General features: G+C 38.2%; 5 protein-coding genes across 8 annotated transcripts in view; 2 read left to right on the plus strand and 3 right to left on the minus strand.

The window, feature by feature from the left end:
• The window catches only part of LOC121421609, a 20,476-nt gene extending 13,841 nt beyond the window's left edge, over window positions 1-6,635 (minus strand). For both annotated transcript variants that reach the window (XM_041616365.1, XM_041616366.1), the window contains exons 1-2: window positions 6,568-6,635; window positions 654-864 (exon numbers count right to left, since the gene is read on the minus strand). In XM_041616365.1, the coding sequence (XP_041472299.1) occupies window positions 654-864; window positions 6,568-6,615 (259 nt within the window). In that variant the 5' untranslated portion in view covers window positions 6,616-6,635. The remainder of the gene's footprint in view (window positions 1-653; window positions 865-6,567) is intronic.
• Window positions 6,636-12,918: 6,283 nt separating this feature from the next.
• On the minus strand, window positions 12,919-29,691 carry LOC121421572 (twinkle protein, mitochondrial-like). Its single transcript, XM_041616319.1, is given in 14 exon segments — window positions 12,919-14,091; window positions 15,530-15,658; window positions 16,760-16,951; window positions 17,426-17,540; window positions 19,625-19,698; window positions 20,478-20,612; window positions 22,070-22,215; window positions 22,218-22,240; window positions 23,002-23,123; window positions 24,520-24,676; window positions 25,650-25,837; window positions 26,231-26,475; window positions 27,659-27,967; window positions 29,530-29,691. Coding segments are annotated over 13 exon segments (2,043 nt in total). The 5' UTR covers window positions 27,942-27,967; window positions 29,530-29,691; the 3' UTR covers window positions 12,919-13,857.
• Window positions 29,692-35,662: 5,971 nt separating this feature from the next.
• On the plus strand, window positions 35,663-76,460 carry LOC121421573 (proline-rich protein 36-like). Of its 3 annotated transcripts, none has more exons than XM_041616320.1 (3): window positions 35,663-36,349; window positions 58,485-58,671; window positions 72,038-76,460. In XM_041616320.1, the coding sequence occupies exons 1-3, from the start codon at window positions 36,158-36,160 to the stop codon at window positions 73,297-73,299; spliced, it is 1,641 nt and encodes a 546-aa protein (XP_041472254.1). In that variant the 5' UTR covers window positions 35,663-36,157; the 3' UTR covers window positions 73,300-76,460. The 3 variants fall into 3 exon arrangements, with proteins under 3 accessions (XP_041472254.1, XP_041472256.1, XP_041472255.1); XM_041616322.1 differs by lacking the exon at window positions 35,663-36,349 and adding an exon at window positions 53,534-53,664; XM_041616321.1 differs by lacking the exon at window positions 35,663-36,349 and adding an exon at window positions 54,559-54,861.
• Window positions 76,461-84,691: 8,231 nt separating this feature from the next.
• Window positions 84,692-95,031, minus strand: LOC121421577. Its single transcript, XM_041616327.1, has 3 exons — window positions 94,911-95,031; window positions 87,654-87,859; window positions 84,692-86,395 (listed from the first exon to the last, which is right to left on the minus strand). Exons 2-3 carry the CDS (start codon window positions 87,831-87,833, stop codon window positions 85,343-85,345), a joined length of 1,233 nt encoding a protein of 410 aa, XP_041472261.1. The 5' UTR covers window positions 87,834-87,859; window positions 94,911-95,031; the 3' UTR covers window positions 84,692-85,342.
• Window positions 95,032-101,657: 6,626 nt separating this feature from the next.
• Window positions 101,658-107,606, plus strand: LOC121421578. Its single transcript, XM_041616328.1, has 6 exons — window positions 101,658-102,514; window positions 103,526-103,614; window positions 104,026-104,184; window positions 104,505-104,730; window positions 105,383-105,532; window positions 106,508-107,606. Exons 1-6 carry the CDS (start codon window positions 101,719-101,721, stop codon window positions 107,347-107,349), a joined length of 2,262 nt encoding a protein of 753 aa, XP_041472262.1. The 5' UTR covers window positions 101,658-101,718; the 3' UTR covers window positions 107,350-107,606.
• The last annotated feature ends 7,490 nt before the right edge of the window (window positions 107,607-115,096 follow it).

Raw genomic sequence — 115,096 nt, forward strand, 5'->3', positions numbered from 1 at the left:
TCTCTCCGGAGTAAAAGGCTAATTTGCAAATTGTAAGTAAATTCACTCTAGGCTAGGTAGAAGTTGACATATTTTCCAGATTTGAGCCTGTATAGTGTGGGGATTGCAGAAATAATATTTTTCATTTTTCAAAGATAAATTGACTTGCGGGTTAAAACCCGACGGGTCAGCGGGTCCCGCTTGCAAATTTTTGGATTATACGGGACGGTACGGTTCGGGTTTTCACTTGCGGGTTACAGCATTAGATTGCATCATATTTATTGCTTCATGTCATTTACTTTGTAGTGGTTCTTCTAAACCATGCATGAACTCTCTAAGGTTTCTTGTCACAAGTCAAGGATCGCATCATGTTTGTTGCTTCTTGTCTTTCATTAGATAAGTTTACATCTAGTTCCTGACTGATCATTAGGCCTAAAAGAATTGTTGTGTTGCCTGTAAGCCCTATATCAGAAAGTGTTTTTTTTTACCTTGCTGCTGCACTGCACCAAGAAATTCATGATACAGTGGATGGTTGCAATTAAATCACATGTATATTTAAATACTTTTTTGGGCTGTCTTTTTCTATGCAGTGTAATAGAGCTAGGTATTTGTAGAGAGCAACCTTGCATTCACAAGTGACTTCTACTCCCCAAAAGCTTCTCAGCTATACTTACCTAAGGCTGATATCTCAATTGTACTCCTTGTGTAGCCCTGTCCCATATCTTGCCTCAACGCATAGTTCACCTCGTCGGGTTTAGCAAACCTTCTTGGTTCTTCCGAAGACATCTGTCTTTCTCCGCTGCTTCTTGTCTCCATTTTGAACAGTTTCTTACTTTGACCCGTATGGCTAAGGTGATGGACACTGAATGCACTCCTGTTGAATATCTGTTGTTAAAAAGATAGACCACTTCAGTGTGCTTTAAAAATTTATCACAAAAAATAACTGCATATACATAGTATGTAAACAAGGTCTTAAAAAACGAGATAACAAATTAGACAATAATCACTTCGCAAGCATGTTTTGACAAAATAATTATCAACCTCTGACTTTTCTTTATGAATCACTAGACTTACACTTGTGTTAGGAGCCGTTAAGAGTGCTTTGCAAATGGTTCCACTGCCAACTTGGCTTTTAATATAGAAAGCAGATGCACAATAGTCAATAGCAGGATGCTTTGACGGAAAATTAAAATATTGCATGCATGATTGGTAGAATTGTCTGCCTGCATTGCAATGATTGTAACAAATCATAGAAATTGTTTTCCATATTAACAAAAGCAAAGATGGCAGCACAACCATCTACAAATTTTACTTACAGTTTCAAGCATTTTGCAAAGAAATTTTGATTTTGACTTGAATCTACATCGACATTGAAAATTCATAGAAAAAAGTCTAGATAGGTCTAGACTTGGCAGCGGAACCATTTCCAAAGCACTCTTACAGCTCCTAACACAAGTGTAAGTCTAGCGATTCATAAAGAAAAGTCAGATTTTGATAAATCATTTTATAAGTTTAAAAAAAATAGCTCATGCATCTGACGGTGGAAAATTGTTTTCCAGACATTTTGTCCATGCCGCTATTTTTTACAAACAAATCTAAGGCGTCTTGGAGGGTAACCACACCCATGCGTTAGAAAGCGAATGACTTAACCACTCCTGGCATAGCACTGGAACTATCAGCCAATGACACTATGTTTATCATCAGCCCTACTCACTTGTTCACTGCTACCACCTAGACCAAAAGCTTCGGTCTCTGTTTTGTTGGTTGTTCAGGTGAACTCCGTTGGCTTCACTCACCAAATACAGAGACCGAAGTTCTAGCGCGATCTGTACAGGGGACTCAATGGCCATATGTTTATGTACTGTTTATGTAAGATCGGATAAAACGGGGAAGTGAATTTGCACGACAGCCGAGGTAAGTCACTGTTTTTGTTCCTTTCAACTTAATTTTTCTCAGTTTTTTGGCAATTAATGCCAAGAGGGAATATAAATTTGCATTTTGGTCGCGTTAATTTTCAAAAATTTTATTCATTAAAGACAAAAATTGAAGAGCCCCGACAGGGGATTTTGCATTGCAAGTCCCCTAATGGTGGCTGCACGATAGCGAGCTGTCTGTGTACGAGGAGAAAAAAAATGTTAAAAAACTCCTCGAAACAGACGGCTGCCAGCTGTCTATGCTACCACCATGCCTGTGGGGAATCTAGATGTAGATCTATACAACATACATTTTCAAAATTCATTAGAAATATCACTTCTGTAACCAAAAATACTAATTTCCATACAGTTGCAATCTATTTTGAATTAGTAAAGTGGGGACAATGTTTGTATTCACAGGAGCACTCAAAAACTTGAATTTGGGGCATTTTCATGCAGGCCCTCTAATGGTAAAAAGACAAACTTCAAGAAAATAGTAATTTTTCAATCTCTTTTGTTATTTCGAAAAAATAATTAATAGACTTCAATTTTACAGTAGAGGGCTTGTCCAAAAATGGGGATTGTCCTTGTAAAAGTGGTAATGCCATTGTTACGTAACATCGCTGGTTGCATAGAGTTGCGTGCCTTTTGCGTCAACCTGCAACGCACTGTTAGATGTGTTGCGATGTCAACATATTTTCTTTTTCAACTTGTTTTGTCAAGAAATAGAATTCTTCTTGAAAGCAGGTGTAACTTATTTTCTTGTGCTGATCAACGACCATTTATCATCTGAATATTATTTGAATTGTTATATGGAAAAAGAAAGTTTTACAAAGGCTTACTGGTGAGTAGAAGTACATGTGCTACGGAACTGATGAAATGAATATTTTATATGAACGTGAAATTGTGTAGTTATTTTATTAATATCTTTTAACTTACAAGTATTAAAGTTAAAAGTTAAAACTTGTAAGTGTTTGTGAATACGAAGACCATGCTAAAACTAATAGTAAAAAAACTCGCGAAGGTCGAAGCTCAGCTAGCTAGCTCAGTCGTCGTAAACAAGAGAAAAATTCATTTGCATTAAAAATATCCATGACCAAGATCACAACAAATAATGAAAGTTTAATGCCTGCAACTGCCCATATTCCCCTCGAAAGAAAACTCACAAGGTTTATACTAATCGACGATATTCGTCGTATCGCGACATGCGAACGAACATTTGTACACACACATGTTCCAAGATGCTGCGGCGGCCCGGGTAGCACGGGCATGCATGCATTTAAATGTACATGTAGCTCAGGGGTAAGGTCAAAATCACTGCGGTGCTGAAATTACCAATTATTAGAGCCGCGCAGTGCAATATGTATGTTAGCACTAAAAAAAAACAAGTGGAATGCCACTGGCCGTCTCACCTGCATCACGCGTTTCAATATAGCAGCAGTGCTGACTTTGAATACTACTCTAACTCGCACAAGATGTTCAGTGATACATGGTTACTCTTATGTCCACTTTTTATGAACTAGACCAATAAACTTACAGAGATATGATGGTTATTCAACAAAAAACCCCAACATGGCCAAAGTTCATTGACCTTACATGACCTCTGACCTTGATCATGTGACCTGAAACTCGAACAGGATGTTCAGTGATACTTGATTACTATTATGTACAAGTTTCATGAATCAGATCCATAAACTTTCAAAGTTATGATGGTAATTCAACAGATACACCCAATTCGGCCAAAGTTCATTGACCTTTGACCTTGGTCATGTGACCTGAAACGCGCACAGGATGTTCAGTGATACTTGATTACTCTAATGTCCAAGTTTAATGAACTAGACCAATAAACTTTCAAAGTTATGATGGTAATTCAACAGATACCCCCGATTCGGCAAAAGTTCATTGACCCTAAATGACCTTTGACCTTAATCATGAGACCTGAAACTTGCACAAAATTTTCAGTGATGCTTGATTATTGTGTCCAAGTTTCATGAATCAGATCCATAAACTTTCAAAGTTATGATGGGAATTCAACAGATATCCCCAATTCGGCCAAAGTTCATTGACCCTAAATGACCTTTGACCTTGGTCATGTGACATGAAACTCATGTAGGATGTTCAGTGATACTTGATTAACCTAATGTCCAAGTTTCATGAACTAGGTCCATATATTTTCTGAGTTATGATGACATTTCAAAAACTTAACCTCAGGTTAAGATTTCGATGTTGATTCCTCCAACATGGTCTAAGTTCATTGACCCTAAATGACCTTTGACCTTGGTCATGTGACATGAAACTCTAATAGGATGTTCAGTAATACTTGATTAACCTTATGGCCAAGTTTTATTAACTAGGTCCATATACTTTCTAAGTTATGACGTCATTTCAAAAACTTAACCTCAGGTTAAGATTTGATGTTGACGCCGCCGCCGCCGTCGGAAAAGCGGCGCCTATAGTCTCACTTTGCTTCGCAGGTGAGACAAAAACTCCGGAACCCAGTTGGAAAAAGCTTGGATTTTCAAAATTGGGCAAAAAAGAAGGAAAAAATCGTATGCCTTGCTGGAAAATAAAAATCGGAAATTCAATTTAAATCTGAGGAATATCACCCCTGAATATTTCTCTTATTTCTTGATTTACCTCTCTGTGAAAGACACACAATTTCATGTTTCATCTTTTAGAGCCCCCAACATTTATGAATTATGGCAGAGATGCCAAGTTCAAAGACCAGCTATGCATGAGATTTTCTGTGAATATGAGTGAGATCACAGACATTGTGTACAATGTATATGGGGATAGGCTGTGATAGTTGCGTGAGACAGAGATTTGAGGGGATGAACATGAGTCCAAAATGCTTGAGTATGCTTGAGTCTCACGCATAATGCACGAGACTTGGAAGCTCTGCTATGGGACATTTTTTTACTTTCCTCTGTGGGACATAGACAGCAATTACTGGGATTGTGCTCTCCTTTTGTAAAAATAGAATCAGTGACCTCAATTTCCCCAGGCCCAGTTCACTGTCTATTTTTCATGACTTGCCGTCTTCCAATAATTTTGTTATGAAACCCGATATGTTTAGCGCACTTGATTTGTGTCGGCACTTTGAGTTTGACAGGTGAATGAACTTTCCTAGATTTTTTGTGTGGAGAAATCTTTGATTTTTGAAAACTGAGACAGTCCCTGTAAACTGGGATGATCCCAATTTTCTGACCAGCACCTCTAACGTTAAAAGACTCTAAAAATAATGTTGCTTACTCAGTCATACTGAAACGTTTATGGAAACGACAATGTGTAAAACATGTCAAAAAATCAAGCATTTGACCTCCAAAACAAGAGAAAATATGCCGAACATTGCCAACCTTATTCCCCCATCCCCACACACAGCTCATGGAAAACAGGAAAAGTAACAGAGAACAAGGTTATATAACAATTAACCTTGTTCATTAAATGAATGAGTGGCCCTACTCACTCATTCATTCAGCGAACAAGGTTTGTTAATGTTGGCTCTCTGGTTGGCCTAGACCAAAAGCTTCAGTCTCTATTATTTTGGTTGTTCAGCTGAACTCCGTTGGCTTCACCCACCAAATACCAGTAGAGGTGCACGGCCAATATGGGAGACTCTCTCCAATAGGGGAGACAATCTCCCACATTGGAGACTTGCTTTGCATAAGGACAAAAGAAACAACACCAACAAAAACACAATTTTTTTCACCCAAAATTTTGTCTCGCTGAGGTCAGAAGCCCATTTGTTTTGTGTGTGGATGACAACAAAAATCCTTATCAAAACAAAAGTAGACGGTGAATTTTTAAAGTAGATGGTGAAAAGGTGTAAATTTTCATGAGGAATCTGCTTATCACATTTTTATTTGCCGCCAAGGTAATCCTTTTGCCGCAAATGTAAACAAAGAAAATTAGTCTCCAAACCTGGACTCTGGAGACTGTCTCTGAAATTGGATACCCAAATTCTTTACAAAAGTCTCTGATATTGGAGATAATCTCCCACATTGGAGACAGTCTCCAATATTGGCCGTGCGCCTCTACTGAATATAGAGACCGAAGTTCTAGCGCGATCTGTACAGCTACAGGGGACTCAACGGCCATATGTCTATGTACTTAAGATCGGATAAAACAGGAAGTGAATTTGCGCGACAGCCGAGGTAAGTCACCGTTTTTGTTCCTTTTAACTTGATTTTTTTCCGTTTTTTGGCAATTAATGCCAAGAGGGAATATTAATTTGCATTTTGCCTTTTTTGGTCGCATTAATTTTCAAAATTTAGTTTAAATTAAAGACAAAAATTGAAGAGCCCCGACGGGGGGATTTTGCATTGCAAGTCCCCTAATGGTGGCTGCACGATAGCGAGCCGTCTGTGTACGAGGAAATTTTTTTTTTTTAAATGTTTAAAAACTCCTCGAAACAGACGGCTGCCAGCTGTCTACGGTTGGCCCTACTCGCGATCGCGACAGTCGCACCAGCACCGGCTGGAGTTCAAGTGATATGCCGCCTCCGTCGGCGTGGCAATCCATAACTCATGAGACATCGCGCTGAGAGTGAGACAAGTCAGGAGCAAACTTGTGTGCCTCAACTCGAGTCAACGTCAGAACTTCTTATCAACCCTAAATTGGGAGCTCAATTACCTGAATAATGCGTTCATGTAATTTAGCAGTGATTAATACATACCCTTACTGTACTGAAGACCCGACTGGCTGCAATTATTGACCTCGACATGATCAGCTGGCACAGCTCAGTTGGCCGGCCGCGCGTTTCCGTTTTACACCCTGGCGAAGGCATTTTCTGGAAAAGTAGCCAAAAAGCGACTAGTGAAGAGTCTACACACGTCGCTGGTTGCATGCAGCGTGCGACACAGGCGAGTCCACCACCGCATGCAATTTGCACAGTTACTGATCAGAGCACAGAGTTCCTCGGCACTTCATGTGGCAGTCAGGAGTGAAATCCGAACATGCTTTTGCAGTCGCGTTGTTTATGATAGTTTTTTTTTCCAAAAATAAATTATTAACTAAATGAATAGAATGACAGACAAAATCAAAATAAACAGATACTTATAATGGAAAGACAAATTGAAGTTTGATGGATTGATACACTTAGAAGCTGCCGAAAGATAGATATAGAAGACTGATAAATAGATAGAGACAAGAAAGACAGATAGATAGATAGATAGATAGAAATAGAGAGAGAGAGAGAGAGAGAGAGGTGGATAGATAGATAGAAAGAGAGAGAAAGAGGGAGAGATGGATGGATAGATAGATAAATAGAGAGAGGGGGAGAGACAGAGAGGTCGATATATAGAGGGAGAGGGGGGGGGGGGGGGGGGGGGGAGAGGGAGAGATGTTATAGATAGAAATATGGACGGACAAAGAGAGAGAGAGAAAATGCTAGAGGAGAGAGAGAGAATTTGAGAGACAGATAGATGTTAGATAGATAGAAAGATAAAGAATGAGAGAGACAGAGAAGATAGACAAATTAACAGATAGATAGATATATAGATAGAGAGAAATAGAGAAAGACAGACAGATGGATAGATAGATGGATAGAGAGATAGATAGAGAATTTGAGAGATAGATGTTAAATAGATTTAAAAGTGAGAGAGACAGAGAAGATTATTAACAAATTAACAGATAGATACTGAAGTTATAAAAATAGATAGATAGATGGATGGGGAGAGAACTTGAGAGATGGAGATATGTTATAGATTATTATGGACGTAAAAGGAGAAATAGAGAAAAAGACAGACAGATGGATAGAGGGAGGGAGAGAGATAGAGAATTTGAGAGATAAATAGATGTTAGATAGATAAAGAATGAGAGAAACAGAGAACTGAGATAGACAAATTAACCGATACTGTAGTTTCATAGATAGATAGATAAAAGAAAGACAGAGAGAGAGAGCTGGAGAATTTGAGAGATAGATAGATGTCAGATATAGATCAAGAATGAGAGAGAAGAGCGACAAATTAACAGATAGATACTGTAGTTACATAGGTAGGTAGAGAGAGAGAAATAGAGAAAGACAGACAGATGGATGGATAGATAGAGATAGAGAATTTGAGATAGATAGATGTTAGATAAAGAATGAGAGAGACAGAGAAGATTATTAGATAGATAGATACTGCAGTTACATAGATAGATAGAGATAGAATTTGAGAGATAGATATATAGACAGATAGAGAGAAAGACAGACATCAGCAAATCGGCAAGGCAAACATTCGTAATATAAGCTCAACCGCATTTGCAAGTACGGTATGTTCTGCGGATAACTTCGGTGCGGACTTTGGATCGCGCGCCCAGCTGATAATGTAAACAAACGTAGACGTAGACTCTTCACTAGTCGCTTTTTGGCTACTTTTCCGGAAAATGCCTTCGCCAGGGTGTAAAACGGAAACGCGCGGGCCGGCCATCACCTCTCTACACAATCAGCTGTTAACGATTCCGCCGAAGATGGCTCACTTTCTGTCGAAATTTTATTCGATTATGTTACAAAAAGGTAATTAACATCAATTAATGATTTCATTGATTGCATGTCGAAGCCCCCCCCCCCCCGCTTTTCTTCAGATATTTTTTTAAACTTCTCTAATATTTGTTTTTAATTAAAGTCAATATATGAACTCCCCCTAGAATTGTTCAATCAAAGTTAGCATGATTGAACACATACCATTTATTGATTTGAGTGAATTGCAAAAACTAAAAGCATTTTTACACCCCAGCCCATAACACAAAGGTTAGCGAGCAGAGGCGTCGATCCTGGGGGGAGGGCAGGGGGGGGGGGGCGATCGCCCCACCAATGAAAATATTGGGGGGGCAAACATATCATTTTGCCCCCCCCCCCAATAATTCCGGATATGGCAAAAAAAAACAAGAATGTAATGTTCCGCAAGCGAGAATGAGATGCACAACTCATTCTTTATTTAAAATCGTGCTAAAAATGCCCGTTTTTCTGATTGGAATATAAATATTTACAGCTCGCGCTTAGCGTTCGCATCATTTCTGTAGCGAAACCCCATGATTAAATAGGTGAATGCAAATGTCCCGTTTTCACTTTTAAAGCCTCAAAAGAACTCCTGCTTCGATTTGCATTCATCTTTTATTGGATATATAGTAACGTATTGTATTACCGGACACTATCATATTTCCGGACGCGCATGTTACTGCGTACGAAATCAATTTCGTACCGTAAGACTTCCGCAGTTCAATTTCACAGATCAATTCAAAGAACAAGTTTGCAAAAACAAGGCCAAAAAATCTAACTTTTACCTTATTTTTCTCTAAAATGACAGAAAATGCTTAAAATATAGTTTTGCATTAACAATTGATCCCAATTGATCTATTTTCTGATGGCAAAACGGACCTAATTTCGGGCCTGATTCGCCGAATTTCAATCTCGTCCGCTCCGTCGATATCAGATCGTCGACGGCTAGTTCTCAAGGTATACCCCGGCCGTCCGTGCGCGAGGTAGATAGAGAGCCGTCAACGATCGTCTGCGCACGAGAACTTGACTGAGGGTCACGATATGAACGAGCATTAATACTGGAAAGTGCCATATCGAACACGCAATCAAAAAAAAAATTCAAAAATGAAATTAGTTAGCAAACACCAATTTATTACAAAGATCTGCTCAAAATCGATATAAGAAAGCAAACAAAAACTTAGAATTTACTCATGAGATGATATATCATGAAAAAATCACACCAACTCTTTCTTACATCATTATAATCAAGAATATTTTTACCCGTCCGTCGCGCGTCCGGAATTATGATGTAATTTGTTACGCACGAAAATAATTGTTTTTCGCGGAGGGGTATGCGGCAAGTGCGGTGCAAAGAAAACGGTTGGAAAATATAAAATAATTTCATCATATTCATAATTTTCAGAATATTTGGAATAGCAAGGTATAATTTTTCTTCATTGTATTTCCTCTAGTTGTCATTTTTAAAGCACTGAAATAAAGGTGTCCGGCAATAGGATACACTGCCATATATCTTGTTCTTTATCACAAACGTTGTTGCCTCCACATTTTGCTCAGTAGACTGATTATAAACCAATTAGAATTGTTCTCTCAAATTATAATCACCACTTTTTGTTATAGAACCCAGGCTGAGCAGGCTCAGTTAAAGAAAACATAAATAAAAAGACTTGCATGTAGAAATAGTATTTTCATGAAAATATGTTCCTTTAATTACACGAATAATGATATAGGTGACATGATAGCGAGCACATCCATTAACACAACAAAATAACAAATTCATCGAACTAGACATAACACAAAAAAGAGTCAGAGTGCCCCTGGAAATCCCCTTTAGTACCAAAGTCACAAGATTCAGCTGAGAATGAAATCACAATTGTGATCATTTGGGTCAGACAGGAGCGGACAGTGTTTTAAAAGCCAAATGGTCAATTATATCAATTAAAGGCCTAACAGAATGAAGTTGCAGCAAACTATAATTTCCTGAGAAAGCCTTTACAATCACAGAGATGCCAAGTTCAAAGACCAGCTATGCGTGAGATTTTCTGTGAATCTGAGTGAGATCACAGACATTGTGTACAATATATATGGGGATAGTCTGTGATAGTTGCGTGAGACAGAGATTTGAGAGGATGAACAAGAGTCTAAAATGCTTGAGTCTCACGCATAAGGGTAGCTCTGCAATCAAGATTCATGGTCACCCTATTATCATAGATCTAAATCTGGTTATGAACATGTATATACTCGTCTTTGTGAAATCATGAAATCTTAGCTGAAAACCAACAGCATTTATGATCACTAACAGAGAAAAGTATATGTAACACAAAGTACTATTATTGCTTTAAAAAAATACCTGACAATAGATGGAATTCTGTGCTTATTTTGCAAATTTCTCAATCACATATTTTCTTCCACAGCCATTCGGCATATGCTTTTTTATATATTCATACATACAAAAAATTTGGTGGTCATTTTATTTGATTCTATTTGCACTCACGTTCAGATCGTTGCCTAATAATGGTGGGTACCATTATACAACTCACAATTCTTCTGACATTAATTTTGACACAACAGTTGTATATAAGTGTTGGGAACACGTTCAGCAATGCCATTGTGATTTTGAATATTAGGGGAATTCTATTTTTATGTTTAGTAGGCCTTACAAAACAAATTGTTGGCACCCTCATAAGCCCAAAATCATAAAGTTAGGTCAGTTCCCTTGTTTTTCCATACCTTACCTGCACAAAGAATTATGCATTGAATGATTTACATATGCAGGCATACATGTTAAAATGCATATTAATGTGCTTTCGATGTCATTGAATACAAATTGGAGCTAATTCTTCACCCAAAAATCTGACATTTTCTCACAAAAACTTTGCATTTGTATATTTGTATAGTTTATAATCATTATGTAAAATGCAACCTTCAAAATCTAAATCATAGCAATAAGTGATTGATCAAGGAATTTGTTTCATATGTTAAATTTTATTAAATCATTACGGACCTAAACAATTTTGTGTATTAGAGGTCAAGAAAATCATCAATGTATTGTAATTCCTTTTATAAATATCATGTCATTTGACTCTTAAAAAAAGAGTTATTCCTTCGTAAATATGTACATATGTAAATATTTTGAAACAATAAATCCTCAAGGAAAAGGCAAAGAGAAAAAAATATTTGTATTTTCATATATGCTGAAATTCAACTTAACGACCCTGTTTTTTCACATTTTATGGTCGACATATAAGGGCAACAAAACTTATTTCCTAGGCCTTATCATATTTCTGCATGTAATACAATTATTTAAATAGAATACATTGTACGAGTATAAATGAGATTACACAATATTTTTGGCAAATCAAACTGAAGCACATGATAAGATAACACATCATCTTTCACAGCAGCTATACTGTGTTCCACAATGTTTACTAGATACTTGCGTGAAACATGGAGCTCTGACTTTTTGAAACTGAAGATTAAAGCCATGGAAATTACCATAATTTCAAATGTGAATTATGATAAAAAGTTTTGGTTAGTAAGCTCAAACAATAGTCCCAAAAAGATTTATTTTTTCTTCTGTTTGGAAAGTTTTTAAAAACAAAACACCCCAGCTAAGAAAATTACCTCTTTTAAAAGTTAACAAAAGTACTATTTGTAGAAAGTTCAAGGTAATTTTGTCTTTATTAGAATACCTACTCAAACAAACAGTGAAAAAGGGGGGCAATTTCACTAGCCAAACTCAATGCCATTTACACTCTTCAGCAGCAACCATAGATGTGCTTTAACTGACCCGAAACAGAGGTTGTTTTGTCATCACAAAGGAACACTGATTGCAGGAGCTAACTAAACCCCCTAATTTTGACCTCAGGTTCATTTTCAATTCTTTTGTTTTGTACCATATTGAGCAAACGCTTCAATGAAGGGCCAGATTCTCCTCCCATCCCAATCTCAGACTTGTCTTTACTCTGAGTTTAGCATCACATAATGCTCACTCAATCCTAATCCATTACCTCAAAATTCCCTTTGAAACAATACCGCAGTTCGGATTGCGAACTGCGGTGTTGTACCCCATTTTCCATTTGGATCTCCTAAAAACCATTTCCAAGCGCCATCAACCGCGCTTGGCCAAGTTATCCAGGGGTAATCCCCGCTGTCTCAATTTCACCCCCACAGGCCAGTACTAAGTATGAGCGTTGAGCGAAGGATGAAAAGATAAACAACAGCTGCGCTATTACGTAAGACTAGAGCTGCCTGTAGTAGGACCTTCGGAATGAAATTATTGTATTCCATATTTAATCACGTTTTCAAAGGCATATTGTATTCAGTAACCCAATGTTAGTCCATTTTCAATTTCGAACGAAGAAAATCGACCTCGGAATAAGGAAAGTAAGCGAATAAAAATGACGGCATGCTTACAGGGACCGCACTCAGCGCTGCGCATGCATCCCATCATGTGTGGCCCCCTGCTGTGACTGTATATGCCGGGCTGTTGTTTTATCTTCGGACCAACGTCAAGAAACAGGTGTTTTGATACTTAAATTGCTTTCTTGAGGCAGTTACGGCTGGAGAAGAGAATTGATGAGAAGGGGAACTGGGGTATAGTGTTCTCAAATGGAAGCTTTTCGTCATGTGAAACTCATTCTAACTCTTGAGTTAGCATGATATTTATTGAGTAAACAATTTAACAAGGAGTCGGTTTCGCTCACGGACCTCAACCTCAAACTTGTTGTTACTCTTGAGTTGGCACCATTGAGCAAACACTTTAAAGGTCTACAAGTCTGTTTCACTCATTGATCACAATACTTAAGGGGTCTGTTTCACTCGTCGATCCCAATTTCAGGCTCATTCCTCCTCTGAGTTAAGCACCATAGTGAGCATACACTTTAACAAGGAATCATTTCACTAACCGATCTCAATATCAGACTCATCTTTTCTCTTTGAGTTAGCAGCATGAGATAACACTTTAAAGATGAGTCAGTTTCATTCATTGATCCCAATCTAAAACTCATTTTAACTCTTGAGTTGGACTTATATCAGACTAATCTTTACTCTTGAGTAAGCATCATGAGCAAACAATTTAAAGATGAATCAGTTTCACTCATTGATCTCAATCTAAAACTCATTTTAACTCTTGAGTTGGAATTATATTGAGTAAACACAGAGGGATCAGTTTCACTTGCCAATCCTAATCTCAGATTCATTTTTACTCTTGAGTTAGCACCATATTGATCAAAAACTTTAACAAGGATTCTGTTTAACTTGCTGATCTTGACTTAAAACCTCACTTTAACTCTTTAGTTAGAATTATATTGAGTAAACACTCAAAGAGGGGTCAATTTCACTCTCCTATCTAAATCTGAGACTCATCTTCACTCATTGAGTTTCCACCTTATTGAGCGAAAACTTTAACATGGATTTTGTTTTACTCGCTGATCCCAACCTCCAAACTCATTTTAACTCTCGAGTTTAGCGTCACTTTGGTCGAACACTTCATTCTCCAATCCCAATCTCAGACTCATCTTTACTCTTCAGCATCATGCCTTCAAAGAGTTCATACTCCTCTCCTTCTGTCTTCGCCGTCTTCCGCTCTGCATCCGATCCTTCCTTTTCTTTCTTGGTCTGACGTTTGGCCTTCTGCTTGACCGGTGGGGACATGGTCAGGGTTTCTTTGTTGAAGGTCAGCGGAATGATACCCAGGTCACCATCAAATCGATTCTTGACCACCTGATGAAGGAGAACATTATATATCATATCTCATCTGTTTAGGGTTTGATTGAGTTAGTAGGAAAGGAATGCTACATGTAGGAGGCAAAAAAAATGTTGTATTGGAGTAATGGGTCATCAAAATATAAGATAAGGGTAGGTAGGGCGGTGTTTTTTTTTCCCAATGTAAATATATGATACCATTATTTGCACATACATGTACATCCCGAACACTCGCACTTATACAGTTCTAAATTTGTTTTAATGTGACCGCACAACTTACGATTGGCCTGCAACTCAATTTTGGAATAAAACGTATCTGATGCTAATATTGAGACTAGAATTATCTTACTGTGTAATGTTCGAAATCATCGTACGAATACCTATGTTCAAATCTGCGACTATGCTATCATCCTTCTTAGAATAAAAGCAAATTTAATATCTTGTCATAATGACGTCATAGCAGTCGTACAATTGGCTACAATTTGAAACTGATTTGGCCTTGACAGCAAAATAAATGCTTGCAATCTTTCAAAATGGTTATATTAGTATTCTTTCAACTAATTTTAATCTCAAATAAAATGATATGTTCCATTCACATTTTCAGAAAATCAGCAAAATGCGATTTGTTCCAAAATCGGATCGCGAACAGTCGTTAGGTGTGCGGTGGCCTTTAGAGTTTGATTGTTAGTAAGACAGGAAGGTTAGTTGACACAAATGAAAGTCAATTTGGTTTGCCTCATACTTGATCATACGACTAGATCTATGTTTTTTATATCAAATAGAAAAAAGGTAAAAGTAGATTAAGAAATTCAGTGTCACTGAAGACTTCAAATATCAACCAGTTTAACAACTAAATTTCCATATCTAGATTTAAATTTTCAAATGATATCCAATTTCTTAAACTGATTAACTGCTAAAGCATCTGTCTCTGTAAATTCCATTTGTAATTAATTTATTTCATCATTCTACCAGTCCGCAGCGGGAAATGATGCCGATGACCAGCAACAATCAGTTGGGCATTGACGGACCGGTCAATTTGACTCAGCTTTACTCGATATTAAAGGGGAAGTTCACCCTGACAAATAGTTTGTTTTCAAAATACCAGAAAAATGTTTACAAATACAGTGATGAAGGATTGAGGAAAATCTTTAAAGATTAAGTTATTAGAGTTTTAAGTTTTTGATTAATGACATCACATATGAGCAGCTGCGCCACATGTTACGCAAGATAAAATGCATAACTCTCAAACAGGTTCATGAGGACTAAAATTTTTTTGTTTCTCTCAGGAAAAATAGTAAAATGATTTGTATGTTGATACACTGAAGGTACAATAAAAACCATTTTCATTTTGTTTAGGAAATGACATTTCAATGATTTTTCTTATTTTTCTGTTATTTTTACAGTACCGGTATTCTTTTCATCAAGGTGAACTTTCCTTTCAAAGGTAATATCTTACCTGTATATACTTTTTACCCCTTAGAGCAGTAAACCTACGGTCTTGTAAGATCAGGACATTATCAGCCTCTTGGCTTGCCTTAGCGCTACCAAAGATAGAGGCCGTCTGGAGCTCATCTGATTCCTTCTCCTGCAAATATACAGAATAAAAGAAACTTTTTTTTTTACATTGTGGTAATGGTACAGTCAACATGTCCATCTATTCTTAAAAAATATTAGCAGTAGAGCAAAGAATAACAATGCTTTCAATTTTTGCAGTGTTTTCAATTAAATTGATATTAGATAACATCTTAAACCTCACAAAATTTTAGAACGTAATGCCTGATCTGATTCCTTCTCCTAAATGTACTAAATAAACAAAATAAAAGGAACCTTTGTACATTTTGGGTGAAGACATGGTCAACATGTCCCTCTATTCTCAAAAGGATCAGCAGTAAGCAAAGTATCATAATTTTTCTCTTTTTCCAATTTAAGTATTATTTAATAACACCTTACACCTTAAAATCTTTAAGAACATATGATTATGCAACTAAACAAGAAAATGTAACAAAAAATGGGGGGAAAACATTTCCTGTCCTGTTTTTAGGAAGTCACATCTGTCAGAGGAACTATTTTCGTATATGGTGATTCTGAAGGGGCCTGTTACATAAAAGAAAAACTCTGGCATTATTTTTGCCAGATTTTTGTCAAGATGTTGTTGTCGATTACATTATTTTGTTTGCTAGAGTGTTTGTTTATTTGCCATAGTTTTTTTTAAGGCAAAATTTTTATACAACAGGCCCGAGGTTGTGAAAAGGAATATCAATATTTATCGTTCAATTTTGTGTTCCCCAAAAGATAATTATGATAACCCAGTTTATCTAGCAGCAATCTGGGCAAAATTAAACAAGACTTAGATATTGATAAAATGGCTGATTTGTTATGAATGGTCACAATGATCTTGCATGTGCAATCAATCACAACAACTAATTATATGAGCAATCATTGAGCCTCGTTGGACAAGTGGAGCTTTCACAAAGAGTAAGTGTGACTTAGAGTTGCACTTAAATTCACAGTTGCATACAGTATAAAAGGCATCACCACATTGATCAAATCATATTAAGAGGGCAGTACTTCAAATAATTGATAAGATTGCGTGTTACATATTACATGCATGTGCACGTCAGAATTTAAGCATGTAAGTAAGTCACACTTAATTCTTCAACACCCCCTGGACTTTCAATCCACCTACCTTCCTTGGGTGGATGACCACCGAAACGTGGCAGTTGTTCTCCGTCGCAAACTTCCTGAAGGCAGCGATGATGTTGTCATAGATTGCAAAGCGGTCGACCGATAGATGGCGCTCTGACACGCCCACCATGAACTGGAGATTGTCAAGGATCACATGCTCGATGTCGTGGACATAGACGGAGTGAGCCATGGCCTAATGGGGGAAAAACAGCATTGTCATGAACAGAATGAAAGAGGAAAATGGAATGAAAGAAGCAGTTCACTTGATAAATCTTCAAATCTACACACTGAAGGTGATAAAGTTATTTGCACGATTTATTTGAGACAGTGATTAGAATAAAACAGGCATTTGATCTAAAATCAAGGAGGCTCCTAATCATGTATACATGTAAATCGTCAAGTATAGGCACTTTTGTACATACCAAAAGTGTTTACATGATCAACAATATTTAGGCTGATAATCATCTAGGATGGGACAATTGGTAGAAAAAAGGTGATTATTTGGCCAGAAATAAACTTAAAAGTGTGGTACAAAAAAAACGTACAGGATGAAATTCAAATAACAATAATATTTCAGCAAACATGGATTTATTCCCTTTTGGGATGACCATTGCATACAATAACACATTTTGTCAGAAGGAATATCAGATCGCTTTTGCTGACTCACATCAATAACTGTCTTGAGACTCTGTTGGCCATGGAATGTCATGAAATGCAAGGGGAGCAGCTCAAACTTGTCTGCCCAACGGTCAAACTTATCAATGTTCTTCTCCAAATTGCACCTGAAAATATCAAGGGTGTATTTGGGAATGATCATGTTAATATCAAACACCAAAGGGCCAGAAGAAACTAACTAATCATTAGGTAATTATGAATTATTAAGAATAGAAAATAAATAATAGATTAAAAATGAATGGATAATTATCAAGCTGTGGCCATTTCGACATGAGCTTGGAACCATTTTCATCTAAATGAGAGCATTTTTTACATCCAGAAAAGAGTATTATCTTGTTCACATAAATGACTTTGTATTAAGATATGGTACATGTAAGTGGTGTCCAATGCATTATTTCTTCAATCTCGATCTTAAAAAGTTAATGATAAAAATAAATTCAAAAACACAAGCTTGGATTGGTTTTTTTTTTCTTCCCATCAAAAGTGAAATTTATTTTCATTTGGTCTACAAGCAGTTGGTCTTCTACTCAGATAGTCTAATACCACATGGGCTAAATCCATTGGCCCATATTCTGAAGTCAGGTTTAACTTAGACCACGGTCTAACTCTGTGCTAAAATTATGGGGAGACAAAAGTTCAAAAATTCTGTTTATATTGTAATTTCCTTTGATTTCATAATGATGAAAAATACTTCAAAATACTTCAGTTATCATTCCCGGCCAATGTGGGTGTCGTGTGAGTTAATGAATTGAATGTGCACTATTAGGGTATTGTGCCCCAATTGGCTCTCCATAGTTAAACCACAACTTTAATCCAGGGTTTAATGTAAACCTGAGTTCAGAATACAGGCCATTTAGTCTTATGTCCACTTTGGTCTAATCTCTGCCTCGTTGAATTATCATTTGGGCAATTTCACAGGTTGGTCCAAATCATGTAACGCGAGTAACCGACACATTCCAAAGATTTGCCAGGAGCATAATAGAATTTCCCAAGTTTTGTTTTTATACAAAGGATAGTCAGACTGTGTACTTTCTTGTGATAAGGAGATGTTTAGTTCCTATCAATAATAATGGAGTTACAGCTCCAAGTATGAGTCAAGGTGTCTCCAAATGTAACGTGAGTAACCGTGGAATAGCTCATTTGTAAATTTGTTAAATGAAAATTCAGTTAATAAACAATTCATCTAACCATAGATAATAAGTGGTCTAAGACCACGTAAGTATCAAACAAAATGGGTATTGTCTAACTGAAATAAGACAAATTATCACCCGTATCAGACATCTGAGATGGTCATTTACAAAACCGTATTGCCCTACATTTTCTGGATATCGGGAAGGGTAGGTATATTGTTTGTATTTTCCTCGGTCTCAATGTGCGTATTTACTTTGCATGCAGAGACGACGCAAAATATACCTTTGTATTTTCCCTGGTCTCACATCCGGGCATTTGTGGATGCGTATAAAGAGATACGCTTCATAAGGATCCGCGCACCAACAATATACGTCATAATAAAGACAACGCTGGATCCGAGCGCTTGCAAGTACGTCATAATGGTAAAGTGCAGAGCGTAGACCGATATCAACATGACACAATAGAACTCTATTTTGAAAAGAAATATCCACATTATCGTGATTTTTGCTCTAGATATCTGATTTGGATGATAATAAAAATATTGACTGGCTCTTTTTTCGGGGAACATCAAATATATTGCCCTTAAAAGACCCATATTGCCCTCGTCTAAAGACTCGGGCCAATATGATTCTTTTGCTGGCAATATTTTTGATGTTCCCCTCAAGGCCAGTCAATATTATATAAATGGTAAAATGGGTTAAGTAGCAATTGGACCAAATGGCAATTAGACAAATTGGTTGTATATTAGACCAAGTGGGAAGGGACCAAATGGATAGAAGATGAAACAGCTGTAGATTAATCTGAAATTTACCAGGTGGGTGTTTCATAAAGCTGTTAAAGTTAAGAGCGACTTTAAGAACGAATGGTGATCCTTTCTTGTGGTGAATATGCACCATTCAATGTTCATTGGTGATAGCTTAGCGCGTAAGAAAGGTTCACCAGTCGTTCTTAAAGTCGCTCTTAACTTACGAACAACTTTATGAAACACCCTCCAGGTTTATTACTCTTCCTAGGTGTAAAATCAACTAGAATAATAAACAAAGGGTGACTTTATACTCACATCGAAAACTGAGTCAGCATGATTTTGGCAAGCCGGACATTTTGAATCTCAAAACTGCCCCAAAGTGTATTGACCTAGACAAAAAAAAAAGAATTGAATAGCCAAAATCAAGAAGAAACAGAAAAAATACATGTATATAGAGTCACTCATATCTCACAAAATCAAATGATTGAGAAGAAAATACCATGAAAATTCAGTCGGTGGATGAGTAATGATATTAATATAATGGAACATAAATTTTCAAAGAATAACTTTAAGTTTTGGGGGGTGTTTTACAAAGATTTAAGTGTGACTTAGAGTTGCACTTAAATACCGAGTTGTGTACGGTATGAAAGGCTTGACCGCATTGGTCAGATCGAGTCATGAGTACGCGCACTAGTGCGTATATATCAATAAAATCGCGCGTTGCTTATCATGTCATACTTAAATCTTTGTGAAACACCCCCCTGATTTTGTTTCAGAAGAGGAAAAGAGAAATTCTGGCAACTTTGTAAATATCTAACCAATTTTTATTTATCGGTACTTTTCAAGGCAAATGTCCTATGTTATCGACTGCACAACGTATAAACTGTATTCTGTCAGTCTCAAAACTGCATTTTTCAGATATTTACCCCCAAATGGCCTTTGATCTTTCCCTAGTTACCTGAAATTACATTATTCATCCACTGCTTATACGTTGAAGTTGTCATTAAAAATGAAGATATAGCTCCCATTTATTTTTTTTAGTAAAAAAAAATCACGATTTATGAGGAAAACCTTAATGCTGCAATTTTGTTGAAAAACGCACAATAATTATGAGGCAAAAATGTAATGGTCGGTAACTCTGTAAAATAGAATGAAATCAAATCCTCACCCCTTGCATGCACAGATCCAGGGAATATTCGGCCATGAAGGTGGTCTTGCCAGACCCTGTTGGTCCAGTGAAGACGGTCAATTCACCACGCCTGTGTCCCTTCATATGCTTGTTGAGAAGAGGATATCTTTTCCACTGTTATCAAAAGATGGAGATGAAAGAAAAAATATTAATATCTTATTATCTGTCCATTAAATGAAACCCAATTCCATAATGAACAGGTCTGTTTCTATGTCCCATCCCAATTTTTTGTTTAATCAACTTTGCTTCATGATCTTCCATGATAATTACATGGCAAAAGCAATTTTGTGTCTCGCCCACTTATGAAAATAACCAGAAATATTGTGATTTACGAGGGCACGCAAGAGAAGTATATCGAAACTTCATTGTGAAATGACTTGGATGGAATAACACTTCTCATAAGAGCCTTGCCCGTAAACTTTAATGTTGACCTGAAAATGACCTTTGACCTTACCATGTGACCTCCAACTGCAGCACAACATGCAGGTCGCCTAAGTACATCTACCATCCAGGTTTTGTTGAAAAGTGACTTACGGTTGCGGAGTTAGGTGTCATAAGAGAGTCTTGCATGTAAACTTTAACATTGACCTCAAAATGACCTTTGACCTAACCATGTGACCTCCGACTGCAGCATAACATGCAGGTTCCCCAAGTCCATCTTCCATCCAAGTTTGGTTGAAAAGTGACTTACGGTTGCGGAGTTACATGCAGGTGTCATAAAGGAGTCTTGCATGAAAACTTTAATGTTGAGCTGAAATGACCTTTGACCTTACCATGTGACTTCCGACTGCAGCATAACATTCCGGTTCCATAAGTCCATCTACCATCCACGTAATGTTGAAAAGCGACTAACGGTTGTGGAGTTATGTGTCATTACATGTTTATGACGGACGGACAACATTTGGATCCCTAAGTCTTGCCTTCACCTCATGTGGGCGAGACAATAAAGTATTACAAGTTTACAACTGTTCATATAATTAGAACCCCCCCCCCAAGAAAATAAATGAATAAATAATAATAAAATAATTATGATAATAAATATTTCAGAAAGGTCCCACAAAACGGGATGGACATAACATGTTTTTAAGGAATATCCATAAATGTAAATTATATTGGACTACTACTGAATGATTCAAACCCTATAAAAGTGTTTTTTGCCATTTCTCATCGATTAATTCTTTGTGAAAATTTGAATTTGACCGATACAATGGATTTGGCTTCCACTCAATATTACAACTACCATTTTATCATCACAAAGTCATATGTGAAGATTCTATCTTTGAAATATCACAATGTTATAAATGAAGACTTAACTTGGAAATATAACAAAGATATTTACTAAAATTATATATTGTACATACAAAGATTTGTTTATGTATGTTTTAATGAAATCAATCACCATAATTACATATTTACAAGATTGGAATGATTCAAAAAGTTAGTACAAAATGAAAAAATAATGACAAAAAGGGCAAAACATATAAAATATCAATAAACAATGAAAATGAGGCAGTAAGAAAAACTGTTGTATATAGGAAGATCAAGAATGTGTATGAAATATAGGACCTAACCTTAACCCCAGCGACCTGCTCTGCATGGGAGAGTTCTCCAAGAACCTCATCCCTAAGAGAACGGAAAGAGACAATCGACTTATGGCTCATGGGCGTGGCTTGTCTGAGGATATTCTTGAGACTCAGACCATTCGTTAGGGCTTGCAAGGGGCAGGATGAGCATCAAGAGGTCTACAAAAACGAAGGATTAAATGAGAAAATTAGTGGCTACATGTCGGCATATGTTGGCTCAAAGATCACAATGTGACAACTTCTTAAAATCCTGCAGAGAGAAAATGGTGGGTGTTAAGATATTGTAAGAGTATTTTTTTCTTCCAACTTCCTTAGGGAGAGACCTTTCCTACCAGCAATCATTGGTACCGACTTAAGAATTTACAATACTGAAGTGGGGAAAGACTAAAATAGCAAAATATCTTGTCAAACAAGAAATTACACTTGTAAGAATGGAGTGGGATTTGAAACAATGATCTTCTAATTCATGCTTAGGGCACTTGTTACCAAATCTACACATCTCTACAGAAGTTAAGTCCCCAATTTTCTGCTTTCTAAAGTTAAATTTCTGCATTCTTCGGTGTTCTAAACAAATTCAGGGCTCTTTGGGAACATGCACAAAAATGGAGTGTGATAAAGCAAAAATATGAATATTGAAAATCTGAGAAAAGCCCAAGTTTTTTATACACATACTGCAGTCCCAACAGGATGCAGACAAAACTAAATACGACAAAAAAAGTCTGATTGGCATATTTCCACTGATGCAAATTTAGGTTACATATGATTTTTATTTTGATTTTCACTAGATCTTTCATAAACAAAAGAGTGGGTATGAAAACTGGTTTTCTGTGAGAGTCTGTGGTCTCATTTCTGTTTCTGTACCCAGAAAAGTGGGCACTTTAAAACAAACTGTTACATTTTTCTTGCAACAACGAGCCTACCTGATGAAATAACACCTTTTGGGATTGAGTTTCCTTCCAAAGCTTTTCGCTGCTTCCCATGACCGCATGTCATTGCCAAACCAAAGCACTATCTTCTGGAACTGCTCTAGAAGCGGCAAAACCTGTTTATAATTAAAATCAACAGCAGAGTAAGATCTATACAGAACAAAGTTTTAAGACAAAAAAGAAATTCAGCTAGTAGTGCAGAAATGCATGTCTTAAAAAATCTTTCCCATTTTTTAAGGAATGGTGAACTTTTTATATACTTTCAATAGATCAAAAACAGCTGGTAAGGTTGTGAGAAATTTACAGGTAGTTTCCAATAATATTACAATACCGACATTACCTCAAAATTTTCCTTAAAACAAATATTTGTCTTTCCCTAAAGGTGCTTTTATACATAACTATATGTACATAACAGTGGAGACAAATTATCCTTACACTACTACAGAGAGGAGTCCATATTGTCGCTTGTTACACAAAGTATGATTTTTTTTTACTTTATTGTCAAAATATTGAATTTTGAGTTTTTATTCTGATTTCCTAGAAATGTTCATGCTATAAACTTCTCAAAAAAAGTTTGACAATCTGAGTTTGGCCATTAATTTTTCCCAACTCTCAAATTTACACAATGCATATTTGATATTATTCAAAAGATCATTTAATTGTCTTTAAAATGATACCCTACATTATATGATTATGGTTCACATGGAGGTGCAGAGCGTTGACATGTGGGGCAAGATCAAAATTAAAAAGTTGCAAAATGACAAAATATTGAAAGTCACTGTTCCTTTTTTTTCCGTGGTGATGAGCGAGTTTCTGTTCTCAGCGGTTTCTTTTGTTTTCATGCACGTTAACATCAACATTAACGTGGAATCAAACACCTCTACACAAGCAAACACATAACAAATAAACAAACATGCATGGGTATTTCCAACCACGACTCAAATCATGTTATCTCACAGATCTCCATGTTAATGTTGATGTTAAGGTGCCTGAAAACAAAAGAAACTGCTTACAAACTCGCTTATCAACACAGTAAAAAGAACAGTGACTTTCAATATTGTGTCATATTGCAACTTTTAAATTTTGACCTTGCCCCACATTTCAAGGCACTGCACCTCTATGTAAACCATAATCATATCATGTAGGGTATCATTTTATCGAGACTTAAATGATCTATTCATTGGTATCAATCACACATTAATATTCACTAAAACCAAGGAGGGATTAGCGATCAAAGTCAGATTTCCAAACTTATTTTAAGGGGGGTTTATATAAATTCAGCAATGTTCAAAATGTAATTGTGACTTCTTACATCAAGCATGACAAGCGATTCTGAACAATGTTTGGGTTTATTTAGATGCAAAGACTATGCCTTTTGCACAGCTTTGACATGTGTGCTATAGTGTCACTGCACTCTCCATATTGGTGCTTTAATAAATATAAAAAGTATCCCTATAATCTGACAATATTTAGAACCTGGAAGATGAACAATTGTTTGGCCCTTCCCTATACCTCTTGTGGAAGATAAGCTGTACCCCTCGGGAGGGCTAAAGCCGTCTGACCGGTCACTTCATTGACCGCCATAGCATCCAGTTCATTAGCAGTTAGAATGACCTCTGTCTGCTGAGGCTGAATCAGGTGGTATCCAAATAGACAAGGAGAAAAATCCCTGCAAAAAACATACACATAATGAAATATAGTACACATATCATTTACAAACACTTGGGTGGAGAATGGCCAATGTAGATCAATGTATTGCCAAAAGAACTGAATGCTGTGGTGGCCAGAGGCTTATGCTAAAGCCACAATAGGTCTATGCATGCACATAATGTACATTTGCAAAGTATGTTCAATTACTCTCCAATTCATAAAGCTTCACCCACCTATAGTAACACTTATACACTAAATTAGACATTCAGATTAAAAATGAATCAATTGTTGGTTCAATGTAAACTGACAGAAATTTAGTTTCTTGCAACATCCTTTATATAGGTGCCTCTGACTGTTTGAATAATTAATTTTTAAATTCAAAGTATTACTATGTTCTCTTTTCTTTGAAATGTTATCACTGTTGAATGGCCAGCATGCATACCTACTGAATCAATTTAGGAAATGCTTTCTACAGATCTGCCAACCTTCTACAAGAAAAAAAAGTATTCTTTGAAGGAAAAAAAAATTGACAAAAAGTTTTTTTAAACATTTGTCTCAACATAGCAACTACCAACCTGTTGTAGTGAGATCGGTGAAAAAACATGTGAAATTACTCTACTTGAAAACCTGATAATTCACCATTTTAAACATGTGCTCATACATGTAGGCAAGAATTTACTTGTTTTTTTCATGCAACAAGTTACTGGCCCGACAGTGATTTTTACCGGTCTGGGACCGTCAGACCGGCTCTAGTATCGCACGCTGTGTATAATGCATACATGTACTCCATGATCAGAAATTTAAAAAAAGTAACAAATCATACAAAAAAAGTATTGGCATATTCATAGCCAAAAGCGGAACAAAAACTCTAAAAGGGAATGGTTGGAATGTCTGTTTTTAACTACAAAAAACGTGATACACCTTATACTTAATGTATTGGGTTGATTTCATTTAATCAGTCAACCATAATCTGCATCTGTGAAACCACCTACCTTGGAAGGACATTTGACTGCACACGATGCGAATGGAAGTCTTCCTCGTCATCCGGGTCCTGTTTACACTTCTCAACCAAGCCTGTTCCCCTGTAATGCCCCTCTGGCCCATACTGTGGCAGAATCAGTGTTTTGCGTTTGGAGTCTGTTCTAGCATGAAATCTATCGAAGGTTTCTATAGAGAGTGGCTGGAAAATAAGAAAATAAATATACAAACAAACCAGAATAAAGAATCCTGTGTAAAAAACATTTTCATCTCTGAAAATTGCAATTTCTTTTGTTTTGTAGTCCTTTCTATTTACTGAGACTGATTTTCATTTTAAAAAAGGACAAAGACTCAAAAAAAATAAACTTCTTCAATCCTTCCTGAAACCATTTTTTAGGAATGGTTATATTAGCATTTTTCTGATATAGAAACCAACAGCACAGCTTTATGTCATTCTCACAGCAAATCTTATAAAACCACTTAACACGATCAGTTTAATTCATTTATTTATTTCCATTTAAAAAAACACATGATAACAACTTATATAATACATGGAATGTGCAATTTGAAAAGGATGGCCAAAATGAACACTTACTGCTGCACCAAACCTGTCCTTCAAATTTCGAAATGCATCACTCCGCAGCTCACTCAACCCGGTGCCCTTCTCCCACAGTTCCTCGGCATCTTTGACCTGTGACCTCCAATCTTGATCACAAGACTGCTCCTTGGGTAGTTTGAGGGCGCTCTTCTTCTTCTTCGTCTGTCTCCTGGCGATGGCAAGGCTGTCGGTAAGGTTGGGCCAAGAACTGCATACTCTGCTGCACTGACATTGGCAATGACCTGAAGGTGACGATCATCAAGAGGTCAGGATGAAAGGTCAAAGTAATAAAGGTCGAAGTGATAGAAAATAGGCACGAGGGAAGTTGAGTAACTGTCCAACTTTGTATACACCCACCATAGCACTTAGGTCAGTCAGTAACCTCCTTAGTAGTATCACATATTCAGTTACTAACTCTCACATTAGCAGGTAATCTAGAATGTTACTGTATCAACCTTAAAGGTAAATTCCAGTTCTGGTAACAATCTCAAAATGACTTTTTACAGAATCTAATATGATGACCACCCAAGTGTCTGTCTGTATGAATAAAAAATATGTGCCAAAGGATTCTGGAAGAAATTGTGTAATTGCTGAGAAATAAGCAAAATAAGCGCGGATTCGGTCACTTCCGTCGGGTCTTTATTCCACCAATAATAATACGCTGTCCCACGTGTGCCTATCTGTGTTGGCGATCTTCAGTGTGATCGTATTTCAGCTTAGATTTTATGATTTCACAAAGTTCAGTTTATTGAACTGTACCTGATCTAGATCCACAATGATATAGTCATACTTAACCTTGGTTTTACAGACTTTCTCACGAAATTTGTGTTTTACTGCAACTACTATCATTTAGCTTTAAAATATTTGAATGATTTGCCATTTATATTATATTCAGTCTTCATCAGTGAATATATTCAGGAAGGCAATAAGACTCATCTTTTTTTTGGACAGATAACTGAACTCTTTATCCTCCTTTCCTCTTTATTCTAGTACATTTCAATCTCTCATCGTCAAAGGTTTTGGGGCCAAAGGCCGTATCAGACTCACCATAATCACAATGTTGGTGGTGGTAACCTTTTTTTTCAACCTGATTGCTATTACGAAAACATGAATGCCTCATCAGCAAGCAACCAGAGGACCAAAGGTTTGAGGTCCTCTCCAAAGAACCTGGTAATTGCCATAGATATATACCTTACCAAAGGGCATTAGTGCACTACGTGGAAACAGAATCAAAATCCCTGGATTGCAAGACTGCCACTGTGCTTACTGAGCTATCAGGCCTCCTTATATGGGTGGTAACGTTTATGTTATAGTATTTGGATAGCTGTTTGGATCACTATTAATGCTAAACACTATCTAATAATCTTAAAGTTGGTGTTCTACCCCCCCCCCCCCCCCCCCCCCCTCCTCGGAAAAAAAAATTACCTGTGGTCATATTCACAAATAGTTGCTTCTCCTTGGATTTGGCACTCCGTTCAGCCTCGGCATCATGATCTACACAGTAAGGACATACCAGCTTTAAGCATGTGTAGCCTGTTGAAACTTGGCATCCATTGTCCTTGAAAAACTTCCTGATCTCAGAGAGGCTAGGGGATGAGACCACCTCTACAGTGTTGAATTTCACCAACCTAGGCGCTACTGCAGCAGTGAATAGTGTCCTCCCCAGGAGATACTGTCCCTTCTGAATTCTGTGGAGACTGGAAGCCATGGCTGTTCACATTTCACACACTTTGGCTGGGGAGAAAGAGATATTTCATAACATTAAAGGGGAAGTTCACCCTGAAGAAAACTTTGTTGTAAAAATAGCAAAAAAATAGTAACAAATATTGGTGAAGGTTTGAGGAAAATCCGTTAAAGAGTAAGAAAGTTATTTGAGTTCAGAGTTTTGGATTTGTGACGTCATAAACGAGCAGCTGCCCCATGTGTTATGTAATATAAAATGCATGAATTTCAAATTTTGTATGGTTCGTGATGACTTAATTTTGTTTTCTATTCATGATCAGGTGTGAAATGATTTGTCTATTGATATAAAAAAGGTACAGTGAAAACCATTTTCAATTTTTGAGAAAATGACGTTTCATTGATTTTTTACCATTCGCTAGTGTAGGAATTCTGCTCGCATATGACGTCACAAATCAAATAATTGAAATTCTAATAATATTTTAATTACTTCAGAATTTTTCTCAAACCTTCGGCAATATTTTTTATTATTTTTTTTGCTATTTTTACAATAAACTTTTTGTCAGGGTGAACTTCCCCTTTAATACTCCACTTTAGTAGCTTTTGATAAATCGGATAAATAATAAAATTTAAATATTGATTTTAAAGTAAACAATTATTATGAAAATAATAATTCATAATATTCAAATTATTTAATAATGATTTCAATCTATGAATTGTTCTTCAAAACAGCACTTCGTAACATAGCTCATCAAAGCTACGTCATATCGAAGCAGTTCAAGGGTCAAGCCTATTGTATTTACAGTGTTTACAGATGGATACACAACAATCAACATTGGTCTGGTAAGAAACCTCTCATTTTTTCTATTTTGGGGAGAAACAGTCATACCTATTAAGGTGTATAAAGGTATGTAATTTACTTAAATTTTTGTTTAAAATAGGATCGCTAGTTCTAATGTTAAATATGAAGGGAATTCCGTTCTTATTTTGATAGTTCACTGTGCACAGTCCCATAACCATATGCATGTCTAGGCTCTGTGATGTAATGACAATATAAAAAATCAAAATCATTTTAAGACTATCATCACTGACCAAATGGTCATACAAATCAGTGAAAAACAAGAAAAACTAGAGCTCAAAAAAAAACACAACCATGACAACTACCTCGATCAAGAAACGAAAGAAAGATGATTTTTCAAGCATAGTAAAGAGAAAAAAAAGAAGGGGAAATGAAGAAAGAAAGATAGATGGGAGCGAAATCAACATTAGAATGAAGTTTCCAAGGAGAAAAAGAGAATTGATAAAAAAAATAAGGAATAGAGGGAGCAAGGGATAGAAAGACCAATACAAGCAAGATAGAAAGATCAAAGAAAGAAAGAAAGAAAGAAAGAAAGAAAGAAAGAAAGAAAGAAAGAAAGAAAGAAAGAGTGAAAAGAAAAGGATATGAAGAATAAATTAAAAAGGGAAAACCTTCTCAAAATGGGAAAGGAAACTATTCGCCATTATCATGATTATTATTACCAACATGCAACATAACGAGTGGGACAGCGTTATTATGTTCTTAATTTAGTCTTAAAATAACTTAAACCAATACAGTCTTCAACATTTTCACTTACCATATTCCATTTGTCCACTGCTTTCTGATCCTCCCATACCACTTCACGATGCTCAAATTTGATTATCAGACCGCGTTCCTTTCGTTCTATTCTATTCTGCAGTGTTCATTGATGATACCAAGTTATACACACATGTCTGATTTGTTTTGAAAATGGCGCTGGCGCGACCAAGCACTTCCGGGTATCGGATCAAAGGGGGCGGGGTGCGTGTTTGGGGTGGGGAGGTGCGCCTATATACACTCCTATTCATCTTTTGGACGATAATGAGAGAGGAATCGAAAAGAGAGGACAAAAAATGAAATAAGAAAAATTAACTAATTGATGAGGGAAATTGAGGAAAGAAAAAAAAGTGGGGGCGGGGCTCTTAACTTAAGGGGCTTGAGAAATTTTCGACCTTGGTTTATTCTAATACAACTAGTGAAAATAAACTATTGTGGGTAGACTGAGCAAGGCAGTCTTGGGCAGTCTACTCTAACTTTTATAACTGCACAGGAGATCATACAGACTTAATATAGGTCCTAGTACTCGCACTTTAAAAAGCTAATTTGGGTAGTAAAAACTCTGATGTTAGAGCACTTGATAAAAAGAATGGAATACTGCATTAATCAATACATGTATTATATACACAAAAAAGACCCACTCAATACATAGATATTTTTTTTCTTGGTGGTCGAACAACTTTTTGGTCGGATTTTTTTTTGGGAGGGAGTGGCTTCAGTCCCCCAAAGCCCACCCCCCCCCCCCCCAAATCCGCGCCTGCCATAGAGTCTCAGCTCCTTTTTTCAACTGGAGGAAAGGCAATAATGTTTTCAAATAAAAAAGGTCCTATAAAGGGTAGTTTAGGCAATTGAACGTTATTGGTATCACAGCCATGGCGTAATTTCCTTCAGCAAGAAATTCATCCACATTGTGCTGCACTCAACCCAGGTATAAGGTGAATGGGTACCTGGCAGGATTTTTTCCTTGAAATGCCACCGCGCTGTAAAAGGCTGCGGGGCTAAAGCCAGGGTAATAATATCCAAGTCTTTTGGAAGCACATATAGGGACGTTATGGCATAGCCTAATGTGATATGCGCTGTACAAGTCTACAAGAACTGCGTTATTGTACTATTTTATATAATAAACGAATAATGATATGCCTATTGTGTCTCTCTGTCGGCATGCTCTCTCCCCCCCCCCTCCTCCCCTCAAACAATAGTAATGAATTCTTTACCAGGCCTGGAAAGAAAGAGACCGAGTGACATCCCATACTCACGTACAGTGCACCCCCCCCCAAAAAAAAAAGGGGGGGAGTGGTGTCGTTAGGTCAAATCACTGCCAATAAAAATCAGGGGAAAAAAATCAGAATTACTCCAGTATGTCGGTATTTCGGAAGAGTTTATGCCTTGCCCGCTGCATGGTAGATCAATAATTGAAAAGGTGACCCATTTAGTTCAGCAGATTAGGGGAAATGAGATGTTTTTATTAGGTCTTCTCGTTGTTTTTTCCCTATTCTTTAATAAAAAGAAGGAAAAAAAGGAAAAGATGGGTGTATTGTACGTCTTCACCAGTATATGCGTAGTGACCATATTTATTAGGGGCATGATATGACAAACTTCCCCCCCCCCCGTTAATAACGATATCGACTTGTACATATACAGTGAAACCTGTCTATAGTGACCACTCAAGGGAAACACAAAATGTGGCCTTTATAGACAAGTGGCTGGTATAGACAGGTTCTTAAATACACAATCTGCCTCCATGGGAAGCGGTTTTAGTGGTCACGATAGGCTGGTTGCCACCAACACAGGTTTGACTGTAGTTATTGTCTTTGTTACTACATTACAATTTTTTTACTGAATACAGAATAAAATATGAACATTCCCCACTCCCTGTGGTTATTGAGTTGGAATGGTGAACAACTCCCCCCCCCTTCTCCCCACCACCCCTAATACCTGTGAGCCACAGATGCACAGCAGGGAAAGTAATCAGTGCAGTTGCACGGGGAAAGTCGGAAACCAACTAGGTTCAACTTTGTCGACATCCTTAGAACGTGCACGTCAATAAGTTTGATTATGGTTTTCTGACTTTGGGTTTAGGGGTGGCCCTTTATATTGTTACAGAGGGACAATCGAATACAAATTTAAAAAAATAAATACACGTCATTTTCTCAATAAAATGATGGATATAATTTCAAACACATTTCGTAGGACTCTCATCTCAGGGACCATGGAAAAGCGGTGAGGCAGCCGGGGGGGGGGGGGGGTCAACCGCCATCATTATTATTATTTTTTTCAATAAACGTGAACAAAAAACGTCAAAATTACCATCTGGTTGTGTTTTTGCATGGTCATACCCCCGCCCCTCATCCCGACCCTATAATATGACACTTTTCAAAATACTTCTGCGGTCCCTGCCTACCCCCGTTCTCTTTTTGATTTCTTAAAAGGTTGCATAATATGGCAATGCGCCCCCATCCCCGTGAACCGCCCCGGTCTATTTAGTGTGGAAGGTACTCTTTTTATAGACGACACTTAAGTCCTCATTCATGCTTATGCATTATCATGTCACAAGAAAAAAAGTCTTCAAGGGCTTCAACCGCAAGTAAAGGACATTTCGCACCAGAAAAAAAATTGACAAGCAAAAAAAGGGGAGTCTTCAAGTTCAAAGGATGGTCCCACTTAGCTCGTCAGGGATAAGTTTTGACTCGTCAGGGGGGGGGACAGGGATACGTCCCTTGCACGTCTTGTGACTCGTCAGTGGGGCAGTCTGCCCCCTGCCCCCTCTGGCTCCGTATGCACGCTAATGTACCAGGGGAAGACCAAACGGTAAGAACCACTTCCAGATTCATTTACATAAATACGTCATCAAATGACACTTTCTCTGAACATAATACCAGGAGGGAAGTATACCAGCTAATTTTAGGGGCATGATTTGCGCTGTTCAAAGTTGTTACGTTAGTGGTTGGTGTTCGTAGAAATTCCCCGGGAAATCGTGAACTTTTCTTGTCATGTGTTGGCGATTACTCTACCAAGTGTACATTTTCCATTAAAAAATGAGATAAGAAGAAAAGGGAAATGCGTTTATGCAAATGCTATATTGATTTTACACTTTTAGGCCTATTTTTCTGCGGTCATGGTACAGTTCTCGGTAAAACAACCGAATTTGTCCTAACCTTTGTACCTCACGATTTAAGTTGTCTTCCAGACTTCCAGCGGTGTATATAATGTAGGTCTACTGGTCTGTCGCATATTCTAGGGACCTGAACTGAGGGAGGGGGGGGGGGCTGCCAAAAATATTTATTTCAGAAAAATATATATTTTGAAAATACATCGAATAACAATAGAAATAGAATATATTCAAATAAGTTTATTGCAATTTCTAACTTTCTCCATATTGGCATAATTATATGAGAGACATGATTTCAATAAAACCCATCATCTCGATCACTCTATAAATACTTATTACAAGTCGTAACAATTACAGCAATCGGAAACATTGTATAATTATTTATAAATACGACTCGGGTAAAAGGAAAAAATCACAGTCTTTCATGACATTTCATTTAAAAAATTTCATTATGTATTTCATTTATAAACTATAAGTGTTCATTTACAAATCTAGGATAATCAATGGAAAGCGAGAAGAGGAAAAAAATCAATTTATCACCCAAAAAATTGGGGTCGATAAAAATTAGATACCACCCCCTTTCATTTTCTTTCTTCTCTTTAAAGTATTCTCTTCTCTCTTAATTTTCTTCCCAATTTTGTCTAACTAGAAATTCCATGGGTCTTCTTTCTCTTTTTCGCTCTTTTCTCTTCTTAACATTTCCTTATCTTTCTTTCGTTGCCTTTCTCCCTCCTTTATCTCTTCTTTCCTTCTCGTCCCCTTTTCATTTTCTCTTCTTACGTATTTTCATCCTCCTTTCATTAAATGTCTTCTTTTTTATGTTATTCCTGCTTTATTTCCCTTTCTTTCTTTCTTGCTTGAATTTTTCTTTCTATCCCTTGCTCCCACAATTTCTTATTTTTTATCAATTCTCGTTTTTTCCTTGGAAACTTCATTCTAATGTTGATTTCGCTCCCATTTATCTATCTAATCTATCTATCTATTTATTTTACTCCTTTCAATTTCTTCATTTCGTTTCTGTTTCGTTTACACCCCCCCCCCCGATAGTTAGTAGATTTCCCTCCAATCCTTCGTTGACCTCAGAGAGAGAGAGAGAGGGGGGGGGGGGTGGAATAGGGTGCAAGGGGGAGGAGGAGGGGCGTTTCATGAAAGGACTTGTCAGACGTTTTATCCGACAAGTCCTGTTTTATCCGACAGTTACTATAGTAACAGTGCTTCTCAACCAATCAGAATCCAGGAAAGTTGTCAGATCTGACAACTTGTCGGACAAAAATATTGATGAAACACCCCCCAGGTATATGTCATCCTAGTCTGCAGACACAGACCCTGATTGAAGTTGATCAACAAGTGGGTCTTCACACAAAGACTAGCACACATTAAACTTGCTTTGTGTCCTTCAGTATACACAAAATAATCATTGTAGGCTGTGCATTCAGACCTCTTTAACTCGAGTGAAGGATTTTCAAAGAGCACTGATCATCTCCGGATCATCCTGGAATAGTACATCGGCAACATGGAGCAAAATAAAAAGTGGCGTGGCGGGTGAGGGACAATCGAAGAGGATTGCTTACCTGCATGCAGACATTGAACTTATTGGGCATATATAGACTATTATAATTCGATGACTTAGTCTCTGCCCATCCCCACTTACCGGATATAACAATATCCTGGTATCTTTCTCTGGCAAAAATATGCACTTCCTGTAGAGGGGAAAAAGAGGCAAACTAGAACCAATTTTAGGATCATGGGCACGTATGCGTACATGTACATCCGAAAATAAACGTCGAATTAGTGCCCCCCCCCCGCCCTCTATCTCTTGTTAAAATGCGATATCGGCTTTTCAAACCATAAACAGTCAGACTGCAGGTCCCAAGAAAGTGGCTTCTTTCATCCAAGTGATATTCATGACTTGAGTTGTTTTGCATATTTAATGAGCTTGATGCGGACCAAAACACCTCTTTTCATTCGGTCATTGCTGCTCTAATTGTGCATCGAATTTCATGAATTTGGTACCATTGTAAAGAAGAAGAATCATTCTTTTAGGTCATGTGTTTGGATTTATTCAAAGATTTTGTAATATAGGTTAAATTTTTGATCAAAAATATGCTACAAAATAAATATTTTCACCTGACAAAAGCTGCTATTTTCACACTTTATTTATGTTTGAGCCCAAATGATTTTTATATCATGATAAAGCTGAATATGTATGCTTTGAAATGATATAGGTTTCAAAATAAGAATTGGTTTAATCGGGTCAAGATCACACTTTTCATTTGCCAAGTACATAAAGCAGTTTAAAAACAAGAATACTGCACTCTGATTGGTCAAAGAGACCACCCAGTGGCAAATTCCAACGGTTCCAGTGCCAGGGTACGTGGGAAGGTCACACTTCCCATGTGGTAATCTCCTCAAATACCCCGCGCCTGTTGTTCTGTGAACCTTATCCAGCCAATCAGGACTCTGGATTTCATGCAAGTACAAAATTTCAGAAATCTCGTCTTGTACCTTGGTGGGAAAAGTGTAATCTTGACCCGATTAAAAGGTGCCGAATATCAAGAGTGGCATTGTGAGAAAGTACAGGAGTTCAGCTTTATGGTGATATGGATATCATTGAGGCTCAAAATTAAAAGTTTTGCACAATTTGCAAAATAAAACAGAGGAAGAAAATTCATTTTCGAGGCACACTTTCAGGCCAGAAATTTACTTATTTAACAAAATATTGTATACAAAATAAATGACCAATATGAAAGAGTAACTTTTACTCTATATGATGGTGCAATAATATTTTATATAACTTGAGGATAAAACAGGTAAATTCTTAGAGAAAGAAAATCTCACGAATCACAAGATTTCGCAAGCCAGAGGATTCAGCCACGAGATGATTTGGATGAATCTGGCCTTTTTGCTCATTAGCATAGGGACCTGCGGTCTGACCATAAACTGTCGGCACAAAGCAAAGTCCACCCCGCCACTGCGATTAATGCTCACATAAAAAAACAAGTTTTTCATATGTGATCTATTCGATTTACTATTGAGTCACACAAAAAAGATCACTTGACTGGAAAAAGCGGGGGCGAGGAGGCAACAATAATCAACTATCGAGCTTCCTTATTTTAGTCAGTTCGCTTTCTTTTGTGTAGCTATAGACCTTTATCATCCAGACAGAGCATCCAGATCGATTGTTTGACCCAAAAAGGGACATTGGCATGATCCTTCCTTTGTGTTTTCAATATACTTCAAGGGAAATGGTTAACTGACCGTATTATCGACCGTTTTAATGATCGCGGATATTCGTTAGACGAGTTTGGGTACCCTACCCGGATGTGCATATTGAATGACCGTGACTTGTGTGTGTGTGTTTCAGACCGGAGCTCCGTTCGCTTTTTCCATGTAATATTACGTTATATTACACGCTGAGACCGTACCGGGTATTATAGTTTTGAGTGAAGCACGACGCGCTTGTGTTTTCCTAGTACTACACTTGCGTACGTTTATTTGGATTATATTTAATGGCATAGCCATGAAGCCGCAAGTGATGACCATATCCACTACTGTCTTAAACGAGGAACAGCAAAATGGTGAAATGCCACACAAATCTGCAAAATTTGATATACTGCACGTGAAAGAAGAGCCGGTTGACAACAGCGATATCGAGTCGACCACTTCCCCCGACACTCCGGGGCCGCGACGCAGCCACCACCTCAAGAAGATGGTGAGTAATGCTTTGTTCGCAGCAATCGAAGCCTAGGTAGCTCGCCTACAACCGCACGACACTGAAATTACTGTATTGTACTTGTTTCTGGAAATAATATACGATTAGTGAATAACTGAATACCCTACATTTGCTCATGTGCTAAGAATAAGACGAAGGTTTAGGCCTTCTGATTAATGTTTAGGAAATACAAATGATTGATTTCTTTGTTTACTTTTAGCTACACTCATACAGTCTGTTTATACACACCCACACCCACATTAGTCCAGTAGGCCTACTCTATTACAATTTTGTTTATAATAGATCGTTATTAATTGTCTGTCATAGACCTTTAATGTTGTACGTGAATGCACATTCCTATATATTCCTAATCCTGTAACATATTCCTACTGAAGATCAAAGATATTATATAATAGATGTACTGTTTTTTTTAATCGAACATAATCTATAGGATAGCTTGTGAATTGATGGTATATTGTGTACATTTTTGTGAACATTTTTTTATAACTTTGGTCTGACACTGAATCGGAATGTGTTGAAATAAAGTGCAGCAAATCCTGTCAAAACTATAGAGATATTCCTGGTGGGTGTTTCATAAAGCTGTTCGTAAGATACGAATGACTTTACGCACAACTGGTGATCCTTTCTTGTGCTATGTGATATCCCTGTTTAATTGAGTAATGACCTAAGAATATGTTCCAGTCATGCGTAAAGTTGTTCGTAACCCGTTACGAACAGCTTTATGAAACATCCACCTGGGCCCCATCTTAAAAAGAGATATGATTGATTGGATCAATTGTAACTCTATGGAAATCCATCAGTGTCATATTTTTTTCTACCAAAAAAATGTACAAATGTCCTTTGTAAACAAAGGAAATCATACAAAATTGTCAAGAAATCAATGACTTTATGGATATACATTCATATCTAGAATTTTTTTGAACAAACACGCATTTCATTGACTTTGCTGGCTTTCCATAGTTGCGATTGATCGGATCAATCGCAACTCTTTGTAAGATTGGCCCAGATCTATATGTATATGCTACTCAAACATTTGGATATGAGTTTGTGTATAGCACAGACAAATGACAAAGGGTTATTTGTAGGCCATATATCTTTCATTTCTTATGTACATTATTGGTCCCCAAATGTCTTTGTTAATGCATGATGACGATGATGATGATGGCGATGGTGACGATGATGATGATGGTGACGATGATGATGATGATGAAGGTGATAATGATGAAGATTGGTGATGACTGGTGTTGTTGATGATGATGTTGATGTTGATGAAGGTGATAATGATGATGATTATGATGCTTGAATATAGCCTATAAGCCAAATTGGTAATAAAAAACTAATAATTATAATAAATAATGATGATGATGAATTTATGATGATAATAACTGATAGTAACACAAGATGTGCTAAGTATTGATGATTAATGATGATGACGATGACAATAACTTACATAATGCCAACAAAAGTAATAATGATGATAATGAGGATTATAAATGGGCACTTCCACGGTTACGGAGTGACATTCAGAGGCAACTTTTTTGCATTCAAACAAAGATATCACCCATATTTGAATAGTTATTTGGAAAAAAATGGTACCTGATAGAAGTTGGTGAAACCCACTTTTCAAAATAATAGAATTCATTATTTTGATCCACTGAATTAATGAGATATGAATATTCATAATCATGGTTACGGAGTGACGCAAAATGGACATGCATATTTGAGGAGAAAATATATCGCTCAAACGCTGTGAATTTTGAATTGCTATCATAATTTTGATATATTGATTGGATTCTATGTTGTTCTGGCGTTAATATGCTGCATTGCATTAAAAAATTTATGTAGTATTTCATTAATTATGACTTAAAGCGTAAACCCATACCCGGTTACGGAGTGACGGTTACGGAGTGACATGAGAAATATCCACTCACGGGCAGCATATGATGAACTTATATTTTAAAATTTTTGTTTGATTTGATGTTAGATGATGACATTCAGATTATCCAAAAGAAAATTTCACAAAAAAGCAATAGTTTTCTGTTAAATTGAAATTAAGTAAAAAAAAAAACAAGATATGTAGTCCCATGTATAGAATTTATTGTATGGTTCGGATTCTCCTGTAAGATGTGTAAGGAATTTTTTGGGGGCTAATTATGCTCCCCTTTTGTATTTATGAAATTCCATATGAGTTTTGATAGAAAAATTTGATCCAAATTTGAAATAGAGCCAATATAAATTTTTGGAAAATGTCCACTTTTGCTTGGAACTGCCCAAATGGTTTAAAAGTCATAATTATGTATACTTGTTAAATGTATCCGACTACATGTATCCGTTAAGAGTTCTATTATTATTACCATTATCAAGTAAGAAAAAAAAATGTATCAAAACAATCACTAACTACAGAACATTGGTCTAGTATTATGGGCGTTTGTTTAGGCTTCTTTGAGAAAGCTCACCCCAGGGGCGAATCCAGCTTTCGCCAATAGGGGGGGGGGGGCGAAAAATATTTTCATCAATATTTTTCTCGATTGACCGCTATAATCTATTTTTTTGGGGGGAGGGGGGGGGGGTTCAGGGGGTAGTCCTAACTAAAGACTGAAGTTTTAAGTATATGTTAGTCTTTATTGTTATAAACAAGATAAGGTATCTCATGTGGTCTTAATATATAATGCGACCGCGAAGTGCGAGCTAAAATTCTTTGATATTATTTTTATGTCCTTAGAACTGGAGATTCTGAGCAATTTTAAATCATGAACAAAGATATGTATCAAACTAAACAATGCGAGCGCGAAGTGGGAGCCAAAATTTTATTATATTAACGTGAAAAAGGACTCGATTAGGACTGTTTTAGTGATCAATGAAGAGGATACAAGTATCACCAATTAAATAATGAGAGTGAGAAGCGCGAGCTCAAATTTTTTGATACTCCGACCTGACTGAAAACTGTACAGTCTAAGCGCGTTATTATATGTCTCAAACAAAACGTTACGAGGCTGTAAATTACACATCATGGGTCGTATTCTGAGGTCAGGTTTAACTTAGACCACGGTCTAACTCTGTGCTAAAAGTATGGGAAGCCAAAAGTGTCAAAAGTTTTAGTAAGTTGTATGTTTCTAATTTTTCACTGTGCTCTTTCCTGGTTCATCGATGGTGAAGACAATCATCTATTTATACTTCCTAGACAATTATGAATGATTTGATAGCAGAATGAGCTGAAGTATGATATCTCTATTGTCAGTGATTATGTAACGATTGGCTGTCCATAGTTAAACCACAACTTTAAACCTGAGTTTAAGTTAAACCCGACTTCAGAATACGGACCCGTGGGTATAATACCCCTTTCTTACTTTTATTTCTCAAGTTAAAGAGTACACTTTTTCTGCAGGTTGTCAAAAATAGGGGCGGGGCCGGCTCGGCCCGGCCCTCCTGGATCCGCACCTGCACCCCTAATGTAACATCACTTGCTTATATAGCAAAATATTGCTTTGTATAAATTGTAGTAGAAATTTGCTAGCCAATATACAGACTATTTGACAGAGTTTTCTGTATATGGGACTATGGGTAATCTGTATACGAATGATAATTATACATGTAATAGTGAGAATAGGGCAACAGTCCTGCAGTGAACTGCTACCAGCCCACCGCTATGCATCAACCCCACGTCCCTCCCCACCCCGCCGATGGTTATAAAATGCTTGGTTCTAATGTTAATTTTGATATCAACGTGATTTGAGAGCATTATGATGGTTAGACCAAAGTAGATATCATTTCTTCACTTGCCTTAATTTTTGTTTTCCAAAATATTGTTAATTTCCCTTGCGGCCACCAGTGGCCTATACCCCCCCCCAAAAAAAAATAATAAAGCAGGGGCGGATCCAGGTTTTTACAAAGGGATGCATTTTCCCCCACAAAAATGGCACACAAGCAAGAAAAAAAGGGGGGGGGCGTATTGCTCCCAAATCTCCCTCGTTTGGCAGCAGTAATTTTTTTGCTTGTCCCCCTCATTTTCAGGGGGTGTTGTCTTGCCCCATGGCAACTGACATACGCAGTACCCCCTTCCCAGGGTCATGGATGTGACCGATGTGACCCCTCCCCCTGCGCTGGATCCACCAAGGAAAGAAAGGTGCGCGCCCGCACCCCCAGCGGACCGAGGACCCCAAATTGAGAAGTGTTTACATTCACCGGACTACTGCGTGGTAGAAGGGTTTATGTGTATCCGGTTGTCGAGCTTTGGTAAGGTCACACCAGTCAATCAAACATTATTTGAGCGTGTTTTCACCATTGAAGAAAATTTGATGGATTTTAATCTGGACCCGGGTCACAAATTTTTGACCAAACAACCTTTGCAGCATTCATAGATGAATTTTAAGATTTTTTTTTTTTGCATTTCCTCACCCGTATAGTTTTTCCAAAGTATGTGCTATTTCAATCTAAAAAAAAAACATGATAGTTGCACTTCTTTTGTTAGAGGCGCACATTTTTGTTCTAAATTTCGTTAATATTTTTTTGCACGTGGCACACGAGGACCAATCAGAGAGTCAAGTTTAATTACGAATAAAATTTGGATGTGCGGGCTTAGGGGGCCCTTCATACGTACGTTATGAAAAGAAAAAAAACATTTTCTTAGAAAAGTTGATTTATCACCTTATGGAAAATAAATTGATGCTCATAATCACGTATGTATAATATAGCTTTCACGCGACGCCAGGAAGTCTTCGTGATTTACGATATTACTTAAATAGAAATGATTCTATAATGATAGAAAAATGGGAAATATTTATACTTGCTGGTATGTGGAATAGTTGATGTCTACACGAGATTGTAATATGAACTAAAGGTAGTATAGGGGTGGTAGCAGGGGCGGATCCAGCTTTTTATAAAGGGGGGGTTGGGTGGTATGCGAGGGAGCGTAGCGACCGAGTCCAAGCGAGCGGAGCGAGCGAGGGGGAGGGTGTCCCCCTCCCACAGTAGGGAAAATTTTTGAAAATCTGTGTGTGAAAATGGCGTTTTCTTGCATCTAAAAAAGATAAGATTTAAAAAAATGGTCCCCGGATTTTTTTTTTTGGGGGGGGGGTGCAACCCCCCAACCCCCTCTAGATCCGCTTCTGGGTAGGGATGGCCGCCTTGTGACCTTACGAATGGTGATAAGGGGGAGGGGTAAAGAGAAAAAGGAAAGAAAAGATACAAATAGTATCGGGAAGCGGTACATGGGGTAATTTAAGGGGGTCAGGCGTGGGATAAAAGATAAAAAAGGAGAGAAAAGATACAAATAGTATCGGGAAGCGGTACATGGGGTAATTTAAGGGGTTCAGGCGTGGGATAAAAGAGAAAAAAGGAGAGAAAAAGATACAAATAGTATTGGAAAGCGGTGCATGGCGTAATTTAAGGGGGTCAGACGTGGTACATGGGGCCATATTTCTTAAAAGCTGCGAACGAAACGAGCGAGCAAATTTTCATTTATTGATACAAAATTCTATATTGTGCTATAGAATTTGTCCAGTAAACTCATGTTTCATTATTTTTTTTTAAATCCTTTTTTTTTCTTGACCGTAAACATTTCTTTTTTTGGGGGGGGGGGGGGGGTGGGCGTTGTGAGACGATATTGGTTTATTATCAATAGACCAGTTCGTTGTTACCTCATGGACAATTTGGTCAAATGACCTTTCACTTCTTTCATGATAGGCAGATTTCAAAGCAAGATATTACAGAAGTATGCCTTACATAGCAGGAAGAAGAAATTGAATAGATCAGGTGAATAGAATAGCACATCAATGAACACTCTTTCTCGCTTTTCTTTTTATTTTATCATTTTTCACTACTTTATAAATCTTTACCACTGAAGAAACGTAGCCCGTTTTTAAAGCCCTTCACTCTATACAGCAAGTTGATTTTTTAAATCATTGTTTATTTTTTTTCAAATATTGTTTTGATATTTTTGAGTTGAAATTTTAGCGTGACTGGCTTGAACAATTTGTTTGAAATTTTAAACAGCTTTTTTTACGATGTAGCAGCGGTCACCCCTTGCCATTCCTGTGGTGCCCCCCCCCCCATAGACACATTGCTGTCTATTTTTTTTCCTGGGGGCCGGCCGGGAGTGGATATAAACGAATTTTGCATTATTGGATTTCCTCCAACAGGCGACTATCGTGGCCTAGAAAATTGCCCATATTTTTTTTTAGGGGGGGGGGGTCGTTTTCCATGAAAATGACCTATTGCAAAAAATAAAGTCCTCGAGAGATATGGGAAAATTGAAATGAAATTATAACACTCAATGGTTATCGATGGTTTATCAAGAGATACGGTTATAAATTTTGCAGCAATTCCAAACTCCAAAGATGAAATTAGTCTTACGACACAGACGTTGAATAAGTCTTTTTTGTAACTTTTGCTCAATATTTTTTTGTATTCTCACATTGTCAGTGTAAAATTGATATGAGGTATAGAAATGGTAAACAAGGACTGTACTATATAGTTAGGCGCCTTTTTTTCTCTCTCTCATTCACTGGCGTAAATCCCGGGGGGATGGGGAGATATGTCCTCCCCCCACTTTTCGAGGAGGGGGGTGGCCTGTACAAACACCCCCCCCCCCCAATTTTTACGAAAGAAATGAAAAAAAACCACAAGAGATAATTGTTTTATATATTGGTGAAAATTCTTCCTGAAATATTATTGAATCATAAAATGCAAATAAAGAGCGAGTTCACCATTTCCAAACGAATTACTTATGTCCTAACAATGCTGGGGTCTTTGGGAAGGGATTAAGATGGAATGTCAAAATGTTTTGAATGTAATCTCTAATAAAACCATTAAACCATAATGGGGTAAAAAAAGAGATAATAATATTGGAGGGGTATTTGCCATTTGGACATACAGTGGCGTAACTACGGGAGGGGGCATGCTATGGGGGTAAAAATTTGGAGCTCGCGCTTCACGCTCTCATCATTTGGTTAATGAAATACGTATGTCCTAGTTAATTCCTACAAAGAAACCTTAGAATGCCCCACTTCAGGTCTGATTTATCTAAATTTTCAGCTCGCGCTTCGCGCTCGCAATATTTGATTAGTGAGATGCGTTTGATAATCATGACTGCAATGACTACAAAAAGTGTTTCATGTGTTCAGATGTAATTCTAATAAAATTGGCAATCGCATTAGATGACTATGGTGAGATATGCATACTCTTAATGGAGTCCTAAAATATATTCCTTAAAATCTCGCTGTTTGGGGTCAAAATATATGAAAACTTCAGCTCGCGCTCGCATTGTTTAGCGAGACAGGTACCTATCATGATTACACATATTTGATGGTAATGTCCCTTTTTAGGTGTGAATAAGAAAAAATTTCAGCTCGCGCTCCGCGCTCGCATTATTTGATAAGTGAGATGGATATCCGTTCAATGACATTGTCCTTAAAATGTCTCTATTAGGTCAGTATAACTGACAACTGAGCGCGCTCAGTGATTAAACAATTTTGCTGGTGCCCCCCCCCCATGCCGTGACCCACGGTACGCCAAGTGCTCTGGACATATCAATGACAATTCCTTGCATATCTAAAAACATGATTTAAAAAAAAATATTTCAGTCATCCCCCCACATCAACACGGATTTACGCCAGTGCTCTCATTGAAGACCCACAAACTGTTTCCAAAACAGAAACTTCTGGAAAATAACTGCTTTGAGCATTCATTACTAATATGTGCACGATTTAAGCTTAAAAGATAAATGAATTAAACTACAAGTGGTCTTGTAAACAGACTAATACACATCATTATCAAATTAAATGGAGTTATTCAAATAGAAATATTCTGCTTATTATTTGTTTCTTTGGAAGGTAAACAAGTACCTCGGATGAATTTTTGGACCCATTTCCTGGTAGATTTTGTATGCCCTATGCCCCTTATGTGCCACACGTGTGCCCTATCAACTCAACATGGCTGTTGGTTAAAGTCCTTTTTTAATATTTATATGGCGTTTAGCATGATAAGGAATCTATGAACAGCATTAATACAAGGAAAATGAAGATTATATGAAATTTACTCGTTTGATTAAATTTCGTGGAACGTTTTCGTCAAGGCCTGTTCCCGACTGAAGTTTGTATTCATGGAATTTGTGACGTTGTACAAAATATGCATTTTTCGTATGAAGTATAAATTCCCCCTGTTAAAGAAAATGCATATTTTTGCTCCTTATTTCTCCTTATGGTAAGCAGTTATTGTCAAAAGTTGCGAAATAGTCCTAATATTAATTGAGAAAATGCCATTGTTTCTAGGAAGTAAACTGCACATGGTTTGTAGTTTCAATTTTTTTTTCAGATTTCAGAGCTTACATTTATTAGGGCATTTTGAAAGGGTGTTTCCCCGTTTTCAGCATTGTGTGATGTTTTTCGTCCATATTACGCCATATTAGCGTATGAAGATTCGGGCGTCAGAATGCTGGGTACATTTCTAAATGTGGTTTTGCATAGTTTATTAGTTTTTGGTTTGGGTAGTCAGTTGTCCGGGTCAGGCATGCACTGCAGAAACTCTGGTGTTGACTTAACACCAGCCGGGAATCTATATATGTTCACACCGGAGAAGTGTTAAACAACACCAGTTTCGTTTTGGGTCTAGTCTAACACCAGGTAGGTGTTTATACTTTATACAACACCAAGTAGTATTAAAACAGCATCGGTTTAATTCCAAACTGGTGTTGTTTCAATACTTCTCAGGTGTGGACATATATAGATTCCCGGCTGGTGTTAAATCAACACCAGAGTTTTTGCAGTGTGGAATCTTAACAGCCACAAACCCTGGACCTGAACAATACAAGGAAGGTTATAAACATACAAGGGGCCAGTGGTGGCACCGGGATATTAGTTTTTCGTGAAGTTGGTTATGGATGGGCAAGTGGAGGACAATAGAAAACAAATGTTTGGAGACTATATTACCTACTACACTTCAAAAACACTGATGTTTCACACCAGCCTGGTATGTACATGTATATTTGAAACATTGAAACACCACCAGTTAAGAATCAAACCTATGATGGTTTAATACTAATCGGTGTTACTTAAACATGTTAAATGCTAAATTTGTGTTGGTTTAACGCCAAACCAGTGTTGTTTCAACACTTCTCTGTGATATAGATACCAGACTGGTGTTAATTTAACACCGGTGTTTTAGTAGTGTTTTTACAAATAACAGATATTTTTCTATCTCAATCGGGGTGCATTGGTTATGGGGCAAATGCCCCCTCTCCGTTGACCCCCCCCCCCACTCCCCACCTATCCTTGGCGCCACCACTACCAGGAATTGTTCTGAACTGTGCACTCGACAAGACAGACCTGGGGCCCGTTGCAGAAAGAGTTGCGTTTAAACGCAAGTCAAAAAATCAATCGCAAGTCAAAAATGCGCGCTGTGGATTGGTTGAAAATCAAGTTACGCGTGATTTTTAGAGTTGCGTTTGATTGCAACTCTTTCTGCAACGGGCCCCTGTTGATTAATGTTCCAATATTGATTTTTGTCTGCAGACTATGGATGGGTAGCACCTCCCCCATAAAGCCTTGATGTATGTTTTTACCTACCCGAATCGGTAACAGATTGCTAAGAATTTAGTATTATTTTTATGAAGAGAAGTAGGAAAGCTTCCCTCGTGACGCGAGTGACAATGCTGCTGTCGCGGTTTGTTCTTGTATCCGGCTTCTGTTCTGATTTCTATTCCGTCTCGACTGTATCCAAGGGAAGTTCATCCTGACAAAAAAGTTTACAGTAAAAGTAGCAGAAAAAAATAATACAACATATTGCCGAAGGTTTGATATAAATATATTAAAGAATTTTTAAAAAAAAGTTATTAGAATTGCAATTATTTGATTTTTGACGTCATATGCGTGCAGCATTCCTGCATAGCGAATGGTAAAAAAAAAATGAAATGTTATTTTCTCAGAAAATTGAAATTGTTTATTACTGTACCTTTTGTGTATCATTTCACAACCGATCATGAAGAGAAAGCAAAAATAAGTAATCGGGAACCATTAAAAAAAAAGAAATCTTATTCAAGCATTTTATATTACATAACATATTAGGGGCACCTGCCCGCTTATGACGTCACAAATCCAAAACTTAAAATTCTAATAACTTTCTTAATCTTGAACGGAATTTCCTCAAACCTTCACCAATATATTTTATTATTTTTTCTGCTATTTTTACACAAAAACTTTTCTTCAGGGTGAACTTCCCTTTATAGACCGAGAGGCATGCCTGCATGGCGATTTCCTGAAATGTATGGTCCTTGGGGGTGGGGTGAGGCGTATACCCCCCCCCCCGCCGCCATGAAGACCGCTGTACAAATTTCAGAAGTTCGCCACCCATGCCGATATAAGTCATGATTTTATTTTACTGGAATAAGGAAAGCTAGGATTATAAGATTCGGCACGAGGCACATTGGGCCTGAAATTTGCTGTGTCATCGATTATTTTTCATCCTTTTCATTTGTTATTTTTGTTTGAATCAATATTATTCATGTGGTACAAGTAGCCTCTTTTTTGTTGTCCGACGAAAAGTACTACGATGGTCCGCGAAACGTGACAGAGACGTGATTTTCGCTCTTCATTAAAATCCACCTTTGCTAAATAATATGACTACGTGCGATGTGCAGTGCACTTTGGTGTTTAGCAAAGTCTGCAGTATGCTGCTTTTTGAAACGCTAACGTATGGTGGGTATACATATCTGTTAACTGTACAACATCGATAGGTTGATTTTGATAAAAGCAGACGGATTAGAGGAAAACAATGGTGAATGAAAATCCATTAAAGAATTAAAGAGTTATATTTAAAGTCTCTAATTATGACGTCATTCATGTATGAGAGCAGCTGCTCCCCAATCTATATAATAACACAAATCTATCAATTCAATTTCAATAAAACCTTTGGAACAAGTGGGCTTGTGTGGAAACAGATAAATCAAAGAATTAGATCAAAGAAAGTTTGCGAAAAATCGGAAAAATAATGAGAAAGTTATGAGCATTTTTTAATAGTATGATCACTAATGTTATGGAGATCCTCACATTGACAATGCGATAGAGACGTGTGATGTCACATGTGAACAAATTTTCCTTTGATGGACTATGAAGTATCCTCAAATGTTTCTTTTTTCTCTTTTTACTGGTGATACAAACTCTTCATCCATAATGTATTCTTTGGAAATCCGTATTACATGCCCTCCTATCATGAATTACTGATAGTATTTGATAAAGGGGACAGTGTAAAGGGATGGTCCGGGCTGAAAATATTTATATCTAAATAAAAAGAGTAAAGTTCACAGAAGACAATGCTGAAAATTTCATCAAAATCGGATAACAAATAACGAAGTTATTGAATTTTGAAATTTATCAAAATTTTGTGAAAACAGTCATATGCACATCGTCATGAATATTTATTAGGTGGACTGATGATGTCACATCCCCACTTTCCTTTTTATTATGTTATTACATTAAATCATAATTCTATTTTTTTATATATTTGTAAATGTTGTGTCTCCATTATGATGAAATAAGTTGTGGCAATAAATAACTAATGCACTTAATATAAGCAGTTGTCAATGTCATTGTTTTAGTTCTTGGTGAAAACATTTTGAATCACCATAATTTCATATAATAAAATGCAAAAGAACTAGTGGGGATATGACATCATCAGCCCACCTTATTAATATTCATGAAGACATGCATCGAATCGATCTGTTTCACCGGAATCTTCGTTATTTGTTATCCGATTTTGATGATTTTTCAGCATTTTGCTCTGTGAATTTTACTCTATTTATTTAGATATAAATATTTTCATCCCGGACCATCCTTTTAAGTAAAATATATACTAAAGTAATGGGAAAGTTGTTCACATGTGACATCACCACTGATCTATACATGTATATACTATCCAGATCAGTGGACATCGCACATCTTTGACCCATTGCCAATAGGAAGATCTACATTACAAACATGATATAGATTTCAAATGCTCATAACTAGTATTTATTAAAATTTTCTTCAAACTTTCATTGATCTGTTTCTTTGTGTTTTTTCTGTTTTCGCACAAGCTATATATTTTGTTCAACATGTTCACTTTCCTTAAATAAAACATGATTATTTAAAATGTTTACAGAACAGCTTGTCACACTTTCATGATGGAAAAATGATGGCGTGTAAGACATAGCAACAACTAAAGTATGAGCTGGGAATTTATGCACAGCAAAAACTGTGGTGTTAACCGGTGTGCATAGAGGACCACACCAGTTATTTTACACCGGTGTTATATTGGTGGTGTTAGTTTTACACTTATAGGTGTTATTACAACACCTTTTGTTGTTACATTTACACTCTTTAGTGTTATGTTTAATCTCTAGGGTGTAATTTTAACACCTCAGGGTGTGGTCCTCTGAACACCAATTGGTGTCAGTTTCAACACCGCAGTTTTTACAGTGTACAGCCTGAACGTGTATGATTAACGATCGGTGATGAACGGTATAAAATAATAGGGCAGATAATAAAGAAAGACCTCCACATTTCTGAAGGCATTATTTATAATTATTACACGCGCTGGGTACGTTTTGAACAGTTCTGTTTGGACTATTTTCAAGTTGCCACGAGTGGGGAATTATTCTAAAACTCGAGCAATTTACATTTTACTATACATGACTTTGTATACAGCCAACGTTATCAGCGGAATTTTATTTTTGTACATAGACTACTATAACAGCTATTGGTCTATTAATAAACTTGCCTTCTCCAGTAGTAAACACATTTATTTATTCACGTTATTCCCCGCGTAATACGGTTATGATGTGATAATTCCACAGTGTATTTGTATTATATCTACCTGAGTGATCGATGTAGCCAGGTAGACTTTGATTTACTGCACTTTGGCTCAAATACATGCAGCGATCACGGCAACTGCATTTCGTGAATATGTACTATTTACCAAATAGCTGCAGTTTGAATGCGACATTGTGATTATATCTGAATGCGATCCTGTCTCAATTTTAGTTTAAGGTCCTTTTACAGAAGGTCGACTTTTATTGTTCAGGTCACGGCAAGGTACATCTCTGTTATTGTCTGGTTTCTCGGAACTCCAGCGGAAACCGCGTTAAGTGATTGACGCATGCTCGGTGACCTGACATGACCCCATGTACATGGAGCTTGAGGGAAAAGAATCGTAGTCTGGTATTGCAGACTTTGTCTAGCCGGAGGGTGTCTCCGTCTGAGATTCTGGATTCAATTTATTTTCGATTTTCTGACATTTTTTAAAGAAAACCCCCCAGCTTTTAGAAATTCTGTCCCCATTCCAAGAATAAAACTGAAGTTTGAACGTCTATGGAGTTGCCTTGATTTTAGTATTGGTTCTCAAGGGGGGGCACTAGCGTACCGGGGGGGGGGGGGGGGGGGGGGCAGACTGCCCCCTTGACGAGTCACAACTCATGCAGGGGATGTACCCCTGCCCCCCCCCCCTGACGAGCCACAACTGATCCATTTGTAATGTAAAAATGCAATGAAAACAGACGTGTGTCCCCTCTTTTGAAGCTGAAGACTTTTTTGCTTGTCAATTTTTTTTCGAGGACGAAATATCCTCAAAACAATTTGCCCCCCCCTTTGGAAAACACTAGGTTCGCCGCGGGGGGGTATTGGTGATGTTGATGGAGGTTGATGACGATGGTAGTAAGGGGGTGCGGAACCGGGGGGTGATAATTCAGCCTCAAAATCGTTTTTTTTCTTCCTATAAACGCGTACAAAAATGTAAAAATGAAGATATTGATTATTTGGTATGGTCAGCCCCTCCCCTTTCGAACCCATTCCGCGGTCGCTGGTAGTTGGCAGGGCGCAAGGGGCAGCATCCCTTATGATTTTTGAAGTAGGCCTATAGTAAAGAGAAAAAAAGGAAGGGGAAATGAAGAAAAGGAAGATAAAGAAAAAAGAAAGAAAGAAAGAAGAAGAAAAAGAGTACAAAAAGTGCGGGTCTTATAAATATACGATACCCCTGCAATTCATTGGAGAAAATATGACGTCACTGTTTAGGTCGCTTTGCCCTCGACTCCTCTATCAAAATCCATCTATCCTGTCTCCGGCCCTGATGGGAGAGGTGATAGTGGTAATGTTCATGATGAAGATGATGGTACTTGAAGTTGAGAGTGAAGGTACGCTAATTTTCTGTTGATGTGGATGATGTTGGTTAAAAGTTGTTGCAGATCATGATGATGACGACGACGGTACTACGATGTTGGTGATGTGATAGTCATGATGATCATCTTGAATGGTGACTGGTGATGTTGATGGCGTGAATGGTTGTCGTAGTTGATGACGATGATTTTAAAGACGACGATACAGTGACATGATTGTAGTGATGGCCATGGTGATGATGATGATTATGATGATGATGATGATTATGGTTATGATGATGACGATGATAAGGGTGTGTCATGTAGTGATGGTCATGATGATGATGATGATCATGGTGATGTCAAGGGCGATGTAGATGACGGTATGGTTGTTGTTGATGATGACGATGATGGTGAATGATGGTGATGGCGGATGTGATAATGATCAGTGATGATGATGATGATAAATGAATAATGATTATGATGATGAGTTTGGCTCTTTTTGCATTTACAGAGTAGATTACCTCTGATGATATATGTTATCTGAGTTTTAAATGTCTCAATATGATTACTGTTTATTTTCATTTTATTTTGTTACGTCCCAAATTTGTTTATTGTGTTTACATATTCTGCCAGTTCTCAAACATTATTTATTCAATTTTCTGGTACCTTATTCAAAATACAGTGAATGTACTCGCACAGATGCTCGTAATCTATTTTAACTCCAAATTTAATTGTATATTGTAATTGCCGAATTGATAATAAATAAATAAATGAGATAAATGAGTCTGATGACGATAATCTAAACTATGGTTATGTTCGTGATGATGATAATGATGATGATGATGATGATGATAATGATGATGATGATGATGATGATGCTACGAGAGATGATGACGGTGGTGGGGATGATGATAGTGGCAGTGGTGGTGCACCACTTCACATAATGTCGCACTGGAAGTAGATATCCATCATGATAAAAACCAAACTCTTCCTGACAACAATTATATCCTGAAATTTCTTGAAATGACTCATATTGTGGAAACACGCCAACCATCCACAGAGTTCATTTCACTTGCACTCCACACCTCATAAATGTATAAAATCCTGTGTTAAATGCGGGGGCTGACTGATGCGAAGTCAATATTAGTCAATCAATGCTCACTAATGTAGTGAGAATTAAGGAAGTCACGGCAAAATGTTCGTGAAAATATATAGTATTTTCGTAGATTTTAACTATAATATAGTGATGAGTCATTTTACATTATTACAATAAGGAAATACCGAACGGAAGTGTACAGTACATTGTAAAGTTGTATTGCCGGAAATATGCAAAGTGGACCGTAATTCCCCGCTGTATGCATCATTGTTTTGTTAGTGATTCAAATACAATTAATTGATTGTACTTCATACACTACAATTTGATACGTACTCAATTCCTATGTTTATTCATTGTAATTGATATGCCTATTTTTACGGGATAATTGCTTGAATTGTGATAACACGGCATAGATATCAGAATAAATCGGAAGGAGATGGCAATTTGAATCGTGTAACTGTCAATACACGTTGCGTGAAAATTACTTGCAAATTTCCCATCAAAATGGTGACTTCCAATGAATGAATCCTTGATTTTGATTGGCTCTTGAAAGTTGTTACCATGGCAATGACTATAATTGGCTATTAAAGTTATTTACTTACCGTCATAATCTACTATTATGAAGTGCAGCTTTAAGCATAATACTTCATAAGCCTCCCCAGCGACTGCAGGTTTATTACCAATTGGTCTAATGCCAATTCGTCCAATTGCCAACTCGTCTACTATCGTTTGGTCTACCACCAGTTTGTCCACTATCCACATGGTCTAATTGCCATTTCGTCCAATCGCCATTTCGTCTAATAACCAGTTGGTCCAATAGCCATTTAGTCCATATACCATTTGGTCTAATTGGACTAAGTGTTCATTTTGCCATATGAAATTGATATTAGACCAACTCAACTGGTTATGAGGCAAATAGTCATAGACGAAATGGTGATTAGACCAAATGGTTGTTAGACGAAATGGTGATGGACGGAATGGTATTAGAATGAATAAAAGTAGACCATTTGGTGAGTTGATGAGTTGGCAGTAGATGAATTTGCAATTTACCGTGACTGTCAACAGTCTTGTCAAGGTGTAGAACATGGCGTATAAGACAAAAAATTCTATGTTAAAAAAAGGCGCGAGCGAAGCGAGCATGCGAGAAATTTTATCTTTTGAAAAGGAAATCTAATTTTGTGATAGATTTTGACATTGTTTTCATAATTATCATGTTCATCATTGTCCATTGCCATACTTTCTTGTCTTTGTTTTGTCTTGGTTGTGGAACCTTTGGGGGTCCAGTGCCGAACCCATGTTTTATAAGCATGTTGTGTAGACCTATAAAAACTAGTGGTGTTGATAAATAAATAGTTGATAAATCATGAAGCCATTAGTGCTTTGCACCCCCCCCCCTTAAGGAAAATGGGGATCAAAAAAGGAAAAATAAAGGAAAGTGGATGTTGTACGATCTTCTGTATATTTTGTTAAAATCTATCACAAAATAAGGGTTTTGTATCAAAAAAGCTCAAAAATCTTGCAACCTTTTAAACAAATATTCCCATGTAGGCCATGCTTTGCCCCCTCATTCTTTTGGCCTATTACGCTGCTGATTTGACCAGAAATTTTCAAGCAACTGTCACATTGAAGGAGAATGAAACATTTGGAACAAGATAGCTTGTGTGAAAACAGAAAAATAAACGAAACAGATCAAAGGGAAAGTTGTTCACATGTGACATCGCACCTCCTTGTAGCATTGCCAACGGGAGGATCTCCATGGCATTAATGATTGCAAGATTCAAATGCTCATAACTTTCTCATTATTTGTCCGATTTTTCTCAAACTTTCTTTGTTCTTATTCTTTGATTTTTCTGTTTTGACACAAGCCTACTTCATTGTACTTGTTCCAAGGTTTTATTCCCCTTTAATGAACCCGACCTCAGAACTACAAAGCGATATATCGAATGGCATGGGACCACCGGTCGATATGGACTGGTTTCGTGTGATGTGACTGCAGCACAGCATTGTGCAGTTGATGTGGGCCCATGACGTGTCGAACAAGACGTGGTGGGGTGGGATATGTCAGGAGAAGGGAGAAATGTAAGTGATTTATGTGTTTTTGCGCGTGTGTGCGTGTGTTTGGCTCTGTCAGTTGGAAGTGGAAACATCAAAGGATGTTGTTGTTTTGTTTTTACAGTTTGAAAGATTAGGCAAGAGCCACATCCGGGTTCGTGACCGTGCCCGCTGGGAGCAGAATTTACTCTTTGAGGTCATGTCTCTTCCTGCGCAAGTCAATCACGATTTGCCTAGTCTTCATTCACAGTCCAGTTTTACACTAAATTGTAACGTGGTGTGTTATTTTTTTTCCCTTCTCCTGCATATCCCTGGGTTTGTCACAATCTCTTGGGACACGTTTTTTTTATTTGCACCAGCACTTGTTATTGGTTGGGAGAAAATAGCCCTAATCATTTAACTTCTGAAGGTTTCCATGGCGAAGAAGAATAGTGTAGTAGGTTTCACGGTACACCATGTATCTTGGGTTGGTCCTTTTCAGGACCAACATTTGCCCAAGAAAGATACATGGTGTACCATGAAACCTACTACACTAGCCCTAATCATTGTTGATTTCGAAATCAATACTAAATACTGCCCCAGGTTGTTAATTCTTGTATACCCCTCCCACACATGCATTCTCAAACACATACACACCCTCGCGCACACAATTCCATAACCGTTCTATGGCCCCTGTATCCCTGTATATTGTGGACTTGTCCTGTGTACGAGAACTTCTAGATGTGCATGTGAAGAACTTTTTTAAAAGAGATATTTAACTGGTTGTTTGCATTCATCATTCCTGTCTTATCCATTATCCAGGCTACTTTACTTTGCGTTGAACCTTGAACTACCCAGTCTTGTAGAATAGCATCCGGATTTGTCACTGAACTCTTGGTTCCCACTAGTAGGTCCATGGATCCGGTTAACGTTTAGCCTACAGGCTACAAAGTCTGTATTTTGTAGACTATACGAACTATGAAGTTTGAGTTACAGAGTACCAAGAAGGATGTAACGGCTATGCTTACAAACTATTTTGCCCACTACCTTATTAGCACATCTACATGTCGTTTTCCTTTTATTTTGGATTCTTTGAAATGATATCGAGGAACACGAATTGTCAGTTTTTAACCGATGCCTATTCATTTGGGAAAACATTTGCCTGAGCTATTGGTTGACAGAAATCGGCTTCCTATCACACCGACGTGCCGTTACCACTATATTTGGTTGATCTACGTCGTCAAGGTAAGCGCCCAGACCAGAACGTCTTCTGATACGATCTCTTTGCCACTATCCTGCGGTCTCTCATACCCAGCAGCGTTCAGAAAAGAACGTCTCTTGATACGATCGCTGTGCGAATAATCTGAGTTCTCCCGCGTCTATGATCAGACGAAACCATCTACTTGTTCAATTTCTTCGCCAATCTTCTGCGGGCGCCTGCTACATGTACCTCGCATCGGTGTTCAAACGAGAAAGCTTCCTGATACGATCTCTTTACGGTTGATCGCATTTATGTTCCGACAAAAACGTCTCGGTCTACGATCTTTGTGCCACTATTCTGCAATGTCTTAAATCTACGTTCGGGTGATGCTGTCGGAATAAAATCTCTGTATCACTATGTTGTGTTCCCTCGCATATGCATTTTAACGTTATCAGAGTACGATCTTTGTACCACTATTGTTGCGATCCCTCTCATCTGTTTTCAGTCGAAATCGTCTCCTGATACGACCGCTGTCGCTTATATTCTATGGTGCCTCTGCTTTCGGACGACACCATCATTTAAAATTGATATACTATTTCTGTACCGCTATTTTTACGGTTCCTTTTCAGTTGCGTCTTGACGAAACCATCAGTTTACGATTTTTGTACCAAAATACGGTGCCTAATAGTAGCATCTGCGTTCGGACGACACAATCAGATATTCAGAATACGATCTATGTACCACTACCATGCGGTCTGTCCCACCCGGGTTTTCACTAGATCATTCCTGATAGATATAAGCAACACGATATCCGCCTGTCCTATAGCTCAGATATCATATGAACTATATAACATGAATAAAGTCAAATATCAACGTGATTCATGATCCGGATTTAGTGGAGTGAGACGTTATAGGCGACACATCCGTGAATGAAACTCCCATGTCCGTTTAGTGTTTCTGTCTTCCGACTCTAGGTCTATATTTTCTGCATACGTGTAAGGCCATTTGTGTTATAAGCCATGCATTTTGCACGTTTTTAGGGGCTAAGTGTTTGGGGATACCGACAGTTTTACTCTAAGAAACCGGGCAAGTGGCCAAAGCTAATCGAGTAATCAGATCATTGTTGAAATTAATAAGCTTATCTTTCAGACCTTCGATGGATTCTGGATGTGAAATTATAATTCTGCCCTTTTTTTTGGGGGGGGGGGGCCGGCTAGCCCCTTAAATGGACCACTCCGGCATGTCACAGAGCCCAAATAGGAAAGTCATATTGCAGAGTATATGCCTAACCAATGTTTATTGTGATAATAGTAAGGCAATAGTTATTTGCCTTGCGTGACAGGGATGCGATTGAAGTGGTAATCGGAGATCCCAAACAGAATCAGGGGGGAAAAATCGTCTAGAGTTTCTCAACTTCAACGATGTTAACGAGCTTCTAGTATTTTTATTCCTCATTAGTAATTACTTAGTATAAGTATGTACTCCGACAACTCCTATCGTAACTAAGAAATAGGGGGTACACAGTGGCGTACCTAGGATTTTCCACGGGAGGAGGGCTTATTCGTCTGCCAAAAAAATTGACATGCAAAAAAAGGGTCTTCAACCAGAAATGAAGGATTTTGTACCAGACAAAATTTGACAAGCAAAAAAAAGGGTCTTAAACCACAAATAAAGGATTTCGTACCAGAATAAAAAACTGACAAGCACCCCCCCCCCCAAAAAAAGTCTTCAAGTTCAAAGGAGCGGGCCAGGGATCAGTTTTGACTCGGCAGGGGTAGGCAGTAATGGGGGTACATGCTGATCGATGCTGAATCAGCTTTATAAGGGTATTAACGTATTTGTTATATTTTGTGAGTCTCCTCGCCATGAAATATTTAATTTTGAAAACAACAAAACTATTACAAATTTGTAATAATTTTTGTTGTTTTTAATAGATTTATTTTATCTAACATGCCTGTGATATGTCCTTGTACAGGGGCCTGTTGCAGAAAGAGTTGCAATCAATCGCAACTCTAAAAACCACGTGCAAGTAGATTTTCAACCAATCAACAGTGCGCATTTGGGACTTGCGTTTGATTTTTTGACTTGCGTTTAAACGCAACTCTTTCTGCAACGGGCCCCAGGTCTATTATGATGTTTGTGTGAGAGGGAAGATGGATGGGGAATATATGGAGAAAATTGGCGTGTCGGGATATGCATGGAGAGAGTGATGGGCGCGGCAAGGATATGGAGATGTTGTTGTTTTTGCTGGTTGGTTTTTAATGGCGCTCTCATAAAAAAAGAATATATGCGCCATTCAAAATTATTTATCCTATCACTATAATGTTTTTATTTTTTATTACATTCAATAGATAATGCCTCATATTTTAGGAAAACCTTGAGAAATATAAAGTCGTTAATTGAAAAGAAGAAATTTCGAAAGCGTGCGCTAGTTTTTTTTTACACTCAATATACACTGTAAAAGATAGTGCCTCTTCGCTTTGAGCACTCCATGCTTTGAGTGAAAGGGCGTTTCGAAGTTAATGGCGAGGGAGGGGCGTGGCGAATTGTGGAGAGAAAGTGAAAGGGGAATGATGCTGGTTGTGAGATTTTTTTTCCACAGCGTTTGAATATGTTGCAGTGATGACTTTGTCTTCTTATCCTTCTAAAATAAAACTTAAAACCGAAGCAAAGAGGGATTGCTTACTTACTTACTGTTATGCTGAAAAAAAAAACACCCGGGTTAGATCCGGCTAGACAGAAAAAAAAACGAAAGAAATACGGTCCGTCAACATTATTTAGTGTGGACAAAAGGCGTGCCAAACCACTTTGTGTGTGTATGTTGACGTGAAGATAATAGAACGAGACAATATAGTTTGACCTTGACATTGCCAACTAAAGCAATATAAATCAGCGGTCTGTCATATTCACCAATGGGCATGACCATGATAGTGTCAAGATTTTTTACACCTGGATGAATTGTCATGGCTGCTAGAATGACTTCAATGATTTTGTTTTATGAGATATATAGTGATTGTTTGTATTTGTCCTTGTCATTTACACTGCAAATTATTGATAACTATAAAAAGATCTGCATTTATTTTAAAACATGTGAAACCGTCAGTGGCGTCGCTAGGTTTTTTTCCTGGGGGCACTGGGAGGTCCTTGCTTTTTTAGGGGGGCATCATTTTCCGATGCGTGTGTATGTGTCACAAGGGCGGATCCGACTTTCGTCAATAGGGGACGGGGCCCAAAATTATCTTCACCTATATCATGTATATTTTCCCCGATCAGTTACTTCTTATTCTGATAAAACAACATAAACATAAAAAACATGCCTGAGTAAGTTATCATGGCTGACGTAATGACTTCAATGATTTGACGAAATAATTGCTACAAATTGCAGAGTAATAAATGGTCTGTTTTATGCTTTTTTGTAATGACCCTGTGTAGTGCGTGCTCTACGATTTTCCCCTTTACCACGAATCTGTAGCCCCCAGCGCCTGCAACGCATACAACCACATTAGTCTCCAAACATAATTATCATGTTTTCCTTGTCCCTGTTTAATAGTCAAAATACCCTGCAATATTTTTTTAAGAATTGAAAAAGTCAGTATCATTCCATTTTGCTCTCAAAATGTTCATAAATGTTCAATCCTAATTGGTATATATATATTTTCTGCTACAGATGGAAAAATGGATGAATGTCAAAGATGGAGATGGTGTCACAAGAAATCACTTATCACCTAGTAGCAATGACACCGATGATGCCAGGACACCACCGAGGTCATCCTTGATGTCGCCTTCGAAATCACCGCCGAAGTCGTCGAAATCCCCGTCTTCCCCTCGCCTCAATCTTTCAAACATACCGCCAGGTGAGAATGAAGCTTACGATGAATTGCAAGGCTAATGTGAAACAATCCCTCTGATTGGTTCTTCGACGCTGTTCTGCACAAATTGCACATGCAACGATGATCTTGATTGGTCATTCAGATTTAGTGATTGATGGCAAGCATTCCTGTTACAGAGCATTTAGAAGCGATCCGTTAAGACCTTTGTCATCGGTTTCACTGACAGATGTTATAAGCTACTGGAAGTCCTCGCATCTGATTGGCTTAGGGAAAATAAGCCGGTGGAAACTACCATCATAAGCTTCTTAATTATCATTGAATAACCCCTGCAATATAAAACGAAAGGGACTAAATGACATTGCTTACATGTATTTTCCGAAGCCAGCGTTGCATTTGCTCCCCGAGGGGGGGGGGGTGGTTGGCACTTCCATTGACTAGTGATTACCATGGTGACCATGGGGTTTCGAAAAGTACCATAAACCAGTTTTTTCCATGTTCTGAAAATGCTCCCCTTAGGAAGTCATGGAAACAAAACGGTAACCTTGACAGGTATTCTCTGAATTGACCCCCCCCCTTAACAAGTACAGCGATATTCTAATTGTTATATCACGGACGTCATCTATGCCTTTACTTTCATTGGCCCGTATTCTGAAGTCGGGTTTAACTTAAACTCAGGTTTAAAGTTGTGGTTTAAGTATGGCGAGCCAATTGTTACATAAATCACTGAACAGTAGAGACATCATACTTCAGCTCATTTGGCTCTCAAATCATTCATAATTGTCTAGGAAGTATAAAAGGATTATTGGCTTCACCATTGATGAATCAGGAAAGAGCACAGTAAACATAAGAAACACAACTTAATAACAAATTTGATAATTTTGGCTTCCAATACTTAAACCTCAACTTTAAACTTGAGTTTAACTTAAAGGTATAATGTGACATTTGTTTATTTCAAAACTTTTTTTTATATTTCACTCTCCGCTTTTCGTAATATTCATAAACAAGTTCTGAGTCCATACAATGTATTGCATTGGTCAGAAAGAACTGTTTTTGTTCTTAAAAAATATATAAAGAAGAGAAGTTTTGCCGAGTGAGCTTTCATTTGATTCATATATTAGAATTGACATAAAAAATAAAGAGCGCCACCTCGAGACCAAATGACATCAATACCTCCTCATGAATATTCATATCTATCGCCTTCGCTCGAGTCTCACGTGCCGATCTGTGTGTATAGTTGTATACCGGCTATGTACAGACGGTATACACCGATTGAACGGCGGTCTTTACTTATGCGACTTTTTCATTCATTTTCCGTAGAAGCATGTACAATCGTGCAGTCCATGAGTCCCTCGAATGCACATACAAATTACTTGGAAACAACCAATTCCAAGGAACTTCTTCAAATGACCATCATGAATATTGGGATGTTATGCACGTTTGTTTTTCAAATCGCGGAGATTGACATCTGGATATCTGGCAGAGTGCCGAAAGACGGCTTTCCTTCCCTTTCCTTGCTTTCATCTTTGCTTCGTTTATCTGTATTTTCTGGAGGGAGGGAGAATTATGGTTGCTTATGAAAGGGCTATTATTTTTTCATATTTTCCCCCTATTTTTGTTTCGTTTCCGATTCACTGAATTGTTATCAATTTCTTCAGGTTCTGTATTTTGATTTGTTCATCATTATCACGTGTTGTGATAAAAATAAGATATAGTACATTTTTTAAAGGAAAGGAAAATCACTTTGTATTGAACTAGCTTGGCCGCCATTTTCTTCATTTTGCTTTCTGCGTACTATACTAGGCCTATAAGATCTATTCCACTAATTATTTGTCAATATACTGCCTCAATGTATTTATCAATAAAAAAGGACAAATACAGCGTGGCCTAGTGTTTTCCCCATTTTTTAAACAATATTCTGGGGCGGATCCAGCTTTCATTATAGGGGGGCCGGGGGTGAACAATACTTTCATCCACATTTTCCCCGATCGATCGGCAGCTCAAAGCTAATTTTTGTTGGTATCTATAGTCGTAACAGTACTATAGCCCTACAAAAAATGCAAGCGTGAGGTATTATTTTCGGAAATCGTGTGTTGTGTCCTGAAAATTGATCAGAGAAATATCATTATGATCATTAACAAGATGCACACTGAAGGATCCAGCAGGGACCGGCTGTGCCCCCCCCCCCCTTTAGAGGCACAATCAATATTTTTAATGTAAAAAATACCGTTATAACACGTGTGCCCCCTTTTAAAAGGACCATATTTTCGCTTGTCAAATTTGTCCTAGGAAAAATGTGCCCCCTTGGAAAATCCTAGATCTGCCTCTGAATATATAGAAATAATAAAACAAAATATTCATAACGGTGTGGCCTACATAGTGCATCGCGAAGCCACTTCAGTTTCGTGTTCCCCAGCGGGCCTTGCTAATATTATTACCCCGGCTTTAGCGTGGCATGTGAATTACATGTAGTAAATGCCTATTTAGTTCCCATGTTCGTTTTACTGTTAGGCCTTCAACAATATTTCTGTGTTTTCTACTGTTTTGATATGAATTGTACCTTGTTATTGTAACTGTTATATGTTTTTACATACAAGGACCAATTAAGATGAAAAAAAGTAATTAATTACTAAAAACTCTGATCTTTTGAACCTGTTTAACTATGACTGAATGAATGAATTAATAAATGAATTGGTATAGATAAATATATATTCCATCGAACAGGCAATGCGAACACAAAGCGCGAGCTAAATTGTTTTTATTATAGTGACATATGATTCCCCCTTCCCAAGTCTGAATTCCCCTCACCTTATTTTATTCATTCTTCCTCCTCTTATACTGTATATTTGCCCCCCCCCCTTCTGCTTTCGTTTCTATTACTTGTTTCCCTTTCTTTTCCCCTACGTCGCGCCGTCAATATGGGGGTGGGGGGCGTACAATTGGTGTTTATCTTTGTAAGTTTCTCTTTGTAATTTTCTTTTGAACTTGTAATGGTAGTATATAATGAAGAAGTATCATGTGTGACTTTATCCCCCTTTGGGTCATTGCGGGGGTCATTGAAATTGATGATGACGTCTCCTGGGTGCCTCTCCCTCCACCCCACTCCTCCATGGTCCTCTGGGCTTGGAGAATAAAATTACGTACTTATCATGGAGACATATATACTGTAAATACATATTCGAGGACATACAGCAAGTTGGAACTATATGGGGAAGGGTCTTCCATTTCTGTGTGATTCCGAAGTTCCGATGATGGTTCAGCGAATGTGCTTCATGCAAAATCTCGTTTTGGCATGACTTCTCAGCGCTGCGCATGTCAACGGACACGCAAACATGTGAGGGAAAGAAATTGTAAAAAATTTGAACCAGTTTGAACTTAGATAAAATTTGTAACCCTATGTTATATTACAACCAGTGCGGCGAAACCGGGGTTAGATATTTTTTTTCCTACTGGGATTTTCTGGGGGGGGCAAGTGCCCCTGCTCCCCCCAAGGAAATCCTAGTAGGAAAATGCTTTTTTTTATGGAAAGTGCCCTTCTTTCAAAGTGATGTATGTCCCTTTTCAAAATAAAATACCTTTTTTGAAGTCAAACAATACATTTTAGGATGGAAATCACAAAATTTTTGGCTCGCGCTTCGCGCTCGCATCATTTATTATTGAGTAAGGCACTCATTCTGTTTTGGTTACATATTGTGCTTACAATGTTCAATATTCAGGTTGGAATGTCACAAATTTTCAGCTCGCATCAAAGGTACACATTATGTTTTTGGTTTCAAACTGCTTAGAAATATCCAGTTTTCAGATTAAAATATCACAAATTTTCGCCCGCCCCCCCCCCCCCTCCCAGGTAGGCAAAAGGGGCGCCAAAATAGGGAGAAAAGGAAGGGAAAGAAATAGGGAGGAAAAGGGGGAATGAAGAAAAAGAGAAAGGGGACAAGAAAGAGAGGAGGGGGAAAAAGGAGAGGGAAAGGTAAGCGCCGAATTGATGTTCGACCTAGGGAGGGGAATGGGGAGGGGCCAAATTGATAATCGACCTAGGTTCAACATAGAAAGGGGAGACGTATAGATGTTCGACATAGGAGGGCGCCGAATCGAAGTTCGACATAGGGGCACCGAATCGATATTTTTTTCGTAGGGTTGCAAAATTGCTGTTTGACATGGGGGGAGGGAGGTGCGCCAATTTTTTTTTCACCCTAGGGGGTGCTGAAATTATGTTTTGCTTAGGGCGCCGAATCGATGTTCGACCTAGGGGGTGCCAAATTGCTCTTAAATCTAGGGGGAGGGGGCGAATTGATGTTTTACTTCGGGGCGCCGTATGAGGCGCCGAAAAAATGTTCAACTTAGGGCTGGGGAGCCGAATCAATGTTTTTCCTCGGGTTGCCGAGTTGATGTTTGACATAGGGGCGCCGAATTGATGTTCAACCTAGGGGGTGCCGAATGGATGTTCACCAAGCGCCAATTTGAGTTTTGTCCCGGTGCGCCAAATTCAGGTTCAATTAACCTAGGGAGGGGTGGGGGTGCCAAACTCATGTTTGCTCACATCAATTACCAATCCTGTTCATGATTACCAAAAGTGCCTAGAAAGTCCTAATTTTAGATCAGAATATAAAAAAAATCATCCTTCTCTTCGCGATTGCATTGTTTAGTAAGGTGGCGATCCTGTTCATGGTCATGCAGATAAGTGCTTATAATGTCTGTCTTTGTATCGAAATTAATATATTTTCAAATGAGCTCGTGCTTCGCGCTCGCATAAATTGTTTTGTTACTGCTCATCCTGTTCATGATAATCGAAAATGCCACTCAAATGTCCAAATGTCAGGTAAGAATATGAAAAATTTTCATCTCGCTCTTTGCGGTCGCATCAATGTTGTTTAGTTAGATGACAATCCTGTTCATGATTACCAAAAGTGCTTAGAATGTCCAAATTTTAGGTCAAAATATCAATCACTTTTAAGCTCGCGATCGCACTCTCACAATTTTTAAATAGATACCCATCGTTTCCATGGTTACAAAATATGCTTAGAATGTCCAGTTTTGGGTCGGAATATCAAAAATTTTAAGCTCGCGCCTCGCTTTAAATGATTGGTTAGATACACATCCTGTTCATGATTACTAATAGTACTTATAATGTGCAAATTTTAGGTCAGAATATCAAAAAATTTGAACTCGCGCTTAGCGCTCGCATTAATTTAATTATTTAGATAAATACTCTATACCCATCCTGTTCATGGTTATAAAAAGTGCTTATGATATCCAGTGTTGGATTAGAAATTCAAAAATTGTCAGCTCGCACTTCGTGATCACATAAAATGTTGATAGGTACCCATTTTGTTCTTGATTACCAAAAGCCAAGTGCTCATAGATTTTTTTCCAAATTTGAGGTCAGAATAAAAAAAATGTCAGCTCACGTTTCGCTCTCGCATCAATAATAATTGTTTAAATAATTCATATACATATTATGCTCACGGTTGCAAAAAAATGTAGAATGTTTGATCGGAAAACAGATGCCTGGCTGGGCGGATCGGGGTGTCATTTCCCGAAAAGTTCACAGGGGCGCAAAAATAGTCGCCCCCCCCCCCTCGTAGTGCAAAATCCTGGATACGCGCATGTCTGTTGGGCATCGTTTCCAACATTGTACCTAGCTCTTTATCTATACCGGCGTGACACTATATAAGTGCATGGTTTCCATTTCGTCTGATGCCAAATCGTCAAATTGCCAACTCGCCTACTATCATTTAGTCTATCATTAGTCCATCCATTATCGTCTAGCAACCAGTTGGTCCAATAGCCATTTAGTCCACATACCATTTGGTCTAATTGGACAACGTGCTATTGTGCAAAATGAATGAAAATGAATTGGATACTGGACCAAATAGTTGTTCGAAGAAATATTGATGGACGGAATGGCTATAGACTAAATGAAATTAGACCATGTGGTGAGTGGACGAGTTGGCACTTGGAAGACGACGAATTGGCAATTTACCAATGGAGCTACTAGGCCACTGAATTGAACTTGTCCGAGTGTGCCATAACACCTAACTGCATTCTTCCTCATATCCAATACACCCCCCCCCCCCCCCCCCATCATCCGCCGCCCCAAGAAAGGGAAGGGGGATCACATGGAGGAGATAAGAAAGGAAGAAAGAACGATCAAACATGTCAAAAGGGAATATGAACGCAATATTATAATACTCTGTTTGAATCGCTTCTCTTTCATGGAATTTATAGTTTGATTAGATCGTTTCAGTCTTTCTCATTATTTTATTTTCAACCCTCTATTTATATAACCACATTACTATCAAAAACCTGCGTAGCGAATTACAAACGTCCCATCCTCTTTTCACCACCCATGACATTACGTAAGTATCATTTTATTATTATCATGTAATGAAATTCATGCTGTATTCACACGCTGCATCGTCTGTCAGCTTGACTAAGTATACCTCGTAAATATTTATTTACAAGGTAAAGCTTATTTCCAAGGTAATATTTATTTACAAGTTAAATCCTACAATTCCCATTGGGAATAAGCTTTCGAGCTTTTGTGGGTCATCCTGTGTAAGCCTGTTGTTTTTATGGTGACTTGCCAAAAAATCAATCAATCAATCAATATAATGTTTGACGATATTCAGTTGAAATCAGTGACGTTCAACATAATGGGGAAGGATTGGGGCTATATGGATTCCCAAATTTGTCACGGCCAAGACAAAAAGAAAGCGAGAATTGGGAACTATTATCTGAATATTATGTCAAAATCTATCACCGATAAAAAAAATGATTTGTGCCCGATACGTATATCTAGCCCAGGGATTCTCAAATGGTGGCGCGCGCGCCACTTGTGGCGCACGGAGCCTTGCGGAGTGGCGCTTGGGAGCCGGTATAAAAAAAATTTTAAAAAATAAGGAAAAATTTGGGAGAAAAAATGTATCTACCAGTAACCTGGAAATAAGGATTTGGTAATCATGTTTAAAAAAAAGAGAAAACCAAAACTGTTTAATTGACACTTAATTGCTAACTGATTTCCTCAAATTTTATCCAATTTAGCACTCGATAACCACTATGAAGATCGATGTTGTTCTCCTTTTTATTTGTTCTATGCTGTATTGAGTTTATGTGCTACACAAGTGATTCGAAAACCCCGTTGGTAGGATTTCTATTTCAAATTTTTCATTTCCAGAGTATACGTTTTGGTTAAGAGTTAAACATCAAATAATATGATATTCAAAGAACATCCTGATCATAAAAGATTATGAATTTGGGACATAACAAGCAGAAACTTTGTTTCCAGAGCCGATTAAAATCCGAAGTTGTAAAAGTGAAATACATATATATACTCAGATGCACTGCCTGCATGCATGCACTCTTGCTTAACACGAACTGAATGAATGATACTGCGCGTGAGTTATAGAGACAGGGGTAGTTTGGGGCGTTAGTGCAGTGCAACGCCTAATTTTCAGCCCTTGCAAAAAGATCAGGGAACGTAACTTCAGCCACTGGCATACAGATGGAGGTTGGGATTGGGGCCCCCAAGTGTTTCTTGGCCAAGAAAAAAGGAGAAAGGGAAAGAGTGGAATATTGTATTATGTCTTAATATTATGTCAAAATATAGATTTTTGTACCTAAAGTTCACTATTCTTGCTTCAGCTGCCATATCTAGCCCTTCATTTTTTTTACTCATTACGCCACTTGCTTCAGCCAATATAGATCTGGTGCAGAACAGTCTGAACTAGTGGTATCATTGGTATGTTGTGAAAGAGTCACTGGTCATTTTTTTCCTATTAATATTGTGTAGTTTGTTGGCATTTGTATTTCATCTGTTGATATTAATTAGAGCCCCTCTGGGAAATTTAAAAGGCCTCATATTCCAAAATTTCTGGGGGCTCTGCCCCCTCGACCCCCACCAGGGGCCTCTATATCCCCTCCGCTGATACATTGCTGGTTTGGGTAATGGATAGTGGAGCATTACAGATTCTCAACAAGAAATGTGGCGCTTCAAAAAAAGTAATTGAGAATGGCTGATCTAGCCCCTTCATATTTTTTACGTTCATTATTTACACCACTGGTTGAAATTATACGTTCATGCATGGTTCCTAACATCTTTCTGCATTTTTCGATGTTTATACAATTCCTAGCCTTGGGTTGCGTGTATTCCTTATGTTCGCGTTTTCAATGTTATTTTTCTCTATATTTCAATATTATTCTCTCCAACTTTATTATGGTATGACTATTCAAGGAAGTATAATTACTCGTTTGCTTGCATGCCCCATCATGCCCATGGCCGCTTTGCCTTCACTTCAGAATTATAACTGCATCCTCATTGATCCTCCTGGAGTTGTAAAACACCCATAAAGGCAAAATATTATATTTTTATCGGCAGCATATGTGCATTACATCACCATAAATTAAGTACATCAGAACATAGCGTCCATGACCAGAAAAATCGTATACCAATTAAACCTCTCCAGAATGGGCTTGCCAAAAAATTTCAAAAAAAATTATTTTTGTTTTGTTTCGAAAGTCACATCACCACATAGTTTAACCATTTCAACACTTTCTACGATCAATACGACCGCCTCGACTGATCTGATACGATTAATTATTCCGCGATTATATGGCCCTTGGAACGGGGGGGTGCAAAGCACCCCAAGCTCTTACAAGGGGATGCGGCGTGTATTGTTTTCCATATAGGCAGCACCCCTGGAATTCTGGTAGGTGTCGAAATTGATAAATGAAGGAAAATTACCAACATTTGTATTGGAACCATTTTTTTTATATTTTTCTTTTGCTTTGTCAAATTATCTCAGCACCGCCACCAAAAAAAAATCGTGACAGTGTGAACATTGGAACTTCTTTTTCAATCATCAAAAATGATTATTATATCATTTTCCCGCATGAGTTTCGAAATGTTGACACGCCGGGATATCTTTTGTCCCAATATGAAAAATAAATTTCCACTCTATAAAACAACAGTTATCATTCTTTTTTTCCTATAGTTATAAAAGGGAAATGGGAGTTACACTTCCATTGCTAAATAAGTCTAAAATGTTATGGCAATCATGATGCAAGTATAAATGTCTTTGTCCTGCTCATGTACGTCACACGTTCATTCACATTTTTTCAACAGTTGAACTGCTCGTGCACATACTGTATGCGTAGGCCTTTCCCGGAGGCCTCCTCTCATTTGTTGCAATAAAAGGTCATCCTTCCATCAGTTTTTTACTTGTTTATTGTCAAGTGGTAGCAACAGTTGATCTCCCATGGGGTGCCCCTATCTATTACTGCATCATTGGTATCCATTTTTCTTTGACCATTCTTTCGTGGGATAATACATCAATTGGATGATCCTATTCATCAATAATTGGATGAGCCTATTCATCCATTCTTTCAGTCATCCATCCACTGGTCGTGTTGATGGTTTGATTATAGCATGGACCAAATAGGTCCATGATTATAGGCTACCCCCACCCTCCCCATACTGCATAAAACCTCGGCAACTCACGGACTGGTCGTATGAGAGTGTGTTCTTCTCTGGAAATGTACACATTTCAATGCAGACGTACTTGAACAATTCCCTTGTACAAGTTGTACATTGCCATGATTGCTGCTTCTCTAAGTTTGCTTAGTCTTCTTTCACATACGTTATTGCACTTTGTCCCACGGTGTGTCTTGTAAAGTTCTGTTGAAAAACTCTTACATGCATGGTCGGCCCTGGAAATCACAACTCTGGATACGTAGAGCGGTTCTAGACCATATAGCACCGCCCCGGGGGGGGGGGGGGGGCAATTGACAAGTGGATACCATGCGCGACCAAAAAACACGTAAAAGGATGTCTTTTTTTACGATAGGGCACGTTACGTACGTATCGTTATAAGGGTGTCAAAAACACAAAAATAATGAAAAAAGGGTATCTATTTCGCTAGGAAAATTACGTGTTTAGGGTCGAATTTGCGGGGATGATAAAACAAATTTAAAATGTTTTATAAAGAATGTCCTTTTTGCCCCAACACTTCGTGTGTAGAGTCCGATTTGCGCGAGGTGTAGAAGGTGGGGTCGTACTAAACCAAATAAAGTAAAGCCGACGACCGAAGGACCCGTAACAATGAATATTCCTGTACTTGTTTAGGGTTCATTTCAGGGAATATTTGCCAAGAGTATCGTTTTGTTTCCAATACTTGTTAAGGGTAGGGTTTCACTCGCCAATACTTGTTAAGGGGTGCATTTTCAGAATATGGAAATTACGTGTTTAGGGTGCTTTTCGAGACCCCATGGTCGTGCATGCAGGATGGTATCCACTCTGAATGGAAGTGCCCCCCCCCCACCGCGCAATACTCAACTTCTCATTAATTTTACCATATCTCGATGCAAGCTTTCTGTGGCTGCAAAAACAATACTTTTCCAAGAAAACTTGTCCCTGGCGTCATGTCTGCCCCCTCATTTTTTTTTTTTGGGGGGGGGGGCTCATGACGCCTCTACTCTGCTTGCTCGAAATTTGCAACTTGCAATTTGCGTTGGTCACATTCACACTATCACGGTCTACACAATGTAGACTACACGTACGTACTTCGCATCAACAGGTTTCTCAGCTCACCTTTTGACCTCTAAAGTTCAATCTAAACAAACGAAAAGTGGTCAAGTGTTGCATTGGGGTTGCATTTTCGTTTTGTGTTGGTTTTATCATGTAGAGCTTTCTGTAATAGCTCTATGGTTTTACTATAGGCCGCAGAACCCAACCCGCCCTGAAAATAATCGTTTTTTTCTCTTCGCCCTTTCCCTTTCTTCATGCTTGGCTCTAGACAGAATGGTGGTGGCCGTCTGTTTAGAGTTTTAAAATAGTTTTGTTTTAATTTTTTTTCCAATTTCTCCTCTGTACTTTGTGAGTGGAGACAAATAATATCTGAAACTGACTGAAACATTCAGGAAAGAAAAAAAAACACCAAAATATTATATTAGGAAGCTCCTTGGTTGTGTTCAGATCCCTTTATGATCGCTCTCCTGATTCTCTTTTTACATGGGTGTCGATCGATCGGTATTCTTGGTTGGGGGGGGGGTGATGATTGACACAAATGTTCTTGTGGATGGGGATCTTTCAACATTGACATTTGCCGGGAGTGGAGATATGCACGGTGTTCTTGGAAATTCCTTCATTGTTGCAGTGTACTGTACTTATTTATTTTTTTGGAAAATTCGATTTGTGTTACAAGTAAGCCTATTTTAAACTCATACGAAAGAAAAATTACAAAAATTGTCTGGGACATTTTGATTGAGCATGATGTATGCAACTCCTATCTGTGAAAAGTTATTTGTACTTTTTCAAGATCTACCCCTCTGGGATTTACGTCCATGGGGTTTTCCCCGTTTATCACCCTTTTACTCCCGTTTATTTTTCCACCCTTTTAAATTAATTGATTTATTAAAATTCATTTATTCACCACTAGAGGATGGAACACCTTTTCAACAAAAGTTGTTTTTCGTTGAGGTCCTTTCATGTCATGTGTTAAAATATCATATAGGACCTACATACATTTCATTCTTTTTCATCTTGAACCTCCACCCATCTGTTTAAAAGTCCTGGAAAAGAATGTTTTTATTTAATAACAATATACACAAATTGCGAGAGAAACAAACTGACTGATGGCATACTATAATCATCACTATAATCATCATGATCAAATTTTTCATTTTTTCGTCATTATAATTTTTCTACCCTAAATTATTTGGGGGGTGATAATACAGGCCACCCCCTTGAAATATTGGGAAATATATCCCCCTCCCGTGATCGACACCCATGCTCTTTTACCAATCCACTTCTTTCTTTCTTCTCTCAGTCTCCTCCTTCCCCTTTCCTTTGGGGAGGGCCGGGGGAGGGCCAATGAGTCAGTATACAGTAAGCTGCGCTAGCGCCTCGCTCCTAGTTCCCGTATAAAGCACCCCAAGCTATGAAGGGAAAATGTGCATATAAGAGCTACAATCCACATGAATAAAAATCAAACTCGGCCCTAATTGCCCTTCTCTGGGATTCTCGTATCTCTTTTAGTCCTGGAGTACTTTCAGATCCATGACATTATAGATTCCGAAAGTAAGCCGTATTGAGCAATCCTTTGCTTCCTCATTCACGTCAGATAGTCAACGTGTCTGAATCCTTATTCACGTATACGATACAATCATAGCTCAATGTAATATTCTCGTCCTGTGTGTGCTATCGCTAACAGTGGATTATGTGTGAAACCAATGCAGAGAGAAAGCATATCGCTAGCCGGCTAGCATCGGCTCATTGAGCTTGCACGCACCGTTCGATGTTTGCGTTCTACTCAGCTTCACATACAGTACTGCACTTAGTTGATACGGGGATTTCTTGATACTGCGCATGCGCCATGACGTATTTCATCAATATGCATGAGGTTGTAATGAATATGCATGATTCGAACGGTGTTCTTATCTCAATTTATTTTGTAACCCGAGAGGGCGTCAACAATTAAGCTAGGTTAACCGAGACGAGGTATAATTATGTTTCACCCCTCAATATCATGAAAATAGAAAAGTTATGCAAGTTTCTTTTCCGTGATAAAATAGAGCAATAATATAGGTATTTAATGAATGCAATAATTTCAAAATTGATTCATTGCCCTTGTCTGAGATCAACCAATCATACACTATACCTTTAAACCCGACTTCATCTGCCTAGAATACGGGCCATCGGGTTTATTACCACCCCACACACCTCGCTCAAATTGTACCCTAAACACGTAGTGTTAGGGCAAAAAGTACATCCTTTTAAAAGTATTTTGGTGTTTTTATCCCCTCGCAAATTGGACCGTAAAGACGTAGTTTTCCGGGCGAAATATATACCATTTTTTCATTATTTACGTTTTTTGACACCCTTATTACGTTACGTACGTAACGTGCACTATCTTGAATTGAGATCCTTTTTACGTGTTTTTTGGTTACGCATGGTATCAACTCGTCAATGGAAGTACCCCCCCCCCCCCGGGTGGGTTTGCTCTGGGTTGCATTTGCGAGTAGATCATGATTCGTCCCTTCCAAAATTGAACTGGTCATGCACGAAGGTTTAGATGTAACATGCAAGATGAAAACGATCAAATCAAAGACTACTCTTAGAATATTCTTCATAATAATAATTATAGGAACTGATCCTTTAGTCATTGTTCATGTTGATCAACAGGAAATGTCACCGATAATATAAGGTGATTAACGTGATTTGGTATCTCTCAAGTTGTTGGCTTATCCACTTGACTACCATTTGATGAAAACTTAATATACATATATCATTAAAAAAACATACCAAGATAACCGTTTAACAACATGTACATGTCACGGCTATAGTTCTTATTGTCTTGATCGTTTAATGTATACTTCTTTTTATTGTATTTCGCAGATCCTCGGAAATGGACCTCACTGCATGTAGGAAGCTGGGTCGAGGCGGTAGCAGCAAAATATGCCTTCGAAGTGAACAAGTCAGACTTTCAAATGAACGGAATGGGATTGTGCCTTATGAAACGGGAAGGATTCTTACATCGAGTGCCCGAACACGGTACGATTCTTTTCGAAGATTTCCGAAAGAGGCTTCGGCAGTATCTCACCGCATGTCGGCAAAGGGTGCGGACTACCTATTCGCACCCAGGGACCGCAACACTTCCCGGTAGAGCGCACCACTTCCCGGCACCCACCGCATCAGGGGCGTCACAAGTGCCGACATCACCCATTGTTCAACCCGGTCAGGCGGGTTCTCAGTTAATTGCCCCATTTTCGGCACTTCGGAACGTACTTGATCGCAACCCATCGGGAGTTTCCGGGATTCATCGGTCTTTGCACACGGTACCACCACAACAGGAACCGTTGCCGTTTCGGAACATTGCACCGTTTCCCGGGAATAATCCTCAACCATCGGGACGGAATGATCATACATTTCTGCCACCACCTCAAGCCGGGCCGTCCGCGAGCACGACTGGACAATCGTCCCCTCTAGTAGCCACTCTAAATGGTCAGTTCTATGCAGCTGCTTCCCACATTGTGGGTGCATCACCAATGCATCCACGTCTTCCTATTCCCGGTTTACCGGCATCTACAGCAAAAACGTCATCTCCTTTGCACATGACCCTCCCGACCTCAGCTTCCTCGGCTCACCCTTGCACGCAAGTTACACCCGTTCAGAGTACCTCGGTGTCTACGTCGTGTCAAGTACACAATCCTCCAGCCGTTTCCGGCCATCGTCTCTCTAACTTTCCCCACATGGGTAATCCATGTTACCTCCATCATTCACCGTACTACCGATTTGTTCCTATCTACCGAACAATGCGAGTTGTCGGGCGTTTTGAGCCTGTACCGTATGGGTATCCACTCACTGTACCCTCAACGACATCACCCGACGCCTCATCAGACGTCCCGCCAAACCAACCACCAAACGCCACACCAAGCGTCCCGCTAAGTGCCCCACCGAACGCCACGCCAAACCCCGTGTCGGAATCCACGAGCCAATCACAAGCCTCCATTGCATCTCAGAGCACGACGTCACCGCCAGTCAACCAATCGCAAGCTCTAGATTTGTCAACCTCAAATAGTACTAGACCCGCTCCATCTCAAGAGCAGAATGTGCCTTTCAGCGGCGGTCATAAGCGAATCAAAACAGAACCCCAATGAAAAGAAAATATTGATATGTTATTATTGTAACAAATATGAACAGATTTACATTGAAATAGACAGTAAACTCTCTTCACAATGTCTATTGATTCGCGCTAACAGATACATAACCAGCAGCCTCTATTTCCCCGCATTTATCACGATTTTCTTTTTGGTAACTTTCCTAGGAGGGACGCAACCGCGTTATTCAGTTTTCGCCGCGACTATAGCGAGTAATTTAGCTCGCGTATGCATGCTGTGCGTGCAGTAGAAATGACGTCACTACCAAGATTTTGACATTCCTACATTAACCCGACCAAATGTGATTACCAGGCGATGATAATGATATTATTTTTAACTTGATATAACTGGTAGCGCGGATTTCTTTATTTAATGCAATCATTTCCCCCTTCTGAATTTCAGCTGCAGAAATAAACCCACCTTTTTGTTAATTATTTATTGGAAAAAAAATCATGTATATATATAATTCCATTTTCTTTGCTTTAATTTCACCTTTTTTATTGATCTGATGAGTCCGCCACTGGTTTACCTCTTTCAGCTTTCGTCCATTTTGTTTTTACCTCACTTGTGATTGGATGTGTGTTTTCATTGCAACTCTTGATCAGCCAATCAAATTCGAGCTCTGATTGTATATGAGCCAATGGCCTGCCAGGATGTAGACATCATGCAAAATGCTTCTTGCTGATTGGTTGATGCATTAATAGCGGCATGGGAGACCGTAAGGCTATTGACACACTACTCCTCTTCTGATTTACCCAACCAAGTTTTGCGCAGAGTCAATCAGATGCAAGGATTTTCAGTTTATATCATCTGTCAGCGAAGATTACTAAAAAAAAGGTCTTTAAAAAAAACTAGTGAATCGTTTCATCAACATTAATTTTGTCATTCGATTGTCAGGGGCCTGTTCCTGAAAGAATTGTGATTAATCGCAACTCAAGCGCTAATCGTAAGTGCACTCGTCTGATTGGCCAAAAAAATCAAGTTCTGATTGATTTCCGGTTGATTGATTGAGTTGCTTTTGATTGCAATTCTTTCTGAAACGCGTCCCTGGATCTGAAAACTTTCCTTGAGTTTGATTGGCTGAGAAGGGCAATTTCTAAAGTATATGTCGGATAAAATAGACTTTGTCGGATAAGGCATCCGACAAACCTTTCATGAAATACTGCAAAGACTTGAAACGAAACTCGTACACCCATTTAAACATAACAAAACAAGTAGCTCCCATAATTTTTCAACGAAACAGTTGCAGATGAGAAGGGCAGTTCCTATGGTAACTGTCGGATAAAATAGACTTTGTCGGATAAAAACATCAGATAAATCCTTTTATGAAATACTCCCTGACTTGAAACTGAACTCGTGCACCCATTTAAACATGACTAAACAAGTTGCTTCCTTTAACTTTTCAACGAAACAGATTTGAACAAAATATTTTGGCATGAATGTGGCTACATTCATTGGCTAACTTTGTAAAGGTATTACGTTTATATATACCTCTATTTTCATCGTTCCTTTCTCTCTTATCTCTCACTACCTCATTTTTTGTCTATACATAGGGCCTATAGATTGATTCTTTTCCATTTCCCACTTCAAAAGGTCTTATAGTTAAATTCTGCTGAACCTATGATTTTGAAGCTATAGGTGTAACGGGTGTGTATCATACCAGTAACGTACACAGTAAAATGCTGTTTAAGATCTTATACAACGCTGTTTACTATATGAACCTTCAGTATTTGTTTAACCGTTTAAACAATCATGTTTAATTCATTGGAAATTAGATATTGTAAATTAAGCTTTGTTGCTTAAGATTTAAACAGTTGTTTAAATTGTTTAAACAATTACTGTAAGGTTCATATAGTAAACAGCGTTATGGACCTCTGTAATTTAAGATTCATTATCGTTCTTGAAGTGGCTATACTACTTTTTAATAGTGCGCAATATAATGCTTTCCCCGAGTATAGTCTTACCGAAATATCTGCAGAAATGCACACACGGCCACGCAATTACCGTGAGTATTGACAGATTAAATATTTCGAGTATGAACACGGTCATGAAAATGAACTGAATCACCACAGTAAATTTACCCGTTGTTCGTACAGTACATGATTTATTGCACAAATTTCGCCACAAGGCACATGCTTCTCCCAAGTCGTCATTATAGAGAAAAGTCTACCTCTTTGTGTAGGAGTAACAGGGAAAAGCAGTTATACCTCATGATCATTTGATTTATTTACAAGCGTATTAGAATAAAAAAATATAATCAAATATAAATTATGTAGGCCTGTCTGAAGAGACTCTTCCTTTTTGCGCCTAATATTCTTTTCCTCGATCATTATACACAGACAGTTCAGATTTTAGTTTATTTACCATTCCACATAATTTGTTATTCAGTGTTTCATAATGTATTTGCCCCTCAATAACTGGGCTTTAAAATCTCTTGTTTATTTCGTATTTTTTTCATATAACCTCCAGGAAAAGTCGATAGTCGCTCCTGAAACCTCCAATAATAATCAGTGACGGTAATTATACAAGGAGTTTTTAAAATAAGTTGGTAACAGTATGAAAAGCACATGCATAACAGTTTTTCATGCATATAATGAATATCTTGCCATTATGTACACGGCTATCAGAAAAAATATATCTTTAGAAATACTTGAAGTTCTTATAATTAATTCGGTATTGGGTTCTACAACTGTTTTTTTTTATATTGTGAAGATAATCATTGTCATATAAGTGTCATACAATGTAAGCAAGTTCTCTTTACATGATTAACCTGTATACCTCTAGGTAAGTGTTCTGTACATTTAGCAACTTTTCTTGAGTAAAAACATGATCGTATAACTTTGTATATCTGCTGTTTCAATAAAATCAAGACATATTTTCATTAAAGTCTGCTTCCAATAAGTAATGCTTGGAATAAACAGTAAATCCTAATCTTTATTTTGAAAGAATGTTGGGAAATCAAGTTCCTTTTTATAGCTATTTTAATGTGAAGCCATGTATATGTTTCTTTACATGGTTATGATTTTAGTCTATTTTGGGGTCTCGAATTTTCAAGGATTATTTTGATATATGTATATATCCATCTCACGATTGTCAAACATGGATTATCTGCGTTTTTCAGCTTTGCTTTCAAAATATAATAAAGTTTATATTTGATTTTACACATCTCTTCTGTTCGAGTTACGCATTAGTGTGTATTTTTTACATGAAATGATCGTTTTTCCCTTTTAGCTGGTTTTCTTTCGTTTTTTTTTTCAATTCTTCCTCATTTTCTTCTTTATTTCCTTTTTCTTTGATTTCTTTTCTGGTTTCCCCTTTCTTTATACGCCTTCTAGAGTTGTATTTCTTCTTCCTTAAAATATTACTAATTCTCCTTCATCCTCCTCTTCTCCTTCTTTTCTTCACACTTCTTATTATTCTATTTTTTCTTCTTCTCTTCTTTATCATCATTTATCTTCTTTATATTTATCTTCCCTTTTTCCATTATCTCTCTCTCTCTCTCCTCACTTGTTCACTCCATTCTTTCTTCCTCTCTTATGCACTGTAAAAACTGTGGTGTTAAAACTGACACCTATTGGTGTTAATAGAGGACCACACCCTGAGGTTTTAAAATAACACCCTAGATATTAAACATAACACCAAAGAGTGTAAATGTAACAACCATAGGTGTTGTAATAACACCTATAGGTGTTAAACTAACACCACCCATTTAACACCGGTGTAAAATAACTGGTGTGGTCCTCTATGGACACCGGTTAACACCACAGTTTTGCTGTGTGCCTGTCTGTCTCTGAGCGTGTTTCTTTTAGTTCCATAGAACCTATAAATTAAAAGAAAAGAGAATAGTTTTAGTCTCTTCCCTTTTATCACAGATTGAGCAGGACATTTGAGAAGTGCACAGGGAGTTTATACATAAGAGAGGGGGTCCCCGGGTCCCTTCAATTATTGTACCTTGTTGCATTGGCGGCGGAAGACAAAAAATTTAGGGGATGTCCACCTGAAATTTTGGGATGGACACAGTTAAAAATTGGACAAGCGCCCCCCAAAAAGGTTTTTTTATGAGTTGCTAACCAAAAATTTTTGACAAGCAAAAAAAATGGTCATCAACCTAAATTTTAGGGGGGGGACAACACACGTTTCAAGGGGGTCCACGTGAATTTAGGGGGAACGCAGGAAAAAAAATTGACAAAAAAAAAAGTTATCAAAAAATTGTTTAGGGGGGACCGTCCCCTCACCTAAAATTTAGGGGGGGGGACACGTCCCCCCCCCCCCGCTTCCGCCGCCTATGCCTTGTTTTAGATGCGAAGGGCCTGATTTTGAAAGTCTTGTATTGAGGTTAACATATTCACAGAAAAAGGTATGATGATGCGTGAATTTTTGGTTGGCAAGTGAAAAATATTTACGCATGTACAACGACATCAATCAGAGGATTTCCTGGGTATGAGGGGAATAAGAGAGATAATGAGAGAAAGAAAAGGATGGGAGAGTAAGAAGATTGATGGGGAGAGGGTAAATTGTTCAAGAAGAAAGGAGAGAGAGGGGAAGGGTGGCGGGGCAGTAAGTGAAGAAAGCGATAATTAAGGAGTGTAAGTGAGAAACTATCACCCAAAATAGTGAAAATAAAATACCTGTTGCCAGAATACTGATTTTTCGTTATACTTAATTTTAAATGACATTATTGGCAAGTATGTAATGATTTTTTTCTTTTCAATCTTGCTAGTACATGAAATTTCCAACATATACATTTCAATTTGATTGGGCATTTAAATAGAATGCGTTCAATTTATTTCAAATTTACACAATTCGTATTAATTGGAAAATAATTCATTTTCATGTTTCTAAGTTTGTATATATAAAGGCTTTTGGTTGTGAGGAATATACGTACCGAATTTTGGCGCGTTCGGGTGCACAGTAAAAACGTTGTTTAAGATTTTATACAACGCTGTTTGCTATATGAACCTTACAGTAGTTGTTTAACAGTTTAAGCAATCATGTTTGAAGATTAGATATTGAATATTAAACTTTGTTAAGATTTTAAACATCTGTTTAAACCATTACTGTAAGGTTCATATACAGTCGTCCTCAAAATTATTCATACCCTTGTTGATATTTGTGATTTTTCATGTTTGTGATGAAATGAATGCATTTTATCAAGTTTCTCTATGATTTATGTGTGACCTACTAGTGAAAGAATAACAACAATGCACAATTCAAGAAATTTCTTTTTTCAGGGGTATTTTATTCATAGATATTCAAACAATGTAATGTTCAAAATTATTCATACCCTAGGTTTTCTGAGTCCAATGTCTTTCATTAATAGTCAATAGCATAGCCTTTGTTCTTTACGACTGCTTCTAGACAATTCCTGTAAGTGTCCACAAGTTTCCTGCACGTCTCCTGCGGGATGTTGGCTCATTCTTCCTTGGCGTAGGCCTCAAGCTGGGTCAGGTTGGTCGGGTTCCTAGCCATCACTCTGACTTTCAGGTCTCGCCACAAGTTCTCGATCGGATTCAGGTCAGGACTCTGACTTGGCCATTCTAGGACATTGAAATCATGGTCCTTGAACCATTTCTTCACCAGCTTGGCGGTATGCTTTGGGTCATTGTCTTGTTGGTACTTCCAGTTGGGGCCAAGCTGGAGTTTTTCAGCAGATTCCTTCAAGTTCTCATCAAGGATCTGGATATAATGCTCCTTTTTCATGATTCCTTTGACTCTAACGAGGTTCCCTGTGCCACTGGAAGAGAATCATCCCCATAGCATTATGTGCCCACCACCATACTTGACAGTTGGCACAGTGTTCTTTGGATTGTATGCTTCCCCTTTCTTCCTCCAGACGTATTCAACATCCATATGGCCAAATAACTCTATTTTCGTCTCATCAGACCACAGGATGGTTGACCAAAAGCTTGGATTTTGCTTCAGATGACCTCTAGCAAAGGCCAGTCGAGCCTTCAGGTGTTTCTTCCTGAGCAACGGTGTCTTCCGAGGCCTGCATCCATGGAGACCTCCTTTGTGCAAGACTCGCTCGATGGTGGACCGGGACACCTTCGTCCGTGACCGGTCAAGCGTTTCAAGTAGGGCCTTGGTTGTGGTCCGGGGGTTGTTGTTGACCTCTCTGCAGATTTTCCTGGCAAGTTTAGGGGACACCTTGCACTTCCTGCCACGCCCACTTAGGCTCTTCACACTGTTGTACCTCTCGTGCTTCTTGATTACGCTCTGGACTGTTGCCACAGGGACGTCATACTGCTTTGAAATGGCCTTGTAACCTTTTCCCTCAATGTGGGCATTCACAAGACGTTGCCGTAGGTCCTCACTGAGCTCCTTCTTCTTGGCCATGATTATCAGAGACTGAGAATAACCAGAATGCTTTCCTCTATTTATACCCTTTTAGAAAGATGCTATTTTCCATCATTGTTTAATGGCTTGTTTAACAAAGAGGGTATTTAATTCATTGGAACATCTTGAAATAACTATAGAACAAAGAATAGCACATTCCCAGACAGTGAAAATAATGCGCAGTGTCATAAAAAGACATTTTTCTTGAGGTATTGGCAAGGGTATGAATAATTCTGAACAAGTGCAAAAAATAACTTTCGACCCTATCTATTATTATGCTAATGAAGACTTGCCAGCTCATATGTCAAATCATGCATAGCAACAAGCAGACAAAAGATACAAAGAAAGTTACATCATAATAGCTTTTACAAGTCAAGAATCTACCAAATAATGTTTTTCCACAAGGGGTATGAATAATTTTGAGGACAACTATAGTAAACAGCGTTGTATAAAAATTTTAAACAGCGTTTTTACTGTGTGGACGGCGGTCGATATCAGAAGGGAAGGGGGTAATAGGTGTAGAGACATATCGTGACTCACCCCCCCCCCCTTGTTTCAAATACTTGGTAACTGAAACAAACTGGGCCCGTGACACAAAAGTTAGCGAAATGTTAGACCTATCAAGATCATCGTTGTTTGCCTGTTTTGTTCAGTAGACTGACTAGGGACCAATCAGAACTGTTCTTACAAATTCAGAGATTAATAAGCCAGTTCGTAGTTCCTTTCTGCGCATGATCAAAAGATTCTACGCATGATCAGAAGAAGGTCATTTGCACTAAAGTGACATGGTGCTTTAAAATCTAATGAGATAAGCACCAACTTTGATGTCTTGATTATTCATATATTCTTTTGAATTGTCGTTTTCATTTACATCCACAAAAAACAACAATGCTTCCACGAACGACTGGTATTTCACAGTTTGTCAAGTACATTGTGCAACATGCTAAGATATATGCATTCAAAGTAGGAATGCAACAAATACCTTCATTAAGTGTTCATTGGTGTGCTATTCTAGTCACCTGGTCTATTCAGTTTCTCCATCCTGCTATGTAAGGCAAGCTTACGTAATATCTTGCTTTGAAATCTGCCTATCATGATGAAAGAAATGAAAGGTCATTTGACCAAAATTGCCCATGAAGTAACTACGAACTGGTCTATTCCTGGTATGATTTGCTGACTTTACTTCTAGCTTGAAATAAAGTAGAATGAAACCCTTAACTAATGCTCATAACTTTCTTCTTATTCATTATTTTTGTTGGACATGTGCAACACTTACATGTCGAATCATTAATATAAATGGTTAAGTTCACCCAGACGACAGTCATGCTGTTTTAAATAGATAGGGTAAAATTCACAGAGCAAAATGCTGAAAATTTGTATCAAAATCGTACAACAATTAACGAAGTTTTTTAATTTTAAAGTCTATCAATATTTTGTGAAAACAATTATATGCACATCGTCATGAATATTCATTTGGTGGGCTGATGATGTCATATCCCCACTTTCCTTTTCCATATTTTATTACATGAAATCATAATTGATTCATTTTTTCGTACATGCATGTGTAAATGATGTGTCTCCATAAGTTGCGGCAATAAATATCTAATGCACTTAATCAGTTGTCAATTCGATTGTTTTAGTTCTTGGTAGAAAAGTTTTGAATAAACCAAATTTCATATAATAAAATACAAAAGAACAAGTGGGGATATGACATCATCAGCCCATCTAATGAATATTCATGAAGACATGTCTAGAACTGTTTCATCAGAATGCAAATCTTTGAAATTCAATAACTTCGTTATTTGTCTGATTTTGATCAAATTTTCAGCATTTTGCTTTGTGAAGTTTACTCTATTTATTGAGATATAAATATATCTAGCCTGGACCATCCCTTCAATAAAAGCAGAAAACATGGTAGAAAAAAATATTGGTGAAGGAGGTTTACTAAAAATCCATCAAAGTATAAAAGAGAGGTATGAACTTTTAAGTATTTAATTAGTGACGTCATATGCGAGCATTTATGGAGGGGCTGCTCACCTGTGACGTCACAAAAAACTTCCCTTTAGTAAGGGCTATAAGAATTTTTGCATGATACTATTGTGTTCCTTTGATATTTCTCTGTTTGCTTTCTGTTTTACAAAATTCAACTGGTTTAAAGGGTTTCCTTCGTTCATTTCTTTTTAATTTCACGTCTAGATTTATCCCCTATCTACAACTCACTACTACCCCTACCCCTTATCTCACTCCTACCCCTCCTTTCTTTATTTACACAACTCAAAGCAAAACATTACCCCTTATCTCACTTCAAACCCTCCTTTCTTTACTGACATAACTCAAAGCACGACAATACCCCTTATTTTACTCCTACCCCTCCTTTCTTTACTGACACAACCCAAATCAAAACAATGTTTGTTATCATGTCTACCATAATTTTAATTTGCTATAAATAAATAACAAAGTAAACATAATATTGCAACACTATTCTGTATATATAATGCTCTTGGTTAGATAAATTCTGCGTGCACTTGTTTTCAGAGAACACCAGATTACTAATACACAATATCTACCACAATTATCTTGGTTAGATTCGTTTTAGTTGCATGTAAGAGCACCTCTGTTAATATATTCCTCAAGAAAGTAAAATATTATGAACAATAAATAACCAGGGGCCGCAGAAGTGGGGGGGGGGGGGCTTCAGCCCCCACTTTTTTTTTCAAAAGCCTGTACAAAAAGGACCATTATGATTGTGATTTTTTGCATGGTCTGCCCCCCCCCCCTTGAAAACCGTTCCGCGGCCCCTGATAACAGCTGGAATTGCACTTTTTCCAGAGGACAATGCCTGTTCAATATTACCACACTGGCAATACCTTGAGCTGCCGCTTCTTTGGCAATTCTTAGTATATTCAAGGAATTAATCCTGCAAGTTATCCTTTCATCTTGCCCACAAGTGAAATATGATTTTTCCCTTTGAATACACTGGGTGATTTCAAATTCAGTGTTGACCTTTTGGTCTTGGTGTAAGGTCAAATTTTGCAGGAGCATTTCACCAAACATGGAAAGTAAAAGGTTCTGAAAGTCACTCTCTTTAATAGCGATCTGTATCATTTGAAATCAGTATCATTTGTGTAAACTCAAAATAGGTTTTTAAGATAGGAAACACAATCCCAATGGTACTTCTAACACCAACACCGGACTTGACCTCACACACTGTATGATACAAATATCACAAGTCATAGAAAAGACCAAGTAAATTACTTTTTCACTTGGAATCAAATGTATGTTTTCTATCGTCATTTCCAAAGTCACTCTCTCTTAATTTCTGATCATAAAAATAATGGATCACCTTCATAACAATATGTGGTGCATGCATTAACAGAAAGCGTTATGCAACAGTATACAAATAATACATGTAAGCACGTGCATGCAAGGCAAAATAATGAACAATGTGCAAGAGGAGCCAATTGATATACCGCACCAAGGTCTGCAGGACCGAGTGTGGTATATCCACTTGACGAGTCGAGCACCGAGTCCTCTATGCACAAGAATGCGTGCATTGTTTGTTTTATACAACCTCCTCCTTCCCCATGTTACTGAGTTGCCCCGAATGCTATATTTGATCTAAATTCTAGACATTTCTAGATAATTCCAGACCTCGCACTATCCCGCACTCTGACGTCAGAGTGCAGAGTAGCACTTTTGGTCCCTTTTGGTACGAGGTTAGAGTGCAGGATAGTGCATTTTGGGTGTAATAGTGCAATTCGCTAAATATCTTGTGATCCGATTTGGACCAATCAGATTACAGAACATGCTTGTGAGTTGTATATCACATGTCCAGTACTGCCTATGTCTTAAAATAATCTAGCTCATTGGATCTGATTAGTGCCTTCACGATCACACAAGGGTTGTCCTGTGGAAAATTCTTGTTGTGAAGCATGGCTGAGAGATTGCAAGATCGGGTGGGTGACTGTTTCATAAAGCTGTTCGTAAGTTAAGAGCGCCTTTAAGAAAGAACGACTGGTGATCCTTCCATGTGGTAAATGAAACATTCATTGGTGATGGTTATGTGCATAAGATAGGTTCACCAGTTGTTCTTAAAGTCGCTCTCAACTTACGAACAGCTTTATGAAACGGCCCCCTGTCCCACTTCGTAGGAAATGATGTCAGAATCCTGGAAACAGAAAATACTACAAGTTCTGACATTACACCGTATCTATTTTTTCCATGGTGAAATCATTTACCGGTAAGTCACATTTTTTCATGGTGTAATCATTTAAGTCACATTAAAAGTTGTTGAATCATCCTCGTTAAATCATTTTAAGATCTAAAATTAGGATTCTAGATATTTTTTCACAGCCTGGTATATTTGTTAGTAATAATATTTTGCTTTATGATAATGTACATGTATTCCATCATAGAAAGATGCCTCCAACTATAAAGTGCTGTACAGATTACCATGGTGATATGGCTCGCATGCATATGATACAATCAGGGGCGGCTCCAGGATTTTCCAAAGGGGGAAGGGGCACATTTTTCCCAGAAAAAATTTTAACAAGAAAAAAAAAAAAGGGTCGTCACTTTTTCAAAAGGGGGGGGGGCACACTTCTGTTCCAACGGCATTTTCACATTACAAATTTTCATTTTGCTTGGACTCAAAAGGGGGAGCACGGGCTGGCTGTGCCCCCCCCCCCCCCCGATCCGCCAGTGGGTACATGTACATGTACAATCTCTACTCCCTGGGAAGCGACAGGGAGAATAAAAACACTGAGCTGCCAAGTCACTCAAATACCAAGCCTACAATGTTTGCATTCCTCATAGCAAGCAATAGTGCATTTTCTAGAGTTCAAAAATATTTTTTTGTTTGGCTTTCTATACAACATCGCAATTCCTGTTCCTAAACATACAGCTGTCTGCTTATATAAAATAATACTTCCTACAAATAGCTGTGTGCACCTGAATCGGTAGCCTAGCTTAGCCGAGTAATAATAATAGCAGGGCCCGCTGGGAGAACAGTTTTCGGAACTGAAGTGGCTACCCTGGGTAACAATATCAATATCATTAGTATTGAATAGTCTTATTGTACAAAAATTGGAAGTACTTTGAACTTGGAATGACTTTCATTTTCTTTTATAATGGTACACTGTAGCTTCATCTATGACATGGGTCAGATATCAGGGCCCATCAAACAAAGTGTTGCAATTGATAAATAAAAGCCATCAAAGCCAACATAAAAAATGCAGAAATCTGTAAAGGGTTTTTTTTTAAACAGTATACGCATGCATGAATCAGTGTCTTGACAATTCTCATCAGTTCCCAAAGGGATATTGTGTACATTACCTATTTTTTCTTTCACTTTAAATCCAGTTTATCATCCATCTTATAGAATATATTTTTATTCTACTAATGTGCAGCTATGATAATGAAACAGCACTTAATGTCCATTATTTTTAATAAATCCCTGTATGACATCACAAAAGATGAAATGCAAAATTCATTCTGTGGAAAACCAGTTTGAATTAGATTCTTATCTGATTTGTCTAGATTTACACGAGAATTATTCGGATTTCATTAATTAATTAGCATTTAAAATCAATAATCCATATCGCCAAGGATATTACAGTTGTCCCAATATTTTCATCACCAGTGTTTAGTGATAAATAATTTCTTATTGATTCCCTCTCTGAGGTCTATTACTTTTAGAGTTACATAATCATGAGTCTAGGAGCAACCTCTCAGTATAATGTTTAGGCAGAAGATGCCTTCTACGTCTAAGAGTAACACGCAAACCATAGTCTGATACCGGCGTGTCTGCAGCAAGAACTCTTCCCTTCGTTTGTCCATCAATTCCAGTCTTATCAAGGTTGGCAAGAAGTTGTTGGTCCTCAAAATCTAAACCAGTGTCCCCGTATTGATCTGGATGTGCAGCGAACTGTTTGAGTTTCTTCCTCGCAGACTCGCCTCTTGCTTGGATCTTCTGCCTATGAAAATATGGACTCTGACCGTAATCTTTGTGTTCATGGGGGAAACGGTCATCAATGTCATCAAGGTTGTTGAAATTTTTGGGTGAAATGGAAAGGTCACGTGGATGCATCCTGGTGTGATGCAGCCCAGAGGTGTTGCTTGTCAAAGGTTTCTCTCTTAGCACCGTCAGCCCTGGTTGGTGAAAGTCACCTTCACCGCCATCACCATCCATGAAAGGATGGTGGTTGCCATCATGTGAACCTCCCACAGATGATATCCTTGACCGTGTGACAGATCTCCTACCAGTATCCACTCGACCCTGCTTATGCATCCTGTGCGAGACATCATGCAAAGTTCTAGAGTAGTCGATAAATCCTGCACCAATCCCCTCACCACTTCCAAGCCTCTGTAACACACCCTTTGTAGATGATCTCCTTCTCCTATCTTCTTTCTTAAACACTGCACTATCCTCTGACCAAACATCCTCGTCTCCATCATCGATTCTCACATCCTCCAGGTCAGCCTCAAGGTCATCTAAAACACTCATCCCTGACTCCTGCCCATCCCTTCCCTTCCGGGATGAGTCACCAAGAAACTTGAGAGGCTTGATTCCCTTGTTAAACCTTCTCGCATCAGGGTTGGGCGTGGTCAATGTAGACTTCCGGACTGGCCTCTGTTTCTTGGTGGTCGGTTGGCTTGCCATCGCAGACTTCCCTGTGACGTTTCCATCCTGTTTCTTCCTCCTCCTTCGTCTTGGGGGCTCTTCCATCTCCAGCATAGCAGGATGGAACTGAGGGGATACCTGAAATTTAAAAAAAAATCAAAATGAAATTTGAATGATGATAATCACAAGAAAGCTTGGTTGGTACATTGAAAATGGGTGGAATTCTGATAAATCTAGGTTTAAACCAACATAAAGCAAGAAGTTACCCTTGTATTGAATGTTAGCTTTCATCCTTCTTCAATATTCATGACGAAAATAAACAAATCAATGAAGTTTACAATATCTCCCTAATTCCTATACTTCTACGACGATACTCAGCAGGATCCATAAGTCAGGATGTAGTGCTAAGGAAATATCTTGGGTGCTCATCTGCAGTTAATTTTCAATTAAATTGTTATTTATGATTATGGTGATTTGTTCTTGATAAATGAGGTGGCAATTGCAGTCTAGTACATTTAGTTTTAAATACTACAAGACAGCTATGAGGATATCAATGCCTATTAAATGATATTTGTATGTTTTATCGGAATTGAATTGAGTATGTTTTGAAGAATGAAAAATAACATAGGATTGGAGCACTGTGGCCCAGTGGATTAGTCTCCAGACTTTGAAACAGAGGGTCATTGGTTCAAATCCCAGCCATTGTCTAGTTTCCTTTAGCAAGAAATTCATCCACATTGTGCTGCACTCAACCCAGGTGAGGGATTGCTGCCTGAAGCCAACTGAAATGGCACTTCACCTCACTAAAAGGGGAAGGTCTTCTGGACTTCTGCTGTAGCTTTCATCCACCCCCAACTCCTTGGTTGCTATCAAGCACCCCTCCCCTCCCCACCTCTTCAATACTAGTATTGGAATTGTAGAAAAATAAAAAAACGCTGGTCAACATCCATGCACCTTACTTCAAATTTCATGTCATTCCCTACAGCTGAGCAGGATGCCAGTTTTACATTTACTCACTGGGCCTGAAGAAGCCAGGACATGTTAAAGCCCCATACATGCTGCACAATATAAAGCATGAAAAGCCTAAAATGGAAGTTGTCACAGGCAAACAAATCATATCTTTAGTTTGGGGGGGGGGGCTACTTTTGCCAGCGTATATCCCGCAACATTGGATGAGCTTTAAAATTGCAATGAATTATGATTTTCCTTTTTTTAGTTTCCAGGGCACTTTTGAGCATTTATGGGGTGAAATCGCTCCCCACCCCCCGTGTAACCTCCCCCCCCCGGGTTGTCAACCTGAAACCAGGCAACAACCCAAAGACTGGTATCTCTGAGCTTAGAGCTATCAATGTCCATCACTGATAGGAAGAAGAACAAGAACAAGAGAAAAGCTTACCCATGTTGTTTCAAGGCCATCTTCCAGATAGAGGACCTGTGCGGTGATAGGATTATCAGCTGCATTGGTGGGACTACAGAGACGTTTGGGTAACCGTTCTGGTGGGCTTTCTGTGAACATCAACGAGGGTTTCACCAGATTGAAGCATCCTGGTTTCTTTGAAGAATGTCTACGTGGCATTGTGATGTCATTACTTTTAGATTGTCCTGCAAAGAGATTTGAATACCCTAAACAGCAATTAATTAATCCAAGTCAAGTGTATGATATTAGACTACAACTTTTTAACATTTGACAAAAACTATGGCAAAACATGCAACAATTTGAAAACAATTTGAGGACATTTCCATCGAAACGTATTATAGGACGGCCGAGGAGGGGAAATGCTATCTAGCTCGTGTCTGCTACATCTACAAGAATGCGCGCAGCGTTTACGCTCTGCTTAACTTGAATATCAGCTTGGATATGAAAATTTAATTCCAGTTTTCAAAAAGGTGTTTAGGCCGAGGGGAGGGGGAGGGGGGGAGAGAGAGAGATCATTTTAAGCGGGAGAAAATACATCGGGAGAGTTGGAGTCTCTGTGGACGTGTGAAAGACTTGATGATGAACTGAATAAGCCATGGCGTGGGCATGGACGCTTCTGCAGGGACTCAGTTTTACAGCAAGTGAGAGCGATTGCTCACTACTGCTCACCTTAATCCATTTCAGGTAGAACCATTTATCCCTTGCCTCAGTGAATTTTATTTTTTTTTGTGACATGAAATGATAAATGCAGAAAAACTAGAGATCAGGCAACATCATCTAGACTATGATGGGGGGGACCTAAAACTACGCACTTTGTTTATAAACGATAACGTTGCTCGACCAAAAAAGTGGTAGGTATGTGCCACGGGCGAGAAAAAAAATGGGGGCTTTGGAGCGGGCTTAGTTCCGAGGATCCTCCTTTTTACAATAAGTTATTGCAAAAAGGAGGGTCCTGGAAACGGGGTTCGTAACTATGAAAACAGGGGTCCTTGGATCAGGTCACCTGCGTGTGAGTGTGTGTATGCATCCCTTTGAAACGGGCACACGTGCATGCAGTTAGCCCAGCGCGCTCAGAGGCGATGGGAGGACAATCGACAGCGCTCTGCGACCGCTATACACCAAAATTACAGCTCATTGTAGCGGATCAATGCAGCCAGAACAGCGAGAAAAACATGCGAAGCTTTGGATTGGATTTCTTTCTTCTTTTTTTTCTCGATAAGAAAATGCTATGCTTTGGAGCGGCTTTCTTTGTTCTTTTTGCTACAGGCCTATGTTACTTTGGAACGGAAATTGACATGGCCATGGAGCTAGGAGAGTAGTAAGCATACGTTTAAATGATTTAACTCTCTAGCAGCCTCCTGGCTATGTCCGGACATATTTTGTATCCGGACAATCAAGTTTACCATACCTTTAATTCGAAAGTCCTTTGGAAAAACTTACAACTAAAAAAAAGCGAAGGGGGTTTCATCAATTTTTAGTACATAAAAAAAATCTGGTTAGGAAATAATAGAGAACAAAAGATTAAAAGATGATTACAACTATTGAATTCATATTTTTAGTGCAATCCTAAGACAAAAAAAGAAGGCTTCAAAAATAAAGTGTCTGGACAATGGACACACGACCCCCCCTCCAAGCCAGGAGGCTTCTAGAGAGTAAAAATTATTTACTAACGTAAGGTTACTCTCAACGAAGCCAGGTATCCCTATCCATTCAAGGTGCGTGTAGGCCGCCAAAACCTGAAACTTTCGCCCCTGAGATTTCTACTTTCCTTCTAAAAGATCTAGCCCTAAATCATGTACATGGAATGCAACTTCATTTCCGACATTTCTGCGCCATCCTTGAACCTTGAAGAGTAATGATCCTTTCAGCAGCTTCAAAGCTATCCCGGGATGAAAACATTCTGTGCATCAGTGCGAGGTGCCATGGTGAAGTAATTTGAAATTTCACTTATATACATTAAAAGTGAATGTGCACCATGCAAGTAAAAACTGCCTCTTGGTTTACAGCATAAGAGACCCAACAGGAGGCTGCATCACACGGATGAATGGCAGCGCAGCCTCTCGAAATACAGCTGGGTTTGTTCCCATTACAACAGGTCCTGGTAGGTGATTCCAAATTTTGATAGTATGTGGGAAGAAAGAGAACTCGTATGCATCGGTGGTTGCTTTTGGTATAGCATATCATGTCATCCAATATATGTGGCAGGACCAATGGTAGTAGGAAAAGGTACAGCAACTAGATGATGAATTTTATGGAAGAGGGTACACTGAGCAAGAAGACGGCGTGTATAGAGACTATCCCATCCGAGTGCAGACACAAGGGCTGAGGAAGATGTTGAGGTCCTGTAGTCACCGTGTACAAAGCGAGCAGCTGATCTTTGCACTTTTTCAATTGTGCTTACAATTGTAGTTGAATGCGGGTTCCATGCCTCTGATGCATATTCCAATTGTGGACGAACCAATGCAGTGTAGGCTCTGGCTTTCATCTTTTTGGTACATGGTGACAGTGATAGGGTCCTTCGGATAAGTCCTAAAGTACGACTTGCTTTGTGTCTGATGTTCTGGCAATGCTTATTCCAACGTAAATCAGCAGTGATCGTCGCACCTAGGTATTTGTATTCACTTGCTCTTGGTATAAGATCATTGAAGAGAGAGTAATCATAAAAGCCAGGCACACGTTTTCGAGTTATTGATAGAACTGCACACTTCTTCACATTGAAATTCATCAACCAGGTTGAAGACCAGTTGGACAGTTGCTGGAGATCCTGTTGAAGAATGTGATGGTCCGTACTTTTGGAAATCTCTCTATAAATTACACAGTCATCAGCAAATAGCCTCATACTTGACCTTATCTGATCTTGGATGTCATTTATGAATAATAGAAAGAGAGTCGGGCCGATCACAGAGCCTTGCGGCACTCCAGAAGTGACACTTTTCCATTGTGACTTGGTTCCATCAACTACCACAGCTTGTCGTCTGTTGGTAAGGAATGACATGATCCAGTTGAGTGTATCACCTGTGATGCCATAATACAGAAGCTTTGAGTGTAACCGTTGGTGAGGTACTCTGTCAAAAGCCTTCTGGAAATCAAAAAAGACAGCATCAACTTGTCCTTGCTTCTGGATGACAGAGGTCCAGTCATCAATTGCTGACATTAGTTGGGTGACCGTGGAGAGTCCTTGTCGGAATCCGTGCTGTGCATCTGTCAGGATATTATTAGATGCAAGGTGTTTTGAGACATGACTAAGGACAACGTGCTCCATGACTTTACAGCATATACATGTGAGTGAAATAGGGCGATACTGTGAAGGTTCACTCTTGTCACCTGACTTGTGTACTGGGGCAACAAGCGCTTGTCTCCAGTGTGATGGGGTAACACCAAAGTTGTAGCTCTGTTGGTAAAGGAAAGAGAGGGCAGGAGATATTTCTTGGGATACAAGTTTCAGGAGTCTTGGTGGGATTTCATCTGGACCACATGCTTTGGATGGATTCAGCTGTCTCAACTGCTTTTCCACACCAGTCCTATGGAAATGGAGGTGCCCTATTGGTGGGTATTGAGAGTTATCTTTAGATGGCAATGTTCGACTATTTTCTAGAGTGAACGTTGACTGAAAGTGGTCATTAAGGGCCTCTGCCTTTTCTTTGGCTGTAGCACACATCTTGGTAGTTGTACGTAGAGATGGTATTCCAAGGAATTCAGAACAGTAGCTTTTGATGTATGACCAAAAGGTTTTGGGGTTTTCAACAAGACTGGTTCCAATGATGTTGTTCACGTAGTCAGAATTAGCCTGGGGCGTTTTGGGGACTGAAAGTCATATACTGTACGTATGGTCACTCCCCACAAACGCCTGGATTTGCTTTACATGCCTTTCCGTAGCGGACAGGATTACCTGTGTTGAACCTAGACCTAAATCACCAATTTTAGTTTTAGTTTTTCGCCCAAAGTTATGCACATGGGCAAGTTTTATGTTTACTCCCATTTTAAGCATTCTTAAGTACTTTTCATTCACTAATAATGATAAAAATTGAAAGAGGTTAAGAGCAAGAGCATTCACTTACCCCATCCGTTTACTCCTCCATTTTGATTTCTTTTGTTATTGGTACGTAGATACACACGCGGTAACACGCGTGCAGAGCTGCAACTTAGAGAGGAGTAAAAAGACAGGGTAAGTGAACGCTCTTGCTCTTAACTTCTTTCAATTTTTATCATTATTAGCAAATGAAAAGTACTAAAGAATGCTTAAAATGGGAGTAAATAAAAACTTGCCCATGTACATAACTTTGGGCAAAAAACTAAAACTAAAATTGGTGATTTAGGTCAAGGTTCAATACGGGTAATCCTGTCCGCTACGGAAAGGCATGTAAAGCAAATCCAGGCATTTGCGGGGAGTGACCATATGTACAGTATATGACATTCAGTCCCCAAAATGCCCCAGGCTAGTCAGAATGAGCCCTGTGAACAAGCCTTAGCCACATGATTCCTGAATCTTCTGTAGGTTTCCCAAGCAGCAGTACTAGGCTGTCGTCGTGCTCTTTTAAAAAGCCTGACTCTTTTCCTCATTTTCCATTTAATATCAGTGGTAATCCATGGTAGATGTCGCTTTCCTTTGCTCATCTTTGAGGGAATAATCTCTGACAAACATCTATTTAGGAAGTTATAGATCTTCCTCCAGTTTGTTTCCACATCTCTCTTTTCAAGATCAGAAGATAGGAAGCTTGTTGAAAAGTCAACAGTGGCTTGTTTGAGCAGCTGTTGTATGTCAGCTTTATCGAAGAGATGAATCCTTCTTGGAGGTTTCGGTTGATACTTTGGGGTGGACAAAATGTTGAATGTCAAGATGTAATGATCAGAGATTCCAGGATGCACTTCAACATTTTCCACCAAAGCAGGATTAGATGTTACCCGACGCACGCGTCTGTAACGTTGGCGAAGAACAAAAGGAAACAAGATGGCGGCGTAAACATCGGGCAAGTCTCTTCCATCTTGTGATGATATTTTTCTCATTTTTTTGATGAATTCTTCTTTAAAACTAAAATCCATGGCACAGAAATGTCGGAAAATGAAGTTGCATCCCATGTACATGATTTAGGGCTAGATCTTTAAGAAGGAAAGTAGAAATCTCGGGGGCGAAAGTTTCAGGTTTTGGCGGCCTACACGCACATGAATTGATCTACCTGGCTTCGTTGAGAGTAGACAGCTGGCAGCCGTCTGTTTTGAGGAGTTTTTAAACATTTTTTTCTCCTCGTACACAGACGGCTCGCTATCGTGCAGCCACCATTAGGGGACTTGCAATGCAAAATCCCCCCGTCGGGGCTCTTCAATTTTTTTCTTTAATGAATAAAATTTTTGAAAATTAACGCGACCAAAATGCAAATTTATATTCCCTCTTGGCATCAATTGCCCAAAAACGGAGAAAAATTAAGTTGAAAGGAACAAAAACAGTGACTTACCTCGGCTGTCGTGCAAATTCACTGGCAATCCTGTATTTTAGGGGTCTAAATTATTTTAGGTTGCTAACTTCAGTTCAGGCAACAGCTCCACGACCGCGACCACTGTTAGTTCAGTAGTGGCTAGTGCGTACGTACGTGCCGCGCTGGGTATGGCAGGCCGTTTATCATTTCTTCATTCTATAACCCCCCCCCGCCATGACAAGTAACGCTGATTTCTGTAGGTTTGATCATGTTGATATAAATTACCATTATACTCTTCATCCTTCACCCATAAGTGCTCAGATATACCCCCTATTATGTAGGGACAGTGATTTTCCGTTTCTAAAAATTGCCTTTTCCGTTTCAGAAAATCTCAAATTCCATTTCAGCATGTCTGAAAACGGAAATTCCGTTTCCCCATAGACTTTGTGTACAAGAAAAATTGACAATTCCGTTTACATAGAAAACCAATACGCAACGAGTAGCGATGTCATATGCTAGCACTGCTCAAAATGTGCATCTACCAATGTACTAACATCGCTTTAAAATCCATATTAATCGAAGAGATTCGAGCTCATAAAATATTAAGGGAAACATAACATGAATATATCTCACCTTTCATATTATTAGCATTATTTTATTGTTAAATGGGATTTTATCGCTGATTTGGGGACTTTTCGGACATTGTTTTGAGCAGTCGACGACTTCCGAATATCTGCCATTTTGGATTTGATGAATCACAGTGATCATTACATTATGACTGAACGTAGAGGGCAGCAACACACAGCCGGATTCTGCCTTCTATGCGGACATAAGTGTAAACTAATTTGGATACGATCGAGTGATGGAGAGTCTCGAGTGTAGTTACGATGATTGTTGTTGCAAAGTGAGATCGTGTTTTTCAGTTGATATTCGTATTTTGTTGAGGATTTGGGATTAATTTCTGTTGCTTTTTTGTGCATTTTGAGAAAAAACATGTTTTCCGTGATTTTCCGTTTGAAAAGCCACTTTCCGTTTCAAACAGCCGATTCCGTGAATTCCGTCCGTTTTCCGTGATCGCGGAAAATCACTGTCCCTAATTATGCCCCAAATAATAAAACACCCTAAAACCAAGGTGTGCTGCATGGCATTATATATCTTCATTGCATACCCCCCCCCTCCTGGCCATGACTAGTCCCGGGTCATGACTAGTCCCAGGTCACGTGACACCCCGACGGCTTTAGGCATTAGGTATACCGTTATTCTATACTAACTGAAGTTAGCAACCTAAAATAATTTAGACCCCTAAAATACAAGATTGCCCTTTCACTTCCCCGTTTTATCCGATCTTAAGTATATAAACATATGGCCATTGAGTCCCCTGTACAGATCGCGCTGGAACTTCGGTCTCTGACTCTGTATTTGGTGAGTGAAGACTGAAGCCAACGGAGTTCAGCTGAACAACCAACAAAACAGAGACCGAAGGCGAAGCTTTAAGTTTAGTTTTGGTCTACGTTGAGAGTAACCTTAGTTTACGTTAGTAAATGATTTTACTCTCTAGAAGCCTCCTGGCTACCCCCTCCTACGTCTTTGAATGATCCGATCTCCGAACAGCGGTGGAACTGTAACGAGACTACAACTCCGAGAGACAGGGAGATTCCAATCACAGGCACAGCATAATTTTCAATGCATGGGACTTAAATTTAGGCTTGCCGACAAAAATCTTTCTAAATTGAAGTTGAACTTGGCTTGTTTGGCCGTGGAATCAGGCCTAAGGAGGAACGTAACCTAGGATCCACATGTTAAGTGATGTAAAGACCATATTTACCTCGGTTTTAACGATAGTGGTGTCACAAGGTACGGGTTCCTGGCATCTTCAAATTTGAAAGTCCTTCCTTTTCTTGTTTTTAATTTTATATTTTGAACAAAACCGCTTTTCATTCATTCCGCTTTGAGCTCGAGAGATCGAGAGGGCGTACTTTCATTTCTTTTTTTACGATCATCCACATCTCCCTTATCGATTGATAGATTTTGGCCAAACCTTTAATTGTCTTGTGTCATCATCATCATCACCCTCCCACCCCACTAGCGTGTGGGCAATGGGGGGCAGGGGGTAGACTGCCCCCTCCCCTGACTAGTCACTACTCATGCAAAGGATGTATCCCTACCCCCTCCCCATCATGAATCAGTGCCTCCTTTGAAGTTGAATACCTTTTTTTTTGCTTGTCAAATTTTTGGCGGGCGATTTTGCCCCCCCCCCCTGTGGAAAATCCCAGGTACGCTACTGCCCAGCCACTTTAATTCGGCCCATCTTAAAATCAGGAACTATCCCCTTAACATCCTCATAATCTCCCCAGACCCGTAGCCAGAGGGAGGGGAGTCGCGGAACCCCGACGTTTGCCAACATCAAAACGAAAAAAAATGGAAAAGGGAAGGAGAGGATGAAAAGAAGGGGGAAATAAAGAGGGAAGAAAATAAATAATCGGGAAATAAACCAAAAAAAATAAAACTTCTTAGAATGACCCATCTTATAAGTCTATAATTAGACAAAAATTTCAGTTTGCGCTTTTCCGTCGTTTACTGGACGTACCCACAGTAGCAGATCCATGCAGGAGGGGAGGGGCGGGGCACATCCGGCACATGCCATCCTTTGAGAGCCACAATAAAGAATCTTTATGTAAAAATGCCGTTTTTACCCGAGTGTGCCCCCCTTAAAATTCGGGTCCTTTTTTTTTCTTGTCAAAATTTCCGCGGACGAAATGACGTTCACTTTTAAAATTAAAAATTTATCTTGTCAAATTTTCATCGGGAAAATGTGCCCCTTTTTCTTTTTTTTAAATCCGGGATCCGCCCCTCGGTCCAATCCAATTTTTTGTTTGTTAAATGCCCAGTCTGATCATGGTTACAAAAACTGCCTAGAATGGCAAGTTTATTCAGGTCAGAATATAATCTATTCGCGCTTGCGTAATGCTTGAAGAGATATGCTGTTCTCCATGACCCACTGCAAACAGTTTTTACGAATCCCTTCAGCCCCCACTTTTTCCCCCGAAACCGTATACAAAAACGTAAAAATTATCATATGATTGTGATTTTTTGCATGGTCAGCCCCAAGCCCCCCCCCCCACTTTGAAAACCGTTCAGCAGCCCCTGGCTACGGGCCTTTAATTTAATTGCTTTCAAAAATCATGTAGGGATTAGAAATGATCGAGCATTTTATTGAATTCATCGATGTTGTTTTATTATGGGAAGAGAAGAGATTAAGACGTAGGCCTATATTTACTTTTAAAACTGAGTCTATGAAATACATCAATTGTTAATGTCAATTTAGTCGGTGCAGTCCACTAGCTTTTCAGTTTTTTTCTTTCAAATTTATTTATAAATAAGAGATAATATTTTAATTTTGTCATGAGGTTCCTATATTCATTTTACTGTGTTGTCTTATATATATACGGTCTCTCGATTTTGTTGTTTAAAAATTGATTATAATTTGTAATTAATTCAAGCTGCAAGCAAGCAGGTGCGTAGCCAGGGGGCGGTTGCCCCCAAAAAGAAAAAAAAGGAAAAAATAGAGGAGAAAAGGAAAAGGGAAGGAAGTAAAGGGAAGAAAGGTAGCTTTGTGGGTTTTTTCTTTTTATTCTTTTCTTTTCTCAGAAGAGAAACTCCTTCACTCTTGCTCTAAATTTATATATGAATTTCGCTTCCGCGCTGTGCGCGGTTAAATGACAATATTGAAGTTCTCCATTGTTTCCCCCATCTTTTCTCTAACCCTGTTTCCTCATCGTAACCATTCCACCTCAGCTAGATGTGTTTCTTGCCAGTTAAAGTTCAAATATATACATTAGGGCATGGAATTAGAGTAAGGTTAGGCCGAAGTATATGAAGTTATCTTTTTTTAATTGATCGCGCAACTTCTGGTCGGGTCGGCTTAAGGCGGGTAAACTCTTTAAACCAATTTCTGCCGTCACCTCCATAAAGTCAACTTCTCCCGCTTTTCAGCTCATTACTAAACAACCATAATTTTGGTGCAAACAGGTTCATAATTTAAAAAGAGGAAGGTATAAAATTCGTGTCGTATTGGATAAAAAAGTACAATATTTTTTTTTATCAAATTCTATTAAACTTCATGTCATTTCCCTGCACATTCATCTCCTTTCCTGTTTTGCGCCATCAGTTTGAAATTTTGAATGACACTTGAGTTTCTTTATAATTCAAAATAATGAAGCGCTTCAGGATAAGTCAAAGAAATTAGGCATCCTTTTTTTAAATAATTTCAATAAATCACAATAATTTCAAATTTTTACGCACTATTTTCCTTGTAATGAAGTTCAATAATGTTAGAAAATCAATTAAATTAGAGCCAACGGGGTATCTGCATTTGATGAAACGTCCGCCCTTTGAAATGTCAGAGTTTCATTGCTCTGTGCGGGGCGGCATATACACTTCTTCTCCTCTGTTTTGCGAGTTAAAGATACACTGTCGCTAAATTGTAATCAAATCTGATCTTTCCAAGGGAAGTATTCAATATATCTTTGATAATACCCTTTTCTCGGGACCCTTTTCGTGGAAAAAAAATGATAAAACGCTTTAGTTTCTGCGCTTCGCGCGGGGTTATTATTATTTTAATTTCCTCCATTGTATTCCTTTTTTGTTCGTTCACAATCACTTATGAAAACAAGGTTCATGAAAACAAGGTTCAAAATCACAATATTGTCAACTGAATTGGAGCTGACATAGGTACTAGAGACAAGAGAGACGGCTCCTTTTCATTTTAATTTATGAAACACCAAAAGCTTCGCCACCCACCCCCTAGGGCGTGCGCTTCGCGCGCTCTGTTAAGTGTTGGCACGCTTCGCGTGCATTTACCGTCCCTTCCGAAATGAAAGGGAAAGTTCACCCTGAAGAAAAGTTTGTTGTAAAAATAGCAGAAAAAATAATAAAAAATATTGGTGAAGGTTTGAGGAAAATCCGTTAAAGATTAAGAAAGTTATTAGAATTCAAAGTTTTGGATTTGTGACGTCATATGCGAGCAGCATTCCTACATAGCGAATGGTAAAAAATCAGTGAATTTCAAATTTTGTACGGTTCCTGATAACTTTATTTTGTTTTCTATTTATGATCGGGTGTGAAATGATTTGTCTATTGATATACAAAAGGCACAGTAAAAACCATTTTCAATTTTCTGAGAAAATGACATTTCATATATTTTTTACCATTCGCCTTGTAGGAATGCTGCTCGCATATGACGTCACAAATTATAAACTTTGAATTCTAATAACTTTCTTAATCATTGACGGATTTTCCTCAAACCTTCACCAATATTTTTTATCATTTTTTCTGCTATTTTTACAACAAACTTTTCTTCAGGGTGAACTTCCCCTTTAAATCATGGTTAAGCGGTTGCAAGCAAGCAAGTATTTTAGAGTCTATTAAAATAGGGCGAAAGACATGAAAGAGAAGTTTATGAAGATGAATGTCATGCTAGCTCTTTAATATATATATATATCGGTATTTTTGTTATAATGATATTTTAAACCATTTTTATGGATAGGCCTGGCCTATCGCGCGGGGGAATACAGGCCTACCCGTATAGCATATGATGGCTCAAACTAAGAAATGGTTCTCCGGAAGGGGGGCCGCAGATTTTCCAAGGGGAGGGGGACCACAGGCGGCGGAGCAGAGGATTATCTTTTGTGTTTGGGGGGGGGGGGGGGGGCGCAACAATAGCCATCCCCCCCAAACACAAAAGATAATCCTCTGCTCCGCCGCCAATGGGGGGGGGGGACATTTTCCCAATGAAAATTTGACAAGCAAAGAAAAAAAAATTCATGAAGTCAATTTCGTCCGCAGAAAATTTGACAAAAAAAAGAGTATAAGAGGACCCCATGCACTTTTTAAAAGTGGGCACCAGGGTAAAAATGGCATACTTGCAATTTTGATATGGCTCTCAAGGGGGGGGGGGCAGGGGCCGCGGAACGGTTTTCAGAGTGGGGGGTGGCTGATCGACATGCTAAAAATCACAATCATATGGTCATTTTCACGTTTTTTGTACACGGTTTTAAAAAAAGTGCGTGTGGGGGGGGGGGCTAAAGCCCCCCAGCCCCCGGTTCCGCGGCCCTTGGAGGGGGGGGGGGCGCTGAATGTCCCGTCTTGTATCCGGCAACGTATACTGCTCCAGGCTTTAGAAACAGAGCGTCGACGTGGATTCGATCGAGTTCCAGCAATATTATCCTTGAAAATATATACTATACAGCAATTAACTCACTTGTAAAGCCGGAGGAATATACAAGCACTGCTATACGATGACCCTATTATGCCTAGGTAGTATATTTTTACTACAGAAAATCTATTTAAAACAATTATTCTTTTTTTGCCACTGGTGAAGAAAATATAAAAACAAAACGAAATGGATGAGAAATATGAAGAATCTAAAAAGTAAAGAAAGAAAAATGATAATAACCGAGGTAACCTGGGCAGGAAATAATAAAGAAAAAGAAAGAAAGAAAGAAGGAAGAAAAAAAGAAAAGAAAGAAAAAAATCTAAAGAAAGGAGTGATAGAAACCAAAAAGAAAGAGTAAAATCATAAATAAATAAATAAATAAATAAAGAATTAAAGAAAGAAAGAAATTAAACCAAAAGAAAAAAGAAACAAACAAAGAAAAAAGAAAAGAAATAAAAAATCTAAAGAAAGGAGTGAAAGAAAGAAAAAACAAAAGAAAGAAGAAAGAAACAAAGGGAAAACAGGAAAGAAAGAAAAAATCGAAAGAAAGGAGTGAAAGAAACCAAATAGAAAGAGTAAAATCAAGAAAGAAATAAAGAGGGAATTAAAGAAAGAAGCAAGAAAGAAAAAGAAAGAAAGAAAGAAAAAGATATAGACTTGACAATATATTGCCAGAAATATCCCTTTGGACAGTATTTGCTTCCGACCTCTACGATAATTATTGGAGAGGTGAATCAATACACGGCGCTGATTGGCTAATCAACATTCACAGGCAGGAGTTTTAAATTCGATTGATTGTAAATAGCTCCGTGTGCTATGCGAGAAAGTCATACAATTTCAGCTGAATTTCTCAGCAGTCGTGCAACGGAGAGGTAAGATGTTTGTAGATTTTAAATTCAGTGAAATTGTGTTTTGTAATTTTATTGAATTATCGTTATGAAAAGTAATAATGTAGTAAGAAAGAGAATTACAACTCACTGTTGACGAGTGTTTCATTCATTCGTTCCAGCGTTTTCTGCGTGTATGATAGTATGACTACGAGTGTGTGTACTGTGTAGATAAAGCATACGGTAGAGTACGGTGGTTCGGTCATGCAAGCGCCGCGCCAGCGCCGGCCGTCTGGGCCGGGGTGGTCCTGTGGGTGTGGGTGTTTCAGAAAGCTGTTCCGTGTAACGTTGTTCGTAAGAACGACTGGTCATGCTCGTGATCCTTTCTTGTGCCTTTGTGGAAAATGGACCAGTGCCAGTAGTGCTAGTGCCTGGTAGTGGTAGTGGATCGTATTTCGGAACATGCACTTTTCATGAATTTGATCATATCAAAGAATCAAACACATTTTATTCCATTTCCAATGAAATTCACCAAACTTTCACCATAATTATACACAAATACCTGTAATAAATATGCAGAAATTTTGCTGAAATTGTTTTTCATTTTTACGACATGTCATGAGCTTCCAATCGGACCTCTCCTTCGCAAGTGAAATATTTTGGTCACTTGAAGTTGAAAAAGGTATCTTATTACCAAACGAACGTGTGTTTTCTATGGAAAAAGTTGGGAAAACAACAAAGACAAGTCACTGATGAGCTATTTTGACCATATTTTATTGCTTTGAGGATATAAAGACTTCAAAATTGTGTTTTTGATCATTTTTCTATTATTTCAAGTTGCCTTTGGAAGGATGTTGCAAAGGTTTGAGCGTATTTGATTATTTTCTGACGCATATGATGCATGCGTTCGGTAGTACAAGGCCGGTCGGTAATACAATCTCTCACTAATAAAAGCAAAATGTGTCTTTGGCAAAAGACCGGCATTATCCTGGTTTAAGTCACCACTCCATTCACTGTCGTTCATTTCGTCAGTGCCAGCGGCGGCCGGCGGTGACTTCTTTCGCAATCTTTCCTCTCCCTTTGACTTTTGTACACAACAAGCAGACACACAGTGACACATGAGAAGCTTAAGAGAGGTGACTTATTTCAGGATAAGGCCAAAATAGACCTAAGTTATCACAAATAGATTTACGCAAAGGTTCATGGGATCGAAAAGGGAGCAAATAGGCAAATCATGCCCGTAAATGAAAATAAGAGTGGTATCCCAAACTGAAGACTGTAGACCTCTGAAATTGGATCTACAACAAGAGTAAGACAATCTCCCGAATGGGAGAGTCTCCAGAATTGGCTGTGCGTCTACTCTAAGTCTAAGTTATGATTATCTGACAATTTTGTTACATAATAGATCATCGTATGGATGCTGATTTTTCTTCATTTTGTCATAAAAAAAGAAATTTGATCCAACTTCTTGTCTTGAGTTAAAAAGTTTTTCTTCAACCAATCTGATTTTTTTTCCTAATTTATTTCTTGAATTTCTTATTTTACTTTCAGAGAACATTATTAATCCACATCGACGACAGACATGTAATAAGATGTCTTCTTCAAGAGAAATGGAAACAATTGAGCTCTCGGAAGCCATTAAGACAATACTTGATGATTCACCAGACCGCAAGAATGATTGTTCTGTCAGCACCACTGTCACACCCCAAAGCAGAAAGACAAGCCCTAAGGGTCTTACAGCAAGGTTTTCTGTCGGTCAAAACACAGCACCAAACAGCAGATCTTCAGCGAAAGGATCCGAAACTCCTCTTTCAAGAAAGAGTTCCATTCTTCAGCGCAGCACTGGGAGCAATCCCGGCTCATCGCAAAGGAAGCGCCGACATGCCCAAGAAGTCATCATCTTGCGGCCACCCAAGAAGCGAGCAAGTGGGTCGACTCCAAGAGTCACAAGTACGTCAAAACTCACCCCCAGCAGTCAGTCAACGCCAAAGCCAGCTTCAGCAACCCCATCCCTCAAGAACTCTTTGCAGACTACCCCATTATCGAGTCAGACCAGATCGCGGATCAACCCTCATCACATCGCTAATGTTGTAAAGACTGATGAGAAAAGACTGACTGATGCTGTCTTTGCAACCCCTGAACTTTCCATGACCCCAAACCAGATCAGCCTTGTCGGAGGTCAGAACTTATCCCTCACAGAAAGGGAGAATTTAGCACATCAGGACCTGTACCATCGTTTGATGGAGCAACAGGGCGGTAGAGTACTCGAAGGCGGAAGAGCTTTGCAAGAAGAACCTGGGGTCAGTGAGCGGTTCACTCCTGGAGGACTCAGTCTAAATGTTGCTGATCAGACAAGCAGAATAAGCCTTGTTGCAAGAGGTCATAGAGGTGACTATTTTTAATTCTTTACCACTCACTTTTTTATACAGAGCTGAACTTGTAGAATCAGAACTTTCAAATTGAAATAGAAAAAATGAGATTTCAAATTTACTGTGAATAGGACACAGATCAGCTTTATGAATTCATCTTATTATTCTTTGATTCTTGATTGTTGTGATTTCTTCAAAATTTTAACTCCGACCAAATTAAAAGCTTTATGAATTTATGCATAATAAATAAAAAAAGCATCTGTTCCCAACTTTGGACGTAAAATAATATACAGATATTGACTAATGGGGTGTGTAATATAAACATTCTTTGGACCGCCGGATTTGTATTTTCCCGAGGGGTTATATTTTCCCGAAGTGCGCAGCGCTGAGGGAAAATATGATCACGAGGGAAAATATTAATCCTTTAGGTGGTCCAAAGAATGTTTTTTTTACACATCCCATCAGTCAATATCTGTTATATTAGATAGCCTCTAATGATGAAGATAAAGTTAGGCCTAACGATGCGTGCAGCATGTTTATGATATTCAAAGTGATTGATTGAACTGGTATAGATCTAACATTAGATCTTGATCTATATATATCTAAGTAACGTTAGTCTAACACAGTGAATGACCCTTTTCTATTCAAATCAACTTTGTTTAGGCCTAGCCCTAGATCTAAATCTAAGTTCGAGCCCAGTCCAGGTCCAAGGCAGGCCGATAATGCATGGTAACATCTAATCCACAAGAGGGCGCCATACACGTAAAAAATATATTCATGGACCGGTTAGTCAATATATTCATCGAAGGTGGACCGGCTGGGAAAATACATGGATTTCGATCATATCACGTGACGCGCAATTGACCAATCGCGCTTGGCTATCTGTCTTGGCTATCTAATATTGTACAATATTTTCAAGCCAACAGGTGTTCAATTTCTTTAATTGCTTAGAACACAGAACTTGTGAATCTTAATTTGCCTTGATTTAAAAAAAAATAGTTTAATTTTCTTTTCATCTTGTATTTATCAGGAAACCAAGATGACAGTTTGACAAACATCACTTGGCTTCGAAGAATGTCGGCGCCTGACCTTGATCCCATTACGCATCCACACATGAAGGTAACAAGGCACTAGAAAAAAATAACCTACTTGTTAGATTTTTTTTTTCTTATTCATACTTGCATGTAATATGAAATCAGAATCACCAAGTAGACTGTGCTTTAAAAAATGGACCTAGACAAGTTATCACCGAAGTTGAAGCAATTTTTTTCATATCAGAATACGGAAACATGTGTAACATGTATTTACATAGATCTAAGATGAGTTTTGCTGATTCACCTGAACTTTCAAATTTCCAAGGTAATGTAGGAGAACCTATATTATAACACCCTGTATCACTATCAGTTGTTCATTATTACTACACTGTATTAGAGCTACACTATGGACTGTCAGGTGTCTGAAGAAAAGAGTAAGTTCTTAAGTTTTTTGAAAATTAAAATGTTTTTCAACACCAAATCTTTGAATCTTCAGTCGCATGATCCCCATAAGGAGAGGCCGCCCTACTCATACAGTTCCCTCATCCAGTTTGCGATCAGCAGTGCACCCGAGGGCAAGCTTACATTGAGAGATATCTACTTCTGGATTGAGACAAACTTCCCTTACTTCAGGACGGCAAAGCTGGGTTGGAAGGTAAGGTCTATATACTCTGTTTATTTGTTGTTTCCTTAGGTCGAATAATCAAATGTTGATAGTACATCTTGCATAACTTCACAGATTTTCATTTTCAAAAGTGAAATTTGTATATAATTAGTAAATTTATGTATATAATTAGAAAATTAACAAGACCCGTAGACACTCTCTTTTTTTTAGTCAAAGAAGCCCCAAAATTAATCTAAATCAAAATATTTTTAGTTTGATTTAAAGTAAAGCCACTGTATTTTGTATGTCAATTATAAACATTTTTTGTCGTTCATTTGATACCCTTAACAAAATTTTCCTTGTCCTTACAGAACTCCATCCGGCACAACCTCTCCTTGCACAAGATCTTCGTCCGTGAAGCCCCATCTGGTCCTGGTCAACCTGCCTTCTGGACGTTACGGCCAGGCACAGTGGTCAGGCTGCCTGAACGCAAGGTCGTAGTTCATGAAGAGATGGGCATGCCGACTGGGATGCCAGAATGCTTTGTTCCCGACCATGCCATTGATATGGCTACGATGGCAAATCTTCAAATGCAAGGTAAACTTAGGGCCGACATCTTGCACAAAGAGTTGCATTGATCTGTTTAATCTCATAGAAATCAATATAATTTTTTTTTTTTTTTGGGGGGGGGGTTGGGTTGCAAAGTGAAATCCACCTACAGGGGTACAAACAGGTGTTTCATAAAGTTGTTCCTAAGTTATGAGTGAATTTATGGCACATTAACATTAATGAAAATTTGGGTTACCGGTATATGATATACTGCAAGAAAGGATCGCCAGTCATTTGGAAAGTCGTTTGTAATTTAAGAACAGCTTTATAGGGAACATCCACCCCATGGGTGTTTCATAAAGCTGTTCATAAGTTAACATGGTTAAGAGTGACTTTAAGAACAACTGGTGAACCTTTCTTATGCGCTTAACCATCGCCAATGAATATATCAATCATCACAAGAATGGATCTCCAGTGGATCTTAAAGTCGCTCTAAACTTACGAACAGCTTTATGAAACACCCACCCGTGTTTTTATGGATCTTTATTTATGAAACTGCCCAGTTTTGTTTTTTAGTCAAAATCAATTTTGGGGGATTTATTATGTTTTTTCAAGTTAATCTGCTATAATTCACTATTTTTAGTGCTCCCATCTTTGAAATTCTGGATCACCTTTCGAACAAATATTTTCATATTTACAGTTGATCCCACCATGAACCCTTTGACTGGTAATAACATCTTACTGGGAGACCCTCAAAATATACCAATGCTATCGGCTCAAGATGGAACCATGATAAACAGAGTACCAGTCCTCACATCAACACCTGTCATCCCAAAGCCAAATATGAAAGGTAAGTTTTATCAAACACTGTTCTCATTTTAATCCTAAAACTAGTGAAGTGGAATCCAGTTCAGGAAATCATTTAGGAAGATTGCTTTGCTAGTGTTCCCATTTGATCACCCAAAAGTAGTTTCCAAACCCACTTCACGTAAAGCGTCTTTTCTGCTCTAGGAACGCTCTCAGTAGGGTGACATTTTTTGCAAAACTTGAAACCGCAGCGTAGACATTCTGCACACTGTGGAGTAGCGGGCTCAAAATGTGCCAAGATCACTTTCTTGAGAACAATTGTGTCCTCACGCCAAAACCAATTTTACAAGGAAATTTCAGCAAAGCGATCTTGAAAACAACATCCCAAGATGGTTTGGAAGATCGCTTCCAAGACCGCTTCGACTGTTCTCATTACACGTTAAACTAATTTCAGTAAACTAGTTTTAGGTCGGTAATGAGAACGGGGTCAAATACTAGTTCAACAGGGCTTTCTCAATTTTTTCTTTTTGGGGTGGACCCCCTCAATTTCCTGGTGCAGAAATAGTTCCATTTAAATGCAACTAAAATTCAAGCTCAAGTTCCTAGTATGTGTGTGTTTGATTGGTGGAAAAATCAAGTTGGGTTTCATATTTGGTGTTGCATCTGATTACAACTCTTTATCAACAAGCTCTCAGTTGTGAACGTCCTTTTTATAATGATTAATGATTTGACATTGATACTAGTAAATTTTTGCTGAATTATAATATTTTCCATCAGATGCTTGTTAACAAAGATTTTAATTATTATCCAGTGATCTCTCTTTGGTTTAAGATGATGGGAAATAACGTAACTAATTGAGAATCTAATTTGGACCCCAAGAAGAACAAGTTCCAGTCATGTTTTATGCAATTTTGTTTATGACCCAATATTTTTTGTATATATTGCAGTATTTTTTGGAACTAATTTTCAATAGTGAATAGCTTTTAATTTTTAAGTGTGATGTGATCTTTCACTCCAGGTTCCAAGCGTGTACCTCCTATACTTCCGAAAGGAACCCCACCGTATGCCTTGGTTCCTCTGCCGATCTACTTCACCAAAGATCCAAAGACAGGGCAGCTGGTCCCTGCAAATGGAGATCATCCATCTCCAGATATGACGGCCCTTGATCTCTCTGGCACCACTAAGAGCATTACCCCTAGAAAGACCCTTCCTAGATTGCAGCCAAGGTCCCCAGACACTACCCCCGTCACAAGGGCCGGACAGGGCAGTGGTGGGCTTGGAAGATTCACGTTGGATTCTGGGTACGGAAGCACCGATTCCAGCCTGGGGGATGATAACCGGGCTTCCCTCGTGAGGGACTCCAAGTTGATCAGATCCGAAGCTCAGGCCAAGTGCGAGAGCGGGAAGGAGAATTCGCTGTCTGCGGAGTTCGGGTTAGGCCTGGACGTTGATGACGACCTCTTGAAGACCCCGCCCAAGACCACCTGTCCGGATTGGCTGTCACCCATCCGAGGATTCTCGCCCGTCCCCGATACCGGCTTTTCCATCAAGGACATGGACTTTAACTTCACTCCTTTCAAGACGGGTCTCACCCCGAACAACCGTGCCGGGCATTCCAACACGCCGAGGCATCTCATGTTGTCCCCGGTAAATAGAAACGTTGCGAGTACGTCAGGAGGGGTGCGCAGCTCTCGTAAAGCAAGGTTGATGACACCCAGGAGGCATATAGAGAATAAGGATTACCTCATGAATTCAAGTTTTGAGAAAATGTTTGGCGATGTCAGCTTCGATATGGATCCCGACAACATCGATGTCGGAAACATGAGCTGGCTGCTCAATTCTCCACCCCCTGTAAAATAGAGTATAGATTAATGATTTTTATCCAACCCTCCCGACTAATTGTTGTAGATCTGCCGAAAGTCATTTCATCTGGACTCAATGTGACAAATTCTTATTGTAATCCTATCAGAAGCAGCAACTAGCAAGATCCTCATAGCTGGTTTTACAGTGATCAACAGCTTATTTCAAGCAGAAGTTTTTCATGAAAGTAAATGATTGGTGAATTCCACTGATTCATTTAGTTGCAAGGATTTCAGTCGCTTATAACAGTTGTCGGTGTAAATAACTATTTATTTCATGAAATGGTAAAATTACATTAATTTTAATTTCTGCTATAAATTGGTATGTGATATACTTAAAGTTCCTGCCCCTTGCAGCTGTGCATACATATATATAATGTAAAAACGTAAAATGTTCACTAATAAGTTTTTTTTCTGTCACTTCTTACTTATTCTTTTCATTGACTTGGTTTACGGTTAATTTCATTGCATTTAGGTCATATCGGACAGTGCTTTGAACTGATTTACTTATGAAAATTCATGATGAAAATGCTGGCCGTAGTGAATTCAGGAGAGATCATATCTGCTTTTTTCAGGGGGTTTGTTTTTTGTACCCAGTAGCTCAACTTGCCATTATTACTTCAGAATTATCAGATTTATTATTTTCTCAATGTTTGTTTCTTTCACAAAGGTATAACTTGAATATATTTGCTGCTTTGGAAAATGATACTGTATAAAGTTCAGCAGCGTAAATGATGTCTTGCTTGAGCTCTTTAATTTTATGTATATTTTATTCTTATGCATGTTTGCGCATGTACAGATATTTTATTAGAAATTACTATAACTTATAACTTTGTGTTTATGATTATATGATTTTAATTGCCAGTTATTTTGATTTTGAGCGAATATAGTGGACTCTGCATATGTCCATTAGTCGAATAATCGTCTAACTCAAAGCATTATTAGTTAGACCAGAATATGCAAAATATGTTTGAATAACATATTCTAAATTACCAAATTTCGTCAAAGTAGAAACTGAATATCGAACGCTGTCTTAGCTGAGAGAGGAATTGTTGACATACAAGGTCGATCTCTAGACAATAACGCTGATACGAACCAATAGCGCCATCTCAAGTCCTCAACTACTCATATCTGGCCAGTTTCCTGACCCTTAATGCCAGTGTAGTCCAGTAATATATACCCGCTTGAATAAAAACGTTAATTATAAACTACTCAATACATTTATACCGCAATAATTATGTTACCAAGTAGCAAAATAACTACTATTCCCCGCAAAACATTTTAGTTTCTCTATACAAATACAATTTTAGGTCAATGTATTCTATTGTAGCACTAGTAGATACCGATATATGAAAACATTTATTTTAAGACTATGGCCCGTATTCTGAAGTCGGGTTTAAAGTTGTGGTTTAAGTATGGATAGCCAGTAGAGATATCCTATTTCAGCTTGTTTGGCTCTCAAATCATTCATGAATAGTTGTATCGAAAGTATAAATAGATGGTTGTCTTCACCATCGATGAATCAGGAAAGAGCACAGTAAATATAAGAAATATGCAATAAAAATTCAACACTTTCGGCTTCCCATAATTTTAGTACAGAGTTAGACAACGGTCTAAGTTAAACCAGACTTCAGAATACGGGCCTATGTATTTCAAACACACAGTCAATGAGAGACTACACACAGTTTACTCCCCCTTTAAAGTGTTTGCTATATATAAAGCATAACATATAGGGCATTAGTGTGGCTTATCTACTACAGTTGTCCATTTCTATTTGAAAATGACAAAAAAAGAAGAAATTTGTCTCCTCATAATGAACAGTATACCGGTACTATAAATAATATTACCTAAGTAAAAGTAATTTCTAGGCAAATAATTACTTGACGACGTGGCAAATTTATATACTGGTGGCAAAAACCCAAATCACCATGACTAAATCTGTATTTCTCCCTTTATTGTCAATTTCCTTTTAGAAGTAATAATTATTCAAATTTATTGGAAGAATCGATTGTATTTTTTCCTTATCCTTATAGTTACCAAAGTGATATGTTGTACAAAAAATATTTAGTTTGATGGATTACTACTTTTCACATAAACATTTAAAATATGTCACTTTTTCATTTTCATTTTGTTTATAAATATTGTATACATACTTGTGTAAAAAGAGAAATATGTATTATACATGTATAGTACAGGACTACACGTATGTTATTGTAAACATAACCAAGTTGTGTAGATTTGAGTGTGACTTGAAAATCTAGAATTTGCACTGGTAATAAACACATCTGCAAATGAAAAGATTTTGATCTCCCTTGTCATTTTTTTGGTGGTATATTTGCATTAATCTTGCCGTTTAAAAAAAAAAAAATAACCAGCCCCCAAAAGTTTTCGAATAATTGTAATTAAAAATGTCATCAAAATGAAGATACGAAATTCCTGGAATTTCATGTAAAATTTTTATCACAAGGGTTTTCTAGAGAGCAAATGACGTCATTCACAATTTTGTGTGTATTCCATGAAACTGTTTTCCTCTAATTTTGTACAGCTTGCCTTGACTCTCCATGGGAAATATAAAATCATGATTTATTGTGATCGTAGTGGAAATCATCTTTTCAAAAAAGCTTTGAAAATGAAATGTAAGAGGAAATGGTGTGTGATGTCATTGGCTCCCTCTGTTGCATACAGATTTGGATGCATGTGCATAATAGTGTTGTATGTGAAAATAAGCAAAAGTAAAGAGTATATTTACTCAAGGCAAGGTTATCTATATTTCATTTCTCTACTTTTTATACCCAATTTAATGGTACTATTATAGAATACAGATATAAATTATAGAAATATTCACTCGACAAACAAAATCCAATAGGACACAAAGATTCAGTTTTCAAGTGTATTATACAAAGTATTTTCTTTTCCTTGTTCATTTATATTAAAAATATTTACCACATTGACATGTACAGTTTCAGATTCATAAGCAAAATAATCCACATTTCAGGGTTGACAACTACAACAGCAGGGCAAATCCATAAAGTATGTCCCCCTCCACTCTCAATTTTTTGTGTACACTGTACATGTACCTTCCTCAAAATTAAAGTTCATAAAATTTATATCCACATTCGTACATAAACGATGTCAAAGACACAATTACAGAAGAAAATCACATAACATCAGAAAACAAAGCAGAAAAAAATATTGATCTCTTTTGAGTTTCTACTTTGTATGAAACAGTGTAATGCTTTTCCAAGCTACCATGGTTTAAGAAGTTCATAAGTTGAAGATAGAATGGAGAAAAAGGGGGTTGCTTAATTTAATATTTTATGGACTTGCCGAGCATACATGTATGTGCACAATATACAGTATATCACTTCAGAATAAAAGGGGTTTTAAAATAATATACATGCATTGATATTCATTCTCTATTCCCCCTCTCTCTTTCTCACTCCAACCGTATACCTTTCTTTAGTAAAGTTCATTCTCAATGTGTTCTAAAAAATCATTTCCTCTCGAATTTCCGTTTTCTGCTAAAGCACACTTTAGAATTTTGCTAAACAAAACAATTCAACAGTTCTGTACAGACTACCAGTACAAATGCTAACAACTGCAATAATAGGAGGAATTCTGATTATCGAAAGAATATATTGAAACAGGATTTTTCATTTAAAAACTTAGATAATCATTTGTTTCACAAATCAAAACAGTTGCAATAACTTGGTCTGAGTTGCTCTAAGACCAAGTTGATATCAGATGAAATAGGTATAGTCTAACCCCCCAAATTGGACAAAATGGTAGTTGGGCTAAATGGCAATTGGACCAAATGGTGGTGGTGATTTTTTTACCTGAATGTTAACCCTATCTAGGCCGGGGGGGGGGGGGAGCTAAACGTCAATTTGAAAATTGGTAAGGAGGATTACTGCCTTTAACACCAAATGACACCAGTGCACCAAGTGGGAATCGAACCTGGGTCACCGGAATCTGAAACCCCTGCTCTACCGACTGAGCTTAGCAGACATCTTCATTGCAGATGAACTAGGATTAAACCGTATGGGAGGAGATGAATCAGAAAGTAGACAGTGTTTTCAGACCAACCGGCACTCTCAATGAGGCCCTATTAGCATTATTATCGGGGGACCGTTTCATGAAAGTTGTCAGTACTGACAAGTTGTCTTTCTCCGACAGTTACCATAGTAACAGTCAGAGGCCAGTGCCTTTCAGCCAATCAAAACCAAGGATTTCACTGAAATTGTCAGCACTGGACAACTTTCATGAAGCACCCACCAGACCTTCATTTGAGGAGCGCGATCGCACCAGCACTCCTATAAAATAAGAACAAAATATCGCGCTCCTTATTTAAAAAAAAAACAAAACAAGACACCACCAAAAGTTGGTGAAATTTCACATTTCTTATATTTATGAAGTAGGCATCTATTTTCCATAATTCCTTAAAATTATTTTGATTCAGTTGGAAACTACCGAAAAAATGAGGAATATTCACCTCTTTCTAGACTCTGATTTATGATGTTAATGTTCTGAGGAGCTCAATTGAGCTCCTCGAAAAAATAAGGATAGCGATTTATTGAGCTCCAGGAAATTATAAATGTGAAGTACTGTATTAATGGTTTTATGAAAAACACTCAAGCTAGATTTCTTCCGAAAATATTGGCCCGATATGTGACATTCCAACTGATTCTTTGTCTTTTTTCAACTGTGCAGTGTATAACAATTACAACAGTGCAGACATCTTGGGAGCGTTTTCATGAAACTAATCACTGACTACTGTTACAAGCTACTGCAAATTCTTGTATCTGATTACTGGAGAGCAAATTAGTGAAAAATTACTGACAAACTTTTCATGAAATGCTCCCCTGGGAGATACATACATGAACTTAAGACATGGATGGGAAAATGATCAGAAAGTTCTGGAGAAAAAGACATTTTTATCTAAATTAAGAGTGTGATATTGGCCATGCGCATGCAAGTTGTCTCACACAAAAAACGAAAATGAAATTATGTAAAAGTGCATTTGTACACATATATAGACAACCTTACTTTTCCTACATATACATAGACTTTTTAAAATGCACAATGCAAAATAAAATGAAAGAAAGTAATCCTGCTATACTAGTACACAATCCTATTTGGTGAAAAGTATTTTTTCAATCGTTGTGTCGGTTTACCTAACTCTTAATGCTGAAGACTTAAGATTTGGAAAAATGCTGTGGAGTTGGTACAAAAAGATGGATATGTAGCCACTATACACAGAGTTTTGCAAATCCTATTGCAAATTTGGTCATTCATGAAAGAAAAGAAGTCATTCATTAATAAAAGAAAGAGGATCATGGGACTGAAAAATTGCCATTTCCAAAGGCATTTGACTACTCATATATTCTTCTCATATTATGATGACACACTACCATACAATCCCAAGTACATTTGCATTTGTACATCTTTTAATTTTTTTCTCTTTAACATTCTAGCGAAACAAGTAGATGCTTCTCGATACATGCCACCAATAGACAGGACCCCACTCATAACTTTTTTGACTTGGCAATAAAACTTCTCCTAAAACCAGAGTTCTTGGTGTATGGTAGGGGGTCCTAAAGCTACACACCACTCCGCTGCGCATACAGTTTAGGGCGGCGAAGTCAAGAGGTGTTCAGAAAACACGGCAGGATTTTCGCATTAGTGAGTGTTGTGATACTTTCTTCTTGGTTAAGGATCTTTAGAATATTTATTACAAATTAGTGAAATATAATTTGTTAAATTGGCATAGTTTTTAAGGTTTGAAAACAAAGTGAGTAGCTTTAGCCCCCCTCATACAAGACTGCTAAAACTTGTGATGAGAACATTACATCTCTGTAACACAACAGTTTGCAATTAATTGTTAGAAATGCCCATGGCAAATCTGGATCATCATGCATGCACATTTGTTCTAAACACTGAACATGAACCAATCAGTGTCATTCTTTCATACTTTCTATCCATCATAAACCTTTCTGAAACAGGGCCCAATCAATTTAGCATGGCATATATGCTCTCCAGATAACTGGAAAGTTTACAGCAATGTTTAAAGTGGTCTCAGGGTTCTGCCAAACTGACTCCTATTTAGATGATCTTTGAAGGTCACAATAGAGGTCTTACGTAACCACTGCTACACAATAGAAGATTAATCCGGGATTAGCACCAATTAGCTACCAATTACCTACTGACCAATCACCATCCTACTGCTTTCCCATTGGTTCACCTGTAATTACCTCTTCGTTCCTGCTTTCCTATTGGCTCAATCTTAATTACTTCCTAATAACCCAAGTTTTCAAGCATGGTGTTTACCGTAAAACAAGTGGAATGCCTCTGGCCGTCTCACCTGCATCACGCGGTTCAACATAGCAGCAGTGCTCACTTTGAATACTACTCTAACTCGCACAAGATGTTCAGTGATACATGGTTACTCTTATGTCCACTTTTTATGAACTAGACCAATAAACTTACAGAGATATGATGGTTATTCAACAAAAAACCCCAACATGGCCAAAGTTCATTGACCTTACATGACCTTTGACCTTGATCATGTGACCTGAAATTCGAACAGGATGTTCAGTGATACTTGACTACTCTTATGTACAAGTTTCATGAATCAGATCCATAAACTTTCAAAGTTAGGATGGTAATTCAACAGATACACCCAATTCGGCCAAAGTTCATTGACCTTTGACCTTGGTATGTGACCTGAAACGCGCACAGGATGTTCAGTGATACTTGATTACTCTAATGTCCATGTTTAATGAACTAGACCAATAAACTTTCAAAGTTATGATGGTAATTCAACAGATACCCCCGATTCGGCCAAAGTTCATTGACCCTAAATGACCTTTGACCTTAATCATGAGACCTGAAACTTGCACAAAATGTTCAGTGATGCTTGATTACTATTATGTCCAAGTTTCATGAATCAGATCCATAAACTTTCAAAGTTATGATGGGAATTCAACAGATATCCCCAATTCGGCCAAAGTTCATTGACCCTAAATGACCTTTGACCTCGATCATGTGACCTGAAACTTGCACAAAATGTTCAGTGATGCTTGATTACTATTATGTCCAAGTTTCATGAATCAGATCCATAAACTTTCAAAGTTATGATGGGAATTCAACAGATATCCCCAATTCGTCCAAAGTTCATTGACCCTAAATGACCTTTGACCTTGGTCATGTGACGTGAAACTCATGCAGGATGTTCATTGATACTTGATTAACCTTATGTCCAAGTTTCATGAACTAGGTCCATATATTTTCTAAGTTATGATGTCATTTCAAAAACTTAACCTCAGGTTAAGATTTGATGTTGACGCCGCCGCCGCCGTCGGAAAAGCGGCGCCTATAGTCTCACTTTGCTTCGCAGGTGAGACAAAAACCCCCTTCATTATGACTCCTACTTCTTGAAGAGGAACATACTTGCCAATGGTTTCACTTCAAACCTGAAATGCCCTTTTATTACCCAAATCAACCTTCCTGAAAAAGCTATCACACGAGTCAAACATTTAACCTGATGCTTGGAATTGGTGCTTTTTAATTTATTCAGCAGCCATTGTACTCAAATGAGCTCACAGGTATTCCAACTTGGGCTTTCCTATTGTACTCCATCAAAACATCTGATCCTAAGTTCTGAAATTCTAGCTCGCAAGTTTTCCCACTCAGCCTTTCCCACTGCACTCTACGGACATGGAAACATCTGATCCTAATTCTGAAATGCT

The sequence above is a fragment of the Lytechinus variegatus genome, chromosome 9 (assembly GCF_018143015.1).
Source record: "Lytechinus variegatus isolate NC3 chromosome 9, Lvar_3.0, whole genome shotgun sequence".
NCBI lineage: Eukaryota > Metazoa > Echinodermata > Echinoidea > Temnopleuroida > Toxopneustidae > Lytechinus > Lytechinus variegatus.

What these genes read in the sequence shown, in the direction of transcription:
- LOC121421573 (XM_041616320.1), top strand. Translation starts at nt 36,158, where the DNA reads ATGAAGCCGCAAGTGATGACCATATCCACTACTGTCTTAAACGAGGAA. An exon ending in GCCACCACCTCAAGAAGATG is followed by an intron (nt 36,350 to 58,484) that starts GTGAGTAATGCT and finishes TTTCTGCTACAG; the next exon opens with ATGGAAAAATGGATGAATGT. An exon ending in TCTTTCAAACATACCGCCAG is followed by an intron (nt 58,672 to 72,037) that starts GTGAGAATGAAG and finishes TGTATTTCGCAG; the next exon opens with ATCCTCGGAAATGGACCTCA.
- LOC121421578 (XM_041616328.1), top strand. Translation starts at nt 101,719, where the DNA reads ATGTCTTCTTCAAGAGAAATGGAAACAATTGAGCTCTCGGAAGCCATT. An exon ending in TGTTGCAAGAGGTCATAGAG is followed by an intron (nt 102,515 to 103,525) that starts GTGACTATTTTT and finishes TGTATTTATCAG; the next exon opens with GAAACCAAGATGACAGTTTG. An exon ending in CCCAAAGCCAAATATGAAAG is followed by an intron (nt 105,533 to 106,507) that starts GTAAGTTTTATC and finishes CTTTCACTCCAG; the next exon opens with GTTCCAAGCGTGTACCTCCT.
- LOC121421577 (XM_041616327.1), bottom strand. Translation starts at nt 87,833, where the DNA reads ATGCCACGTAGACATTCTTCAAAGAAACCAGGATGCTTCAATCTGGTG. An exon ending in ATGGCCTTGAAACAACATGG is followed by an intron (nt 86,396 to 87,653) that starts GTAAGCTTTTCT and finishes TTTAAATTTCAG; the next exon opens with GTATCCCCTCAGTTCCATCC.